General features: G+C 38.9%; 3 protein-coding genes across 6 annotated transcripts; 2 read left to right on the forward strand and 1 right to left on the reverse strand.

Moving 5' to 3' along the window:
• Positions 1-1082: 1082 nt before the first annotated feature.
• TMCO3 (transmembrane and coiled-coil domains 3) lies at positions 1083-24437 on the reverse strand. 3 transcript variants are annotated; one of them, XM_060769654.2, is made up of 13 exons: positions 24026-24437; positions 17102-17985; positions 16247-16426; positions 15433-15624; positions 13725-13853; positions 12578-12670; positions 10688-10874; positions 9609-9726; positions 8716-8911; positions 7271-7421; positions 6455-6534; positions 5254-5403; positions 1083-1860 (listed from the first exon to the last, which is right to left on the reverse strand). In XM_060769654.2, exons 2-13 carry the CDS (start codon positions 17591-17593, stop codon positions 1747-1749), a joined length of 2082 nt encoding a protein of 693 aa, XP_060625637.2. In that variant the 5' UTR covers positions 17594-17985; positions 24026-24437; the 3' UTR covers positions 1083-1746. The 3 variants fall into 3 exon arrangements, with proteins under 3 accessions (XP_060625637.2, XP_060625638.1, XP_060625639.1); XM_060769655.2 differs by lacking the exon at positions 24026-24437 and having other exon boundaries at positions 16247-16398; positions 17102-17184; XM_060769656.2 differs by lacking the exon at positions 24026-24437 and having other exon boundaries at positions 16247-16395; positions 17102-17183.
• A 3696-nt stretch (positions 24438-28133) lies between these two features.
• DCUN1D2 (defective in cullin neddylation 1 domain containing 2) lies at positions 28134-48927 on the forward strand. The gene is made up of 7 exons (XM_060769652.2): positions 28134-28544; positions 31622-31838; positions 36757-36925; positions 39703-39833; positions 46738-46820; positions 46994-47090; positions 48394-48927. Exons 1-7 carry the CDS (start codon positions 28542-28544, stop codon positions 48471-48473), a joined length of 780 nt encoding a protein of 259 aa, XP_060625635.1. The 5' UTR covers positions 28134-28541; the 3' UTR covers positions 48474-48927.
• Positions 48928-49027: 100 nt separating this feature from the next.
• ADPRHL1 (ADP-ribosylhydrolase like 1) lies at positions 49028-92463 on the forward strand. 2 transcript variants are annotated; one of them, XM_060769650.2, is made up of 9 exons: positions 49028-50138; positions 51909-52500; positions 57779-57943; positions 71160-71285; positions 71801-71941; positions 73189-73316; positions 76653-76785; positions 78053-78206; positions 84429-92463. In XM_060769650.2, the coding sequence occupies exons 2-9, from the start codon at positions 52287-52289 to the stop codon at positions 88444-88446; spliced, it is 5079 nt and encodes a 1692-aa protein (XP_060625633.2). In that variant the 5' UTR covers positions 49028-50138; positions 51909-52286; the 3' UTR covers positions 88447-92463. The 2 variants fall into 2 exon arrangements, with proteins under 2 accessions (XP_060625633.2, XP_060625634.2); XM_060769651.2 differs by lacking the exon at positions 84429-92463 and having other exon boundaries at positions 78053-79349.
• The last annotated feature ends 25383 nt before the right edge of the window (positions 92464-117846 follow it).

Genomic DNA, 117846 nt, shown 5'->3' on the forward strand with positions numbered 1-117846 from the left:
AGAATTTGGGGGGGGGGGGCTAAAGCCCCTCAAGCCCCCCCCCCCCCCCGGCTACATGACTGGGGACAGTTTTGGGTAGGAGATAGTCAGAGGTGGTTTTGCCATCTTGTTCCTCTTAAATATATAGCCTTCAGTGTCTGGTATTTGTTGGTGGTCTCCCATCCAAGTACCAACTAGGGCTGGCCCTGCTTAGGATCCATCAGAGAGGACCTGGTGCCTTTTGGGGCCATTTTAAACACTACTTCACAATGAACACAGCATTGTTCAGTAGCTGGCATTAATTTCAAATTGTGCTAGGTACCTACTCAGTTGAAATTTGAAATTAATACCAGTTACAAAATGTTCCATTGTTAATACTATAACGCTCAGTTATGACTCCTTGATAAATTGAGAAAACTGAAATAACCAATGCCCTTATCTCAAAAAAAAATACTGTACAATACTAAACACTGAGCCAGCATGGTATAGTGATTTGAATGCTGGACTAGCAGTCTGGGATATCAAGGCTGGGATATTTGGTTAGTCATGAAAACCCACTTGAACAAGTAACACTTTCTCAATCTCAGAAGAAGGCTACATCAAACCTGATCAAATCTGTCCAAGAAAGCCCATGATAAAAGTTATATTAATTGTATTGTTTTATTTGCTTGTTGCTTTGTTGTTTTTACTGATGTGTTGTTGGTCTTGGCCTCATGTAAGCCGCTCTGAGTCCCTTTGGGGAAATGGTGGCGAGGCATAAATAAATAAATAAATAAATAATAATTATTATTATTATATGCCTTGGGGTGCCACAAGTTGAAAATGCCTTAAAGGCACACACACACACACACAATATTACCCTATAAGATTTTGAAACATGCATATCTTAAGTATTTGAAAGAAATAGGGCAATATAGCAGAAAAGGGCACTGCCATCTCTAGGACTGTCTAGCTTTAAGAACTTACATGGAATCTGTAATATCTATCTAAAATTATTGTAAATTCCAAGTTACAAAGTTTTTTTAAAAAATAAAAAAGTTTCAAGTTGTTCCTTCTTAGATACATGGCAACTGAGTTATCCAGTGAAATGACACAAAGCTAAATCAATCCTCCAAAATATTTTTAATGCTAAGGTATTTTGGTTTTGAACAATTAGCATGATCCAAACAAGTAATTTTTTTATATTTGTACTGAAAAATCATTTTGATCACAATGAACTTATTTGTCAAAACACAAATATGATCAGAGACATTTAAGTTACAAATAATTACAATTATTTGAGATGTATCAAGTAGAGCAAATATCACTTAGAAAAAATCATTTTCAGGACGTAGCCAAAACAGTCTCCAACCTTATATTGGAATGGAAAAACTCAAGTTTACACAGCACTAAAAACGTTTCTATGCTGATGTTAAACTTGGATGTACCAACTTATATAATTCTTTAAACAGTACCATGGGCACCATATATGTTAATAAAATCTTCTGCAACTGCCGAAAATAATAATTAAAAAGGCACATTAGTCCATTACTGAATTTTTAGACATTTTCTAAAAATCAGGTTTTACAAAATGAGTTTAACACAAATTTTATCCTTCCATCCTCTAAAAATTAGAATGTTCATTGCTTGTGAAAAAGAGTTTCATGAACTGAAATAAACGTTAAGACATCTGAGCCGAATAACATAACCATATTTTTCATTTGCTGCCAAAGAAATGAAATGAATATAAAGCTGTTTGTTTCATGGATAGAGTTGTACTAAATATCTTCAAGAAATTAATCTTTTTTCAGATCTTGGTACACATTTCATAAGCGCAGCTCTCCAGAGGGCTGGTGCAAGTAACAGGCTTAGAGTCGTCACGCTCAGGATAAGGAGGTACACCTATGAATTGGGAAGTAAGATATTCATTTCAATTTGTTCCCTGAAAAACAATATGAAAATGATCAAGAGGATTATCTGAGACAACATACACACACAGAGGGGGATAGCCTGTTCATACCACATGAAGGTGAAATAGTTTGTGCTGATAACTGCTTCCACCAGTAGCCCGGAAGTTGCATATAGCATAATATAGGCATAATTGAACCACTCTACAGTAAGCCCTCCACATTTTTTAAGGTTAAGGGCCCAGGATGTGTGCAAAAGTCAAAAAAAGTATGGGTGAAAAAACCAAGAAAGAATTTTTTACTTCTCTAGAATCTCTGGTTTTTCAGTGCAGCTCTATGACCAATTTCTCCCACATGTGGTGGGACTGTAGAATAATTTGGAAGTATTATAGTAAAATAAGAAATGTAATGGAAGAAATAATAGGGAAAGAATTAAGGTGGGATAAAGCCAGATTCATGTCTCTCACTATAGAGGCAAAGGAAGATAACAATAATTGGACAGAAATCCTAAAATATATGACAGCTGCAATACAGGCTATGATAGCCCGAGGATGGAGAGACAATACAAGATGGGATTTAGAAATTTGATGGGCTTATCTATTGGAATATATAATCATTGATTTCATTAGTCAAAGGGAAAAAACAGTATATAAATTGTCATACAAAACAAGACTGGTACCGGAAATGGTCTAAGCTAACCTACAAAATAGAGATGATAGATATAGCATTTTGAACCAGGCTTTCCACATGGGTAAATCGATGCAATGACATCATTTAGAATTGCTGTTCCAGAAGGGAGGGGGGAAATGGGTGGGATGGTATGGGTAGTGGGAGATAAACATCTCAGGAATGCATAAACTGTAATATATGGTAAGTTTACTTTTTAAATAATGTATATCGAGATAAGATTTGTATGGTAAAAGTTTAATTGAGGGGATGTATCAACTAAAATAAAAATTAATTTAAAAAATTCTGCCAGAACGTGACCACAGAATCACTCTAGATGACTTTACAAAGTCTAGAGCAGTGCTATCTATATGAATCTCTCCAGTGCAACTCAATAGCAGAAGTTGAACACAGAGTCACTCTGGAAGACCTAGAGATACCTAGGTTTGTGAATAAAATCCGTAAAACTGAAAACCGCAAATGTGGAGGGTTGACTGTACTGCACTTTCTGGTACTCTTATTTTTAATTTAAAACAGAAACTACAGGGTGAGGCAGCATAACTTCCTTTTTAAAAATTCAGTTGGTTGAAGACGTAGCGGAGCACTAATGGTCTCGTTTGAGAGGCAGGAGTATACAGTTTTGTCTTGACACAGTTCAGTTGTCATCATGCGTTGGAACAGTGAGGAGCATGCTTTTGCCGTTGAGGCCTACTTTTTGAGCGGATTTGGAGTGGCTGGCCCACTCTCCAGATTTGGCCCCTTGTGATATTTTTCTATTAGGTTTTTTGAAATCCCGTGTTTATGTGAACCATTCAAGGACCCTATAAGATTTGAAGACCAACATCCAGGAAGAAATTGCCAACATAACGCCTGCTATGCTGGCAAGAGTCATGGCACAGAAATATCAGTGAAATTAAAGAAAAGTGGGAACGGTAACCATTTGGTCAGCCAATTTTTGGCACTCAGCTGTGGGTCCTGGGAGGCCCTCTTACTCGGCACTTGGATGTAGGCCTTGGCAGGGATATAGCCAAGCGCTGAGTGCCTCTTATTCAGCGTTCAGTATTCAACATGCTTAGATGTAGGCTCTGGCAGGCCCTGCAGCCGAGCACCAAGTGCTGAGAGCCTCTTCTTCAGCGCTCGGCATGCTCGGATGTAGACCCTGACAGGCACTGGTGCTTTGCCACCAAAGGGCTGAAAATATTCATTTTTTTTCAGACCTTGGACAAAGGCGTCCGTTTTCAGGAGAGGTGCTCGAAAATGAAAATGGGGCCTTACGAAGAAAATAAACCGGAAAGGATAGTGATTATGTACAAATGGACAAGACTAATAAATAAAACCAGCCTTTCCCTCCCATCCATTGAAATCTTTTGCCTCCAAATGTTTTAGTGTAAAAAAGAAAGTATCACAAGGTTGTTGTAGTTTTTTTTGGGCTATATGGCCATGTTCTAGAGGCATTCTCTCCTGACGTTTCGCCTGCATCTATGGCAAGCATCCTCAGAGGATGCTTGCCATAGATGCAAGCGAAACGTCAGGAGAGAATGCCTCTAGAACACGGCCATATAGCCCGAAAAAAAAACTACAACAACCCAGTGATTCCGGTCATGAAAGCCTTCGACAATACAAAGTATCACAAGACTGTTCAGCCATCTTTTGGGATAAATTCTTCCAAGCCAGATTGCAAAATGGCAAACCACAAAAGCAAAATCTAAAAATAATATAATACATTATAATACAAAATATAATACAAAATAATATAATACATCCCCGAATTACTAACATTCGCCTTACATATGACTCCCGGTTACAAATGTGGGTGGTGGTGCCGTTAGGTGGGTCCGGGAGCTCTAGGTTTTTTGCAGTATTTGAAAATGTTTAAGCATTTACATGCACAGGTAAAAATAAATATTATGTTGAGACAAACATCTGTCCAAGTTGCTTTTAAAGTAGAACACCATGCAAATTTTATTTTTTAAAGTTTTGGTTAGTATGGTGTGCGAGTTAGAGCCAATGTAAGATTTTTTACTTCTGTCTGTATCCACATCAGGAAGATTTAATTTAACTTCCGGTCCCTGAGACAACTAGAAGTGAGAAAAAAATATATTGCTAGGAAGGGAAATTCACTTCTGTGAGAGTTATCATGGGAAAAAGTGTCTGCACTGAAGATTTATCACCAATCCTTGTTTCCACAAAAACCCAAAATTGTCAAAGTTCAATTGTCACAGGGACAGAAAGTGAGGTGAAAACTTCTGAACAGGGGCACAGACAGCAAAACAAATGTTATAGGACTTTCAATTTTATCTATGCCATCCAAAGCTACGCACACACACGTCTGGACTTATACTTAAAAAATATACCTGTCTGACTTACATACAAATTCAACTTAAGAACAAATCTACAGGGTCTATCTTGTTCATAACCTGAGGACTGCCTATATACCCACTGTCACTCACCAACATTTCTGAATAGCCAAAAACCTGCAATAGTGGGACTTGGAAGATGTTCAGTGAAACTAGAGGAGGATTACTAAGAAGGCTCTACCCCATTTTTGAACTTGCCTACTTGCGCTCACAGGTGGTCACCCGAGTGAGGCATTCAGTGTTGAACCCAGGAGTTGGGGAATACTAGGAATGGGCAAAGGCAGTAGCCCATAATTAACCATTATACAACTGTGTTTTATTACAGGCTTCAGTATATAAAACACCAATATGAGGGTACATCTCACCTCTCGAGAAATTATACCCGCTCTGCGTGCTCTGCTTCCCAGAACAAAAGAAAACTCACTGACTTGAGCCAATCCTGCTGATACAATCCATTTGATATACTGGCTGCTCTTTGGAAGAATCATGGAAAGGACAAGCACTGCCAGGAAAAACTTTGAGAAAGATGGTTTTTTAAAAAGCACATCAGAACAAATTGAACTCTTTTTTAAAATACAGTAGAAAGCAGTGAAATAGGGATGGGAAACGTGGCCACATCTCTCCCCATTAATTGTACTAGATTTTTCAGGAAAGTTCAAAGCAAATGTTACAATTGGGTAGATGGAGCAGTTTCCTGCTCCTGCACAAGGGAGACTCCATTTGCCTAAAATTACAAGCCTGTGTCATCTTAAGAAATACACATTTTTTATTTAAAATGCTTACAAGACTAAAAAATGATGGTCTGATTAAAAGGTGCAGAAATTTAAGCAGCCACTTTACTTTTGAAAAGCAATTTATCAACTTTTAAAAAGAATTTCTAGTGGAACAAGATAACCTTTCTTTGTGTATTAAAGCCAATCTAGAGTTTCATACCACCACTAGAGACGAAAATAATACATTTAATAACAATTCCTAAATTCATATTTGGTGTTACTGTACATTCAGCAAACTGCATTATCAGAGTAGAAATAAAACCACCTTCTCTGAAAATAAAATCTTCCCTTTTGGTCCCCACGGGCATCTTTAAGCCATACAGCACTTAATTTAAAAACTAGGTACATGAACACAATAGTTATAGAACTGTATTGAAAAAGATCCCTACTTATTATGTGTTTCTGAAAGGAACACAAAGAAAAATCAAGAAAGGTTATTCTTTCTTTATAAAACCACAGTACTAGTGATATTTAGACAGTTGTGGTCTATAGAGCTTGGTGTTTCAGGTAGCCTCATTCCAATGGAGCAATCTAGGGATATATGTACATACTATAGAATAGGTGCAGTTTGGCCCCACTTTAACTGCCATGGCTCAACGCTATGGAATCCTGAGACTCATAGCAACTTTCTACCAGAAAAGGTTGAATATCTTATAAAGCTACAATTCCCAGGATTCTGTAGCATTGAGCCACAACAGTTAAAGTGCTGTCAAACTGCATTGATTCGTCAGTATACATGCAGTTTAGGCAATCTAAAATCTAATACAAATATAAAATAATAAAATGAAGGTACCTTCATTATTACCACTGAAAGCGTAAGGAACAGCAAGACTGTGATTTCATATATAACAAATGTAGGAAAAACATGAAGGCCTGCAAGGAAGAAAAAAAAAGACTAAACAATTGTTTTACCTTTATTAGAACCTTTTTCTAAATGTGATAACACATAAGAACAGATTAATGAAGCAATAACAGACATCTTTCATCTCACTGGTTAAATAAAAGCATACAATGTTTTGTCAGATTACTAGAGCTATAGGAGCTTAAAATAGTAACAACACAAACCATTTCCAACATGGGCTGTGTTCTCCATCTCCCTTCCTTTGCATCAGAAGCATTCAAAATATGAGCTAGGCTTGCTACCAACCTCAACACCTTATCTTTCATCACTACTGCACCATTTGCCTTGTTCCTCTTCCTATTAAATGCTAACATGGCAAGAAAACAGGGCTGTGGTGGCTCTCATGAGGTAAACAGCCCCAAGGATTGGTCTCCCCACAACAGCCTCACTCCTCCCCTGGTTTAGGCCCCAATAACAGGAAATCTGAAAAAAGGTATTCAGGAATCTAAACCTTGATCTACAAGGTTTCTTGGAATATGATGACTTTAAAGGTACTAAAAAAGGTACTCTTTTCCATCAAATTCCAAGGAAGCTCCCCAGATCCTGGTTAAGTGCCTGGCTGCTGTGATGGACTGGATAAGGGCTAACAAACTAAAACTTAATCCAAACGAGACAGAGGCCCTCCATTTTTACACAAATTGTGTTCAGTTTCTTCTGTTAAACTGACACAATTAAACTTTGTGTATATGTGCTTTTGTAACAAGTTACCTATAGATGCAAAGAATATGATGGCAAGAAAGTCACGTATTGGTTCAATACAGGACATAATTTCTTCAGTAATCACAGGGCCCTGAGAAGAAATGAGTGCGCCTGCTAAGAAACACCCCAATTCCATTGAAACGTCCAATAATTCAGTGATCTGTGAAGTGGAAAAAAGAAGTATTACTACAGTAGTTTCTTTACGATAATTAGCTTTCTTTACTACCTTACCTCAAATTACATATCAGTATATGTATAATACACTAACATGTATTCTTAGTATAAAATAATAGTATATCATTCATGAAAACTTTTATCATTAAAGTGTCAAAAATAACAATGTATACATATCAAACAAATATTTATGATTTTAAAAATACTTCTTATGAATTGATTTGTAGGGTTTTTATACTTCCTTGGCTTCTACTGCTACTGTGAAACACATATCATTCAACTCCCACAATGCCTGTGGGAGTTGAAGTCCAAAACACTTGGGGGGGGGGGGACCACAAAGTTTTGACCATGCCTCCTCTAACCCCTGCAAAAATTGAAAGATGATAGTATTTACTTTGTCTTTCTAGGCAAGCACATTCAGCTAAGATCAACAAAGGAGAGTGTTATTCTTTCCCTGCTCAAATACTATTTCACTGTTTCCTACAGATATGCTATGTATCCCAGCAGGTGAAAGTCTGTGTTTCTGCAATACTCCTTTTCCACCCTCCGAATCCTGTTTAAAAACCTTTCCATTACAAGGAGGAAATGGAAGAAATAAAGGGGGGGGGGGGTTAGTTAGTTAGAGGCTTTATTAACTGGCTACATTCTTATAATAGGTATATATTCACGACTGCCTACTGACTGAACTATATAATGACATTATCTCTTTAAGTTTTGGAAAATGCTCAGCTAAACAAATATCAGAAATATCTGGACTTCCCCAAAGGAAGTAAAACTGAATGATGATCTGAAAACTTCAGATTCTTTGGGTATATCATAAGATACTAGGTCAGATGTCAAATTTTCTAATACATGCCAGTTCCTCGCCGCAGAAATTTAATGGGAACAGCTGTCAAAGGTGAGGAAATTAAATTTTAACATCTGAAAGCAGTAAGTTCTTCCCACAGCAGGGATTCTATTTTTAAATGGTGAATATTTATTTAAACATATTTATACACACTATTAGTATTAAATTAGATGTGTTAATTTATTTATTTATTTATTTATTTTACTTTACTTTACTTGTATACCGCTCTTCTCAGCCATCAGGCGACTCAGAGCGGTTAACAACCAGTATCAGCAACCAGTATATCTGATAACAAGAGTGTGGTTTACTTTTCACCTATAAATACAACCTCTTTCTATAACTGAAGTCTACCTTCTGTTATTATAAGTCTTCAAAAATAATATATTTCTATATATGATACATGCCAATAAATATAAGTATTTGAAAGAATTACCATTAGCATAAAAAACATAAAAGCAGATATTCCTAGAACTAGAATTTCTTTATTTCCTTTGCTTTCCATATGTAACTTGCGGTAGTACGGTCCTATTAGGTAAGTCTTTAAAACAAGACATATGAGCAGAGCAGCAGCCAAAGAAAACAGAATTTGTCCAATCAGCAACAATATTCTTAGTATTTCCTTGATAATGCTAGAAATGGGTGAAAAAGGAGACAGTTTTAGAAACATAATTCTAAATTATTCATCTATAATTTAAAAATATTTTCTTATATAAAAATTATGCATTTGTATTTTATTTATAATTTTTTACATTTGAATAAAGAAGGATAATGCACAAAACGGAACACATATGGATCACTGTACTTCATACTTTTAAAAAGAACAAGGCACTACTGAAGAAGTTGTAGCAACCTAAATATCTGAAATATTTTCTGATTAGAGCAAAACTTACAATGTAATTTTCATTTTGAGGTACAGTATTTAAATTTTGTCATAAAGATAGCCAGGTATGATCCAGTACAATGTCCTGTGTGTGTACCAGTTTACCAGTCAATCCCTCTTTAGCAAATCCATATCAAAGTCAGAACAGTTTAAAGATCAATTTGGAGATGGAAGAAAAAGAAACTGCCAAAAATGAAATTGGCCAAACAACTCCAGTGCACTCACAGGGCTAATTCAACCATTCTTCTGAAACACTGCCAACATAAACTGTATGGATTTACCATAAAGAGATGTGAGATTAAACACATCAAGTTAAATACAAACACTTTTTTAAACTGCAAAGCAAGAAGCGAAATAAAGCACATAATCTATTTTGCCCTGAGATCCATGGGGGAAGAAAAGGAGACAGATGTATTAAGCAGAAGCACACAGGTGAACTTTGTTACCTGGCATGTGTGCCAACTCCAGCTTGAATAAGAGTTGGCATGACTGCTATAAACAAGCCAAGCTGAACATCCTGCATCACCAACATTGCTAGCAGAACACTGCTGTAATCTATGTCTCCTGTTTGACAAAAAGCACATACAAATATGCACAAAAACTATAATAGTATTACAACTAATTTACAAAGCAGGATTGCCACTTGCCAAATTCAGATAATCGTCTATTTATTATAGATCTATTTTGCCTATACACAAGCAGGTAGAAGTGCAAAACAATAAATATAATTTGCATCCAAGGAAATGTGTCTAAAGTTCTGAATCATACTGATGAACCACTTGATTGTACCAAAACTTCAATTTCAGATTTAATGTCATTTTAAAAGGTGGCCATTTTGGCCTCCACATTCCAGCACAGTCTTTAGAGTCTGGTTTCCATTTTATTTGCTCAAGATTCATATGTGCACACCCAAGTTTTAAGATGCATGAGTCATACTGAATGTAATATTCAAACCCACTTCCTAGGCCTTCACATGGGTTCCTTTCCCAGGATACTAAGATGTTTGTTTTACAAAAGGACATAGCAGACTCTCAGGACAGATTCAGTTTTATAAATTTCTTTCTGTTGTTGTTTTTATCTTCATGTCAACTCTGACTATGCCTGATTCTATCTTAGGACATTGTTGACAAGATTTTTCTCAGAAGAGATTAACCTTTATCTTCTTAAGCTGAGAGAGAGAGTAACTTGCCTAAGATCATCCAATGAGTTCCATACCATACCATTTTTTTTCGTGTCAGGAGTGACTTGAGAAACTGCAAGTCACTTCTGGTGTGAGATAATTGGCCGTCTGCAAGGACGTTGTCCAGGGGACGCCTGGATGTTTGATGTTTTATCATCCTTGTGGAAGGCTTTTCTCATGTCCTTGCATAGAGAGCTGGAACTGACAGAGGGAGCTCATCCTCACTCCTCTCCGATTCGAACCTCTGACCTGTAGGTCTTTGGTCCTGCCAGCACAAGGGTTTAACCCATTGTGCCACTGGAGGCTCCATACCATGCTCTAATCTAGTAGTTAAATGACACCTACCTTCTTTATCTCCCCGAGAGCTCCCTGCAAGGAATCTGGATACCAATGGTGTGCTTGACAATGATAAACAAGTAGCAATGAACACACTCTGTGTGGCTCTAATTTGTAGAAAGTGCCCCCACAATAAGCCAAAGGCAATCATCAGAAGTGTCATGTAACAGGGGCCTTGCAGTGATATCTTCCACACCTGCAAAAATAATATTGACTTACATTGGATTAATAGTTTAAAGATCTTAAAATATTGCTTCCAATTTCACATTAGTGTTTAATGCAATTAAAACTCTCAAAATGTACAAGGCACTAAGAATTCTCTAACATCATTTTGCAATGTCAATACCCAGCCTTTAGAAATATTGGATAGCAGAAATACTTAAATCAGAGCTTTCCGATTGGTTTCCCACCACACAGTAGTGTGTAAACTGCAGTGTGTAGGTGTGTCAAACAAACGTAACAAGACATGACAATAATTGTGGAAATGTCTGTTAATATCTTACAAATCATATATTTTATAAAAAGAAAAGTTTTCATGAGATATGTTGCATTCCCATAGATTCCGTTATATAATTTATGTATGTGCCTGTATCTCTTATAAGGGGTTGGTTTAACCTCCACTGTACTAGTAAAACTGAATTATTGTGATGCAAAATGATGAATGTATACAAAGTGTGTCATTAACATGAAGTGTCAGGAAAGCTCTGGTTATTTTCACAATATGCTACTTGAAAACTCACAAGTGCGGAACATAAACATTCTCAGGATTACTTAAACACTGAATATTGGTCTGGAAATAGATGATGCTGATGACACCAGCTCACTGACCATTTTGAGGTGGCAGCCATTTTAATTGGTGTTTACTTTATATGCTTTTTGAAGCATAATGGCCATTTTTCATAGGGGCATACTGTATAAACCTGTATAGGCTCTCACACACAGTGGCTGCTGAACAACACTTGGGTTGAAACAGATGAAGGAAGGAAGGAAATTAGCCTTTTTCATGAACACTATTTGCTTAGGATGCCCACAGATACTTCAGCAGCAATGGCCAGGGTCACCATAATGACACTTATTCCCCTCCCCCAAATACCCACTCTTGATTGTGTAAGTTTTAAATGTGCCCTAAGTTTTACCCCTGATTGTACCATGGGTCATAGTAAAATCCCTCACTTTGGCCTCGATATCTACCTTTAACTTATAGATGAGGTTGACTTATACACGAGTACATATGGTAAGTTGAACAGCAAATAACCATGCACAGAATAAGCACTTAATTTGTCTTTCCAGTCCGCCTAACCATATAAGCATTCTGTTTTTGCACTAACTTAGAATCAAGTAGTGTAAAGATACTAATTTCTTTGAAGCTGTTTATAGAGGAATAGACACTTTTATCTGATTGAAAAAACATATTTGGATACAAAGCTAGGATTCTTAAACATCAAAATTATAGCAATGCTATACTTGCCTCTTATAAATTCCTCAGAGATATCAATGGCATGCCAAATATTAACACAGTTAATACTTCTCTGAAATTAAAAGCTCTGTCCCCCAACAATTAGTACTATTCTTTCTATAGGTGGAATTCTGCTAATAGGAAGTTCCTCTGAATAAGGAAAGACTTCATAGAATCACAGAAACATATACATCTCCCAGTTCTCCTTCTACCTTGGGAAGGGAGAAGGCAAGGCTGGCAAATATTGCTCTTCTTCCAACAGGAGTCTCCCCTTGATCACAACCCTCCCATGAATAAAAGGCTCCCTGATAATAGAAAGTAACATTGGAACCCAAATAGTCTATTTTCATATTTTCTGTTAAAGGGTTCCATATTATATTCACCCTGACTAGCTGCCTTCAGATGTTGCAATGCATGTTCATATGATGTTTGTGAAACAATACCTTTCTTAGCCGTTCAGGAGAAAATTCCAAACCCACCAAGAACAATGTGAAGAATACGCCAAATTCTCCCAATGTCTCTACCTGGACAATTGACTGAAAAACACAAGTTTATTCAGTGTGATGCAGTCTTGTTGTAACATTTTTTTAAAATTCCCCAGATCATCTTGTGTATATTTGTTTACATATTGTTTTCAAAGGTTCCAAGATTTTAACATAGTAATAATTTCTAAAGACTCATACACGCATATGTGGAGCAAGCCAACATATTACAGAGGGAAGAATGCAAGAGTTACAATAAAAGGAATAACCAAAAATGTCAACAAGAGGGAAAATATTTCCCAAGCAGGATAATCTTGGGCTTGAGACAATAAACAAGAAAAGAAACAGTGCAAAATGATTTTCAGGGAAGAAAGGTATATGGAAAAGTTATAAATAAGAAAATTTACAGGGCCTAAAAACCTATGAACAGGGCCTAAAATCCTATGATATTGTATGTGCTGATCTGAATATCTTGTTAATGCAGAGCGCTGCCTATATACTGGGTTCTAATGACTTTTAGACTGCAGCAAGTATTAATAAATGAATTGTAATTTGCAAACAGTTTTTCTTTTTTTGGTTTAACTTTTCAAAGATACTCCAATCTCTTTATTTCACAGTTAAGTAAAACAAATAACTGGTGAACACACATTTGGTGCCTCAAATATTAGAACTGTTTCTGGGTATATTTGGTCTGCTGATTCCAAAATGGCACCCCTGTTTTTGAAATACAGGTCCTATGCCATATACCAGTTTTCATCTGCTCGTGAACAGAAAATCACGATAACCATATCTAAGAAATTAGAGCTGATGCAGTCTATCGAATGCAATATTCTGAAGCAGCCCGCAAATAACCCCAGGAACAGGCCTAAAAACCAAGATCCCAAGTTTGTTGCTGAAGTGTACTTTAATCCCTGTTACCCAAAATAATTTGACAGTGTGGAAATATGATAAATGTTTTACCTAAAGTAGAAAATGGTGCAAAACTCCAATATTATCTTCTTTACTTGCCAGTAGTTTACATATATCTTAAGTTTCCCAATAGTGAACAAACACCTCAAACAGAAACACAAACACACTGATTGTGTATTATCCTAAAATATATTCCTACCTTGATACTGTTTAATCCTGATGGTCCCAAAAGCACTCCACAAATAATGTATCCAAACATAGTTGGTAATCCTATTGTTGTGCACAGCCAGCCACAAGGCAAGGATAGCATTCCTATGGTCACAATATCCTAATGAATAAAATTAAAAAAAAACAAAAACATTAATGATGATTATGATAATGATGATGCCTTATTTATAGTCTGCCCAATCTCTCCAGAGGGACTCAGGGCAGATTCCAAACAAAAAAAATACAAACTTTCAATGCCTGAACACACCAACCATACACCCTCTTTCCTTTCCCTTTTTCTTCAAGAGAAATAAACTCTAAGTAAAATGGGATTTATAGTCAAATGAGACCAGATCAAGTTCCAACCTCACCATCACACATGAATTTTGCTCTTAACTGAAGACATTCCTGCTTCCTATTTCTATGTCACTGAACAACATTGGGTGATATTGCTGTGTGCTTTCAAGTAATTTCTGGCTCATAATGACCCTATCATGGGTTTTTCTTGTCAAGATTTGTTAGGATAGGGTTTGCTTTTGCCTTCCTGTGAGGTTGAAGGAGTGTAACTTGCCCAAGTTCAACCAGTGGGTTTCCATAGCTGAGCAGGATTAAAATCTTACTTTCCAGAGTCATAATACAACACTCAACCTACTGCACCATACTGGCTCTCAAATAATATTGGAACTAGGGGGAAATCATTGACATACAGTAACCTAACATTACATTATTTTCTCTTTTTAAAGTTATTTACCTTGCCTTTATGCTAAAAAAATACTGCTCAAAGGCTTACAAGCATCATTAAAATACTAAGAAATAAAACTATACAGTTCACCACAATAGCTATTGTACTAGTTGGATAATACTCACTTCAAATGTAAAATCTATGTTTCCATACTCAACGTTAGATCTCTAATGATAAATGTCATCAGTACTTGTAAGTGGAATCATTTTCTAGCTTCTAATATACTACATATTTACAGTAGAGTAATGTCTTGACATTAAGATTTTTTTTAAAAAAAATCAATATAAAGATTTAGGACCTTTTTCAAGATTTTTAAAAATCTTAGCAGAAAATTAATCTTATCACAACATACAAATTAATTTTTAGTATGTTCTGTTCTACCTCAGGACAGCATTTCATAGAATCATAGCATTAGAAAAGACCTCGTGGGCCATCCAGTCCAACCCTATTCAGCCAAGAAGCAGGGAAATCACATTCAAAGCACCCCAAACAGATGTCCATCCAGCCTCTGCTTAAAAGCTTCCAAAGAATGATCCTCCACAACTCTGGGGCAGAGAGTTCCACTGCTGAACAGCTCTCATAGTCAGGAAGTTTTTCATAATGTTCAGATGGAATCTCCTTTCCTGTAGTTTGAAGCCATTGCTCCACGTCCTATTCTCCAGGGCAGCAGAAAACAAGCCTGCTCCCTCCTCCCTATGACTTCCCCTCACATATTTATACATGGCTATTATGTCTCCTCTCAGCTTCTCTTCTGCAGGCTAAACATGCCCAGTTCTGTAAGCAGCTCCTCATAGGGCTTGTTCTCCAGACCCTTAATCATTTTAGTCACCCTTCTCTGGACACATTGTCAACATGTCCCTTAAATTGAGGTGCCCAAAAATGGACACAGGTGTGGTCTGACGAAGGCAGAATAAAGGGGTAGCTTGACCTAAATCGGCTCCATTTTAAAAGAACTTACCTTTATAAAATGGTGGTCAGCACGTGGAATGGTTGAGTCTCTAGGCTTAGTAAGTATGTACTGATTGTTTTGCGAATCAATAAGCATGCTTAAGCCCAAATCATCCTCCACTTTCCTTTTTGAAACATTCCTTTTTGTATCTGCTTCATCCTCTTCCACTCTCAAAACAGCTTCGAAATTGACTCCTCTCACCTGTTAAGGAGGCAAAGCTTTCTCATTATTTTTATTTACCTCCAGCAAAGTACCATATAGACAGCCTTTCACTTGTACCACAGGACTGATCATTCCCATCTCCCTTCTGCAGCCCCATATGCCCCAACTGCTACCAACTTCTCAGTCTCCCCCAAACTGAAGGAACCAATTTTAAGGAGGCAGAGTGGCTAAATTCAGAAAGTACAATAGCCCCTTGACTGGTAAAAGCAATTCTAATGGCGAAAGCATTAACTATATACAATCATCTGTGTTATTGTGTTTTCTTTTTAGATTTTTTAAAAAAGGATTTCTTCTCCCTACTAGGGGATATTTTTTTTCTTTTTTGGATTCCACCATATTCCGCTGTTTAAAGTTATTTTCCACCAAGCGATTGAAGTATTCATATTCCCTTTGTTTTCCTTCAGCAAATACAACCATAATTACTTTACGTTCAATTATTATTATTATTATTATTATTATTATTATTATTATGTTTTTATACACTGCTTTTTCTCTCCACAAGTAGATTCAAAGTGGCTAAGTAATAAAATTAATTGTATAACTCTGAACTACTATTATTTTGTATCAGATCGTTATTGTAGCAATATCGAGATAAACGTACCGATTTGTTGTCATCAAAGGCATGCTCTCCTATTTCTTCTTCTAGTCGATCAGCTGCTTTCCGTACATCTTCAAGAATCTCATCAAGGATAGATAGACTCTTATTTTGATGCTGCATGTTTTTCAGGGCTTCAGCTTGGTGCTTCTCTGCTGCTAGAAGTTCAACATATTCCGTTTCTTCCTATTAGGATTTGTTAAAATTCTAAGATACTTTTCAGAGCAAATAAAGCATAAGACCAGTTGTTTTAATTTGTAAGAATCTTTGTTAAAAACTGAAAAATGAAAAAAAACCTGCAGAGCAAAAACTCTGAGCTTTTTAAAAAAACATCTTCCTGTGGTTTGTATAACTCTTGAACCACCTTTCAGCCACAAGATCCTCAATGAAACTAGAGCAACGGTTTAAAGTTTTTAAAAGACAATCTACACATACTCGATTTGAGAAAATAGATCCAGTCTTACTCCCACAAACTGACACTTTTTATTGATTTTTTTATTTTACTCAAGTTTGTTTACTTGCTTTATCCAGTGGATTCATAACAACAATCTTACTCCTATATCAACATGGTCAAAATCAGTCCACTATGGATGCATCTGCACTGTAGAATCAGTGCAGGTTGATCCCACTTTAACTGCCATGATTCAATGCTATAAAACCATGGAAACTGTAGTTTGGAAGCATTTGGCAGAGAAGGCTAAAGATTATTACAGCTCCTATGATTCCGTAGCACTGAGCCATGGCAACTTAAGCTATGTCGAACTTCATTCATTCTAATTTAGATGTACCTTGTCTTGTGTTATGTTGCAACTGTTCTTTCCATTTGATATGAGCCTGAAATTTCAGATGGAGTAAACTCACCTTTATTGCTGCTTCTCTCAAGGCTTCCAGCCGCTGCCGACTGCTCTCCTTCATGTTCACAACATCTTTGTAATCCCCTTGTAAGGCCCGCTGGAGTCCATGGATAGCTTGAAATACAGAGTTTTCACTTTCATTGAGCTCTTTTTGGAAAATTTCAAACGTGTGGACCTGAAATGTCCTTTCTTCGACTGATAGCCCTGGGTCCTTTTCCACTGCTCTTATTGCACTTTTTAATTTATTGAGGACCACATTCTTTTGACGCAAGAGTCCAGACAGCTTTCTGCAGTTTTCCACTAGCCACTGTTTCCTTTGAGTTATAGCAGCTCCTTTTCCACGATGCAGTTTTATTGCATGTTTTACTATATCCTCGTGTTCTGCTGGGGCAGTCATCTGGCAGCAAAGTAGTGACATGAACATCCAAAAGCCAACAAATCGCGTTGCTGTCATTGTCCAATTTCTAGTAGCGACTGCGTGGAAGCACCCAGAAATCATTTCTCACTTTCTGTCCTATGCGTTTGGCATGCCAGATATAATGGTGGCACTAATTAATGAAAAGCAGCTCTTATCCATAGTATACTACAGGACCGTGCAACCCAATGTGAATTCAAATTCCAGAAGGCATGAGAACAAAATATGTTAAACATTGTAAACACTTCTTTATTCAGCTTTACATTCTTGGTTACTAGAAAGGTTGCTTTCTTTTGGGGCCTGCTTTTCATCCAGTGCATAGCACTGCCCAGCATCTATCAAATTGTGAAGATCAAATCCACTCAAGAATATTCAAAGTCTCTCTCTTCTGGATAATATCAAATTATTTTTCTGTGAGTTTAAATAGCTGAAAGGTTTGTCTGATCTTCTTATGTGGAGTGAATGAACTTGAATCCCTGTATTTCAAAACAAGCAAAATAACTGGTTATTTACTGATATTACAGTACAGATACTTTAACATAAAAAGTCTAAACATATTTTCCAAAACATTTGCATAGTCCGAGGAAGCCATGCCTGAATTAACCACCAGATTCTTCTCATCAGGCCCAATGCTAGGATAGCATCAGCAAAGAGATTTCTCCCCTAGCAGTGATCATACAAATATGAAGGCTTCTGAACTGAACATCCTCCTCATATGGTCCTTTCTCTCTTCTTTGCCAATGATATAGGATATTGTTCCCCAAAACCTGTTTTTCTTCCTATATTTGTCTCTTTATGGCTTCTGCTCTTTTCATATTCCGCTTTGCCTTCTGCTCTTACAGTGTACTTTCAATTATTCTTTCTCCCACTTCATGCCTCTGGTATTCCTGAATTTATACTATGTCCTTCTCATCGTTTGCCATCTAACATTGTATGGCTATGTGTCCATCATGAATTTTATATCTTATTTCCCTGTTTATCTTTTTATGTCAACAAATGTAGCTTTACAGCAGTGGTTCTCCCCAGATGTTTTGGTCTTCAACTCCCAGAATTCCTAACAGCTGGTAAACTGGTTGGGATTTCTAGGAGCTATAGACCAAAACACCTGGGGCCCACAGGTTGAAAACCATGGCTTTACAGTTAATCTCCCAGCACTGAAAGAGGGAAGAAAAGTGGATCTTTTTTTTTTTGGCCATACTTGGTCTCAGACCCCAAGGGTCCCTTGTCATAAAATGTTTGTCCACCCCAAGATTTTGAATATATCCCCCTACTGTGTTGTCCCTTCACTATTGCATGATTTCTCTTTTCAGAATCAAACAAGTATGAGTTCAAAATGAAATACATTTAGTTTTTCCATTAGCTCCATGTCTGTTCTTCTTACTTTCCCATTCCTTGTGCACAAACTGATTTACTGCGTATCTCCTATCATTTTTTGTTTCCACTCCATAAATCCACCTGTTATGAATCACCACGGTCATCTTCCACTCTCATCCCCTTTTTGGCTCAAACTACTCACCCTCCCTTCATTCTCTTTATTTATCAAGCCATTTGAAACACTTTTCTCACACCAATTCATTTTGGAGTGGAACACATATTTAAACCTCTCAGGGATCATCTGACTTGTTCTGGTACTGTCTATGGCTGAACAGGATCATCAGCCCCTAACCTACATTCTTTTCTTCCAAATCTTACTCTAGGAAGATAGAATATGTTCTTTAGCCAAGCAATATTAAATTTCTTTTGTTCTTATAATAATTATCAGGAATACTGTGTTTGTGTCTTCAAGTTGCCTGCCAACCCATAGTGACCCCATGAATTCCATTCAGTTTTTAGTCAAAGAATACGCAGAACTGGTTTTGCCAGGTCCCTCCTCTGAAAAATAGTCTACAGTACCTAGTATTCATTGGCAGTCTTCCACTGAAGGACTAACCAGGGTTGATCTTGCTCAGCTTCCAAAAACAGATAGGATTTGGGTCTTTAGGTTATTTATACACCCATTTCATTTGAGTATATGGCCATTTTCAAACAACAGGGTGAGTTATAAAAATTTCCCAGGTGGGTTTTCATGGCCAAGCAGGGAAGCAAACTCTGGTCTCCAGAGATCTGATTCCCTTATAGCTGAATACATGAAGTTTGTAAGTAAACCAACTTTTTTAACGAAGCTACTCATTTTTGTCTCTTGAGATCATGATTATTTATTTATAGTATTTATTTACAGTATTTACATATATATTTGATTTAAAACCAAATATATTTTATGGGAGAGTAGATGTTTTTGGGAAACTGAAATAAGAATTCTGAAGATCTGCTATATATTTTTGGGCATTGGCATAATCTTTCTTCCTAACAATTCAAAAAGATAAACCAGGTATATCAGTCTGACAACTGAATAACCTAATTTGCCTTGCATGAATACTAGTAGATATATACCACTAAAAAGAAGGTTGACTCAGTAAGTTTTTAGCTCTTTTCGGGAAGATCATACTTTACAAAAAGGCTATGATTTTCCAAATGGTAGTGAATGCCAATTAATTTCCAAAAGGTCATGCTTCCAAAAGGTTTTGGCAATTCTGGTTTTTCAAAAGGTTATGATCTCAAAGGTCATCCTTTCTCAAAAGTCTTGGATAAGAGGCCACCAACAAATACTAGGTGCTCTGGGATGTACTGTATATACTTGAGTATAAGCCAACCCAAATATAAGCTGAGGCACCTAATTTTACTACAAAAAACCTGGGAAAACGTATTGACTTGAGTATAAGCTGAGGGTGGGAAATGCAGCAGCTAACTTTCAAAATAAATTTCAAAATAAAAATAGGTAGCAATAAAATTACATTAACTGAGGCATCAATACATTAAATGTTTTTGAATATTTACATAAAACGGCAATTTATGACTGTCTAACTCTGATTAAATAATTATTCTAAACTTCTTCAATATAAATGTGCTTACGTATCCTTCCAATAATAATAGAGTAAAATAATGAATGTAATAAAAAATAATAGAGTAAAATAATGTAATATAATAATAATAAAATAGAGTAAAATAATTAATGCAATAATAATAGAGAAAAAATAATAAATGTAACAACAACAACAACAACAACAACAACAACAGAGTAAAATAATAAATAACTTTGACTTGAGTATAAGCTGAGGGGGAAATTTTCAGCCTAAATAGGGCTGAAAAACTCAGCTTATACTTGAGTATATACAGTACTTCAGAAGAAGGAATGGGCATTTCCTTGCTTAAATCTATCCTATAAAATTCATGACAGAACCACCATAAGTCAATAGACAGCTTGAAGGCACACACACATAAATGCATGAGAAACCGCCAAGTCATCCTATTATCAACAGCCCTGCTCAGATATTGCCTACTTAGGGCTATGGCCGCCTTGATTTAATGCAGTGTTTCTCAACCTATGGGTCCCCAGATGTTTTGGCCTTCAACTCTCATAAATCCTAACGACTGGAAAACTGGCTGGAATTTCTGGGAGTTGTAGGCCAAAACACCTGGAGACCCACAGGCTAAGAACTACTGATTTAATATTACAGGTAGACTCAAAAGGCCCCCATCAAAGAAGAAAAAGGAAGAACACTTCTTCACCACAGATTTAGCAAATATGGGAGCACACAACATTGCTGGAAAAGGGTGTTAAAAGAATGGGACTTGGATTAGGAAGCTTTCATATATCTAAACGTGTTGCACCTCTATCTATCTATCTATCTATCTATCTATCTATCTATCTAAATGCTCTGTTCACTTTGAGTGACATCATAACTCAAAATCCGCTAGTCAAATTTCTGCCAAATTTGGCCAGTAGACACCTACTAACCCAAGGAGTAATTATCACTAAAAATTGATTTTGTCATTGGGAGTTGTAGTTGTTGGGATTTATAGTTAACCTACAATCAAAGAGCATTTTGAACTCCACCAACAATGGAATTGAACCAAACTTGGCACACAGGATGCCTATGACCAACAGAAAACACTAGAAGGGTTTGGTGGGCATTGACCTTGAGTTTTGGAGTTGTAGTTCACCTACATCCAGAGAGCACTGTGGACTCAAACAATGAAGGATTTAGATCAAACTTGGCACAAATACTCGATATGCCCTAATATGAACACAGATAGAATTTGGGGCAAATAGACCTTGACATTTGGGAGTTGTAGTGACTGGGATTTGCAGTTCACATACAATCAAAGAGAATTCTGAATCCCACCAGTTGGGCCAAACTTCCCACACGGAACCCCCATGACCAACAGAAAACACTGTGTTTTCTGGTATTCTTCTGCAACCCTTTTGACACCCCCCGTGACCCCCCTCCCAGGAGTTTCAAGCCCCAGGTTGAGAAATTCCATCCAGTCCAACTCCCTTCACCAGGGCAAGGAAAACATAATCAGAGCCCTCCTGACAAAGAACCATCCAGTCATAGATATAGGTAGATATATATGATTAACATACAGACACATATATGTATATGACAGATACAGTGTTCTCTCCCTACTTTGCGGTTCGCTTTCTGCTTTTCGTGGGGTTTTGCCTCCCAGTTTATGAATGGTTGCCGTTGCCCAGAATAGCGTTCTAATCCCGCCTCCTGGCAACAATGGAGTGTGGAAGGGCGTTTCACTCTCCCACTCGGGAGAGAGGCAGCCAATCAAGAGAGATTGCAAAGTAAAGCAGAAATAGCTAACAAAAAAAAGGTGTTTAATCTCTCCTTGCTTCTGCCTTACCCTCGGAATGCGATAAACATAGTGTTGCACTCCAGGACAGGAATAGCCCTCTGATTTTAAAACACCACACGTTGAGTAAGGAAAAAACAATCTTTTTATTGAAGATAAGTAAAAGCAGCAAAGTAAAAAAAAAACACTTTAAAGGAATTAGTAAATCCAAGTAGGGAAGACAAGCAGGAACAAATTAGTCCAAGATAAGGTTCAGCAAAGTCCAAAAACAAAGTCCACTCTTCTCTAACAAAATCCAAAGTATACAATCACCAGAGACCAAGAGTCAAACCATGGAACAAGAAACATCCGTGAGGCAAGAAGCAGAACTTAGCAGGATTCCAAAACGATGCTTCATCTGACTATATTTCCCATGTTTGGACCTTATAACCCCTGGTTAAGCCATTCCAAGCATTCCGAAATTGGTTTCGTTTTCCCTGGATGCCTCTCATCCTTATCTGTCAAAGCCTGGCAGATTGCCGAAGGCCTTGGTCGAGCTGTCTGTTTTGGCTAATTTCCACCCGCCTGTCTATATGCTCATTAGTTTCTGCAGGTGCCAAGTAGTTTTCAAACCCCAAATCCTAAAAACTCTGGGAGCAATTCAGGGATTAACCATCATCCCTATGCCCTGTAGGAACATTCTCATGGGAAACTACACTTTGAACCGGTGTCTCTATGTCATTCTCTGCATCAATATCATTGACCAAACCATTGAACCTCATTGACATCATTCCCCACATCTAAAGCACCTTGATCTTGAAACACAATCACAGGCTGAACTCCAACACATATATAGCGTCGCTACTTCAAAGAGTTTTCACTTCTCATGGGTGTTCCTGGAATGTAACACCCGCAATAAGTGAGGGAATACTGTATAGATTTGAAAGGGACCCCTAAAGAAGGACAATGATATGTTGCATGTTCCAGAGTAGGCAAACCAGACAATCTCCACATCAACACTGACAAAGAAACAGCAAGAAATACTGTTTACCCACAAGCATAAAGACATTACATATATCAGAAACCAACACTTTCTCATTACTTTATTTTCCAGATCACCAGACTGGCCACAGCTGTCGCAACTATGGTGTTGCTGCTTTATAGCTGGAGTTGTATTCAAACATTCAAACCACCTTCTTGGAAGCTGCGCCCCGTTGAGAAAATAATGCAATCCACAGAAGACAAACTTTCTTCAAATAAAGTAAATGTTTATGCCACAGTAACAAATAACAGTTTCAGTCCATCCCAATACTCCAGCAAACCTTCCTTGAGCTTTTACAGGAATCTATTGCTCTCATCACCAGCATCAGCATTCTCTGCTCATATTCTTCTCACTCCACTCTTCTCCACACTAGTCTGTTTCTTCTCTCAATTTGTAGTAGCTAAGCTCTCACAGGTGCTGGTCATACAATGACTTGACATGATTCCTGCAACCACTTATCCATTTTTCACTTAAGAAATGATCTACATAACATAAAACTCTGACAACAGCAACGCGTGGCAGGGGATGGCTAGTTCCCTATAAAAAGGGCCCTGGTTGTCTCCTATTATTTGGTGCAAGTGTGATAAGGGGCCAAGGGCACCAGGTCCTGCCTGATCTTGGGGGCTAAGCAGGGTCAGCCCTGGTTGCTGCTGGGATGGGCTTTTGCTGTCCATCTCCTGCTGCAGCATTCCTCTTCTGCTACCAAAGGAAACCGGCCCGGCCCCCCGAACCTTGTATTCCTGACCCAGTCCCTGGAAACAAAGACAGGGGCCGGCCTTGAGAGAGACCCCTCCCGCGCGCATCCCCCTCACCTGGCCAGAAGGTCCCGCGGGAGACGGAGGGAATCGCCGACCTTCCTTCCTTCCTTCCGGAAAACCCCGAGCCACGTCCTCAGCCTCGGCACACCTCCCTTCGGCCAGGTAGCCAATAGGAACCCCGGACGCCTGGCTCCTACCCAATAGCAGCTCCTGCCGGCTGGCTCAGCGCCCAACCAGAAGCCAAGGCCCGCCCCTTTTGAATAAAGCATCACCCGAGGTATGACCTCACCGGCCAGGATCATAAGGTCCCACGGCTTCGGCGGTCCTTGTCACACAGGGAGCGGGAGGCGGGGAATGGTGGAGGGGTGGCCCAATCGCGTGCCACTTCCCTTTCGCTCCTCAATGCCTTGTGGGAAGTGTAGTCTTCTCGCTCGCTGGCTCCCGGGTTTGTTTGGGGAAATGTAGTGGGAGGCCTGCGGTGCAGTGCATTGTGGGATACCTCGAATTCCCTTTTCGTCCTCCAGCAGCGGACGTAGATGTAGGAAAGTGTAGAATGACTGTTGTCTACTTATGGAGGACTCATTTATTTATTTATATTCTGCTTTGTCTCTCCATACGGAGACCCAAAGCGGCTCACAATCAAAAACATTACAACTTGAGATATACAAATATGCACTAATACAACTGGATGCCATTATATATTATTACATATTATCAGTAGTATTATATTACTATATTAGTGTGGCTATATTATAATACTATTATATAATATATTGTATTATTAGTTTTATAATGTATTACATTATAATGTTATTAATATGATTTTATTAGCATAGCACAAAATTAGCATTATATAGCTTTCGTATAATAGCTATATAATGCTAATTTTGTGCTATGCTAATAAAATAATATTAATAACATTATAATGTAATATCATATCATACGAAAGATGACTGGCACAACCTGGGGATCACAACCAGATACAGTGAAGACATCTGCCCTTGCGCTATGCTACTCTGACTCATGACCAGTGTGGAACACATCTCACCACACTAAAACAGTTGATGTGACTCTTAATGAGACATGCCTCATTATCACAGGGTGTCTGCGCCCTACACCACTGGAGAAATTACACTGCTTAGCTGGTATTGCACCACCCGACATCCGCCGGGAAGTTGCAGCCAATAGTGAAAGGACCAAGGCAGAGACATCTCCAGCTCATCCCTTGTTTGGGTATCAGCCAGCACGTCAACGACTTAAATCAAGAAATAGTTTTCTAAGATCTACAGAGACACTCGCTGGAACACCTCAGCAAGCGAGAGCTCAAAAGTGGCAGGCTCAAACCCAGAACCTCAATCTGTGGGTGATACCAGATGAGAGACTCCCCCCTGGGCACACAGAAGACTGGGCGACTTGGAAGGCGCTGAACAGACTGCGCTCTGGCACCACGAGATGCAGAGCCAATCTTAAGAAATGGGGCTACAAAATTGAATCCACGACATGCGAGTGTGGAGAAGAGCAAACTACTGACCACCTGCTGCAATGCAACCTGAGCCCTGCCACATGCACGATGGAGGACCTTCTTGCGGCAACACCAGAGGCACTCCAAGTGGCCAGATACTGGTCAAAGGACATTTAATCAGCTACCAAGTTTGCAAAATTTGTTTTTTTATCTGTTTGTTTGTTTTGTTCTGTTAGAAATGTAATACAATGTTCTGGTTGCAGATGACACGATAAATAAATATAAATAGCATTATATATTACTATATTGTACTATACCACTATACTGCAAGGTTATAAGTAATATTACATGCAATATATAATATGCAATCATTATATTTTTTTATATATTATTATATTGTACTTTATTATTATACCACAATATATTTAATACTCTACCAATATATTATACTACTACTCTGCAGTCCAGATAGTATTCTGCAGTCCAGATCTGGAAGTACTGGAAGAAGGCGCGGAATAAATCAACTAATAAATTAATTTGGCACAAACCAGGGTTTTCCTGGTTTGTGCCGAATTAATGTGGGACTAGCCAGAACATCGTCTGAACAACCCCTTTTCTATTGCAGAAGTTTCCGCAATAAATGAGCTTTAACACTACTTCAATGCTATGAAATCCTGAGGTTTGAAGTTTGAGGCACCAGCCCTCTTTGGCAGAGAAGGCAAAAGGCCTTATAAGACTCCCATGATTTTACAGCATTGAGCAAGTGGTATCAAACTGCATTAATTCTCCAGTGTTGATGTACCCTTTGTCATGTAAAATGTGTCTTGTCCACAATCATACATTTCATGATGTTGGTCTATGTATTTCGGTAGGGATCACACACTCAATTATGTTTTTATTGGAGGTGGTATGAAGTTGGCACTTTGATGATATTTTTAATTATCTTTAACTTTTAACTTAATCAAGTTTTAACTGTGCTTTAATGTACGTTCACTATTACAGGAGTTTTAGGACAGTGATTAGAGTCTATTTGTGTATTTTCTTTCTTTTTTTTGTCTTTTACTGTTGATATGGTCAGTGGACTAATCGATACTCTTTACTTACTTTTATCGAGATTGGTCATTGCTCTCCTAAGAAGTAAGCATCTTCTGATTTCCTGGCTGCAGTCAGCCTGTAATATTAAATATTATTTTGACTGTAATATTAAATATTTTGAGTCTATCTCTAATATTAAATCAGTCTGGTAGTTCTCAGCCTACTGGGAGGAGAGCAATGTCCGATCTCGATAAAATAGTGAAGAGTAGAGACATCACACCGGCAACGAAAATTTATTTATTTATTTATTTCAGTTACTTCTACCCCGCCCTTCTCACCCCCGAGGGGGGACTCAGTGCGGCTTACAAAAGAAGACACAATTCGATGCCTATGTCAAATATACATGCATACATAAAAGCAATTAAACAGTTAACAGGTTAAAATCATCAGTACATAACACAATAGAAAACTAATCTTATGCTCAGTGTTCAGAGTTCCATAAATCCATTCCGCATAAAGCAATGGTATTCCCCATAGTCACCTATGGATGTGAGAGCTGGACCATAGGGAAGGCTGAGCAAAGGAAGATAGATGCTTTTGAACTGTGGTGTTGGAGGAAAGTATTGAGAGTGCCTTGGACCGCAAGAAGATCAAACCAGTCCATACTTCAGGAAATAAAGCCCAACTGCTCATTGGAGAGAAGGACAGCAGAGGCCAAGATGAAGTACTTTGACCACATCGTGAGAAGAAAGGAAAGCTTAGAGAAGACAATGATGCTGGGGAAAATAAAAGGAAAAGGGAAGAGGGGCCGACCAAGGGCAAGATGGCATCCTTGAAGTGACTGGATTGACTTTGAAGGAGCAGGGGGTGGTGATGGTCGACAGGGAGCTCTGGTGTGGGCTGGTCCATGAGGTCACGAAGAGTCGGAAACGACTGAACAAATGAACAACACAACAAAGTCCTTAGCCTGTGGGTCTCCAAGTGTTTTGGCCTACAACTCCCAGAAATCCCAGCTAGCTGTTAGGATTTCTGGGAGTCGAAGGCAAAACATCTGGGAACCCACTGGTTTACAATAAGAACCACTGGTTTACAATAAGGAACACCTTTCAGTATTATTTATTTATTTATCGTGTCAGTGCAACCAGTCGATTATATTACATTTCTAACAGAACAATGCAAAAAGAGCAGACAAAATACAGAATTGTGAGTTTGGTAGTTGATTAAATGTCCTTTGACCAGTATCTGGCCACTTGGAGTGCCTCTGGTGTTGCTGCAAGAAGGTCCTCCATTGTGCATGTGGCAGGGCTCAGGTTGCATTGCAGCAGGTGGTCAGTGGTTTGCTCCTCTCCACACTCGCATGTCGAGGATTCCACTTTGTAGCCCCATTTCTGAAGGTTTGCTCTGCATCTCGTGGTGCCAGAGCGCAGTCTGTTCAGTGCCTTCCAAGTCGCCCAGTCCTCTGTGTGCCCAGGGGGGAGTCTCTCATTTGGTATCAGCCATTGGTTGAGGTTCTGGGTTTGAGCCTGCCACTTTTGGACTCTCGCTTGCTGAGGTGTTCCGGTGTTCCTTTCAGTGATAAATGGCAGGTGATAATGATAAATGACTTTAGAACCCGGAAGTGACATCTCGAGTGTGGCGCCTCCTCAAAGCAGCAGTAGTCTGTGGCTCCAGTCCGTTAGTGACGAAGTGCATTGTGGGTAGCGTAGTTCCCCCTCCTCCCTGCTGCCGCGCTTGTCAATGTCAGGCCTTGCTGCTGCCGCCTTCCTCAGAGCGAGAGCCTCAGCTGCCGGAGTAGGAGCCGCATTGGGGGAGGCGTAGAGACGACCTTCTCCGCTGCTGTTGAAGGAGGAAGAGAAGAACGAGGCAGCGGGGACTTCCGGGTGAAGCCATGGCTGGCGGTTGAGAGGGTCGTGAGGGAAACAGGAGGAGGAGAAGGAGGGGGGGGGGGGGGAGATTGGAGTGGAGTCAGTGAAGTGAAGGCGGCCCGGTCCGCGCCTGCGCAGAAGGACGCCGTAGCGGCGGCGGCGGCGGCGCTGGCGAGTGAAGTTGGGGGAAAGCGCCGCTGGAAATAAAATGGTAGGTTGGGACGCGGGACGGTAAGGTGGGAGCGGGGAAAGAAAGGAAGGAAGGAAGGGGAACGGGGCCAGCTGTTTGTGGGCATCCGCCTCCCCGCTTGAGGAGGAGAAGGAGGAGACTCCGGAGGGTCCCCTTCTTCTCCTCCTGGGGGCAAAGGGCAGAGCAAGAGGCGACCTCCCTCTCTCCCTCCCTCAGGCACAAGGCTTAAAGGGCTCCCCCCTCTTTTTGGTCGGAGGGCAGGAAAGGGAGAGCGCCGGGCGAGGAGTCCTAGCCGCGCGGCCACCACGAACCTTGCCCTTTTTTGGGAAAGAAGGGGAGAAGCCGGGCAGGTGGCTTCAAGCCCGGCCCTCCTTCCCCTTCTCAGAGTGCATGGACAAGTAAATAAATAATAAGTCATCACTACAGGTTGAGCGCCCCCTGCTTCCCTCTCCCTCCCCCCAACCCAGAAGAGTTTTAGGTGTTTTCCCTCCAGATTTGGGATCCTTTGCAGAGATGGGTCTCTTCTATATGGGACCTGAACCACCACACATCTATGCTTTCTAGATGCCTGGCCTCAAGGAGCATTTTATGCACAGTATTTTTTAAAACTTGTTTTACTTTACTTATTCGTAATGGAGGTGTTTCCAGTAGACCTAGCCTGAAAGTGGTTTTGTATTGTAGGGGCAAAGAACCCTACAATACAGCGTTTTTAAATTTTATTTCTTCACTTCTCACTCAGTATACAGCATTTTAAAAAAGTAATTACTTCTTCGCGTTGTTTATACGTAATGGGATCTTTTAAAGGTGGGGGACCCAAGGCAAAACCTCTAAAATCATAGAATCACAGAGTTGGAAGTGACCTTGTGGGCCATCCAGTCCAACCCCCTGCCAAGAAGCAGAAAAATTGCATTCAAAGTACCCCCAGATTCATTTAGATTCATTTATACAGGGGTTTCTTAACAGTTATTTATTAAATCCACAAGCATGTGGACAATTTCAACAGAAAGGAGGAAGCCCTGAAAATGAACAAAATCTGGCTACGAGTATTGAAAAAACTCTAAAATCAGAACAGTAAATAAAGAACAACACTAAAAAAACAGGGGACTTCCAGACAAGAAACAATCAGGGCCAGCTAATCACATCCCAACAAAGGATTCCCCCAGGCAGGAAGCAGCCAAGCCTTGAAGTTGCAAGGCTATTCAGGGCTAATCAAGGTGATCACTTGCAGTATTCACAACTGCCTCAAGCAGACAAAAGTTCTTTCTCCCACCCTGGACATTCCACAGATATATAAACCTCACTTACCTAGTTTCCAACAACCCTCACAACCACTAAGGATGCCTACCATAGATGTAGGCAAAACGTCAGAAAAGAACATGAACATACAGCCTGGAAAAGTCACAGCAACCCAGTGTTCTGGCCACGAAAGCCTTCGACAACATGTTATCTGTTTACTTTATTCATACATAATGAGATCTTTTGGAGGTGGGACCCAAAGCAAAACCATTAGATTCATTTATATAGAGATTTTTAATAGTCATTTATTTCTTTTTTTTTATGCACAATGAAATCTCTTGGAGGTAGGACCCAAGCCTAAACTGCCACATTCATTTGTGTTTCCTATACACCTAGCTTGAAGATGATTTTATACACAGTATTTTAAATATTATTTTATCCCACCTTTCTCTCGATATAGGGGCTCAGTCTTCCGCATAGATAGAGCAGGGTGTCACTCTCTCAGCCATTTGGGCAGTTTTGGAGCATTTTGGATTTATGGATAAGGGTGCAGTACTTTGTGTCACTTGCCCCTTTGCTATTGTTGCCTCCCTGACTTTTTGCACACTAGCCCAAGGCAGTTTGAATATATATTCCTCCTCCCTTCAATACATGGATGTATATACACAAAACTGTTGGTTGCTGAAAAGCCTCAACCTGTTCTGTGGTTGGTTTTATAGGGTGGTTCATAGGCTGCTAGAGCAAAGGTGCCTGGCAGGCAGACGGAAGCAGCATATGGTGTATTTCTGCCATTAAACTGTGTCTCCTTCCCTGCTTTTGTACCGGAGGAGAGTTCCGTTTGGCTATAGACCAAGTCACTGCCATACGCTGCCCTAATCCCTAACCCGGCCATTGGCACCACCTCTTTTCTCTTGCTTTCCTCCCTTGAAATGGCTGGATCCTTTTAGAGGAAACAAAGTTGACACCAAGTGCCCGAATTAGAAGAAGAAACTGTAAATGTTCTTTAAAAAACACTTTCTTCTGTGTTGGCGTCTCAGTGATAAACTGTTTTTTCAAACTATTATTGTTGCCTGTAGGAGCTCTAATAACTTTCAGGCCTTTTCTACACGCTATTCATAAAAAGAGGAATATGAATCAAAACTCATTAGAGGAGAAACAAAGAAAAACAACCTCACTGTGCTTTAAGGGGAAAGTTTTAATACTTCAGTATAGTAATTGGTTGTTAGATACAAAAAAGAGTAATTACATTTCATTTTTTCAGTGTAATTGCTTCCTGATTTGTTACATGAAACATGTTTAAATACAGTAGAGAAGTGTAATATATATTTAGTTTACTAACAGTATGTGTAAGTTATGCAGTTTCTCAGTCAAAAGTGATTTTTATATGGAAGTTTCAGTCTTGAAGGAAGGTGTCATGTGTTTTAAGGCCATATTAACAGTATTGAAATTCAGCTAAAATATTGCAATAGACACATGATGTTGAAGCATCTTAATCTTGTCTATGTTCTGGAAGACATATTTTTAAATATATGGCTTATAACAAACTGTTTCAGAAACTATTTCATTGATATTTTAAGTACTTAAAAGTAAATCTGGGGTTCTCAATGCTAGACTTTCTTACCCGGAAAGCTGATTATTGTATGTGTGTTTAAAATGTACATATAGGTGCTGCCATTTCACTTTTCAGAAGTGGATGCCTTTAACTACAGAAGAAAAAGGATTTCCTTCGGTTATCCTGGAGTGAAATGTGTTACCCAACAGGAGAACCAAACCCCTTTTAAAGATAGGCAGTTATAGTAGAATTCTGAAACAAACGTCTGGATTGGCTTCATTTGCTTTTGTACTTCTTTTGCATCCCAAAGCATAAACTTAAATCGTCTCAGAAGGACAAGGTCCGCCAGTTTATGGCAGTTACCCAGGCTGGTGAAAGGACTGCTATATACTGTTTAATGCAAAATGAATGGAAACTAGAAGTGGCAACAGACAACTACTTTCAGAATCCAGACTTGTACTACAAAGAATCCATGAAAATTTCAATAGATAGGAAGAAATTAGAACAATTATATAGCAGGTACAAAGGTAAGTTTTCTGTTTCATTTTTTTCCATTGAAATTGTGTGCTATTTTAGTTTAAATCCTGGGAGCAATAGGGAGGGGTTGTATTCTAAAACACATAATAAAAAGTAAACCTTATTGAACTCAGTGAAATTTTATTCTTTACCAATTCATAGTAAACAGTAATGTAACACTCTGTTGTAATTTTTTTTCCATATGAATACTGATGAGGTGAGCAAACTTCTTAAATGTGAAAGTTATTTTACAACATTTTGTATGAAACAATGTGAGCCCTGGCAAGTACAGCATTGGTGGTAAGGAAAAACAAATGAGCCACTTCGTATGTTGGAAAGACACTAGCAGTTTATAGGTGGTATAACGGATGTTATGGTATTTGATTAATTACACAAGGAAATTTGTGTTGAGTTGCATAATTAAACTTTCTGACCCTGATCCAATTCCCCACACAGATCACATCCTGGAATTACATGTGTACATTGAATGCTCATTCAAACAGGGCTACTGTTTTTACTTGCTGTGTAGCTTACAGAGGATGTGTTCTCAAGGGCACATCACATGTGTATTCATTTCCACACTGGAATACATATATATGCTCACCAGAAAACAAATTAATTTAAAGCAGTAAAAAAAAGAAAATACAACATTCACATTTGGATGCATCTTTTTAACTATAGTTTCTGGTCTAACAAGAATACACGTGGGCCTATTTCTTGTTACACATCTCCTTAATTTGGTCAGTATTTATATCTTTGTTAAACTCATAAATATTTTCTTTATTTTAAGTTGTAAGAAGTTTAGTTGTGGCATTTTTTCTTAACATCTTAGGTCTGTCTTAAAGTGTTCATATTGCTGTAAACAACCTGTATGATATTTTTGCCATTATAGAGATTTTTGGTAAATTGTTAGTAAGGTAATAAATAAATTTAGTTAATTTTTTGAGAGGAAAATTGCTTTTGAAGATATTGTTTGTTTCCTACCAACATTAGACAAAAATATTGTATACATGAAAATACACATTGCAATAAAACATTTTGCAACAATGAAATATCTAATTAATGTAAAACACAAAACATTGCAATAAAACATATTTTGCAACAATGAAATGTCTAATTAATGAAAAACACAAAACATTAGAAGTCCAGCATTTCCATTTACAGTAGTAATTATTGAAAACCTGCCTAAATAGAAAGGCTTTTGTTTGCTGGCAGGGCTATCTTAATGGAATAGGCATCCCACAATTTTGGAGTAGTTATTGTGAAAGTTTACCTTTTGTTCTTACTAAATGTACCTCTAGAGGTGATGGAGCTGAAAGAAGGGTATCTCCTCCAAATCTTACAATTTGGGCTGACTTTATAGAGCTCAAATGCATCCATATCTTACATTCATATTCCTGGCTCTTTCAGAAGATGTTCACTCAAATGCAGTGACACTTGGTGATCACAGCGTTTTTTATGTTGTTTTTCACAAGAGTCTTTAATATTATCTAATAGCAAAGAATCTTTGTTGTTATCTGAGATGCTTGACTTGGGGCTTTGATTCCCTCTCAGGGTAAACAAACCTGTTGATCCTGAAAAAGTAAAAATTTTCCAGAAATGTATTTTGGCAGTTCCTTGTTCTGAGTCTTGTTGTTCATAAGGTGATTGTTGTTGCTAGCTCAGGGTACTTATTTTGTTACACATGTCTAATAAATTTACTTTTCAGTGGTTTGTTGCTAACACATAGCTTACTGAAATTTTTATATTGTTTGGCATCCACATAGACAGGCTGAATAGGAAACTTACTTCATTTGCATGTAAAGGTATTACACTATTGAACTACTTAAAATCTACTTTAAAAAACTACTTAGTCTGCTTGGATTTTTATTCCCTACCTTGTTCTTTAACACTTCAGCACATCTGTCATATCTGTTATTTGTTTCTACTAATCATTTTCCTCAGGAACCACATATCTAAGATTTTTGCTCATAACTAAATCTTTTCTACTCTAATGCTCTTGTTTCCGAGACCTCCATTGTTAATATGGGCCATAACATAACTGTAAAGTAGATCCTTAGGATCAAGGTTTTTTCTGTCTAGAATGCTATTGTCAAGCCCTGGATGGTTGAATCAGTGATTAGGAAGGGCTAACAGTACACACTTCATATATTTTCTTCTAGTTTGTTGTTTAAATATTGTTGGCATGCATCTTTGTTCTGTTCCCAGATAACAAAAGAAGCATAGCTTTTCCTGTTACTGACAAGCATATAATGTTGTAAAATTCTGAACCCCAACCTTAGTTATATAGTAGTTCCATTAACTAGAACGGAAATGTATTTCTTTCTATTAAAATGAAATATCTTTCTACAGTCAAGAGAAATAAGCATTATAGCCACAAATTTTTATACTTGTGTTAATCAGCTACAGTTTTAGTTTATTAACAAGCAAAGGATTGCAACAAATGTTGTCTGGTAAAAGCAATAGGGCTCAGATTTCTTGTTTTCACAGGAGGAAAATGCATCCTTTTGTGAACTCACTGTCTAGTGAAGGTAGTTTACAGAGAAGTGACAGTCAGACCCTGAATATATACTTGTTGCAACCAGTAGCTGGAATTGAGGCTGGGATAAAATTAAGCCTAATATTCTGCTTCCCTGGGCTATCAGTGAGGTTTTTGAAAACTTGTAACACCGACAGTGGATTATATTCAAAGTTGCTTGTCAAAACATTTTTAATTTTACTCAAACCTATTTCACGGCCAGAAGAACTGTACATTACATATGCAGTGACTATTTGGGAAATTTGCTTTTTTCATTACAGTTATGATGATCTGCAAACCAAATACTCCACAGATTACTCAAAGACGTTAGAAAGTAAACTTTAAACAGTATGATATTTGATAATGCACCTGCAATTCAGCGCTTCAGTAGAAGGATCAGAACAAAGTGACTCTTGACAGGCCCGTAGCCAGGATTTCGATTCGGGGGGGGGGGGCGGCTCAGTTTTTTCAGGGGGGGTTCGGGGGGGCTGAGTTTTGGAGGGGGCTGAGTCTGAGTGAAAGAGGGTCTACCCTAGCAAACCTTTTGTAGCATTACCCCAATACCCCCATGCATATGGGATATATTGAGTATGGTGATCAGATCATGATATGAATAAACATAACAGTTTAAATAATGCACCAGTAAGGCCTTTTCGCGAACCACCATGATAATTTGGGAGGGGGGGCTGAAGCCCCTCAAGCCCCCCCCCCCCCGGCTACATGCCTGACTCTTGTAATTAGAAAATGGTTTGCACATAACTCTCTACAAATACCCTCTTACAGAAATTGTGTGGATTTTTTCTATGTTTGTAAAAAAAAAAGTGTTGCTATGTTACATTTTAATATATATTTTGCCACATGCTCCTAAGCAGGAGGACCAAAATGGATCCAATTGACTCAAATTATTTAAACATCTTAGGACAGAGTGGTTAATAAGAAAAAGTTCTTTCATTTCAAATTTCATATACAGATTTGAAATTAAGTTCAGGGACACAATCCATTCCGTTAACTTTTCTTTCATACCTCTGCAAAACCCGTTCTTTTTAAAACCCTAGTTCTGTAGCTCGTCACAGCCCTTGTGCTATTGGTTTCACAAAAGCTCCGATTCTGTTAGCAGCCTTATTTTTCTCTCTGCATTCCATGGCACTCCCCCTTTCTCTTTACCCCGGCACAGATTTCAGCACCCTTTTTGTTTCCCTGTTCCAGAAATCTCCCTCCTGATAACCACACTTTTCTTTATGTAACCAGAAATGTTCTCTTCTCATAGGGGCCCTGAATCCCTATCTTGTCAAGTTTATCTCCTTGAATCTCTGCCCTTTGCTGCTAATAATAATGAGGTGGGGCAGAAACAAACAAATAAGTTCCTGAGAAGTTTCATGCAGATGAGCCATGTAATAATTGACTGGCTAACACTGGTTCCAGCTCTTTTCTCTCACATACTGAATACAGAGAGAGGACAACTAGTATAAGTGGTCATGTGCACATTTTCTTGATTACAGTTTCAGAACTAGGTAAATAATACTTTCCCACTTTTTGAACTATGAGAAAATTAATCAGTTGGGCAAAACGCGAAGTTCTCAGAAAAGCTGTGGATGTTCTTGTGAACCATTAACACCCCCTTTTTTCCCAGTTAAACAAAATTTGTTCATTATTTCAAGTGCAGAGTTTTTATAAACAGTAGCCAGGCAGATGACCACAGCATTTCTCCTCAGTTTTTAACTGGAATGATACTATGTCAAAGTGTAGTGTTACTCCAGTGGCATTGAGGGATGAACATAATTACAAATAAGGCACTATCATATGACATGACAGTTTGCTTTGCCACAGGTTGCAGTTTCATGCTGCTTAGAATGGTTGGAAAACTTTATTTAAAGCTGCAGAGAATGGAACAAGAACCACAATAGCTTTTGTGTAAGCCTTATACACATATTTTCCCAATACTGGATATTCTCCTACCTTTGAAATGCCCCTTAATTTCCTCTTACATTTCCCATTCCAACACAGAAGAATTCACCAGAAAAATATTTAGCAAAGACTTTGTATGAGTGGAACTTTTGATTGGTTTGGAATACTTAGACTTATGCAAGAAAAGGCAATAAAATGGTACCTGAAATTTCACAGGGAAGTAGAAATGGTGAATGGGAGCACGTTTAGTCTCCATATTTTATGTTGTGCTATTTTATTTAAAACATATAGTGCTGTACTGAAGACAGTTTACAAAGAAATCGTGCTTTGTATACGTTCAGATTCACCATTAGAGATCCATTTAAGACTTTATATGTGCATATTTTTTCAATAAAAGATTATATTTTTGAACTGTTAAGTTTGCAATAGAAAAAGAAACCAGCAAAGTTTTTGATTAAATGTGATTGACAAGTTCTTAATGTAAAGCATGATTTTTTTAAATTCAGATCCACAAGATGAGAACAAAATTGGCATTGACGGAATTCAACAGTTTTGTGATGATTTAAGTCTAGATCCTGCTAGCATCAGTGTTTTGGTCATAGCATGGAAATTTAGGGCAGCCACTCAATGTGAATTCAGTAAAAAAGAATTTATAGACGGCATGACAGAACTGGGGTGAGTATAGCTGCTTTTAACAATACTTCAAATTTCTCTTAATAGACCCAAAGTAAGTTTCTGAAAAAATAACTATACATGTGCATTATCATTAATTGCTTTATTTAATTCATATTGTCCTCCTTATACTCAGATGACCTGAGCTGCAGTCCAAGAAGCCATTTGTTGACAAAGGAACTGTGCATGTATCCGGAGCTTTCTTTGTAGCATTTACATCCACAGCTCCTATAGCAAAGAAAGTAAGCGACTTTTTAAATTGAACAGTGACTTGTCTAATTCTCTGTGGGAACTGTCTCAGTAAGAACTACAAAAAAATGCTCTGAGCCATGCACATGATTCCATTATTGTGTGTTTTGCAAATATGTTAGACATAGGGCTTTCCCTAGACAGAATAAAACAGTTCCCTGATCTCTAGATTTTCCCTGTCCCCTTCGCCTAAGTCCATATTTAGACATTTCTTTTTGAACTCAGAGTATATTTTTAAGCAGTGGGGTCATGACCCAAGTTTTATCAATTGCAACAGGAACTAAGTAAAATTAACTTTCTTTAAATTCTATTCTGGGTCCTCAGGTATACCAAGGATGTTACGTTGAGCAAATTTTAAAAATAAAAATAAAGCTTGCAAGGGAAAATGAGTGTTGTCATACGTGTGCTTTGATTTCTAACTGGGCACAGTATGTTTCATCACAACATGAAAACTCCAGAGAGTAAATAGAACTGTGAAATTACACACTCAATGCCTATTTCCCCCCCCCTCCACAATGCTTTATTGCTCATTATTTACTTCTATATAAATTAAACAATTCAGTCACAGATTGAACAGATCAACGACACCTGCAAGGAATTATTTCTGTGCACAGACCAGATTTTTGGAATTGTGCTCAGTCAAGCTAGATTGCCTCTGAATCCAGAAGCAAGAGCTTTGAGAGCAATTATGAAATTAAATCAACATGAAGAGAGCTGGGATCAGACCCCATGTCTTCCCCCCCTTGCTTAATTGATAGCACTGCTATTGTTGAGTCATGCCACTCTTAGGAATTTTACAGAGTTGCTGTTTTTTGTGGGTTTAAAGAACTGCCTCATCTAGTGGAGCCATTGAGGTCAGTCAAATGAGAGGTTCTGAGGTTAGCTATACTGCCACTTGTAACTGTAAATAAGTAAAACAGCAATTGGGTTGACATGTTCCTTTCCCAACAAGGTGTTCAAGGTAACAGAATGGTTGCCCCTTTGATAGTCATTTGCCACCGTTGACTTACCAGTGTATTGTTAAAATGCATGGAAGGTGGGATACCTATCAAGAAGTGCATTATGTCATAAAGTAACTCATTAGGTGCAGGCACAACTAAAATATTAATTCTGTGAAAGTTATAGACCCACCTCAAAGAATGCCAGCACTTGTGTTTGTAAGGCTGCTTGGCTATGTCCATACATACAGGTAAAATTCAAAGATGCTGTCCTGTTAGTCTGGAATATCAGTTTGCAAAGGGATCTTGTAGTGCCTTTGAGACCAATTGAGAGAAATATGATGTAGCATTAGCTTTTGTAGTCATCTGAGGAAGCAGGCTATGTCTACACAGCTTATACGACAACTTATTTCTCTCAATTGGTCTCAAAGTGGCTACAGGATCCCTTTCCATTCATATAGTATGTAGTGCACATAGCAAAAGAATAATGTGATGACTGTAACCTTTTCATTTCACTTTTACATACCACTGAGTTCTAGTTCTATCACCAGCATTAAATAGTCTATTGGGGGTTAGAGTCTCACGTATATTTCTTACATTTACTGACTCCACTGCAAATCCCCATGTGTCCCCTTGAATGGAAGTAATTTAGTAGCAGCCACAACACTTCCTTTCTGGTTCTCTGCACCATGACGTCTTAAGAGAAAAATGGCTTGAGAAAGTTTTTGTCCCTAATATGCTATGTTGGCTGGTAAAAAACATAGATTTGTTGAGGTAATTTTTGTCCTGACTGTCTTGTTTGTTTGAAAAAAGCTGTATATAAAACTTGAGAGCATTGTTTATAACCCTTTAAGTACTAGTGTCAGAATCCGTATTACTTAGGTTTGAATCTCTCTGGATTCAGCAATAAAAAACAAAGGAACAGAGGGACTAAAAAATTTCATATAATCAAGTCAGCTGGCTTTTGAGTGAATGATCATGCCACCTAATTATTGGAAAGCATAATAATTTATGCTATGTTTGTTAGAAGGCAGTGTTGTAATCAAAGGTTCATTTCCATCTATCCTGGAATGTATAATATCTAGAGGAAAACCTATAGTGTTTATTTACACCCCTTTTAATCCTACTTTCTCTTCATCCTTTTATAAAAATGGATACATGTGTTTTTTATTTGAATTAGTTAAATATGTTTTGATTTTGTCAACAAAAAAGTTTGCAGCTGACAAATGTTTATGGTGACAATAACAGCTAAATGATTTAGTGTTGGCCATGGAGAAAAGGATAGAGTGAAAATAATAAAGCAGTTGCTAGTTAAATTAAACTGCATTTAATTTATCATAGGAATGTTAACTGAATCTTAGCACCTTTCCAAGATAAATTATCGAACTGAACAGGACACTTAAAAGTTTTTTCGCCTTCCATTTTTCTGCCTGAGAAACCGTAATCTCCATATGTATCTAGTAAATAAGTTTCTGGACATGCATTCACCTAGATCTAGTTCTGCTGTGTTTTATCTGGTTTTTAGTTTTACTGAGTGTACTGAATATAATGTAGTTTTTAAATGTCATAATACGAATAATGTCTTTTTACCAGGTGTGATACCACAGACAAACTAAAAGCTCTTTTGCCAAGACTGGAACAAGAATTAAAGGATCCAATGAAGTTTAAAGATTTTTATCAGTTTACCTTTAACTTTGCTAAAAATCCTGGACAAAAAGGTTTAGGTGAGTTCTTTATAAGCTGAACAGAGAAGTCAATCAATATTATTTTACTAATCAGCTTTTTCTTATTGCAGTTATTAAGGATGCTGTTGAAAGTTTGCGGAGTCATTCTTTTTAGTTATTCTGTCCAGTTTAAAAGAAGTGTCTAACCATATAATTAAGTGGAAAAGGAGTGAAGTCAAAGTGTGAATACTTTGTAAATTCTTCTAGAAAGATGGATACATCTACTTCAATAAGTACACTGTGTTATTTATTTAGAAAACGTTAAAATGTAATAATTAAGAGATATGCAGTTTCATCCTTCCTGGCAATACAAATGGTTGTTCAGTACAGTTGAAACCTATCATTAGTTGATAAATCTCTATCATGATTTGGGTAGAAAAGATGTCTAATGAAGACTATTTATAATATGATAAAGTAAAACAATCATAGCACAAATAGAGCTGTCAACAAATGACCTCCTCCAATGCAAATAAAGCATTCAATGCCCATTTGAAGATGGACAATGAAAGTCGCTAGCTGAATTTCTTGGTGAAGACATTTCCATCATAATTTGATTGCCATGATTGGAAAGGCTTTTCCCTGATACTCCATAACCAGATTTCTATCTGAGGAACACAACAAGAAGGGAAGAAATAATTTTGGATTCTTTAGCAATAAGTCAGAGATGTACATGGAATGAAGTGAGAACAGAATACTGACTGCAGGAATTTTGTTTCATGAAAGCTTTGTTAAATATAATCACTCTTTTGTAATAGGAATGGAGAATATGTGGACCGAGTGCAACCTCTGGAGCCTCTTTTTGTGGCCACCAAACCCCAGAAAACTGAAATATTTGCTTGTTTGATATTCTGATGAAAATTTCCTGAATCTTCCACTTAAAACTCCTCAAGTGTGTATTCATGGCGGGAGGGGACTTCCCCATCTTTTGGTCACCATTTCAAAGGGGAACTAGAGGAAAATAATGGTATTTTGACATTTTCCTGGGGATGTGGCCTGTAGAGATGCCAAAGGGGAAGAATTTTACTCCCAATCCCACCACATTTACCACCTTTAACTTTAAAGATAGTATAAACATTTCTTGCCCAAAGTCTAGGGTTCAGTGGGCCTGCTTTTGCATTACTTATACAGCTTTTTACATAGAAATTACACACCCACCAGATGCTCTGTCTCAATGTGTTTCCTTCTGCATATAACTTTCCCTTCTGGGCTATGTGAATATGGTCTTATTTTCATGTCACAGTCAATTAGTAAATTAGCTTTGTATTTCTGATTATGAGCCAGTGGGGCAGATATAGAACATGTCTTAATTCAAAAGGGTTCAAACCAAGTGTATAGCTTTGCATCTATATAAAGTCAAAAAGAAAGATATAAACAGAAAATCAACTTACTATGTCTAGACATTTTTGGAAGTTGTATTTACATTATTATTCAAAACAAAATCCTTAGTGTAATTTTTTGCTTATTAGTAGGCCTTGATCATTTTAAAGCCTAAATCTAGTCTTAGTCCCTACTAAACTAGAGTCATTAAATCAGTGGAACATTCGTAAGTGTTTACGCTGAAGTTCTTGTTATTTTGAATATTGTGTTTATTTGGAAAATCTAGTTTAAGTTCCCACTCGCTCAACAGTGTTATATGAAAATATTTGTTTTGGGACCTTGTTCAATTCAAGAGTTTTAATTTCATGTCTGACTAAGTCATGAAAATACATATCCTAGACAATATGCTTGTCAGATGTGATGAAAATGTAGTAAGGCAGTGTGCTCATAAAACAGGATTTTATATATGCAGGTGGTTGGGTTTCAGAGTGGTTTGGGTTAAGTTGCATGAAAAATATGCATGTCAGACTTAAGATGTAGAAAGAAAACTAGTACACTGATATTTGGTATTTGTTCAGATTAGTTCAGATTAGAAATATCTGCACTAACGCATAGCACATGAACATATTGGATTTTAATTCAATGATATTATGGAGTGAGACTTGCAACATAGACAAGAGTACACTTTTGATGAGATTTAGAATAGCCTTTTTGCACAGTTACTCAAACCATGATTCAGCTGAAAGTCTTTCCTAAAACTTTTCCTAGAAGTACTGTATTAGGAATAACAACCTACTTATTAATAACAGGCGAGCAGTGCTTCTTTTGTTAATCTTTCATTTCAGGTTCTCCAAGGTGTGCATCTCTTGTGTAGGTTACTTGATGGGAAGGGGAACGCATTGATTCATCAGCTTCAAATAGAATAGCAGTAAAATCTTGGGAGAGATTTCCTGGTTTTTTGAACACAGGAAATTCAAAAAACATTTTTAATGTTCAAAAAACATTAGTGTACATCTAAATTAAAAACATGAGTGTGAGTTATATGGCCTAGAGAGCCAGTGCAGAATAAATGTGTTAGAATATGACTCTGGCCAGCTATGGTCTGACACCCTGCCAGGCCATGGAAGCCCCCTGAGAGACCTTGGGCAAGTCACATTTTCTCATTCTAAGAGTCGGGCATTGGAAAGTCTCTGAATAATTCTTGCCAAGAAAGTTGGATGTTCTTTATAAAGCTTTTTAGTTTACATGAAGTATTCTATTAGATTTAAAAATCAATGGCAAGTAGGAAATGCAATAATAATTAATTAGTCACTTGTCTGAAATCTTATATATGCTCACCTGGGAATAAGTCCTATTGAACTAAGTAGAATTTATTTGTAAACGTACATGAACCAAACTACTGCTGTTCATTACAGATAGAATGCACAATTTATATTTTTAATTTCTATCTGTAAAGCCCAGAAATTTGCCAAATGGCATTCCATATTTTAAAGAGGAAAGCCTTTGAATATTTTGCAAATAATCCTAGTGTATGGACAGGTTTTGGGTAGCTACTCTAAACTGAAGATGGAAAAATTGCTAGTAAATTGAGGTGCAGATTTTTATAGTTTTTATACAGTTTTTCCAGGTTCCTGACACTGCTGCCAAACTCTAACATTGTCCCAGCTGGAGTCACATGAGTCAGAAGTTGTTGACTCATAAGTTAGACATGAACATTTTCAGTACTGTACTTGATTATGGCTTCACTTTAGAGTTGTTATGTCTCAGTAGAAAAAGTTTCATTTGCTGAATTAATGCAATTTTTGTTGACAGATTAACATAATTGAATTTTTATTCAGACATTCCAGTATTTTCCAGATCAAAATTCTGAATTTAAATTACTTCAGAACTACAACATTTAATATATATATATTACTCTCCAAATAGAACCCCCTAAAATTATGTATTTAGCTGAGACTTGCAATTTATTCTGATCGCTCATGAATAAACATAGTCTGGTTTTAAATTTGTCTCAAATTGGCATGTCAGTATACACTTGGTTTAAGAAGGAGTGGCAATGGCAAGTTTTCAGCCAATTTTCAAAACCAAGATCTTCTTAAGTTAATCTATCACGCCAAAGGAATGCCAGCCTTATCTTAGAGGCTCAGACAGGATAGCTGTGAATGACATTGGTGAGGGCTTACAAGATAAAGGTACTATCTTGAGAAGGAAATATTTGTGTTCATGCACTAAGAATCATTTAAGAATAGACCCTCAGCTAATATTGGTTTTTTTTTTCCAGTTTAGCATTGTCTCACAAACAGAGCTGGGCATGGAGGAAGGCTAAAATCCAGAGTGTATCCTAGAGAAAGAAATAATAATAATAATAATAATAATAATAATAATAATAATAATAATAGCAGCAGCAGCAGCAGCAACAAGCCAGCATAGTGTTCTTGTCTGCTGTGTACTAATCTTGTTGTGTATCTAATAATGATGATAATAATAATTATTTATTTATTACCCGCGTTTCCTGACAGCTTTAGGAGGGGAACAACAAAGTCAAAAACATATGAATGTTAAATATATACAATAAATTACATAGATAAAAACACAAAATATATTTAAAAAATTGCACCAAACACAGATACAGGATTGACACGTAGTAGCAATAGATTGTAAATTGACTGGTAGGCCTGCTGGAAGAGATGGGTCTTCAATTGCGTTTTTAATTCTGACAGCTCATTTATCATTCGGACCTCTTCCTGCATGTCATTCTACAGTCATGGGGCAGCCAATGAAAAGGTCCTCTGGGTGACGGTCGCAAGTCAGGTCCTGGCTGTTTGTAGTAAGCATCCACCAGAGGACTCAAGTGTCCTAAAAGGTGGGTTGTGCAGGAGAAGGAGATCTTGTAGGTACCAAATAGGATAAGCAAACATACCACAGAATCAAATGTGCATCTTGATGCCATATGATTATATAATAAGTGATGAAAGGTCTCTACCTTCACCAAAAATTGAGTTTGTAAAGCTAAGAATCTTAGTCTCCAATAGCACCTAATTATGACAGGTGGCATCTTCTATAGACATGGGATTGATACCATGATGAGATAAATAACCAAGCTGTTTATTTTTGAAAGAGAATAAATATTTGCTATTTAAAACTATATTACAGCTGCTTAAATGTATGTAGATTTGATATGCTTAGTTACCTTTCCTGTTGCTAGAAAGTCTTCTCCAGCTGGTAATGTCTCAGTAGGTTTTCCCTCAGTCCAGATTTCCTTAAGCTATCCCAGCTAGTCACAAACAGGAACAGATGGTGTTTAGTAGTCTTCTTGTTGCCTCTGGCTTCTAGGTTGTTTCAGTCTTAAGAATCCATGCCAAAGCTCTCTCTACTCAAATCTCTCCTTGAAACCTTCTGGTGTTGGGCTCTGCTGTGTGCATAATGCTTTGCCAATGTTTCACAACACAGATTCCTGTTGTTCTCAGGTGAACTGGATCCTCAGTCTTCTCCCAAAAAGAGTTCTCTCATAATGACCTTTCCTTTATTTCCTTTATTTCTTTTCATTTATTTAACTTCTCCCACTGATTTCATGTATTTATTGAACAGCATTTACTGGGGACAGATCCGAGCTCAGTGTCACAGTGTCAAACAGAAACCATGAATCACTGGAACCACTGTAAAATAGTGTCTCCAGGCTCTACCTGAGAGATAGCCCAGAATGATACTATGATGGATGGTATCTAAAACTGCCAAAAGTGCCATCAGAAGCAACAGGAAAACGCTTCTTGTCCAATTCCTGTTGCAGGTCAAAGTGACCAGTGCTGTGCATATCCTAAACAAGACTTATATCTTGGGTACAAATCATTAATTTCAACCAGGAATCCCTGCAGCTGTGAGGATCTAATTCTGATACTATGTTGCATTTGTGGATATTTCCCTCCAATAAATGGTTTTATAAGCTGGGTGGGATCTACCTGATGATAATGAGGTATCAACTATTCCTTTTAATTGTTCAACCACTCCAGTGCTGGTTATTTCAATGTACTGGTATGCTAATGCTTTTCAGTTCCCCAAGGATCCTCTGTCCAAATTTTCAGGCTGCACATGTTGAAACATATCCAATTACACAGTCCAAGCAGAAGCCAAGATTATGTTCCTGGATCTGCCTCAGTTACAGTGTCAGAGTCAGACTGAATCTGAATGACTGTGCTTGCAAAGTGTTGGGAAAATTCTTCACAGAACTTGTTATCTGGGTTCTAATTTGTTCTCCCTTCCTCACTTCCTTAGCTGTCCTCACACAGCAACCATCTCCAGTATTTAATTTTATTTATATCTGTCCTTACTCCCACATGGGATCAAAGTTAGTACATACTAGTATAGGTTAGAAGGTCTTCTCATATATCCTCAACAAATGTGCCCTTGAAAATGGTATAACAAAGATCAAGTGCCCCTGAGGAGCCGTTGGTGGCACAGGGGGTTAAACCACTGAGCTGCTGAACTTGCTTACCAAAAGGTCGCAGGTTAGAATCTAAGAAGCAATGTGAGCTCCTGCTGTTAGCCCCAGCTTCTGCCAACCTAGCAGTTCGAAAACGTGCAAATGTGAGTAGATCAATAGGTAACGCTCCGGTGGGAAGTTAAGGGCGCTCCATGCAGTCATGGCGGCCACGTGACCTTGGAGGTGTCTACTGACAACACCAGCTCTTTGGCTTTGAAATGGAGATGAGCACCAACCGCCAGAGTTGGACATGACTGGACTTAATGTCAGGGGAAAACCTTTACCTTTACGACTCTTAAAACTTGGGTGCAGTTATATAGGAAGACATAAATGTTCATATGGTCTGGATAAGGTTGTATAAGTCATACCCAGCACTTCATGCCATTCAGATCACACACTGACTTGTGACTAACTGATCTTGTGATACCTCTAGGCCAAAATCTTTTCCAAACATTTTCCTGATTGACTTTTGGACATGTATTTCCCTGCCAGTTTTACACTTTGTCTCATTCAAATATACTGCTGCTGGTTCAATAAGCCATATTGTAATAAACCAGCAATTAAATTTGGGCTCATTCACAAATCTTAAGCCCTTTTCACTGTCTTTGGCACTTTGATACTGGTCTCCTAGATCTACACTTCCCTGTATTGTTTCTTATGACAAGAGTTGATTTAATGTTGGTAAATGACATAATACCATTGCAAGTTAATATTAATTACTCATAATGGCAGGCTGTATTACATTTAGAAGTATTTTTAATAAGTAATATTTAGAAGTATTTTTTCTCTTTAACAAGTCACTGGAATTCAAAAAAATACTGTTTTGGTTTTATTGCAAGAAGTAGTGTTTACTTTTAAAATTTAAAGGGGACTTATTTGGAAACAAAAAGCTAAAGTGTGCATATTATGAAAAGTACATTGACTATTTTTTTCCCCAAAAGCATTTTAACAAAGCACAATTTCTAAGCAACTATGATGGAGGTACATTACATTGAAGGCACATTTTATGTGGCTATATGTTTGTCCTTCTTGTATTCTCTGGCTCACTATTTTTATAGTAAGAGGTCTAAAATATGATTCATATGATTATGTTATGCTTATATCTTTCAGATCTGGAAATGGCAATTGCATATTGGAATTTAGTCTTATCAGGAAGATTTAAATTTTTAGACCTTTGGAATAAATTTTTATTGGTAAGTGCATTTTGCCTTTTTATTGTATTTCTGCCACTATGAGAATGATTTCACAGAAGTAGTTGCCACCTTGACCTTTTCATTTTAAATCAAATGTAATAAATTTATGCAGAGTTTTATTATACAAAATTTCAAAATGGTTTATGTCAGATTGTTCCTTTTTTCTTTCATAGGAGCATCATAAAAGATCTATTCCTAAAGATACTTGGAATCTTCTTTTAGATTTTGGAAATATGATTGCAGATGACATGTCAAACTATGATGAAGAAGGTAACTCATGAGGATCTTCAAAATGAAATATAATCCTCTACAAGTAATATTGAACACATAGCTGTGGTTTGGATGCAGACTTTCTCATACTTAGAGTAAACTCAACTAAGTCTGTATAGTTTCAGTTAAAACAGTTTATTTTAACAGCTTACTAAAAGCGTAAGTCTGTATCCAATCCAGTTAATTTTACATGAATTGAATGTGAATCCATGTACAGGCAGTGTCCAGGTTACAGACAAGATAGGTTCTGTCATTTTGTTCGTATTTATTTATTTATATACTTTATTTCTATCTCACTCTTCCCACTCTGAAGGAGATTCAGAGCAGCTTACGCTTTGGCACAATTCGATGCCGCAAATGCATGCATATGAAAACAATGTATTCTATAAACAATAAAACAGATAAAAACATATAAATACTAAAAACCTTTAAAAACATGATACCTAGTCCTGCAGTCATTATTTGTGTAGCTACATTATGCCAAATCCATATTACACTAACCAAACGCCTGATTGCATAGCCAGGTTTTCACCTTTTTTTCTAAAAACCAGGAGGGAGGGGGCCAATCTGATCTCACTAGAGAAGGAGTTCCATAACCGAGGAGCCACCACTGTAAAGGTCCTGTCTCTCATCACCATCAGTCATACCTGGGGGTGGAACCAAAGACATGGCCTCCCCAGAAGATCTTAACACTTTAGCAGGTTTATAGGGAGAGATAAGTTTTGACAGATAAGTTGGGTCAGAACCAAGTTGAATTTGTATGTAAGTTGGGACAGGTACTTTTTAAAAATGTAGCCATTAAAAAAATTGGATAGCATAAAAAGGGATTAACACCCCCATAACAATTGGTTTGCCCCTGTTCAGAAAATTTTACCTCACTTTCTGTTCCTATGATAATTGGATTTTGAAAAATGTGGCTTGTTGTAGAAACAATTATTGGTGAGAAAGCTTCAGTAGAGACATCTTTTCTTCATGATAACTCTTCCAGGAGTGATTTTCCCCTCCAAGGGGTAGATTTCCTCTAACATCCTCTTGTCTCACCCCATTTGGATGTCTGTAATTCAGGGACTGCCTGTATACATATGGATTATGTTGGCTACAAAATGTAGATGAGGAGCATTGTACTTCACTGTTAAACACTTGGCTGTAAAATTTACTTTTCTTGGAGGATTTCATCTGTTTTCACATGACTGGAATATGTTGGGTTTTGAGCAAATAGCAGTATTTAAAGATAAAATGGTTTCGATGTAATGGATCTTTTTAAACATACAAAGTTTTGATTTGAAACTTGGCTTTTCTTTAGGAGCGTGGCCTGTTCTAATAGATGATTTTGTGGAATATGCACGGCCGGTAGTCACAGGAGGAAAACGTAAAGCATCCTAACCATAGACTCTTCTTAGTGGACTTAAATCTGCAGTCTGAACTGCATCAGGTAATGAAGACATTTTGGCCAATAACTGTGCACACTGACACTGGTTTCGAATGCCATGGCGGGATGCCACTGACAAAATGGAAATCACTACTTCTGCTTCAAGAAAATGATGGCTTACTCATGGACACTGCAAGATGAAATTCAGAAGATAACCCCCCGGCTGTTTGTAGGATATTGGCTTCAATTATTGTACTGGTTGTATCATATAGGATGTAGATCTTGCATGATTTTATACTTTGGAGACGTTTTAACTAGAGGCCATTTTAGTAAAGTTTTGACAGCACAGCATGCCATTCAGTTCATGACCCAGGGTGAACACCAGCAGTTACATAATTACAACTGTATTATATTGTACTTATATTAAAAGCAGTATTTGTGGTATATAAATTAAATCCCTAAATAAAATGTGTGGTATGTGGTATTTTTATACAAATATAAAACATTGTTGAAATAATGCTGTAAAAGATTTATGGACTGATCTCTTCAGCTTGGTGCCAAGATTCTAGATTTATAGGGAGGTTGATGAGATTCACTATTTAAAAGCTTGATTTTCTCATTTTAAAAGTGACCTGAATAAGTTACATCTGTACTTGATCGGTATGTAGCAGCACAATGAGTCTGTTGTGTAAATGTTGATACCTTACATTCAGAAATAACAAGAAAAGGCTTTGATATTTCAATATCATAATATAATAATTGAATCAAATACCGTAGGCATATTATGATCTAGCCCATGTTAAGACCATTTGAACCTCCACGGATGTCAGTGAAATTGCAGTGTGTGTATGTTTAATTCTCCCATATGAAATGTTCTCAAAAGTGCTTAATAATGTAATCTTATTTAGGTCTCCTCTGGGGCAAAAGCCATTGTATTCACTGGGCCTTACACTTAAGTCAATGTGTATTGAACCATAGCTGAATCGTACTTTGTAAAGTGGATAGTTGAAAGCTAATGGTGCAGTGTTAGATTAGGATTCACACAGGGAGTTGCAGGTTGATCTAAAATGGGATGCAGCAATTGTATCACAAAAAAGAGAACAAGTTGATTCAAAGCCGAATTGTTCATCCTGAGCAGGATGAGTGACCATAGCCAAAGGTACCTTTTTCACACTTGCATGCCTTCTAAAACTTCCTCTTCTGCATAGTTGTCAACATTACAGGAGTCCTACTATCCCTGATCGTCCTAAAGGAAATCAAATAGAGAATGTGAGCAAAAGAATAAACTTGTATTGGTCTCCATTGTGTGTATTGGTTTAATATAACACTTGTGGTAAAATATGCAAAACTCCTCCGTGAGTTCCAAAGTAGGGCAACAGCATGTAATTCCAGGCAAGCTGACATCAAAGTGCCCAATTTCATGGTGAAATTAAACCTTCAGAATATCAACTGCATGGGTAAACCTCTTGTTTAGTGGGAAACGTGCAAACTGCATGTAGCCAATCTATAGTTCCACCACTAGATGCCAGTATGTCATGTAATAGATCTCTTTAATCTGACGGCCGGGCAGTTAGCCGATAATCTATGAAGTGTCTAAGTACAACATGGTCAGCTCCCTTGGAGCATTTTGCCAGAAATACGATAGTATGTGCCACCACTTTTAGGTCCCACTAAAGCAGGTAAGTCCGAAAAGAGCGACAAGGGAGTTCCTTTCAAATTCAATAATGTAACTGATTTGTTTTTAAATGTTCAACTTCTAATGATTTCTATTAACCAGCCACCTTTTTTGGTCATTTTGTTTTAGTCCAAGTGTTACATTATGTTATAATACAATGTAGAGAATAACATTGAAACAAAACATCTGTATGATTGGAGTTGACCAGCTCAGTGTACCTTCTTCCTGGGATGTTTTTGCTTTTATAAGGTAGTATTCAAAACACGGATGCATAGCTGAAACTCCGCAAACATTTTTACATTGTTTTGATATATCACCGGAGGGATCCCAAAGTTGACAAAAATAGGAAAAAATGGCAACTGGATACCTAAGTACATTTTACATATGTGAATTAAGCTGTTTGTTCTGAGATATGTCTACTTAGATACTACAGTGTGCTGTGTGTGAGATAGGCTAAAAGTGTTCAATTAAATTCATATAGTTTGTTAATCTCCACAATTCAGTCCAATGTATTGTTGTAAAATACAACAACAAAATTCCCTGAGAGTCAGAGAATTTTTTTACAGTATAATATGTTAATTTATTAATTTGTTATATATGGTTTAGGTAGTATGTAATCTGTTTATTTAGTTATATTATTTTTTTCGTGAACTTTTGTTATGCAATTTTTGCTGCTTTTTACTTTTGTATGCCACTTTGAATCCCACCCATTGGAGAAAAGTGAGATAAAAATAAATTAATTAATAAAACAAAGGGTTAAAAGAGAGAAAATAATGCATAAAGATTATAAACAGAGAAAAATGTAGCAGCAGTCACAATTGCAGTCGTTGTCCCATTCTTGCGGTGGACATCATAAAACAATTGAGACTTGTACTAGACCAGCCATGAATCTATGGGAATGCAACACGGATCTTCAGGACAGATCCATACTTCTCAGCAATAGGTTTTGCCTTTCTAACTGCTACAGGAAATGAAAGTGGGATGTGCTCTGAAATGTTAACAAGCTTATATTTTTAAGGTGATTATTCTAAAATATTGATGGTTCATGCACTTCTCTGGTTTGTAAAACCATGTTTGTGTTGTTATAGTAAGAAATAACTCCCATCAATGCCAAGTGCTATGAAGAAAATATTAAAGTGTTTATTTTCTTTTAGCAGCTCTTGTTAATATGTGAGTTAATTTTACAAAAGTGCCTCTTTGTAGTTTTATGAAGCTGTATCACATATTTGCTTATATCAACTAATTTAAATCTCAGATCTGCTATTTCTGCATCTAGGGGAAATAAAGAAGTAGTTATCCTAATTATTTTACTCACTCAAATGAGGACATGGGCAGAAAGGACTTATACTCATGAAAGAAACCAGAAACCTCAGCTAAGCATCCTTTGGGAATCCCTGGTTGCCTCAAAATACCCCTCCTCTGTGCAGAGAAAATCTGATTCTAATGCAAGAGCCCAAAGAAATGCTGTTCACACGTTTCTTATAGCTTCACTATTACATTTTGAGTTTTCCAGGGCCTCCAATACCAAGGCTAGGTCAATTGATTTAAGAACCGGAGAAGCAGTGGCTTTCTATTACGTTTTTTTTCCATATTGTTGACCACATTGTTTTATTTTTCCGACTTATGTCCATAAATGAAATTACTGCTTAATATGTGTGTTTCTCAGTGTTTGTTGAAGTGTAACTGGATTTGCAGTGATCCAAAATCAAAGAAAATTCATCCATTTGCATAGCCATAAAAATAAGTCTCCCAATAACACCATGTGTTTTTCTAGGTGTAGAATTACTCAAACTGCATAAGCGAAATACTTCTTGGCTGCTTTTCTACTGGATCGTTGAGTCTTTCTGATTTTTGCTATTTGGATCTACTAGTGTGCTAGACACTGGGTGTGCTTGCAACTTAAAAGCAAGTTGGAAAATTCCTGGATGGACTAACAACTTTTATTCCTTCAATGGATGTCGGACAAGTGGTGGCATCTGCAAAGCCTGAAAAGGAAAGCCTGGCCTTATAGGGAGAGCCCTGTGCAATGACACAATGGCTCTAATATAACGTGTCGCTTGACCTGAGCTTGAAGGCAAAGGAACAAAGGAACTCCCAAGTGACTCTTTTTGAAGACCAAATAGAACTAAGAAGCCATCAAAGCCATCTCACCATGGACAAATTCAAGGCTGCTATGCTGCTTGCAGGGGTCGGGGATGCTCTGGGCTATAGAAATTTCACACAGGAAAACAATGCTTTAGGTGCAAAGATCCAAGGAGAACTGAAGGAAATTGGAGGGCTCGAAAACCTGGTCATGTCCCCTGACAAATGGCCAGTAAGTGACAATACTCTTATGCATATGGCTACAGCAGAAGCTCTCATCACAGGTAGGAAAGCCTCAACCGAAGTTGGGAGGGAGAAGGGATTCTGGAGAATTGCTGCAATTTGTTATACCTGAGCAATGAGCTTGTGAAAGGTTCTGCACTTTCTACATTGAGCAATGAATTGATGTTCATATAAACGTGGGGCAGCTGAGAATGAACTTGCGAGTCTTTGCCACCTCGACCACAAACCCACTAGAGTGACTAAAGACTCAAAGTATGCTGTTTTTAATTTAAATGTGCAATTTACAATAGAGTTAAATTTGGCTTCAAACTTACTAGTTCTCTACATGGCTTGTACAAAATGTTTACACTTATTACAGGGATCAGTTGTGCTTATTCTTAAGACTGGATGCCTCAATAGGCACGTGTTTTTTAATAAGATGGGGATGTGCCAAACCAAATCCATTTTCATCTATCACAACATGAAGTTTATATATCATAATTTGAGGTTTAGTACACAAGTAGCTGCCCATCCTAATAGGAATACCTCTGTTCTGCACCAAAAATGTACTTGAAATTGGCATTTTCCTCTTAATGCAGCTGTACTTTGCTACACAATTTATATATTAGAATTTATGATGCATGTAAGATAAAACTACTGCACAAAGCATTTGTTTCTGTGGTTACAGTTGCTGCACCTGCTCCTTGTTTTCTGTTTGTCGGTCAGAATGAGAAATGTCAAAGTCAATGAAATTTCACTTACATTCCCCTCTTATCTGGCTTGGCTGAGATGCTCTAAATTTAGCTGCCAGAGGTCTGTTGAAGAGAATCTCTGATATTTCATGTGTAGCTACCAGCTAGCCAATGATCTGAGCAGGAACTAATACCCTAAAGATAATGGCAAGAAGTCAACCCATCCAGGGAAAGGATGACTAACATACTTCTGAATATAGTCTATGATTAAGTACACATCACATGTTTCTTGCCTCTGACTTTCTGCAGAAGTTTTAAATGTTATCTGAGACTCATCAAGCTTCTGTGCAACAATATTTTATTTTATTTTATGAACTGCGTTATCTGTAGAATACCTAGTTATTTAGCCATCTATATTGTATAGAACTGAGCACAGCTGTTGTCAAAATTGCAAACATTTGCTATTTATTATCTATGTGATTTTTCTATTCTAGATGAATCAACATGGTAAAAAGAGGGTGAGTTTGAGCGTTGGGTTATAACCCTGGAGCCGAAGGTTCAAATTCCCTATTCAGCCATGGAAACCCACTGGGTGACCTTGGCAAGTCACACTCTCTCAGCCTTAGAGGGAGGCAAGGAGAGTTTCCCTCTGAACAAATCTTGCCAAGAAAACCAGTGATACGGTTGCCTTAGGTTGCTTAAGTCAGAAGCAACCTAATAAATAAGTCTTTTTTTGTCTTTGAAACCATACATAACTTTAAAAAGTTGGAGGGGCAGATGCACTTTAATCAGTAATAAAAGAAAAAGTAGATATGATTTGTAGCTATTTCCTACTGGCACTGTGTGCTATGAATAATTCCCAATCAAACCATAGGATCTGGACCCTTCTAGAGAGGTAGAAGACACCTCCCTAAACTTTTTGCTACTTGAGACTTTGGCTACATTTACCATGCAATTAGGACGCTATAGTCAGATTAAGCTGGATTGATAAGAACCCTAGGTGGTGCAATGGTTTAAACCCTTGTGCCGGCAGGACTGCTGACCAAAAGGTCGGTGGTTCAAATCCGGGGAGCGGAGTAAGCTCCCATCTGTCAGCTCCAGCTTCCCATGCAGGAACATTACAGAAGCCTCCCACAGGATTGTGAAACACACAGGCATCCCCTGGACAATGTCCTTGCAGATGGCCAATTCTCCCACACCAGAAGCAACGCAGTTTCTCAAGACACTAGTCACTCCTGACACCAAAAAAAAAAAAAAAAAAAAAAGAAGTCTAGATTGATAACACTACGGAGTGGCTGTCTATTTAGTTTTCAAGTCAAATTGCTTATTTCTAAACCCTTTTCTGTACCTGTTTGAGTGTGAGCATTCTGTTTCTTTTATAACACATATGCAAATTGCAGAGAAAATAAAAGGATAGGGAAAGTTTTCTTGGTTCAGTTTTTCTGTTAGGTTCTTAAAGTGGAAGGGGTAGGTACCCAAAAAACAGTGCTAATTATCTCAACCGCAGACCGTGCAGCCTCTAAAAACATGAGGCGACGGCAGATGAGCTGTGTGTTTGTCAAGAATCACTGTGACAATTTGATAACATCGTTTGGAATCTGTTGGTGCCTTATATGAGTGGCAGCAGGAGAAAAAGCTGAAGCTGCAACAGTCACAAAAAAGCAAGGCTTTGGAAAAAAAATAAGCTGCTTGAAGTGGGCAGGTTTTGTGTGCTTTCCTTTTTCACAAATGTATGGTCTTGGAAATAGTGAATAATATTGCAAATGCTGGAGAAGTGTACCAACAGATTTCCAGTCATAATGCTGTTTTTTAAAAAAATCAGCATTAAATGCTAACAGAATATATTACATTTTAAATATTTAATATATTTGGCATTTTTTGTGAATGCTTTTTTTTTGGGGGGGGATACTATTACGAGTTCCTTTGCAAGACACAACTTTGTAGCGAAGATTTAAGCCGACATCACACCTTGTAAGCACATCTCTCAGAATTTGTGGGCAATTTTTTATATTGGACAGATGACTGAGAACTCTCAGTGCAATTAATGTTTTTTGGCTGTGTTTTAATATTTAGGTAGACATGTATAGCAAATATGAAAGCTGGAAATGGCATGAGCTCTGGATCCTTTTCACCATATACTTCTAGAGCTATGATTCTACTTTAACTGCCATTGCTACTTCCTATGAAATCCTGGGTTTGGAATCAAGTGATGCACTAGAGCTCTAATAGAATTCTAAATTCCCCTCCCCAAACTGCAAATTCCGGATTCTGTGGGTTGGATCATTGGATGTTAAAGTGGAATCATTGAATTATAACTGTGCCGTGTGAAACACCCACTGATGTCTATGGACCTGTTTTTCTTTTTTGTGATATCCTTTCCATTTCAATTGTGCTTCATAATCTGAATACTTTATCCAAGTATCATCAAGAACTAATACAACTCATGAGTAAATCAATGTGATTAAATAAGGATGAGTGAAGCCATTAGACAACATTAAGGTTTATTTGCGAAAACTTTAATTGAAACCTCTGGATATAAAGGTGCAATTGTATTTTGCACAATAATAATAATATTTATTTATTTATTTATTTATATTCCGCTCTTTGAAGGGACTCAGAGTGGATTACTGCATTTACATCCATAGGCAAAAGTTCAATGCCTTTAATACAGTGGAATAACAATGACATACAAATACACAGAACAAAGGTAAAGGCTTCCCCTTTCACCTCTGGCTTTCTGGAGGTGGCGCTCAACTCTGTCCATGGGGAGGTGGTCTTGCTCCATTTCCAAGCCATTTCCAAGCCAAGGAGCCTCTTGTCCATAGACACCTCATGGTTGTGTTGCTGGCATGACTGCATGGGTGCCTTTATTACCTTCCCACCAAAGCAGTACCTAATGATCTACTCACATTTGCATGCCTTCAAACTGCTAGGTTGGCAAGAGCTAGTACTAACAGCGGGAGCTCACTCCGACCTGCGGCTTCAAACTGCCAATCTTTAGGTCAGCAGATTCAATAGTTCAACGGTTTAACCCGTTGCGCCACCGTGCCCCAAGAAATCGTATCACAACAGAACCAGAAAAGGAAGTTATTACTGGATATTTGTTTGTGTGTTAATAAAAAGAAATGCTTTCCAAATGGTCTCCTATAGGAAAACAACAGGAGGAATATGACATCATCTGATAAGACCCAACCAAAGGTGCAATTATCCTGATGTAATTATGATCTACTTGCATCGTATGATAAAGCCCTTTATGTATCCCATGATTTGGCAAAGAAGTTGCTAGTCTCTGGGGATTATAATGCAACCTTTCTTAACCATGGGTATGCTGCTATGGTTGGACTGACTCCCATCATTTCCAGCCTGCATAACTAATGGGCAGTGATTATGGGCACTGTAGTCCAACATCTGGGAAAGGGGAGCTAGCATCGGGAAATGTTGCAAATGTATGAATTATCTGATGAGTGGAGAACCATGGCCTCCAGATTTTTGGGAGGGAATTTCATAGCCAGACACTACTTCAGGGAAAACTTTCTCAAGCTACCAACTTCACGTCACAAGATGCTAGGACACCTCCAGGGACTCCACTGATGACAGCGCAGACTCATATGGGAACAGGCAATCTGTCAGAGATACTGACTCTTTTTAAGAGTTGCAATCAAAAAACATACAGAGGATCACAGTCAATTTCAAATCCAACATTTAAAGTTTAAATGTCCTCAAATCCCTGTTTGTTATTCCGGTCAATTATGAGATCCCAGGATTAGCTATACTATAGAATTGATATAGCTTGACACCACTTTAATTTGAGGTGGCTCAACAGCAGATAACTTTATAACATATTTAGTCTTCTATGCCAAATAGTGCTGGCATGTCACCAAACTACATCTCCCTTGATTCCATAGCATTGAGCCATGTTAGTTAAGGTTGTCTCAAACTCCATCAGTTCTTCAGTGTTGATTCACCTGTAGTTTCATGCATTCTTAATGATTCTATAAATTAGAACTTTAAGCAAAATGAATAAAACATAAACACAAATTTTGTGATAAGGATTTAATTGAACTTGTAAAATTTGACAGCATCTGGAATTGACTTGGCATTGTGGGAATTGTGAGGAAGGTCTGCTCAGAATTAGGCATCTAGATCTGGCCTAGCTGACTTTGTGGAAAACAGTTTAAGTCACTATTTGTAGTCACGTGGCATATAAGGCCCCTTCTAGAGTGCAATATAAAATCCAGATTATCTGCTTTGAACTGGATTATATGGCAGTGTAGACTCATATAATCCAGTTCAAAGCAAAGAATGTGGGTGTTCTGCTTTGATAATCTGGATTATATGGCAGTGTAGAAGGGGCTTAAGGCATTGAATTGCATTGTATGAGTCTACACTGATCATATAATGCAGATTCAAACTGCATTATATGGCAACATAGATGGAGCCATAGTATCTATACTATATAAGGGGCATTAACATAGCAGTATTTATTTCTGAGTACTCTCCATCTGAAATGGGTTCGGGCCTGTTAAGAGGTTCTGAGATTCACTCTAAGCAATCAATGCTTAGGGAATAATAAGCTTCATTTTCTTCATTTTATTATTTGCCTTTGCTTCTTTGCCTGACCATATGGCATTTTGCTTCACCTGAACAGATTACTGGTGCTTAGAAGACCTGTATCGGGAACTTGTAAAACGCTATGTTGATATAATTGAGAAACTTCCTGGGAGACGATCTGACCCCTCTACAATTGAAGGCTGCTCACAACTGAAGCCAGATAACTATCTCCTAGCTTGGCACACACCCTTCAATGAGAAAGGTAGGTTGTCATTATAATGCTGCTCTTTCTCAATGGAAATCACTATTCTCCTTTTAAAGAGGGGATGCAAGTTCAGCAGCTCAGGAGCTCTTCCAATACTACCTGGTTCCTCCAACACCTACATTGATTTTTTAAATTGAAAATTAAGCTGGAAAACACAACACTGTGCTTCCAGTTTCTAGGAGGCAAGGTTTGGGGTTCAATTGCTATTTCAGAGGGTCCTACCTTGAAACAACAATACGTCATTACAATAACGACTAACATAACCAGAGTTAAAATCTTTGTTTGTTCCACAGTCATGCACTCATCCCTGGTGAAGTACTAAAAGTTCTTGATACAACTCATCGTCTATGTTTTTCTCAACTGATTGCAATGCCTAATTCTAGCACATACTTACTATGCACATATGTTATTATTCAATTTTTTTATGTACCCGCAAAGCTGAGTCTATAAAGATGATGGGTTTGATATCGAGCTCTTTTGGGGGGTTCTCCCAGCGAGGGGAGTCCCTAAGGACCGCGAATGGGGTCCTGACCTTGGTGAGCGGCCAGCGGATGCCAATTCAAAAAGACGCAAAAACGTTGAAAATCAATCTCACCAGAGGCTGAAGAGGAAGTCTGCGACCGAGGCGTTTATTTTAGCGATTCAGCTGAAAAGGATGCGTTACAGGGATGAATCCTCAAGTAAGCATGCGGTACAGTGAATTTCAGGCATATTTATACAGGCAAAACAAAGAAATCCTGGTTTGAATCTCCCGCCCGCCTCCTGTCAGTTCCCTCTGTCCTGATTGGCCGGCTCCGGAACAGCTGGGAGGAGGCTTGGCCGCTGGTCCCACCCTCCCTCCAATCGCCGGCCGCTGTCGCCTCCAGAGGGCCAATCAGAGCCCTCGGAGCGCCTCCGGAGATTGTCCAATCAGCGACCAGGAGGCGGGCTCTAGTCTGACAGCGCAGAGGGGCGGAATGCCTGGGAGGCGTCCGCCAGCTGATTGAACACCCTTTGTCTCTTCACGGCAGGGAGGCGGATGGGGAGAACAAGGGATTTCCTGGGTCCTGATAAAAGATGTGTATAGGCAAAAAGGGTGGCTATGGGTGGTGTCTGGATCTCAACCCTGTAGGCAAAGGAGATCCTTTGACACAAGGGAGCATACACAAACACCATGATTGATTTAATCAGTCTGTTTTTCCGGGCTTTTCGGCTGACAAATCTCTGGCTTTTGTTCGTCTGACTCTGAAAACAAAGCCATAGATTTGCCAGTATTTGTCCATGCAATGTCAATATGGATGGAGTTTCTTCCAAGGAAATTGGATTTCCTTAACTGTAATCCCCAGGTCACATACTCTTTTATAGGGTAAAGTTCAAGAGGGGAAAGGCAAGGAAAGGGGGTGAGGGTACATCTCATTTCATTTCATTACATATCATATATATTTCATTTATATATCTTATAACTCATAGATTTCATATGAAAGATCCCCGTCCCATCCCAATAAAGTTTATTAGAAAACCACAGCAATTGATAGAGGCTATCAGCAGAGTTCTTGAGATATGATCCTTTCCAGTAAGGGCATGCACACACAGGCGGGGGCCACTCTCCCCCAAGCGGCTTGGCTTTTGAGTTCGTGGAGGAAGTCCGTGATGCTGGGGCACCAAGTCAATCAGAGAGGGCAGAAAGGTCCGTAAAAGAATCTGCAAGTGGTGGAAGGTGGGCCAATGTCCTTTGGAGAACTGCATCTCTCAGCCAAGACCTGGGACCCATCTGGCCCCCTCCCCGGGGCCGCCACAGTCGGCTGCTGCAGGTCCCAGGCGGCTTGGATCCACGTGGAGCGAGGGCTGCCGCGGAGAAGCGGGGAGTCCCAGTTTGACAATCAGCTGTTTCTCCGCAAAACAGAAGTTCTAAAAACAAAACTAATTTTTTCCCGGGAGGAGCAGCCCAAAACAGAGAAACTGAGATGGCAGATAGACTTAGAATTAATCATAGAACAAGGCAAAATTGGAACGGCGGCGATCCGCCATGTTAAATGTTTAGTGGATAGCGGGGTCCGGAATGGCGGTTTCTTTATCCGCGTTTTGGTCGAACGCAGATTCGGGGTCCGGGGGGCACCTGGAGGCGCCCCCCGCGGGCTCACGGCTCTCCGGAGCCCAGAAAGGAGTTTATGGAAACGTTCATGGAGTGCTGAGCCAGGAAGGGATACAAAAGTAGCATGCGGAAAGACAAAAAGTTTCAAGTCTCAAGTGTTTTATTAGGGGAATGATACAAAGTAAGGGAGAGGGAAAGTTAGCTGAGGTTAGCAGGCATTCCTGGTCTTGGAGCTGGCGGCTGAGGCACATTCCATCTGCTGGCCTCAAAGTTCGGCCCAGGAACTGCGGAACTCCCTGCTGCAGTTCATACCAATGTGAAGGCTGGGCTACCGGCAGCGCCCGCTGTCAGGTTTACCACTGTTTCGTTGGAAACAGCAACCTTCTCAAGCCTCCACTAGTTGTTTGCTATGTGTATAATTGCTTACTGTATTGTATCTGTGCGTTGGTTTGCAATTTTACCTAAGCTCGTTGTTGTGAGAGGGAGGGGCTGCAAACCATGTAATCAGGTCTGGACATGTTCAGGACTAAGACTCCATTTTAGATTTGTGTTTGCTTTAGGCTTCAGTGGAGATAGAAGTCATTAGTCTTTTAGAGAGAACAGAAGCCCTCTGTTTGCATCAGAAGCAGTGAATACAGTTATACAGTTTAGACTTCAGTAAGAAGCTCCTAGTGGCACAATAGGTTAAACCCTTATGCCGGCAGGGCTGAAGACTGACAAGTCGTAGGTTTGAATCTGGGGAGAGTGTGGATGAGCTCCCTCTATCAGCTCCAGCTCCCCATGCAGGGACATGAGAGAAGCCTCCCACAAGGATGGTAAAACATCAAACATCCGGGTGTTCCCTGGGCAACGTCCTTGCAGATGGCCAATTCTCTCACACCAGAAGCAACTTGCAATTTCACAAGTCGCTCCTGACACACACACACAAAAGTAAGATGTATGTTTAAAGACTCCATTGGACTATGGACTATTGTTTCTAAGGTAGATACCCTATGTTACCTATACAAAGAAACTACTTGAAATCCTATTGTAACTGGATTCAGAAGCAAAGTGTCTGTATGCGGTATACACAAAGATTTGTGAGTAAACCAACTCTGTTACTTTTAAGGAAGACTGTTTATTTTGTCTCCTGGCAGCATGATTTAAAGGAAAATATATTTTAAGGGAGAGTAGATGTTTTTTGGGCAACTAAAGGAACACTGAAACTCTGCTGAATATATGTGGTTTTGTGCATTAACATGTCTTTGTCCCTGGCAGTTATTATTATTATTATTATTATTATTATTAAACTTTATTTGTACCCCGCTAGCATCTCCCGAAGGACTCGATGCGGCTTACAAAGGCCAATGCCTCAACATAACAACAACAAACAATAACAATATGATGCAAGCAAATTAAAAAACATAAGCAATAACACAACAAAACATTACACTATTATGCAATAAAATCAGGGCCGGGCCAATGATGGGTACAGGTTAAAAAGTGCTGGGTGTGTGAGGTGGTATGTTGGAATTTTGGGCAAGTGCAATGTGCAGAGAGTGTTACTCTAATAAAGTGCTTCTGGGACATAGTGCTGGAGGTTATCCTATTCTGGAAAGGCACATCGGAATAACCAAATCTTCAAGTTCTTCCTAAAGACTGCCAACGTGGGTGCTAGTCTAATGTCTTTGGGGAGGGTGTTCCAAAGTCGGGGGGCAACCACAGAGAAGGCCCTGTCCCTCGTCCCCACCAAACGCACCTGCAATGCAGGTGGGATCGCGAGCAGGGCCTCTCTGGATGAACGAAGTGAGCGCGTGGGTTCGTAAATGGAGATGCGGTCACGCAGGTAGGCAGGTCCCAAACCGTTTAGGGCTTTGTAGGTAAGCACCTGCACCTTGAATTGGGCTCGGTTGGTAAACGGCAGCCAATGGAGCTCCTTAAACAGGAGGGTTGACCTCTCTCTGTAAGGAGCGCCAGTTAACATCCTGGCCGCCGCCCGTTGAACCAGTTGGAATTTCTGAGCCATTTTCAAGGGCAGCCCCACGTAGAGCGCATTACAGTAATCCAATCTAGAGGTGACCAAGGCATGGACCACCCCGGTTCAAAGGCATACCTAGGTTAAAAGCTGAGAGACCTAGTTGCCTTGCATGAATGCTGGTGAACATCACTTTTCAAAAGATTGCGACTTCTAACAAGGCCATGCCTTTCCTTGACTAGTGGTTTTCCAAAAAGGTTATGAATCCCATTTCCCAAATGATTATGGAGAGTCATATTTTCCAAAAGGTTATGGCATCATTTTACTAAAAGTTTTTACCCTTCCACAAAGAAAAAAGGTGTTTCTTGTCATTGTGGCCATTATGAATATATAGAAAAGGCTGTGCCCACTGTATAGTTTTGCAGCAATTCCATATTTGCCTGGAGATCTGAAGTGAGCTGCCTGGGATTCTTTTTCTAGGGCATTGCGTCCTTTTCAAAGTCATCTCTGCCAGGTTATCTATTTAAAGAGCCTTTGTTCTTGGCATGTTGCCTCCTGATCCAGATTTTTTGTCCTGGAATCCTGTATTTACTTTCAGGAGTATAATCTGTCATGTTTCATTTAGGGAGACAGACCTGGATGGACATTTTGTCAGAGTGGTTTGATCTATGGAAACCAGGTTGCTGAGATGGCAAAAGTAGAGTTATGTGAAGCTTCTCAGTGCAACAGCCAAGCAGAACATCCCTGTAGGGACTTCATGTATCATACTGCCTTATATTATTTCAGCTCCTTGGTACGCTGCTGAAAGCTCCTAAATGCAATATAAGCAATCTGCAAAGATAATTTACTGCAATCTGCCAAGATAATGTAATGGTCTTTATAACTGACAATACAGAAGAGCCCACGTCTTCATTAATATGGCATGACCTCACGTGGGCGGTGCAGACTCCAGGTCCAGTACTCTGTTGATATGACACTGTGTCACTGGGATATAGAACCACTCAACACTTGCATCATATATTGATCCAGGGCCATGTTATAAACACTGCAACATAATACGGTGATTATTTTTGTCCTAGTGTAAATCAACTGTGTTAGACTGCAGGCACTACAAAAAGTGAGATGTGAAAGCTCCTTTTAAAAAACTAATTCATAATACAACCTGTTGCAATTAATGCTTTTAAAAACATGTTACCTTTAGCATTGCGACTTGCACAAGTTGTTAATTCATTGTATTTCTCTTCTATTTTAATTATTTTAACACTTAATAGCATGAGTAAAAAGGGTGTCGAAAATGTTTAGCTCAATATATCTCCAAGCATGTTCCTAGATGCCCTTAAAGCATTTCTTTAAAAATAACTCCACTTCAAAAGTAATTGTATAAAACTGCAAATTACCCTACAATGAAATAATCAAGAGTGATTCATTGACAAAACTCCAATAGTTTTGTCTCCGTCTCAAGTTGAAAAGAGTGTGTTTCGGAAAAGTTTAGGCATTTTGACATTTTGGAAGTTTTGAAACTGTGTGTTGACAGATTTGCAGGGAAAGCAGGGTCTGGCCGAGCAGGTGTTTCTCCAAGGAGGGAGAAAGGGTATGGTAATATTTGGATGCATGAGTATGAGTGAATGTGTATGGGTAATGTGAATGCTGAGTAAAAATATAATTCCCCTTTTGATTATTTGTTAGCCAATGTAACTATAGGTTGTTTGTGGATTTAGTTTAGTTACATAGAGTCTGTATGTTTAAATGTAGGTCTGTAAAAGTTCTGATATCCTTTCTCTTACTGGAAAATTGCAACAAAAAGAACATATGCTTTAAAGTTTTTGAAAAGACTATTTGTCCTTTTTTGTAAAAAAAAAAGTAGTATTTTTTACCCATGGAACAATGCAGAGACTCCCAACTCCCTGTTTAAAATTGGTGCTCTGGGGCCTTTTTGAGAGACGTCTAAAAAAAACCAGGAATGTCTCAATCTGTTGGGGATAAAATGATAATTTAAAGAGCAGCTAGGCCTCATTGGAGAGGTTATTCCATAGTCTGAACTCCAAAACCTCTGTTACAGGAGTGCCTCTGCTTTTATTTCTCAGCCCTTGGTCAAGGTCATGACAGGAAAGGCCTTTTGTCAAGTGTCAAGGCTCTGAGCAGTTTAAGCCTTCATAGTTTAAAGCCAACACTTTGAAGTGACCCAGAAACACATTGGCAGCCAGGATCCTGGACCAGAAAAAGTTCTCTATGGACAGACCTTCTGATCTCATCATCAATCTGAGTGCTGCATACTATACTGAGCAGCAGTCCCACATACAGACTGTTGCAATAATCTAAACTCCAAACCTACCCAAACTAGGTGATCCCTTGCCTCGATGGGCCACAGCTGAGCCTACCAGCTAAGGTAATAGAGGGCTATGGAGTTTAATTATAGTTCAAGTGACAAAAATGAATCTGCACCTTCCAAAGATTCTACAACTACCAAAACTTTAGCCCTATATAGAGGGTTCAGGAATAGAAAGTTCAAAAATGTAGCTAAACTCGAAAGCCTGTTGTTGTTGTATGCCTGCAAGTCATTTCTAACACATAGTGACCCTAACTAAAGTAATTCAGAAGTAACCTTTTATCTGAGGCTGAGTGTGTTTCCCAAGGTCACCCAATGGATTTCCATGGCCAAGTTGGGATTTGAGCCCTGGTCTCCAGAGGCATAGTCCAGCGCTCAAACCAAACTGGCTCTCCATTTAGCTAGTGTACCTTTTCCAAAAATACTCTATTCGTTTCCTTCTCTCCTCTTGCATTGGGATGGAGGTCAAGGGTGGAAAGGAGTTACCCAATTCTCAAGATAAAACATTTGAATTAATGCTGTGAATCAGGAATATGGAAAGTCTTTTGATGAGGTATACTTACAAACAAAATCCCCTTTGAACATGCTCTGTTTGGCAGGGTTGCTGTGATTAAGTGCTGCTAAATCAACTTTAACTTACAGTGGCGGCATGAAAGAAATACCTCAAAGACACCCTTGCTATGGTCTTTCAAACACGGGTTTGTAGCTTTGGGCTAATCTACACTGACGACTTCGGCCGATTTGGAACCAGTTTGGGAAAAACAGTTTATGTATGTGGAAGATTAGATTGACATGTCTGGAACAGGTGGCCCCAAACCTGTTCCAGAATCCACAATATCCACAGCTTCCATTTCCATGTGAGCTATGCTTGAGCGGCATAAGGAATTTTAAAAATGGAAAGTGGCATTTAACAGTGGAAGTAACCAAAGCACTCCAGCACATGCAGGTGTCTATAAAGTGCTTTGCATTCTGTGGAGCCAATTTCACCATGTGATGTGGTTTAGATTGTAATTGTAATATGTTTTTAATTGTGTACTGATGATGCATTGTGTGGTTTGTATTTTTGTATATGAACACATGTTGTGAACCGGATCTTGTAGGTGAGAAGATCGGTATAGAAAACTTTTAAATAAATAAATAAATAAATAAAAATATTTGTGGCTCTCTGAAGTGCATTAAGGGACTTAACTTGGATTTTTCCCTGATGTTGCTTAAAGTGCTTTATGGTCCTTAATTTGTGCTACAGCACACCTGGGCAGATGTTTTAAAATGGATTATAAATTCAGTGTAGATGTACCCTCCTTGGTTGAATCTATCCCTGTGGAAAGTGTTTTTCTTCTTTTTCTACTGAAGTTCACCTTACCAAATATTATACTCTTTTCTGGGGAATCATGTCTTCTTATAATATGGCAAAGTACAACAGTCTTGTGTGTAGACATCTTGGCTTCTAGGGAGAGTTGATTCTCAAACTGCTCTAGGATCTATTTATTTGTCTTTTTAGCAGTCCAGAGCACTTACAAAACTCTTAATCAGCTTCCCTGTAACTCGCACCCTATTTCTAGGAAGAGGCCCTGTTATCTATGTTTGGAGTAAGATACATGAAATATGTGCTTTGAAATGTGCATGCTCAAAATGAGATAAAGCCAAGTGGTTTAAAAAAAGCAAAAGCTTGTTGGGCCTAATATTGACTGGTATTTTGAGCCAAAGGTGATAAACACCATGCAGCATATTAAGTTCTTCTTAGAGACCCACAGAAAGGGATATAGGCAGGGATTATCTAGACAGAGGATGTAGTTCACAGTGCAATTGGATTACTACCTAGAATGGCACAAGAGCTACTTCACCAGAAAGCAAATCTCTTTCCAAAATCATTGCTGTTGTTTTTACATATATAATGCTGCATTTCCTTGATTCTAAGATATACTTTTTCTCCATATAAATGTCTCAAAAAATGAGATGTTTTTAGCAATGTGGGTGCTCTCTCTCTCTCTCTCTCTCTCTCTCTGTGTGTGTGTGTATAGATAGATAGCTAGCTAGATAGATAGATAGATGGATAGATAGATAGATAGAAGAGTCATGTAAAAAAGGAAAAAGAGGGAGGGTGGAGGTAGCAGAGTAATTGTTAATAGACTATTAGATTAAATACCTAGTATGTCACCGAGGAAGAAGAGGATTGAGGGGACGGAGGGAGAAACATTATACAAAATTACAGTGATTACATCTGAGTCTTCATCACTACTCTCCTTGCACACATTACTTAAAAATATTACAAATTCCATACACCTCTATAACACAAAGAGAAGCAATATTGCCATTTAATTTTATACCCAACAGTCATATCTTCTTATATTTTTGGTATTATTCCATGTTCCTCTTGTCTTCTGCTCCAGCTCTCAATTCATTAAAAGCTCATCTTAATTATTTTTATTTGGATTATTTCTTTTAACTCCTTACAAATTTTAATTATTGTCTGAAATTACTGTCTAAATAATCTAAAAGTTAGCTTTAATCTATTAGTAAATGAGTATTGTCCAGACAAAAATCCACTAGGTAAGCCAATAAAACAGTACATTGTTAAAAGCCCTTCTAGCACTTCTTGAAAGCCTGCCGGAAAGCAGAACAGTTTTTGCTTGCTGATGGAAAAATGGCAAGGAGGGAGCCATTTTACCCTTCCTGGGGAGGGTGCTCCAAAGCTTGAGAACAGCCACTGAGAAGAAGGCCCAGTTGGTGGAAACTGGTGTGTTGACCTTCTGATGTATAGATAGCCTGGACCTCAGCCATACAGGCCATAACCCAAACAATGCAAGGATGCTCTGGGGTTCCAGTTGAGGAAGAGAGTAGGAAAACCTCAGAACCAGGAAATGTGGCTTGATTGCTATCATACAAGAGGAATTGTACTATGAAGAAAGGTAGAGATTTTGAAAGATAAAAGAAGCAAGCCCTAGGGCAGTGATGGGCAACCTTTTGAGCTTGGTGTGTCAAAATTTGCCAAAAACCTGAGCATAACTTGGGTGGGGTGTCAACTTCGAGACCCCCCCCCCCATAATTTTGCAATATTTATAGTTTAAGTAAGAAAAATGTATATTCCATGCTGAGTTATAGAGTGAACAATGCTCACATGTGCAGATGTTAAATTTGTAGAGCCTTTTACAAATTTAAGGATGGAATTAGATTGGCTCTTATAAGGTGTACTTCTCTGTATGCATGTGGCCGCGTGTCATCAAAAATAGCCATGCGTGTCAGTGCTGACACACATGTCATAGGTTCACCATCATGGCCCTAGGGGAATTTTAGAGCAGTGGGTCTATCTAGTCTGGACAAAAAGGAACACCGGAGCTCATACCCAAAGGGTAGCAATGTTAGCTGAACAGAGGATAGGTGTTGCACTGGAGCCCTGAAACATCTTTTCACTAAAAACCACACTTTGTCCAAGTAATCCAGTAAGTAAAATTTTATTCAGAAAAGAGTATATAAAATAAGCAAATCTAAAAAGGAGACTCAAAGTTCAAAAAGTTATTTCCAAGATAGCCAAGGTTCCAAAATACTTTAAAATGGGATATGGTGAGGTTTGAGGAGAAGCAGCAAGATTTAAAAAGAGAGAAGCTATGAGGGCTGCTCGGCTAGTGCTGCATCCTAATGTACAATGAAGAATGTTCCCAATGTTGCATCAGGTTGCAAAATGTCTGGCCAGTTAACAGTGATGCCTCTCACAGACAAATAGGCTAAAGTGTATGCAAGAAAAGATACCACTGGTTGTTCTGTTAGTGCTTTAACTTAAGGTCTATCTTGAGGCAAGGATGTTTCAAGCCTGAAATGTCCTCACTATTAATTTCAAGGCTATAAAATAGCCAATGGGATTATGAATTAGGTCTAGGATGATTCATTTAGATGTGACTGGATTTTCTAAGCCTAATATTCTGCGACAGGGAAATTCTTCTTTAATTCCATTAAGTTAGAAAAATAGCCAGGTGATGAATTTTCATTACAGCAAAGCCACTGAGCTTGACATAACGCACATCCTGTTATTCTTAGCTGCTGTGAGTCCCTTGCTTATGCGAACCATTCTCAGAACACAAATATATATTAGGCAAAGTGAAGATGATGCCGACCAAATATAAGAAAGATTACATGTGGATTAAGTGATCACAATTGAACATCTGAGTCACAATATAAAGTGGGTGCCTTCTATCATAACTTTCTTTAAATATGGTGCTTAATTGCCCACAAGCCATATGTCATGCCTCTTGACCATTATATCAAAACTAGTCCAAAAGGAAACTGGATGGAGCCTTTGAAAGAAGAAGAAGAACAATATTATTAACATATATGGACACACAACTGAGAATCACTAGGGCCTATGGTTATACTATGCTCGATCTTGGAAGCTAAGTAAAATCAGTCCTGGTTAGTATTTGGCATCACTGGGAGGTGCAGCAGCATGCAGGCGGCACCAGGTGAAGCCCAAATGACTGTCTACAATTCTTTGTGCAGTTTTAAGCAATTTTTTTAAAAAATTGGATATTAACTTAGATACCAGGCGATACCCAGTTAGATCTTTTGTAATGCTATTTATAAGAAATATTGGGTTGTTGTAGGTTTTTTCGGGCTATATGGCCATGGGCTAGAAGCATTCTCTCCTGACGTTTCGCATGCATCTGTGGCAAGCATCCTCAGAGGTAGTGACCTCACTCCTTCTGAGGATGCTTGCCATAGATGCAGGCAAAATGTCAGGAGAGAATGTCTCTAGACCATGGCCATATAGCCCGAAAAAACCTACAACAACCCAGTGATTCCGGCCATGAAAGCCTTCGACAATATAAGAAATATTGTTTGCTTTTTTATGCTTCCATTAGAAAATGCATAAGGATGTGGGTGAACTACAATTTCCAACATCTTGGGTCAATTTGCCCCAAATCCTGCCAGTATTCAAAGTTAGTGATGATGAGTATGTGTACCAAGTATGGGCGAGATCCATCATCACTGGAGTTCACAGTGCTCTTTCATTATGCTTGAATAACAACTCCCAATATTGTGAGTTGATTTGCCCCAAACCCTGTCAGTATTCAAAGCTGATCATCTTGGGTATATGTGCCAAGTGTGGCCCAGATCCATCATTGCTTGGGTTCACAGTGCTCTTTGATTGTGGGTGAACTACAATTCCCAACATTGTGGTTCAATTCGCCCCAAGCCGTGCCAGGTTTCATGTCTGAGAATATAATACTCAATTGTTATGAATAATGTAAGTCACCATCAGCCACCTTGTTCATTGAACTGAAAACTGGGGCGTTATAATTCAAATATGAGCAACATTGCTGTCTGTCACAGAACCCAAGCTGCCGTGTCCTCTTTTTCCTGCTTCCCAACTAATCAGTCTCCAGTCAGGAGCACACGGGATATGTTGCTGTGAGCACTAAAAAAGAAACAGCTACCTAGCTCCGGATTTTACAGTTTTCAGTCTCTTCTCTTTCTCACTGCTCTGGATTAGCTACACATGGGGAAGGAACATGCTAACCCCATCCTTTCCTTTACTACTGGTAGAAGGGAATGACCAATCTTTAAATACTCCTGCCTAAAATTTCATCTCTAGATCTCAGTGGACAGAGATACAATTATCTCATCTCTATGCACTAAGATTAAAGTTGGTGCATTGTTGGATGCAATTCATGTACATGTTGGTGTCCACTTGAATCCAGCTTCCTGTCCCAATTTCTGGGGCCCCCAAACTTTCTCCATTCACAATATAAATCAATAATCCAAGCTAAAATGAGCTGTCAGAATTAAAATTTAAAATCCATCAAAAGACGTATCTCTTCTGCCACGCCTACCCAGCCAGTTTTAATAATGAATTTTAAACTCGTGTCCTGTGTTTTAATCTTCATTCTGCATTTTATAGAAATACATTTAATATGTCTATTTACAGAATTTTTACAATGATTATGTGTTTAACTATGTTGTAACCCACCTCGAGCCACAAAGAGAGGCAGATAAGAAATACAATCATCATAATCAGGATGGAGTTCCAGTCCTAGAACTGACACACATTCCCACATCACAATAGTGGACTGCAGTAACCTGGTCTCCTTAACGATGGCTTGTATTGAGGGAAAGGGATGGAAGAAAGACTGGGACTGTGGCGCAGCTGGCTGGGAGTATGCTGCATTAAGATCACTACTGACCGAAAGGTCATGAGTTTGAAGCCAGTCTAGGTCGGAGTGAGTGTCCAACCAATTTGTGTAGCTTGCTGTCGACCTTTGCAGCCCGAAAGACAGTTGCATCTGTCAAGTAGGAAATTTAGGTACCGCCTATGCGGAGAGACTAATTTAACTAATTTACGATGCCATAAAAATCTCCAGCAAGCCTGCAGAGAATGAGGAAGTACTTCATCAGTGTGACAAATGGACGGTGAAGCAACAGCTCCCCTGGTGGCAGAATACCCTCATGAAAAATTGGAATGTTAAATTGCCTCTGTGTCTGTCTATATATGTTGTGTATCTATGGCACTGAATGTTTGCCATGTATATATACATTGTAATCCGCCCTGAGTCCCCTGTGGGGTGAGAAGGGCGGAATATAAATACTGTAAATAAATATAATAAATTTTGCATGAAACTTTTTATCAAGTTCTCAAGGTAACTGGGGAACAGTTGTCTTTGACTTATAAACCATATCTCTTGATCTCAGACATGGGAATAATCCATGTTACTCATGTTACATAAATATGAGGGACCAGAACCATTGTGTCAGTAAATCCTCTCTTCTCTATTATCTTTGAAAATTTACTATGATAGTTTACCTGTTAGATCATACACAGTCCATTTTATTGCTGCACGCTTTTTCTTTACTTTTTCTCATCATATTGTAGGTTCAGGATTTGGAGCTGCCACAAAAGCCATGTGCTTGGGGATGAAATACTGGAAGCCTGATAGACTGGAATCTCTCATTGAAGTGAGCATTGAAGTTGGACGCATGACTCACAATCATCCTACAGGTAACACCTAGGGAAATTAAGCCAATTTGTTTATGATGTTAAAGAGCTTTGCATTAGCAAATGAACAGCTTGGACACATCCTGTGTTGTGATTGTGATTCTGGGAATGCTGAAGATAATTTCTTTGGAACCAATGCACCCTTTTCTCACATTACAATCATTGAGCTCAGAAGTACATGTACACATGCACCTATTTGTAACATGCAACACTAGGGATATTTTGATTTTTCCAAATAGTGAACTAGTTTCTAGTAAATTTGTCTTCACTTAGGTTGTTTCCTTAATTTTTTGACTTGAAGTTTTATCAGCAGTCCCACTAATTATGAAAACAGAATTTCTGGGATTAGTTTTAACACATGTGTTGTTGATATATCAGAGCTTCAAAACTGTGCATGCTGGATTTCTTTAAGCTCCATGTGTCTGTCTATAAACTGATTTATACCCTTTGATGACATTTCTTGGCTTTTCTGTCTCTTTTTTACCATAATTACCAGCATGTTTTAATGCTCATTTCAGGGTTTTTGGGATCACTGTGCACAGCTCTCTTTGTTGCATATGCAATACAAGGAAAGCCACTGGTCCAATGGGGAAGAGAAATGATGAAGGTTGTCCCAATGGCTGAAGACTATTGCAAAAAGACAATTCGGCACATGGCAGGTAAAAGTACAATAAACAATAAACAAGGCTGAACATTTTTTACACTCAGTAATTTGGTGTAGGAACTGCAGATCAATAGGTTGTTAATAGGAACTGACTCCCATAAATACACACAAAAACATTTTGAAAGACTCCTTGGGCTTAGCTAAATGAAGCTGGACATAAAAGACAAACACACACAGATGGGTGGGTGGATGGACACAAACACACATATACACACATGAAGCTGTCAATCAGTTAAAGTCTGAATTGGCATGTTTTTTCCAGGTGTCTTTATGTTCATGAAGAAATTATTTTTCTTGACCAAATATTTAAATATCTTTGCATCTTTTCTGTATTGTGTCACGAAGGCACCACATTGAGTTTATCTTGCTATCTGTGGCTTTTAATTGCATATAATGGTGTTTATTTATATGATAATCGGTCCCCAATTTTTAACAACTAGACTACTGTTTCATGGATTTTCACCATTGGCTAACTATTGCTCTTTAATTTATAACTTCAGTTATGGTATTTAAAAACTACTGTATTGCTTTATTTGCAATATGTCATCGATTGTAAAACACACCCTAATTTCAGTACCATCATCATGAACAAAATTACATAGCATACACCTGTGAGGCTAAGATGTATCCCATTTTTAAAGGTGTTTATATAGGAGGAAAAGTGTATCTTAGAATGGAAGAGATACAATATTGTCATATTCGGATTATTAATACACCATTTGATTTTTGTTTGCCACTTTTGAGACTTATGCAGAAGTAGAGATATTGCTCAAAAAGTAGTATTTATTTTCTGACTAAAGTTATACCCCTATATCCACTTACGTGGGAGCAGACTCCACTGAACCCAAGGGATTTACACATCTGAGTAGACATCTATAAGGTTGGGCTTTCACCATGTAACTTGTTGATAAACACTGCATATAATCCTGATGTTAAACACACCTGTGTGTGCCTATGTACTTGTATAGGATCAGTGGATCTTAAAATCTATAATAGATTCAATATTCTGCTTTTTCAGAAAGTTGAAGGCCCCTATCTTTTTAGTTAAAGGCTTAAGATCATAATCTTTTCTTTTGCATAAAGTTAAGATGAGATTGCTATTGTGATAATTGGTTGGATGTGCATTGTCTCTATGGGATCCCTGTAAATTGAATGTTGTCATTTGCCACTCACAGTTGCTTGTGATATTGAAATACTCTTTCCAAGAAGAAAAGTATCATAGTTAGCTTGTTTTGCATCTAGAATATCAGGAGCATTGGTTTTACTTTGAAGCAAAGTGGCAGTTTTACTTGGAAGAGAGAGAAATTAATGAAGATAACCAGAATAAACCTTGCTTTCCTGACAACTATGATGCAGAGGAAAGAGAAAAGGTAAAGCCTTCTATATATTTTTATATGTACTGATATAGTTATGTGTCTGGTAAGTATAGCTGTGCAGCTTTATAGCTTGGTTCTGTGTCTCTGTCGGGTATTTTTCCAAATACATATATCAATTGTAAATCCCTAGTTTTATGTCCCCAAGTATAAGTTAACCTCATGTTTAAATACAGGACAAGTTATAGACTTTGATATGATCCATGGATAAGTTGGCAGTTATTCTATAGAGAGGAGAAAGTGCCAGCGTCAACTCAGTGGGTCAGCCATCCCTGGCTGCCAATGACATTTTCCACCCAGGCATTATATAAAACCAGAAGTGGAAAAAGTAGAAAGGCTGGTGCTTCTTTCAGATTCTCCTCAAAAAGACTAGGGCACCTTCCACACAGCTGAATAAAATCCCACAATATCTGCTTTGAACTGGAATATATGGCAGCATGGACTCAGATAAACCAGTTCAAAGCAAATATTGTGGGATTTTCTGCCTTGATATTCTGGGCCCTAATTCTGTTTGTCCTTGTCTTTGTCACCCTGTACTGTCTGCCAGATGGTAACAAAAAAAAATATGCTGGGTGAAATTGATCTTTAAGAACGTTTTGAGCATTTTTAAGGCTGCAGGACTTATACAGTTCTTCCAAAGAGGGGAAAGTGAAACCAATGAGTCTCTGTACAGTATTGGTGACCTATTGGAGTGCCTTTGGAGTTACCAAACCATGCACAGATGCAGTAGGTTAGGGCATGGTATGAAGTCCCAGTAAGGAAAGCAATTGCTGGCAATTGTTTTGAAAAAAAGATCAAAATAGATGTGACTGATGATAACATGAATGTACTTCAAGAAAAAGATGTGCTTAGTATTCAGAGTGGCTTGCTTATTTATTTTGGGAACATTTATTGCACTGAGTGCCTATCCTTTCGGCTATGTCATGCTTTGAAAGTTACACCTTTTATAGATGTGTTGTACATCTCCTGCATAAACAGTGAAACATAAGCTATATGTAGAGTTTGTGGTCAAGATCCTGATGTAATAACTGTATATGAAAAGAAATGTTAAGTCTACACAGCATGTAAGAGATGTCCAGTGGGTGCAGGAGACAGGAGCATCCAGATTAAAAATCATTGATCTGTTGGACCTCTCTTCTTCTCCAATTCTTTAAAGAATGTATTTTTCAGTCAATTGATGAAAATGTTTGCCAAAAGCAATACTAACATGCAGCTCTCTTCCAAGGAAGCAATTTATGTGAATCTAATTAATTTAATTTAATCCAATTACTTAATGTAAAGCCTGAGTTTGTCTTGAGAATATTTTGGTATGATGCAGAAGGGCAAATTTATGAATATTACTTTTGCAAAAAAAAAAAATCTCTCTAACTCTGATAATTTCAGCATGCATTCCATCAGTTAGCAGACATGGCAAAATTCATTTTGTAAAGTCTGCATGGTTTTTCAATTTTTTTAAACATGCCGTCTCTAGCATATGCACATTTAATATTTTCCCGCAACAATGCATTTTTTCTTTCCCTTGTACATTTATATTTGTACATTTGGGGGTATATTTTTCACTCATGTACAAGTTTTTAAATGTTGCAAACTGGTTTGTAAAATTCTGAAAAATGTGGGTTTTGATAAGAAAGTCCAGCCATGTTCTAAATTTTCCAGGTACAAATATGGTAGGTCTGTGCAAAAATGCAGACCTGATGGATTTATCCTATACCTTTAACCATAATTGCCATATCAGTAATGTAAAAGGAGCAAATGAAATCACTACAATCTTGTGATAAGATGACACGAGTCCTCATTTGATAACAGCCCTATCATTAGACAGAGTGACACACTCACCTCAAATAGCATTATGTGTAAGTGCAGCAGGATGTTTATTACTAGCTTTTATGATTATTGAATGAATATTGCCAGGTATCAGGAAAACGATGGAATTTTCTGTCTCAGGTATCAGAATAACGTGATTAATCGGCATGTGCAACCCCCCCCCCCAAAAAAAATGGAAAGCATTGTAAATCATATCAGTTTTGTATGATTTGTACTTATGATGCAATATCCAACATGTGCTATGCACCAAAAATTAAGACATACTAAATTTTTAATTTTGGAAATCTCGGGAGGCTCCCAAAGTCAGTTTCATATTCAGTACAAGGAAGCAAAGCTCAAAAGGCAAAGCCAAAAAGGCAGCCTTGGTGCCTGCCTTGACTTTCTAAATTAATGGCCTCTCACCAATAGGAGAAGGAAACAGAGGGTGCAGTGCATTTTGGGAAGGGGAGGAGCCCTATGCCAAAGAATTCAAAAGGCTCTGTCCTAAACTACGTTTTCCAGTATGCATTAGTATCAGAAAACCCCAGTCAGGAGAGGAGATCAATTTGTAGCCAGCCAGAGTTCCAATACATTTGTTAATATTCTACACTATGAGTTCTGTTCCTGGGTTATAAATGTCATCTCCTAATTGAAACTGTCATAAATACATGCCAAAATTTTATTACACTGCAAAAACTTTGCACAAGGGACATCGTCCTATATATAGCACATTTTACTTTGTTGAGTCTCCACCAATTTAATGAAGTTTCTGCCAGAAAAACAAAGTTTCTGGAGTAGAACAACTACTTTCAAAGTAAAGACTATACAATTAAATAGGAAATAACACTTTGAAACTAGGAACAGATTTCTTTATTATTAAAAACATTGTTTATAAAAAAAATAGCTAAAAATCCATGGATAAGTGAAATGTTCTACCATTGTAGCAAGTTTCACGCCAATAGCTTTAAAAATGAGGGAGATAGGAGCCCCCAAAGTTTCCCCAAATATAGTAATTATGCACATGAATAATTCCTATAATGAAATAGTAACAAAATTTCATAACTTTCATTATAGTAACAACATTTTCACTAAGTATACTTTAGAAACACTTTAGAAATGAAGTGCCAGTGTCACACACACACACACCCACACCTCCAGTTTTGTAATGACTTTTGAACCATTTTTAATGGCTCACACATCCCCGTTGATTAACCTTGGATAGTTTTTGCCTTGGGTTTAGCAAGTACCACCATTTGCTGCTGTGCTTCAGGTAGGAAAGGTTTGGGTCTAGTCATGTTTCTCAGATTTGTATTCAAGAGTCATGTTGTGTCAAAGTTGTCAAAACTTATACTAGCTTTAATAGTGATTGCTTATGCAAAAAAAAGTTTTCTAATACAACGCAAAACATTTTAAACAATGGAATACATACATATGTAAGTGCACTTTATATTGCATTTTCGTACTATGTGGAGTGTTATGTATGCATTGCCAGTGAAGTCACCCAAGGAAGCTTGTTAATTATCCATTTAGACTTACAGGAGATGGAGTTCAGAAGGTCGTGGAGGAAGGAGAGGTCATGATGCTCCAATGATTGCGTATGATGCTCTCTTGGGATGTGGTACTGATTGGACAGAGCTTTGCAACCGAGCCATTTTCCACGGGGGTGAGTAATGTGCCTTTTTTAAATACAGCCCTCTACCAGGATTAGGGCTGCAAGGAAATTTCAAATTAAAATGGCTACTTTTTAACCTGAAAAAACACTTCTCTAGGAATCCCTAGGGTCCTTTCTATACTGATACTATAATGCAGCTTTGAGACAATTCAAATTTGCAGTGTGCATTTAAGGATGCACAGCAAATAAAAAAAGTAGCAGGAAAGACTGACTTAAGCCAAATAATGCACTCTAGGAGATGCTAGTATCCCAGATCTAGGGTGAAATCAGCTCAGCAAAATGTGGATTGTAGAGCCCACTCCAGAACTGGTTCAAGAAATGGAGGGGGGGGGGGAAACCTTGTACAGCAGTTTAAGAGCAGTTTCTGTGGTTTCAAACCAGTTTCAAACCTGCTAGTCAAATCACCTGTACAGTGAAACCGGTTTCTCCCAAACCAGTTCAATGCTGTATTATATCGTCAGTGTAGATGTGCTCCAGATCCTCTAATGCTTGGGTCTTCAAACTTTTAAACTAGTGTTAGGTTCATGGCCCCCAGACCACTGAATGAATTCCTATGCACATTGCACACATCTTATTTATAATGTAAAAAGAAATGAAATACATAAAATGAACCATTTTAATCAACATAAACGTACCAGTATTTCAGTGGGAAGTGTGGGCCTGCTTTTGGCTAATGAAGTCAAGTTTATTAGGATGGTTGTTGTTTTTGTTGTGTGGAATTTAACAAAACCTTCGAACCCTGTGCAATTTATGGAATGCTAGCGAAGGTGAAAATGTTGACCTCTTGCTCGTGGATTATACTTTCTCTGCGGTGGCTGCTGGGTGGGCCAAGTGATAAAGATTCCATATAAGTACCTTCTCGGTGCAGAACCTCTGCTCTACCGATGAGTTATGGCTCCTCTTCTCATTAGTAGCTGGTGAAAACTTTACAACCTTAGTTCCAAATCTCCCCCTGAGGCATGTCACATGAGAACAAGTGGAAATATCACCAACCGTCATGCCTTGTCTTCTGCTACTGAGAAATGTACTAGTTAACTCAGGGCTTCTTAATCTTTTTCCTCTCACAGTCTCTTTCTGTCTGAGGAAATTTTTAAATGAAAATAGGTATAAAAATCAAACATTTCCCGATTACAAACCAGTATTTGCAAGGCTTGCTTAACAGGCTATTTACCTTTTTACAAAGCACAGCTGAAGTATCTTCTGCAGAGTCCACTATAAACACTGCACAAAAGGCACCCATTTGTGCTTGATTTTACAGGTGAAAGTGCTGCAACCGGAGCTATTGCTGGCTGTTTGTACGGGTTGCTTTATGGCCTCAATAAAGTTCCTAAAGGCTTGTACCAGGATCTGGAACAACGAGAGAGGCTAGAACACCTGGGGGAGACTATTTTTCGACTGTCTTCAGAGGAAAAGTAAAGATGTTTTGCCATTTTATTTTCTTTTTAAGAATTATACTCTGCTGCCAATTTCCCAACATGGTGGCCTTAACCAGATTAGTCAAAATCAGCAAAATAATTATGTAAATCCCCACAAATTCCATTGGAATCCCATTGTGTTTAATATCACGGGAGTGCTCCTATATAATTTCCCTAATACTAGTTTATTTAGTTCAGTGATTACATTTTTAATATACACTCAGAGTTTGGAAAATTAAAAAAAAATTGGATGACAGCTCCTAGATCTTTCCAGTTTTCAAAGTCAATTAATTTTCTAAAATCTGAAGTTTTCTAAAAGTGTATATTTAAAAATATAATGTGTGAATGGCATACATGTCATGAACGTACAATCTTAGAGACCCAAATAACTTCAGCTTGCAAAGCTACATTTGCTTTCATTGCCATAACCATAATATCAACATGGTTACTGCAGGCACTACCATTATAGGTAAGTGTAAAAAAACGTATTCAAATCTTCAGGCAAGAAACTGAATAATAAAGAAATAATCTAATAGCGACAGGTTTAGTATTTAAGCAATGTAAGCATTCAGTATTTTGGAATTCCTTTTAATGTAGATGATGCTACAGAATGTCAACATACATTTTCATTTGATTTTCTTTTTTAAAAGGGTATAAAATATCTTTCACTTCTTATTCTATTTTCCTATAATTGCCATTCTCATATTCACATGCAAATAGTTCACATGCAAAACTAATGCTGCCTACACACACTAACGTATTCACATTTATCAAAAGTGTTCTTTGAGATTTTACTTTTTCCTTGATTTTCTGCACTCTTTCTTTTCTCCTTCCTTCATCTTGTTTTTCTTTCTTCCATCACATAATGCACAGCCCATTTAATGTATATCTTTCACATCATAAAATTATTCTAAAGAATGGGTACCAAGTCTGGGAAATAAACCAAAAAGCAGTAGAAGACAAACAGATGCAAAGAAAAAAAGCAGACAGATGTAGCAAATCTATAAATATTCCTGATGTAGCCTTCGTATATATATTTTTTGTGGTATTTTGTTTTGTTTTGAAATCCTAGGAAAACATTTGAATGATTTGAATGGCTTAAAATACTTGTAAATAAATTAATCTTATGCCTCTTCATAAGCATAATTCTTTATTCTCATGTTGTGCTTCTTGCATGTTATTGTGTCACTGTTGGAATTCTCGCTTGCAGCTTTCAGTGGGTCAGTGTTGGTCAAGATCATGGCTGTTTATCTGTAGCCAAGAATTTCTGTTACCAAAGCTTTGAAATGTTGTTTTGTGGCATCAAGAAAATAGAACCAATACAGTAGCAATTAAAAAGAAAACTGAGATATTGCCTTCTTTCCTAACATTGGCACACCTACATTTTCCTCCTCTGGGTTTTTTTTAAAAATGGCTTTTAAAAACATTTTCAGCATAGTTGCTATTGGGTTGCTGTGAGTTTTCTGGGCTGTATGGCCATGTTCCAGAAGCATTTTCTCATGACATTTTATACACATCTGTGTCAGGCATAGATGTGGGTGAAATGTCAGGAAAGAATGCTTCGGGAACATGGCCATACATCCCAGAAAACTCACAGCGAGCCAATGATTCCAGCCATGAAAGCCTTTGACAACATAGTTGCTACTTGCTACAATTACACTAAACATCTAGTAAAACATGAACAAAAGGCAATTGTTTCTCATAAACCTTGAAGTCTTCCTATCATTTAGCAAAGATCTGAAGCATCCCCTCCACCCTTCCTATTGAACCTATTACATGCCTCCAAGGCCGACCTGCAGGTGTAAGACAAAGATAAATATAGCTTATGTCCATAGAGCAGCTATCCATAGCTTCAAAGGCTACAAATGATTCAGGCTTAATATAAACACAAATGTTTGTGGGAGAGGCCATAGAGATTGTTTCCTTCATCGGGAATTTTTGGAACCTGTTGGGAACTTGTAAATTTTGACACATATTTCCTCTTTCCCCTGCTGTGGGGAAAAATACACGTAGAAACATCAAGATTGTGCCAACATTAATTTGCTTAAAGGCATTGCTATTCTGAAGTGATGGAGAAAATAATTTTATTTGTATGGATTTCTATAAATCAGTATTTCTGACTTATAGCCACTCTTGTAGGGCACAGTGGCTATTTCGTAGTGGTATGTCATTACTTTCATGAAAATTTAATTACATTTCATTTCATTAAAACAACAACAGTGGAAATGATAGGTAAACCATAGTGTAAACTTCAAATTAAAATGACATTATAACCATAGAAGAAGAGCAATTAATATCTTATCATCAGCATTTAAAAAGCTGAGTACATTTTCATCCTGAACGCCTTACGTTTCTATGTGTCACCATGGAATAATAATAATAATAATAATAATAATAATAATAATACACTTTATGTATATTCCACTCTACCTTCCTGAGGGACTCAGTGCAGATTACAGCATACACAGATACGCAAACATTCAAAGCCTTTAATACAGTAGAATAACAATGACATACAAATACACAGAACAAAGGTAAAGGCTTCCCCTTTCATCTCTGGCTTTCTGGAGGTGATGCTCAACTCTGGTCATGGGGAGGTGGTCTTGCTCCATTTCCAAGCTGAGGAGCCTATTTTCCATAGATACCTCCTGGTTGTGTTGCTGACATGGCTGCATGGGCGCCTCTATTACCTTCCCGCCAAAGTGGTTCCTATTGATCTACTCACATTTGCATGCTTTCGAACTCCTAGATTGGCAGGAGCTAGGGCTGACAGCAGGAGCTCACCCTGACCCGTGGCTTCAAACTGCCAACCTTTAGCACACACACACACACACACACACACACACACCTAAGACAATACAGAAACAGTCCAAATAAATATACCTTATAGTTTGAGTCAATGCCAATACAAGATAATTTGCACCTTGCTTCAACAGAAATGATACCCAAAGGTGCAGGCCCGTAGCCAGGATTTCGTTTGGGGGGGGGGGGGGTAAATTTTTTTCAGGGGGGGTTCGGGGGGGCTGAGTTTTGGGAGGGGCTGAGTCTGAGTGAAAGAGGGTCTAGCCTAGCAAACCTTTTGTATCATTACCCCAATACCCCCATGCATATGGGATATATTGAGTATGGTGATCAGATCATGATATGAATAAACATAACAGTTTAAATAATGCACCAGTAAGGCCTTTTCGTGAACCACCATGAGAATTTGGGGGGGGGGGGGCTGAAGCCCCTCAAGCCCCCCCCCCCCCCCCCCCGGCTACATGCCTGCAAAGGTGTATATTATGTAAAGACAAGTTATTTGGAGTAATGAGGCACAAAATCCCAAAAGTGCTGCTTCTCATCCATGGCAGTAAAATACATTTAAAACAACCAAACAACTTCTTGCTGCCCTTTCATAATCTCTCATAATTTTAGATCTGTGTCCTAAAGCAGCCAGCCTAGTATTAGGACCAACTCTGCTTTGGTTTATTTAAATAAGAAAGAAATCCTGTGTTTGGGAACAGTGGCAGAAAATCAAATTAAGCCCTAGACTCACAGTACTAGCTATCAGACTTCATGAATGTGACCTTTGTGTTTGGGAAGTCATGTTTCAATCAGCAAGTGGACGAGACAAGTGTGTGTAGACTGAGAAATGCATTGCAGTGTTCACTTGAAATGAAATGTTGACGTACATCCACCCCTTTGGAAGGCTGTTTAAATCCTGAAAGGCAAATTTCAAAATCCTCTGTAATATTTAATCTTCATCCTTGAAATTCACACTTGTGTAATGGGAACACAACCCGTGATGGCATGGTCCAGAGATTAACACCAGTTCCAATAAATGTAATCTTTGAAGCAGTGACTTCACCGGGTCTGTCATGTCTGCATTATGCTTCAGCAGAACATTGCTTTTTATAAAAGTATCTATCACGCATGTTGTCATGAGGAAGGCAGGTGGAAAAAATTTCCCTGGGACAAGATCTAGTCACTCAACATCATTCATGGGGTGAATATTGTGTCTATGTGTTTGATGCTGGTCAAATGTCAATTTTATCCTGTCTTTTTTTGGACATTATATATTGGTAAAGGTCACTCTAAATGGAGCCTGTGACACTGAGACCAAATGCTTTGTTCTAATGTTCTTGTGTGTAATGTTTTACTTGTGAGTAAAGTTCTGAAGACTGGATTCTGCAATCTTTACTTCTAGGTAGAGGGTTGATGTTTAATGTGAGGTGAGGCAACCACCTATTTTTCTGGTGTCAATAGGGTAAAAAGAAGACACCACAACAAATGTTGCAAAAATGCATTGTTTTAACCAAAATTACACTGGAACAAGCACACACACATATCAAATATCTGCCCTTTGCCATTAATTTGTTTTATTTTCCCACCCTGACACCAAAATCCCTTTTTGTGCTTTTTTCCTCTTTTTTCCCAAATTGAACTGGCCTCCAGTTTGTAGGGTGTGGTCACCACATCCTATAAACCAGTGGTTGTGAACCACCAGTAGGCCACGAGGACAAAAATCTGTTCTGCAAGCCTCCTTCTTCTTTATTTATTTTATTTTATTTCCACTCCTTTTGTACCGCCTGCCACTCCTTCCCTGTCACCTACCATGGTATATGTTCTGTATCAGAAACTAGAGCTGATGTGGTCTATCCAATGCAATTTTCTGAATCAGCACCCCCAATCCGATCCGTAATCCTTTTGGTACTAATGTTGGAGAGTGATTCCTGGTCAAGGTGGTCCCTGGTCAAGTAGTCCCTGATCAAGTGGTCCCTGGTCAAAAAAAAGGTTGGGAACCACTGCTATAAACTTAAAAGCACCTCAAATGATACACTGAGCAAGGAAGTAGTTGACTGGAATGACTGACAAGGATGGCAGAATCTATCTAAACAAAGCTATTGAATGTTGTTTCTCAAAATTAGGGGAACACTCTGTTTATATGGTATAAGGTGCCTTGTTGTTTTGTGGTGAGGATGAAATCCTGAGCTACTGAAGACAGAAGTTATACTTGCCTTTGTGTTAATCAGAGCCAGGTTTTCATCCCAAGATAATTTGCCGTCTTGCTTCTTGCTTGTATATGAAGAGGTATAAAAATGTAATATTTTTCTGGTATGCAAACTAAATCCTATTCACGTACTACTTATTGCCACAACAATTAACTTCTCAGAGACTTTTTTGTTGTGGTGGTGCAAGCAATTTGAACCTTTTAGTGTGTCCCTCCACCTTACCCACCACTGTTTTCTATTGATGTTGACTTCACTGTGTGGCTTTCACACTGAGTTCACAATTTTATTTAGTAACTGATCCTACCCAGTTAAAGCATTTCCTAAATCCCCAGCTGCCCGTAGGCCTAATTCTTCAAGCAGTAGACTTGCAGCCATGCCAAACTTTCAGTCCTGCGTTAACAACTGAAAGGATAGAGGCCAATTGATATTGTTCAATGGATATCATTACATACAATGCCTTTATTTCCCTGGTTCTTGCAGTCTCGATGGTATTTAGTGTGGTCCTGTCAGAAAAGGGGATTTAAAAAGAATGTTTCCCCACATAACTGGGGAAAAAAGCAATTATGTGTTTTTCACTTAACCGTAGAAAAAATATGTACATCTAATTTCAAAACTTGCTGATTATCTCTTACACACGATTAAGACAAGATTTAAAGAGTTTCACACAAATGATTTTGAGTACTGGTGTTTAACAGACAATTGTTTCCATTGTCACATGACAAACCTGTAATTTAAAGGGCAGTTTGTTATAAAGCATCCACTCTGTTGAAAGGGAAAAGTTGTACCTGGGCAAAACATCTCTGCCATGTTTCACCAAAGACCTGTTTCCAATGTTTCTACCCAACCCTAACAATTGGATAGGAAAAAGATATGCAAAATTTGGAACTACACAGTAATTTTTGATTAGGTTATTTCTTTCCTGGCACCATTTTTCACTTCTATTTTTGCATTCAACCACTGATAATGATCTGGGTTGTGCCTGGATAAGCGTTCAGATTTTTTAAGAAACGTACTGGAGAACTGCCATTCCTGGACAGCTTCCAGTAGTCATCTCCAAATGATGGTCACGATGACTGGGGTGACATAGTGTATCTCATTTTCCACCTGAGGCAATTGTTCATACTAATTCACTTGGCACTGTAGAAGTCACAACTTTTAAAAGTAAGAAAGTAAAAGCAATGTTTATCGTTTCCCACCCCCAAAAGCATTCTTTTCTTTTATGCAGCAAAAGAAAGGATGCAAAACTGGGCAGTGACCAGGTGCAGATTGATCCCATGGCACTGAAGAAGAAGCTTGACAAGATGTCAACAGAATTTGGAGCATTTGCCGTCCTCAGCAGCCTTCTGGAATACCTCACAGACCTCCTCTCCAGCCATCCACAAAATGAAAGCAAGAAAGCCAAGTGGAAGGAAAACATAGCAAACATGATGAACGCAAAGAGGGAATGTCAGAGTCCACGCAGTAGCACCCGCCCCACAAAATTCCAGCTTCTGCAGTCAAGGTTCCTGAACAGCAATCGTGAGCCTTATCGGAAGAGGTCGAGAGATGTTGGCAAGCTAAACATTAAAGAAAAGCAGACTGCAGGTAGAAATGGGCTAAACTCTATTGCGAGCAAGCTAGACAAAAACTCTTTAACAGAAGAGGAAAGTCCGAGAATAATACTCCAAGACAAAGCCAAATGGATCAGCTGTTGCGGAAAAAATACTGTGAAGAACGTTCTGAAGAAATTCTTAGCTATTGAGGAAAAAGCAGCCAAGGAAAAAGCAGCTAAGGAGAAGCAGCCAACACCAAAAAAGAAAACACCAAACAATAACCTCCCCAAAATAATCAATAAAAACTCTGTCTTGTCCATATTGAAAGAGAAATTTGAACAAACTAGTAATGTTTGTTCTGCTATTGATGTGAAAGCTTTTCTTCCAGGCAAATGTGAAAAAAAGAATAAAAACAGGCCAGAGAAAAAAAAGATTTGCAAAGCTGAAGTCAGAGTGCTGGAGATGGACCTGAGGACAGTCACAAATATACATGGTCTTCAGCCTCAGCATTTGGTGTGTACAACTGTTCCAATGCCTAAATTCTGTGTTGCTACTGAAATTAGCCACCCTTGGAGCTGGGCAACAAATGGCAAGTCTACTGTTCAGCTTTCTGATCATAAACCTGAAGGGAAGGAAACAAAAAAGACCCAGAATAAACATGATGTTCAGCTTGATGAGAACAAGACACCAAAGAACTTGGTACAGGAAGGACATCAAAAAAGACAGCTGCAAAACAAGAGTCGTGAAATCCCTATGGCTGTGACTGACAAAAAGGGCATAGTTGAGGTTGATGTGATCTCTCAGAGTCCAGATTCTAATCTAGATAGTGTTCCGGTTTCACAAGAAAGTGTGTCCAGTGTAGGCAACATTCCTGCATTACCTAAAACCAGTCTAGACCATAAAGAGGATTTCCTACCAACTGCAGACAATACATTCTCTAACTTTAGGGATGAAAATAAATCACACACTGTTAGCAATGATAGTGTCCCTACTACCTGCTCCTCATCTTGTCCAACCGAAGGGGTAAGTGCACACAGACACCAGGAAATTAAAGGGAATGAGATCCTTGGCATATCTGAGGGCATGTGTAGGCCAAAGCAGACCAAAATAGAATTAACAGAGCCCAGTAAAGATCTTCCCTTTGCTGGCCAAAAATGCTTCCCTGAAGAGAAAGTGATGGAAAATATTCCACCATTTCAGTCTCCTGGTGCACAGGCATCTTGTAACATAGAGTCTCCAGCCATTGACCTACAACCAAGCATTGAACCTGCAGCTGTTGACAAAATGTCTCGACTAAAGCCAAGTCAGGAGACTGTAAAGGCTCCAACGAGCAAGTGTTCTGGTACGGTTCAGAACAAAGAAAAACAGTCTGAAATGGGAGAAATATCTTCAAATTCTCCCAAAGGTGAACAAGCAAATCAAGCAAAGCAAGAGAAGCTAAAGGCAGTGAAAAGTCAAAGAAAGTTGCCTGACCAAAGTGAGCCTTTTCCCCAGAAGCCAAAGAGCCAACAAAGTAACCGTGATAACTACAGTCAAAACATATCAAAACAGACTCTGAACCAGGAAGGCCAAACTCGCATGTCTGATGATAGCCGGAAAGAGAATAATGATGGAAAGAACAAGCTTGAAAAGCATTCTTCCTCTGCTGTTTTAGAAAAATCCAGTGGTATTACAACAGTGGAGAATATTGATGCAGATAAGTTATGTTCAGGCAATGCAATAACAAATCCAGAGCCCAATAATGAGAAAGAAAAGATTTCTGTGAATCACTTAGAGACTTCCCGAAGCCTCTTAAAAGAAGTTATTAGCCATGAAGTCCATGAGCTGGTAGAAATTCCTGGATCTTTTTCACAAAAATGTCATTCATCCTCAATGGACCATTTAGTCAAACCAGAGAATAATATTGCAGAAGTCAATAGACCTTACTGTGGTGTTGGAAACATCCAAACACCTTTACCCAAGGAACTGTCAAAAAATGAAAGCTGTATTCAGGAAGACAAGGCAGTAGGACATAGTTCTGAGGAACATCACCCATCTTCTCTGAGTGAAAGGGAAAAAGACAAGGGCACCCCTGGACAAGATCAAAAAGCAGCATGCAATCTGCACAATGATTTAATCAAGAGCAAAAAGAAAACTGTAGAAAACAAGAACATTTTGCCAAAGGTACATGAAAATAAGTATCAACCAACCCCAACAAAGGAGCTAAAGAGAAATGAAATCAGTCCTGTAGGAGAAGCAGACTCCATGCCCAATGTGGACAAGCAAGAAATGACCATGCCAAATAAAACTGAGGAGCAAGAAAACACCCAAGTGATGGTAAAAAAAGAGAAATCTGGAAAAAGCAGTTTCCCTTCCCAAAATAAAACAGTCCTGCTGGGAAGTAGTGCTGGAGGAAAACAAAATGCATCAGAGGGAATCCAATGCCTAAAGCCACCAGCTGTGAACAGAAAGGGACAAGAGGACAAGGGGACAGAAGACAAAACTTCTCTGTTGGAAATTAAGAAAGCAGTGCAAAACTCCAAGGAGCCCAAGGATTCAATAAAGGGTGACCCTTCGAAGGATGGTGGAGGAAAATCAGAAAAAAATATTACTGAAACACAAGACTTAGTTCCACCAAAGCCAGGACTGTTGCATTCCTCAGATGACTCAACACATCAAACTTCATCAAGAAATTTAGTTAAACGTAGTGTTGATGATGGTAGTGGTGTTTCAGCAAAAAACAAGACCACTATGAACGACCAACACTCTTCGTGCATAGAACCAATGAAAAATGATACTAACGCTGAAAGAAAAAATACCCAGGATGTGCTTCAACATGACAACATACCATCTTCTTTACCATCTGATGATAAAGTGAAGCTTGGAATTAAAATAGGGACGGCAACGGAGAAGAGACATGCTTCAGGACAAAACATATTAGCTTTAAAAAATGAAACTCTGAAGAGTAAAAAGAATACTGAAAGAGAGAGGAGCACTTTGGGCCATTTGAAGAAAGATAAAATACCACCATCAAAAGAACAGATTACTGAGCCAATGAATCTTCCAGGCGGAAAGACACAAAACCCATCCTCAAATGATTCCAGGAACCTTAAAGTTATTACTCAGGATGAAAGGCAAGCACCGTGGAACATCAAGAAGGGCCGGTTACCATTATCGGATGTAAAACCAAAGAGTCATCAAAGTAATTTCACAGCAGGGAAACAGCAACAGCAACCCCATGCATCAGTAAATTGTGTCAAGCCTAAACCAAGTAGAGATGAAAAACATGAGTGTCATAATTCTGAGAAATATCTCCCATTTTCCTCAGATGACCTAGGAAAACATGAAAGGAATGGTAGCAAGAAGACTGGCTCCTCAAAGAATGTTGACATACAGAGAGAGTCTCAGCTGAGTCAGGACAGAACGCAGCAGGGGGGAAAAACAGCCTGTGAGACAGATGCAGCAGGTGCCCACTTATCCTCTTCCTACGAGACACATCCTATAGAACAGAGGCATAGTGCCGGCAAGTACAAAATACTACCAGCACATGATTTATCAGAGCTAGAACATGAACAGAATAAAAAATATGAAACTGGTGTAGTAAAGGAGGACAAAGCTAGATTAGTAAGCCTAGAAAAATACAAAGCAGAGAGTTATAGTGAAGGACCAATAAGTTCATCTTTTAAACCGATGGTTATTCGAGCCATTGACACAATTAAGCTTGATAACTAATTTTTTTTGACTAAAACAGAGACTTGGATTTATCGTCTTTCAGCTAAGTCTTCACTTCAGACATTAAAATCACACTGAAATGTTTAGCTGCCATTAAATTTAGTGTCATCTGAAAGCTCTAGGCCACAACGTAGTAACCAAGAGTACTTATGAGGCTATGCTTCACGTGTGAGATATCTTAAATGTTGTAACTATGAGATGAAGGTATGCAAAGACTGGGTCTACACATGCACCAGAATGAAGGAGTGGAATGGATTTAACCTTTCAGATTACTATAAAATTGATAGAAATAACATTTCTTAATATTTCCCTTTATTAAAAAGAATATCAGACCAGGTTGGAACTTTTCTTCCAGGAATGCTAGCATTCTTCATGTCATATATCTTCAAACTGCTGCCATTTTATGGGTAGGGCATTTGGACAGCCGCCTCAGAAAAGGATGAGCTTTCTGGGGCATGTGCAGACTTCAGTGTGAATCCAATCAGATTTTTAAAACCCAATTGGGTTCACATTAAAGTGTTGTCTGGAACCACCCTCAGGCTTCATCTATATCCAGAGCCAGTCCAGAGGCAGATACACATACTATCCTTAACCTGTGGCAACAGCAGGTTGGAATCCAGCCAGACCAGCTGGGCCACGACCATCACTATTGCTCTCCGCATCACCATCACTGCTGTCAGAAAACCACAGTGAGAGCTCTTGCCCATTGTGGACGTCCTGTGCTGACATCAGAAAAAAAGATGGTGGATTGGCTTGCTCTATCTCCTTGTTTGTGTGGGTGCCTCTGCCAATGTCAGCCCATGTGGACAGCAAACTGGACTCAGTCCTGTTGTTGACACTATGTCAAAGCCATGGAGTTGTTGCAGAGTTTCAGCCAAAGTCTGGAGCATCTCCCAAGTTTTAACAAGGGGCTAAACTGGGTTAACGCAGTTTATCCCATGACAACAACCTTAAATTGCAGAATGTAATGGGAGTAGCTAAGAGTGACATCACAGTGAGTAATGGTTATTACACACTTGTAGATGAGCCCAAAGTCAATTTCATTAAAATGAAAGTAGCCAAGAGTCCTCTGGTACCTTGAAGGCTATACATATATCCTTGCCTTTGTACCAACTACAGTAACCTAAGTGGATCAATAGAATTGACTCACCATTCTACAATTGATTCAGTGGGCCTACTCTAATTAGAACTATAAATAGCCATTATTCTCAGATAAATTTACCTAAGTTGCACTATGCTGTTGCTGTCTTTTGGTAGTAAATTTTGCTGAACGCAGTGGAAATAACCCCGTATTACACATGTCAAGCAAAGACAATGTACCTTTGAGAGCCAAATGCTGAAGAAAGAGAAAGGTGAACTATAGTTTCTCGCAGCCAGCTTTTGGCTATAAAATTTTGAGTTATCCTTCAATGTGAATCTGCAGGAAAGTTTTTAATATCTTGCAAATTAAAAACAATCACATCCTTTAAAAACCTCATTATCACTTAAGTTCTTTTGCCAAAGGTCGAAGTTAGTATAAAAACAAGATGAGCCTTCCAGGTCTAATTTTAATCTATATTTACTCCTTGGAGTTGGGGGGCAGAAGGCGATTGTTTGTCTACTGTTAATTCCTGTGAACACTGTTACTTTTACATAAACTATATAGACATTTTAATCTTGCCATGTATGTATTGTTTTTGTCTATCAAATGTTTTTATTAAAACTAAGCTGCGAAAATAGTGGTGTTGATCATGTGGAGAAGGTAACGTAAACCTATGAAAGTAGTGAGGGGAACAATCTTAGAAAATATTTTCATACTACAAAATATCATAAACCCAAATGATGTGTTTGTATTATCATCAACGGCTTTCAGAGCATGACGAATCATGTTGCATAGGAGGTGTTTTACATCAGGAGTAATTTCAACAGTGGAAATAAAGAATGCCTTATTGTATAGGATGGTATGGCAATAGCCTGAATGATCATTTGTTATACAAGCATTTTATCATAGATGTGATTTAAGATCAAATATCTTTCACTTGTTTTTTCCCTCAAGTGTTTTTCCTGGCTGTATGACTTTATAGTTTAATTTAGAGCGTATTTTCCCACACCCGTGATTTTATATACTAATTCCAAACATAAGGAACATTATACAGTAATAGTAAAAGTAAAGGTTTTCCCCTGACATTATGTCCAATCGTGTCCAACTCTGGGGGTTGGTGCTCATCTCCATTTCTAAGCCAAAGAACCGGTGTTGTCTGTAGACACTTCCAAGGTCATGTGGCCGGTGTGACTGCATGGAGTGCTGTTACCTTCTACTCATATTTTCATGTTTTCAAATTGCTATGTTGGCAGAAGCTGGGGCCACTCCTCAGATTCGAATCTGCAACCTTTCGGTCAACAAGCTTAGCAGCTCAGCAATTCAGCGGTTTAATCCACTGCGCCACCGGGAGCCCCTTATACAGTAATACCAAATGCAATAATATTTTCAGAAATTTTAAGGAAATGCAGACAGTTGTGGTCCTTTTACCGGTATGAGAAAGAAAACATCCAATTTATGACTAGAATTTAATAGGTAATCAAGAATGCATGTTTTCAGTCTTTCTTCCAGCTTATTTTGGTTACAAAAGAGAGAAAGTCTATCCTAGGAGCAGATATAAGCCCAGTTTTGCACAAGCACTCCTGTAATGCAAGCACATCTGAAGAATTCAAGGTCAAGATTACAGCAACAGAATTTTGTTCTACAAAATGAAAGGTGATACTACTCAATAAACAACCAGAGCTTTGTGACTCCCCTAAGGGAAGGTGACTTTGAGAATCAAACAAAACATTAGCCACCACTGGCTGAAGTTTGGGAAAATACATTTTGCTGGCCTTGGGAAGGATTTTGTTTGCATCCTTCTTTTTCTGCTTTTTATAGTTACAGAACTGATGTTTACAAGTCTAGCTTTTCTTTTAAAAAAAACCCAAACAGATATTTTGTTTGTCTGCTATCATGTTTAATATTTATTATTTGCTTTATTTCTATGGCCTAAGATTTCATACTGAAAACCCAAAATCTAGGGACAGCCGCTGGAGATGACAGAAGGTGCGTGGCTTGGTGGTTGTAAGCATACTCATTTAACATCAGCCACACTGAAAGCTTTTCATTCAACTTAAAAATAGACAAACCACGAAGTCTAACTAATAAGACAAAGACGGGAGAGGAGAAGATTTTTGAAGGGTCTACAGCAGCTTTTTAAAAGCAGACTGCAGCAATGGGAGCCAGGAGAAAGGGAGAAAATAATCATAATTTATTTCCAAGGCAGTTCTCTCACCTTGAGATTCCTTCTCTCATCCCATGACAGAGAGAAAATGAAAAAGGAATCCCATCCTAAGATCTGGGAAATCCTAATCATCCCTATCACCTAATCCAATATATCCCAGGAGCTATAGGGCCCTTCCACACAGCCCTATATCTCATAATATCAAGGCAGAAAATCCCACATTTTCTGAGTGTGGACTCAGATAAACCAGTTCAAAGCAGATATCGTGGGATTTTCTGCCTTGATATTCTGAGATATAAGCCTGTGAGGAAGGGCCCATAGAATCATGCAGTTTGACACCACTTTAACTGCCATGGCTCAACACTATGAAATCATTGCAGCTGTAGTTTAACAAAGCTTTTGACCTTCTCTTCCAAAGACTGCGGATGCTTCCCCCAACTACAAATCCTAGGATTTCATAGCATTGAGCCATGGCAGTTAAAGTGGTGTCAAACTGCATTAATTCTCCAGTGTAGATGTTCCTTTGGTAGGTTGAGTTTGCGAATCCCAGATCTTCTACCCCAAGATATTTATATATCCATTTACACATCGTTCATCTTATATGTTGTGTATGCATTCTTGACTACTTGCGATTTAAGGTATTATCTGGGTACAGCTAAGCACGCCTACTGATTTGACTGTTATTCATATGCATCATTTTCTTATTGAAATCATTGAGGTAAGCATTGTTTAGTTCTCTGTCTTCTATAATAAAACTGGAGTAAAATCTTAATATGTTTAATGTGTTGTTGAAGGCTTTCATGGCTGGAAAATTGGGTTGTTGTGGGTTTTCTGGACTGAATGGCCATGTTCCAGAAGCATTCTCTCCTGACCTTTCACCCACATCTATGGCAGGCATCCTCAGAGGTTGAGAGGATGCCTGCCATAGATGCAGGTGAGATCACGTCAGGAGATAATGGTTCTGGAACATGGCCATAAGTCTGGAAAACGTACAACAACCCATTTAACATGTTTATTCAATATGTTGTTAATGAACATATTGTTATATCTACCTGTATAACTTATTGTAACACAAGTTTTCTTAGTTCACCTATGACCCATCATACCTTAATTAATATAAAGTTTGTGTGTATATTGTAGTATAGTATAAACCTAACCACTTCTAACTCAGAAATATATTGCACTGTTTACAATAAAATTTACTTCTGGATGAGTAAATCTTTGGACCTAGGCCACCTTAATCGATATTAAGTAAAATTCATTAAACTCAGTGGAACTTATAAAAAGTATGTTTAGCTCTGTTTATTGCTATTAGCATTAACTACTACTACTACTACTATAATGTAATGTTCATATTTAACTAGGGCAATCATATCCATTTGATATTTCCCAGATAAAGTTTTCTGAAAGTTCTCATAGATTTGCAATAATGGTGTGTTAATTGATAACCTAATAATGAATATTTCAAAGTCTCTACAAAGGTTTCTAGGCATTAACACAAAGTTTTCAACAAGTCCAGTCATCACTCCACATTCGCTGGTTCTAGAGGATCCCCTACAACAGTAAAAAACAACAACAAAAACCTCACGTATAATAAAATTAATATGTTTTTTTACCTAAGAGAACACTTCTCTAGAAATATTTAGTTTCTCCAGCATGACTTTATGGTTACCTTTTATCATCTCATACTGGAAAACCTTATAGGTTTTACTTCTAGAAATGTCTAGGCCTTCCAATGCACTCTATGGCAGAAGTTGACCACAAAATCACACTGGAAGATCTAAAGACTTCTAGAGATAACATTTAAATCAAATCTGTGAATAATAAATTCCACCAAAGTCTAATGTGCAAATGTTAGTGGCTGACTGTACTGTAGTCTGCAATGTTTTGGGTGGGGGTGGACGAAGTTTGAATAAATATTGAATATTGACTCACCACTGTAGGACGCTTTGAGAAACCAAGTGGAGGCTGTCACACTTTATAATTTATTGAGTCTTAATATGCAAATGGCATATCATCTTTGATACTTTTTGTTTAAAGGATTGTTTTCATGTTTAACTCCGATTAAAGAGCACAGAGAAATGGACTGGCACTCAGGTGTCAACTAATTTCAGTGTGGGAAAAGGCAATCGGAGGTACTGCCTATGAAGATCAACTGCAGTAGAGTAATCTCAAAGCAGAATCTGACATGGACTTTTTAGCAATGAATACATTTTGTATATGGCTTCATGTATTCAAGTTCACTGTTGTACATTTTCTCACAGAAATTGTTGAATACTTTTGAATGAGATGAGACATATGTGTAACTTGTCATGTAACACCACCATTTCTCACTGTACTGATTTTAAATATTTTGCATTTTATATACCATCCTAAAATACCATGAATGTTGTTTTGGGTTTATTTATTATTTGTATTACGTAAGTTATTTGATTCCCACTTCTTTCTGGGTGTGCCAGCAAAATAATAAACAGGAAATTATTTCCAGCACTTTCATGGCATCCAAAAGCTGCTATTTGGGGAATACCTTCACTTCATCACTGGAAGAGAATCAGAGTGATTCAACTCATCTCCAATGGAGTCAGCAGGACTGCTGACTGAAAGGTTGGTGGTTCAAATCCGGGGAGTGGGTGAGCTCCCATCTGTCAGCTCCAGCTTCTCATGTGGGGACACGAGAGAAGCCTCCTACAGGATGGTAAAACATCAAGGTAAATACGTCATACTTGTGGTTTTCGAAGGCTTTCATGGCTGGACTGTTGTGAGTTTTCTGGGCTGTATGGTCATGTTCCAGAAGCATTCTCTCTTAATGTTTCGCCCACATCTATGGCAGGCATCCTCAAAGGTTGTGAGGTCATGCCATCCATGTGGGTGAAACATCAGGAGAGAATGCTTCTGGAACATGGCCACACAGCCCAGAAAACTCACAGCAACCCAGTTATTCTGGCCATGAAAGCCTTCAACAACACATCCTCAAATTGTTTGATAATATTTTCCCTAACATATTTATTTATTTATTTATTTATTTATTTATTTCAGGTATTTCTATTCTGTTTCTTCTCAACCTCCAAAGGGGGACTCAGGATGGCTTACATTTGGCAGCAATTTGATGCCACTACATATAACACAGCAATATAATAACAATTAAAACAATAAGTAAAACATTCATTAAAACAGTAAAAAACAATATTAATAGCCGTAACATCATTCCAGTCAATTCCATATCCAGTTCCATGTCCAAAGTGCTATCTATGTCTGTTGTCCAAAAGCCTGGTCCCAGAACCATGACTTCAATTGCCTCCTAAATGACAGGAGGGACAGAGCCGATCTTACCTCAGTGGGAAGCGAGTTCCACAGGTGGGGGACCACAGCCGAGAAGGTCCTGTCTCTCATCATCGCCAGGACGTATTTGTGACACTGGCGGGAGCAAGAGCAGGACCTCCCTGGATGATCTTAAACTGCATGGCGGGACATAGAGGGAGATGCGTTTGGACAAGTAAGCTGGTCCAGAACTGTATAGGGATTTATAGGTCAAAGCCAGCACTTTGAATTGAGCTCGGAAGTGGACTGGCAGCCACTTCCGAGCTCAATTCAACTAATATTTATTATCATTACAAATAAATCCCACATTATTGTATAGAGTGATTTTGCGGTTTATATAATACTGGCTGACATTTCAGAAGTGAAGGCCAGAATGCAAGAGGTGAAGCAACATCAGCGCTTGAAGTGTGGTCAAGATGGCAAGAGTTCTTAATGGGGAATAACACACTGCAGTTTCCTTTTGTTTATTTTTTTATTTAAAGTTCTTATATTCCACCCTTTTCACCCCAAAGGGGACTCAGGGCAGATCACAGAACACATATACGGCAAGCATTCAATGCCAATTATACAATAACAAGACAGACAACAGATCAGGGTATATAGGCTTTTTCTCATCATTTGGCATTTTTTGGAGGCTTTGCTCAGTTCTGAGTACAGGGGAGTGCTGTCTCTCCATCTCCTTGCTGAAGAGTTTTCTTTGTTCGTAAACTTTCCTCCAAAATGCTGTGCCTAAAATACCTTCCTGCTTAATGCATTTCCTATTCATCTGGTCACATTGCTGTTTTTGATCTGCTAGGTGGGCAGGGGAGCAGGGCTGAAGGTCAGGAGCTCACCTTGACCCGACTTCGAACTGTCAACCTTTTGGTTGGCAAGATTTACTGCAGCTGCAGGTAGTGATTAACCTGCTGTGCTAAAGCTGGACTTAAATCTATGAGGAAGAGCAAGACTTCATCCTTCCTTTCCTTTTAAAACTGGGACATTTTAAAAGTGGAGTGGTAGAGAATTAATTATGATTGCTCCTGCCAAATTGGGACAGTTGGAAGGTATGTTAACTGGAAAAAAATAGGATTTATTTGTCATATTCTTCCTTCAGTGAATTGGTATGCAAAACCTTAATATGCAGATTAAATACATGTTATTAACAATCATCCTGTTTAAAGAGCTCCACTGGCTGCCGTTCATTTTCCGGTCCCAATTCAAGGTGCAGGTTTTGACCTACAAAGCCCTGAATGGTTTGGGACTCACCTATCTGCATGGCCCCATTTCTGTGTACGAAACCACGTGATCTCTTCGATCATCTGGAGAGGCCCTGCTCATGCTCCCACCTCCTTCGCAGGCGCGATTGGTGGGGACGAGGGAGAGAGCCTTCTCGGTGGTGGCCCCTCGACTCTGGAACTCACTTCCCAGGGACATTAGACATGCCCCAACTTTGGCAGTCTTTAGGAGGAGCCTGAAAACGTGGTTGTTCCAGTGTTCCTTCCCAGAATAAGGAAACTCTCAGCAATATGCCCTCAAAATGCACTTTACCATTGATTTAGGACTGACTGCATTCCCTCAATTCTCTCTGAAAATGTTCACGTCACGTCAACAGTATTTTAATTTTAATCTATTACATTTGGCCCGGCCATTGGTTTTTAACATGTTTGTATGTCACTGTTGATTGTTTATTGCTTATTTTTGTTATGTTTTATATGAATTGTATTGTATTGACCGTTTTATTTGATGTTTTTGTTTATTGATGCATTGTGAGCTTGGCCTCATGTAAGCCACACCGAGTCCCTTGGGGAGATGGTAGCGGGGTACAAGTAAAGTATTATTATTATTATTACTATTATTATTATTGTGGCAGACAGGTTAGGCTGATGCATAATGACTTAAACAAGGTCCTGCATAGCTGAATTTGGGACCAGATTCTCTTGTCCATTGGTAAGAAGCCATCTTACTATACCCTACATGCTGATTCCTGCACTGAAGATACCTTGCTGTTTACAGTTTCAACCTTTTGCCTTTCAGTTCTACAGAAACTGTAACAGATACGAAAGGATATTATTAGTATTCCAGTCATCTCCCTGTCCTCCCCTTTGGCTTTACGCTAATTGCCAGGGATATCAGCTACAGTGGGAAAGCTCCATCTTGTGGTTTCATTTATCAAGGATCACACATTTCATTTCAAATTAACCCACTAGCCTAAAATGAAATGTACTTCTCCATGGTTGTTTTAACTAACCAAGGTTGCCAGACTGCCACCAAAAAATGTAGGGATTTTTCCAGGACCCGGATTCAACAGAGATCAAGTGAGGGAAAGAAGAATACTAACAATAACAGAAAATGACCCTAATACTTAACTGGTGTGATGCAATATGACCCCTGCATCTGCAGTACAAGCACCCATGGTTGCACTTACCTGTGTCCCAAAAAGCATGTTCTCTCTAGGAATTTCCTGGTCCTCCAGTGTGATTCTATGGTACCCCTACACTGGAAGTTCAACATGATTCATTATTATCTGTGGTTTTATATTTCCATGGTAAGTCCAGGAATATATTCATCATAGATATGATGGTCATAAAATATACTGTACATACTCAAGTATAAGCCTAGTTTTTCAGACTCTTTTTTTAGGCTGAAAAAGCTCCCCTCGGCTTATACTTGAGCCAAGGTTATTTATTATTTTGCTCTGTTATTAGTATTATTTTTATTATATTTATGTTATTACTCTATTATTATTTTATTACATTTATCATTTACTCTATTATTATTGATGTTATCGCATTTACATTATTTTACTCTATTATTTTTATTACATTTATTATTTTACTCTATTTATTACATTTATTATTTTGCTCTCTTTATTATTATTGGAAGGATACGTAAGCACATTTACACTGAAGGAGTCTAGAATAATGGTTTCATCAGAGCTGGACAGTCTTACATTACAGTTTTATGTAAATATTCAAAAACATTTAACCTACTGGTACCTCAATTAATGTAATTTTATTGGTATCTAGTTTTATTTTGAAATTGACCAGTAGCTGCTGCATTTCCCACCCTCGGCTTATATTTGAGGCAATACATTTTCCTAGTTTTTGTGGTAAAATTAGGTCCTTTGGCTTATATTCGGGTAGGCTTATATTTGAGTATATACGGTAGCTAAAGCAATTTAACACTTTGACTATAACTCGTGAATAATTAAAAGGGCTCCGTAGAAAATGTCCACAGTCAATTTCTGGTCCCATTTGCACTGTCATATAATGCAGATTTATTATTATTATTATTATTATTATTATTATTATTATTATTATGGGCATTTCTATCCCATCCTTCTTACCTCCAAAGAGGGACTCAAATGATTATATGACAGTGTAGATGGGACCTCTGAAAGGCCTGAGTCTAGATAAGATACATGATCAGTGGCAATTGGAAAGGAGGGCAAGGGAAATCAATAAAGTGTTTGGATGCAAAACCTTAATATGCAAATTATTTTTTTTAATTCCCCAGGACATTCCACCTCACCCCTTTTCTGGATAAGCCCTGGGTTTGAAAAGCCACCCAGAGAGCCGATATAAAGAGTTTCAGATCATACCAGCAGCAGACAAAAATGATTTGGGATAAATAAAATTGAATTGATCTCCAAAATAAAATCAAGGGGAAATGCTCAAGAATACCATAGACTTGTGCCGGAGGATCTAGAAAATACCTATAGAGGACATCTTTCATTAGACATGGATAAATTAAACAAGAGATACTGGTTCTACAGATACATGAATCATACTGTACATCTACTCATTTTAGCGTATTGATTGCTGGCAGGACTGAAGACCGACAGGTCTGAGGTTCGAATCCACGGAGATCACGGATGAGCTCCCTCTGTCGGCTCCAGCTCCCTATGCGGGGACATGAGAGAAGCCTCCCACAAGGATGATAAAATATCTGGGCGTCCCCTGGGCAATGTCCTTGCAGACGGCCAATTCTCTGACGCCAGAAGCGACTTGCAGTTTTGCAAGTTGCTCCTGACAGGACCAAAAAAAAAGAGAGCATTGACAGCATTCTTTGCAATACCCACTTATTGCCTCTAGATGGTGCCTTTTCCATTTTATAAGACCGTTTGTAGTACCATAAATATATTCACAAAATAATGTATAGCCAGAACTATAGATAGCAGAAAACAGTATGTAACAGTAGGAAAGGCTAAATCCTGCTATAATCACTTGTAATGACTTCTGTTCTTGATGGAGTGAGGATTCCTTGTGTGTTGACAGGGATATATGAAAGTCTACATAATTTTCCAAACACACAGTTTCTGGGTTTGGGATGCTAATATGCCCTGACCATAGGGTCAATTTGTTTAGTATGCAATATAGAAATATATAGAATAAATCTTTTTTGGAGCATAAGGCAGAACGTTCCTCACCACTGGTTCTGCTGGCTAAGGCTGTTGGAAATTGCAGTTCAACAACATCTGGAGGACTGCAGAATTCCCACCATTGCCTCAGATGGATGGGTGGATAGATAGGGAAACAAAAAGATAGAGAGGTAGATGGTTGGGTATGTATTTAAGCTAGTGTGAGTAAGTACAAGTGAAGGAAGCACTAATATTTCTTCTTATTTCCAAAACTTGGTGGAATTCAGTTTATCTACAATTACAGGCATGGAGGGAAGGTAAATGTAGCAGCAAGAAAACAGCTTTATAAAACTAAGCTCCTAATCCAATTTGCAAAGCAACTGACAAGATCCTTCCTGGGATGCAGTGAATGCACTTCAAATGGAAATAAAGGACAGACAGCTCTTAAGGTCATGAGGTAGATACTCATGATGGCACACCATAGTGAGAGCGAGTGTGATCGAGTGGGCAAAGGGCAGCCCTCCATGTGCTCTTAGTCTGCCAATCCTCTCTTCCTTAGCCTTCAGTAAAGCAAATTGCAAAAGATCATGTGAGCAACAAAAACTGGACGCCACTGTTGCACACCCTTGGACTCACACATACTATGTTCAAATGCAACCAAAGATGAATTTACATTACATTAACTGCCATGGCTAACCCATGGTTAGCACAGCAGGTTAAACCACCAGCTGCAGAAGGTTGGCAGTTCAAACCATGGGTGGAATGAGCTCCCGCCATCAGCCCTAGCTTCTGCTTACTTGGCAGTTCAAAAACAGTAATGTGAGTAGATCAATAGGTACCCCTTTGGCAGGGAGGTAAAAGGCGCCCATGAAGACATGCTAGTAATTCAATCAGGAAAGTGTCTACAGACAACAGGCCCCCTCGGCATGGAAAAATGGAACAACAGCACCTCCCCATGGCTGGAGTCAAGCACAGCCTCCAGATGCCAGAAATGAAAAAGAGGGAAGCCTTGTCTCTGTCTATGTACTGCCTGTATTTGTTGTTAATTGTATAATGACACTGAATGTTTGTCATATATGAATTCTGTAATCCGCTTTGAGTCCCCTCAGGGAGATAGAGTAGCCGTCCTGAGTCCCCCTTCAGCGGTAGAGAAGAGACGGGGTAGAAATACTGGAAATAAATAAATAAATAGTTTTACAGTGTTTTAAGCCCTCTCTGCAAAAAAGAGTGCTGGTGTCTCACCAAACTACAAATTGCAGGATTTCATGGTATTGAATCATAGCAGTTAAAGTGGTGTCAAACTGCATGAAATCTAGTGTGTAGGTGTATGCTCAGCCATCAAATTCATTAGATGGCTTTGAACCTACAGCTTTGCCCTATCTAAACCATCTAATAAAGTTGTTAACTGGTAATCAAATGAAGAGATCCTGAGGAAACTCATCTGAATTCCCTGGAGGAAAGGTGAAATGGAAGTGCAAGGTTGGCTATCCCTTATCCAAAATGCTTGGAACCAGAAGTGTTTTCAATTTCTTAGGTTTTTGAATACTTGTATTTGTATATGTATATTTATTTATTTATTTAATGTAAAGCATTTATATTCCACCCTTCTCACCTCAAAGGAGACTTAAGGCAGAGCACAACATATAAACGGTAAACATTCAATGCCGAAACATACTAGACTGTACACATATAAAAGCATTAAAATCACTAAACTTGATGTTAAAATCCTCTGTTTAAACCTGTTTCAACCATCTATATTGAATCTGATTGGCATAATAAGCGTTCTTATCGCTGCCTCATTGAACAGTCCCAAAGGTTCAGTCCCACAGCCAAGTTTTTCTCATCCTTCTAAAGGACAGGAGGAGGGGGCTGATGTAATCTCATTAGGAAGTAAGTTCCATAGCTGAGGGGCAATCACTGAGAAGCCCCCCTCTCTCTCATACCTGCCAATCGTACCTGAGAATGAGATATCTTAGAGATAGGACTTAAGTCTGAACCTGAAATTAATTTAGGTTTCATATACATCTTCTACACATAACCTGAATGTAATTGTGTACACAATATTGTAAACAATGTTGTGCATGAAGCAAAATTTGTGTACTATTGAACCATTTTGGAATTCCTGTAGAAATAAATCCACTTCCTGAGTCATGTTTCAGTTGTACATGCACACGTGGCTTTTGAGCAGCCTCCCTTTCCAGGAAGTCTCTGGATCATTAAGCAACTCACCAATTTAACTTGGGTAAAATGTTGGGAATCTCCCTACAGAAGAACAGCAGACTATGAAAAAAGTAAAATAAAGAAACATCACTGCTTTGTATGAAACTTTCTTAAAAGAAACCCGGGAAGGAGGATTGGCAAGTCTGTGTTCAAATCTACCTAACAGAGAAGGACTGCACACCATACTATAGTCACATTTCAGTTGTTTGTTCCAGCTGGTTAAAGGCTATTGCAGGGTGGGATGGGATCTCTAAAAATAACCTTGGTGTACATGTTGCATCTAGAATATTGATTTGATTGTTTTGCCTCAGTGCACTCTGAAATATCCCTTTTAAGATCTCTGAACCGTAATGCAGTGGCCATATTGATGATTGCTATCTGTGTGTAAGTGTGTGAATACACATGTGCATCCAGGAAGACACGTCCATATATTTTAGTATTGAAAAATTACCCTTTTTTAACTAATGGAAAGCTGTGATACGATGATAACATAAGGGCTTGCTATATTTGGCTGGTACAAATATAACTAGCAGCATGTCAGGGTCAGGCTAGTATTCAGATCTAGAGTTGACGAGTCTGCAGATTGTCAGGACTTCTGAGGTCAGTGTCTTGCCAAGAGCCGAGCCCTGGGTGCAGTACAACAAAAACATTGCTGCGTTGATGAGGCAAAGGCAGAAGGCCACACGACTAATGAAGATGTCAGGCAAGGAAAATCACAATTGTTTATGTCATCAGATGAAGGGTTTGGACAGACATTTATGGGCATAAACCTGCAGTTCTTTTCAACAGAAAGAGCAAGGGAGCCCAAATGCAGTTAGAATAGTCTACCTCATTTGGAGCAAAGCAATGCATAAAGCCAGCTCTCCACATCTGCGGATTCTGCATCCACAGATCCAGTCACCCACGGCTTGAAAGAATTTTTGAAAAAAATCCAAAAAGCAAGCCTTGGTCTTCCAGTTTTATATAAAGGGCCCCATTTTATGGGACTTCAGCATCTAGAGATTTTGGTTTTTATGCAGTGTCCTGAAGCCAAACCCTGGCAGATACAGAGCCCAAAGGTGAGGGAGGGCACACCCACCCACTTCTCTAACCCCCCATTTTCCCCTGAAACTTATTTTAAAAGATTCCTGCCCATCGCAATACCTCTTCTCGTGTCCTCCTGGCGCAGGAAAATTACACTGGAGGAATTTTCCTCCTCACCCTTCCCATTTCCTCAGGCATCATTTTCTCATGCCAGGAGGACCTGAGAAGAGGCTCTATGGTGGCCAGGAACATTTTTAGTAAATTTAAAGGGGGAAATGAGGGGCTTCGGGGTGGCTACATGCTATCTTGATTTCAATCGGAGTGGCCTGTAGTCACTCCTCTGGGAAAGCCCAAGGTTTGAGTGGGTGGGTAGAGACAAGAGCCCACACTGTATAGAAGCACCACGGAGACTTAGTAGGCCACAAACTGAACATAAGTCAATACTGTAATATAACAGCTTTAAAAAACCAATGCTGTTCTAGGCTACATCAGTAGGAACACTGTCTATTAATCAAGGGATAGAATAGTTCTACTCTTTTCTGCTTTGGTCAGGCCTCTCCTGGAATACAGTTTCCAGTGCTGAGCACCACAACTCAAGAAAGATATTGACAGCTGGCAGATGTCCCAAGAAGGGAAACCACTGTAAAAGGTTTTGAACCCAAGCCCAATGAAGAGTGGCTTAGGGAGTAATGTTTTGTTTAGCTTAGAGATGTAAGAAGTGACATGATAGGTTTAAATATTTGTAAGGATGCCATATGGAAGATGGGGCAAGGACATTAAGCAATTAATTCTAATCTAGGAATAGGGATACCATCTAAACGTTAACAACTCCCTGGGTATAATAGCTGGATAACAGTGCAGTATGCTGCCTCAGAGGAAGGCAATGGCAAATCCTCACTCAAGCAAATCTTGTGATAGGTTCATCTTAGGGTTGCCATAAAGCAACTTGAAGGTACACACACCACTGTCAACAAATATAATACAATCACCATTCTCATATAATTATTATTTACATATTAGATAGCCCCCCCCCCCTTCTCTTTCCAGTGTGCCTTTGAATGACAGTTAGTCCTTGTTCATGAATGCCTGGTCCTAATTTACTCATAAGGTTGTATTCAGCACTTTACCCCCAGCCTCAACCCTATATTTTGCTTTTTGCACAAGCCCACGCCCTGCCTTCTCTAATCTGATCATGCCCACCATATTCCTGGTTACTGGTGGTTGAGGTTGATTTGATAAATTTTATGATGCTTTTATACTCTGCTGTTTTTAATTGTTTTAATTAGATTGTTTATGTTATATTATATGTTATTATGTTATTAACTGTGTTTTAGTTGGTAAATTTTTGTTGTATGCTCTGGGCTTGGTTCCCATGTAAGCCGCCCCGAGTCCCTTCGGGGAGATGGTGGTGGGGTGTAAAAATGAAGTTGTTGTTGTTGTTGTTGTTGTTGTTGTTGTTGTTGTTAGATCCTTATAATCAGCATTAAACTTGGTTATAATGATCTGGAGATCAGGTTCTCTTTACTACTAGCCTGGAACAACCAGAAATTCTTGCTCTTCCGAGATCTTAAAGACAGTCAGATGGAATGTGATGGCAGTGATTGTCATTCTAATGTAACATCACACATCTCCAAGATAAGAACAGTAGGAACAAGTTGCGCTTCTTGAAGCACACACACAATAGATTATGCATATTATTCTATAAATGCACTTAATGAATTGCTTGGCCATGTCTTTCACAATACAGAATCACAAAGGTTTCATTTATTTGCCTTATTTGACAGCTCTTAAATTCACCGGGCCAATACTATATTTCTCTTGTACTTTGTCATATTTTGTCTATTGCCTGTTAGGGAAGGAAACAAAGAGAAAACAAATTAATTTGCAAAATATTTTTATTCAAGAAAACACAACAGAGAGAGACATTTTAGATATATAAAACAACACAAATACATACGATGCAAATATAAACAATTACAGACTTTCCACTCTCAATCTAATGGATATTATGCTTCACCTCTTCAAACACTAGTGTAACCACACTTCTACTTAGGGCAACACTTTACTAATTCATGACTACTAAAGTTAATAAATGCCCCATCATTGTTGTGGAGAGGTGATAAACAGGTCCTCGTCTTTTTTAAAGTTTGTCAATATTAGAAAAAACTTTATGTTCAGGAAGACTTGTTAGCTGATTGGCTGCCTACCGAGGAAGGGGTTTTCAATGGGAAGCAAATGCTGACCTTTATTGGTGTGTTTTCAAACTTCATTCAAAACAATGTCTTAACATAATAATTTATTTGCATTTGTATATTATAGCTTTGAGTTTTATTTTTCCCCATAGTGGGAGTCTTGGTTTTGTGAGAAACGTAATATATACATTAAATAAGTAAATGTATAGTAGGAGTATGGCAGCTAAATAATAATAATAATACCATAAGGAAATTGTGCCATTGAGTATGAAGAGTTATTTCTTAAATTTAGAACAAAAAAAGGCCAAGTTCTGCAATTCTTAAGAAACACTTGTCTCACCTATCTGTGTGAGGTTTCCCCAATTTGGTTCATTTTAGATGTGTTGGATTACATAATCCTCAACTAGCATGACCAACAGGAAGTGCTACTCTGTAGATGTCATTAAACTGTGACCAAAACAGTTCTGCCCTCTCTTAGATAACCAGCATGTATGACACAAATGGCATCAAAGGAAACACTTCACGAAGATGCAGGGTGTGTTCTTCAATCATATGGGAACATCAGTTGCTACAGGATATGCCTGAGGGAATGAAAGCATATCCAGAACAATTTCCTTATGTGCTACATGATGGTGTTGCTTTGCCTTTCCAGGGTGCTTAAAAAAATAGCAGAACATGAGCATTTATCCTTACTGGATGCACACAGCCTCACTGTTCCTTTTCTGTACAAAACAATCCCCCTGTGACTGGTCATCCCCCACCCCCACATTACCATATTAAAATAGTTACTTGAAGGACCCAGATTCCGTTTATGTGCTATTGCTGTTTGGATAGGAGATGGTGGAGTGCTTCTTTTGTTATGTGGTCATCTACTTGTAGTATTTGGTAGTACATATGGCTATTAGGTATTAGATGGGCTTTCAAGTGTGAATGGCGGAGTCCTGTTTTATTATAAAGAAATTGTACATGATCTCTTTGAAGGAGGCCCTCCTCTCGCTCCCACCTCTGTCGCAAGTGCAATATGTGGGGATGCGTGGGAGGGCCTTCTCTGTGGTGGCCCCTCAGCTCTGGAACTTGCTACCCGGAGAGATTAGGCAAGCACCCACTTTGGCAGCCTTCAGGAAAAACCTCAAAACCTGGTGGTTCCGATGTGCTTTCGACGAATTAACAATAAATCCCCATATCACGACCATTTCAGCACAAAATGTCCTTTTCATGCACTTTATCTCATCCCTTAGTGAAAATTAAACCCCATTGTCTGTCCCATCTGAATCACCCACTAGTTACACTACTCCATCCATCTATCTCACCCAGGGTTTTTACAATTTTACCCCTCGAATTTGGCCCAGCCCACTGAACTCAATTTCTATTATTTTATTTTATTTATCTTATCCTGTGTTTACCTTATTGTATTACTGTGTTATTAGTTGTATTTTATTTGACGTTATTATTTGCTGTATGTATTTTATTTTTCTTTATTGTATTGCTGGGCTTGGCCTCATGTTAGATGCCCCGAGCCCTCTTGGAGAGATGGTGGAAGGGTATAAATAAAGTTTTTATCATCATCATCGTCATCGTCATCCTCATACTCATCCTCATCATCAATGTCCTTTAATTTTTCTGCACATTACTAGAACTCTAAAAATGTGGCCAGTCTAGGGACTCTATCACATGACACCTCCACCCCCCCCCCCCCAACGTGCCATTTTGCCAGCATTTGTGGTGAAATGGCAGGTGCGCAGCAAGGGAATATTGTTGCCCATCCAATGGAGCCAGCGCAATATGGGAGCCTTCCTGTATTGACGAGGAAACATTCTAGGATGCCGTTTGGGGTTGGGGTCTCTGCTAGAAATTTAGGCACGTTGTGTGATGGGTTTCTTCCCCATCTGTCCTTCAACTGGCTAGTAAGCATTCTAGGCCACTTAAATTGGTAAGTGTGATGAGGTCCTAAAAGTGCATCATATGTATTCAGAGGTTTTGTTTGAACATCTGCTTAACTTACAAAAGCAGTTACATTTGTAGATTAATCCAGAGTGCTCAGCGTATTTTATAATTACAATATGCAGCGTGGATTTTCTTGTTCCTCCTGCTGAGAGGGCAAGAGAGAAAGCAAGAGAGAAAATGTAAAAGATAAGCTATCCTTTCCATTGTTTGGCAACTTTAAATCTTGTCCTTTACGCAGAAACACCCAGCAGTGAAATCAAAAAGATACATTTCTATGCAGTATTTTTAGAACCTGGACATCAACAATATTGATCTATTGTATAGGTGCGATCCTCCACAACTTCTGTCTGGATTGTGGTCAGACATTGGTTTCCTGTGTGGTTACACACCCGACGGGGCACATGTTCCCGTATCTAACTCTGACTAGGTCTGAAATTGCATCCACAGACATTTGAGCATGAGCCCCACTAAACAAGTTGAGACTTACTTCCAAATGAAGATGTAATACTGCACTGAAAGGCACTCTGCCTGCCTGGATTGCATGTATCATACACAGTGAGAAAGATAATTTCTAGTCTCTCCCTAGCAATAATAAACCATGCAGAAAGAAAGAAAGAAAGAAAGAAAGAAAGAAAGAAAGAAAGAAAGAAAGAAAGAGGAAGAATCTCATGTCATATATAGCATTCATGATTTTCTTTGTTGGGGAGACCTTTGTACAGGGACTCAGAAGACCCATGTCGAAATCCCCACATAAAGCTCAATAGGTAAGGTGAGGCAAGACACAGTGCATATCTACACTGACCACTTAGGCTGAATGGAGCTAATTTGGGGTAGCATAGGGCAAGACAACCTTAATACAGCCTTGCCTCATGTTAACCAGAGTTGGGGAATACCCTAAATTCTGAGCAAGAATTCAAAGTATCCCCAGCCTTTGAGCCTGTCTGAACAGTAGGGCCAGTTCCAAAATGGAACCAGCTGCACCTGCTCCCACTTGGACCGGGGCACCCAGGGACACAGGATGGCACTTACCATCCCTTCCTATCCACCTTGTCTTCAGCTGCAACAAGAGCCCTATCTGCAGTAACCGTGGTCAGTCACCAGGCTGATAAAGTGAGTGGGGGAGAGAAGGGAAGATTCCTCCTATCCTACCCCTTTCTTGTGGCCCCATCTCCCAAGGTGATCTCGCTGCAGGTGAAGACTGACAGGTAGAACATGAAGGATGGGAGGAAACAGAAAGGGTGACTGTCCGACAGAAAGATGAGAGTTCAGTGCTGATAGGCAGTCAGGATTCCCTCCTGCCTCTGTGGAATTGGCTCCAGGATAGTGGGTCAGAGTAGATCTGCCCACAGGTTCATAATGAGGGTTGTATCACCTAGATATGATGGAAAGGGGGACGGTTAACATTGTGAGCAGGGTGATAGCTACAATGCAATTAATTTTTCTTTTATTTCTTATATTTCAAACATTGTACAGGTAATCCAAAAATTCAGTCAAACATTTAGAAATACCATTTAGGCATTCAAAGAAAAGGGGCAATAAATAATAATAATAATAATAATAATAATAATAATAATAATAAAAACTTTATTTGTATGTCGCCTTATCTCCCCAAGGAGACTTGGCGGTTTCCAACATACAAGGCAAAACATTCAATTGCCAGAAAGGAAAACCATACAGACAAATTAAAATGAACATCATAAAACATAAAAACCTTCTAAAACATACGCCAAAAAATTAAATCAATTTTTATAGCTCCATCAGATGAGTTCAAAATACCAATGGCCAGGATTAGAAAATGAATGTGGCCAACTATAAAAAGGGCTGGTCAAGGGGTACTGCAACAGAGTACCATAGGGCCGGGGAAGTGGATAAACTGCAGAACAGAGTACTATCTAATGGTCTTGGGAAAGGGCCTGGGGACTAATCATTCTCTGAAAACCTGGAACATCCAGGTTTTCAGATCCTTTTGGAAGGAGGACAGTGTGGGGGCCTGCCTAATCTCTCTGGGGAGGGAGTTCCAGAGTTGGGGAGGCACCACCGAGAAGGCCCCAGTCCTCACCAACTGTGCTTGTGATGGTGGGAGCGAGAGCAGGGCCTCCCTGGCAGATCTTAGATCCCGTGTCGGTTCATAGGGGGGGGAGGGAATGTGATCACGAAGATAGGGGGAGCCCAAAGTATTTGGGGCTTTGCAGTTCATAAACTACACCTTGAATTGGGACCGGCAACTTATCACCAGCCATTGGAGCTGTTTTAATAGGGGCGTTGTGCGCTCCCTATAATTAGCAAGGCAACATTCCCAAGAGAAGAGAAATTCTGTCCCATGGGAGACAGTAGGGATGTTATAAGAGGAGCAAAGAAAGAGAGGAGGGGGTGAAGGCATGTAATGAACATGCTGATGTGGTGTTCCAGCTCTTCATGCACACTGGCTTTACATATGAAGAGCTGCACTGCAATTCTATGCATGCTTATTGACAAGGAAGTCTAAGTTAGGTTTAGGGTGTATCTACAAACTATAGAATTAATGCAGTTTGACACCACTTTAACTGCCAAGGCTTAATACTATGGAATAATGAGATTTGCAATTTGCACCAGTACTATTTGGTAGAAAACACTCAATTAAGACTATATTTCTTCTAAGTATGTTAGCACTGCAATCTGAGTTTTTACACCAATATCATTTTAACATTTTCCTCCTGCAGCTGTTCACATCAGATCTTAAATGGAATTTATGGCAACAAAAATTGCTGTTTTCCCACCTTTCTTGCGAAAATGTGTATGGACTGAGGGAGTTGGAGAGTTTCAGTGACAACCTTCCCGTCTTCCACATTGTTTTCTATTGCCCCAACTAATGGAAACATGCCATGATCTTTTTAACATAGCATTCTTAGGGTAATGTTGATGCTGCAGGCTGTTCCATGTTTGTATAACAATCTTATAAATGTCTGTAGTACAGCAGGAAATTTTATTTCCTGAAGCTATAAGTCACATGGAGATCAGACTACAAAATGAAAGCCAAAATTGTTATTACTGACAGTTTTCAACTTGCCTTAGTAACACTTTATGTTGAAATTTTATATAGAAAAATGGCTTTAATCTTGTGAAATATGCATGGTAGGTCTCTCTCTTTCCTTCTCTGAACTCAGTGGAAAACTTGGCTTCACACTTAATTAAAGAAATGTCAGCTAGTTACGGTAATTATGAGTTTCAACCAAGGAATTACAGCTGCAATTCACTTGCTGACAGAGGAAGCCACATTCAAAAGCTAGGTAGAACATGCATTACACATAGTAGCACTAGCCATTAAAATCATGCCACACCCAAAACAAAAGGCAGCAACAGCACATATGTACACAGACATGCAAAGTGAGCAAATAAGAAAGTGAGACCCTTTCTACATTGCCATATAATCCAGAATATCAAAACAGAGAATCCACATTATCTGCTCTGAACTGGATTATCTTAGTCTACACTGCCATATAATCCAGTTCAAAGCAGATAATCTGGATTTTATACAACTGTGTAGAAGGTGCCTTGGTGATTTTAGGGAGTATGCCAAGCACTGGGTGAAATACCTCTTGTGCTTCTCACACGCTGGGCCTGTGGCAATTGCCTATTAACAGAATGTGCTCTCTATATGCCCAGTGGGACGCCAGGGTGCCTCAGCTGAGAGGCCCTATGAATTTCCCTATACAAAGTCTTTAGAAGCTTAGAAAGTTTAACAAAGTTCTTTATTGGTGCTTAAGTCTTCAACAAATCAATTGAATACTTCTTAGATCTTCAACACACAGACTAAACACTTCAAAACTCAAGAAAATTGGTGGCTTTCTTAACTTGCACACAAAGGACAGGCAACTTGCTTTATGAACTGTTTCTTTCTTCTATAAGGGAAATCCTTTGACCACTCCCTGGGCAATCTGCTTTTTAGGCTTTGCTGGCATGGAGCCCCTACTCCGGTTCCAATTTGCTTTATGGTTAGCCCAAGTGGTCCTTACCAGGGAAAGTCTCTGTGTAGATTTTCCAAGACGAAGGAAGTTCTTTTCCTTCCAGCAAGGCTGGCTGTTTTTCCCCTCTTTTCCAGTGAAGGCTGCCTGTAGAGCTGTGGAACTATATTCCCCCAGCAAGAGCTGCAAGACTGTATTCCCCAGCAAAAGCTGTAGGACTGTTTTCCCCAGAAGCTGTGGGAAATGAAGCTTTCTACAGGTGGGAGAAATTCACACGTCCTGTAAGAAAGGCTTCACTGTACAAACTGAGTGCAAATGCAAGAAAGTTGGGTTTAATTTTTCCTATTAGCCCTGAAATTCTTTGGAGCCATATTCACAGTGTGCTGTGAGGCTGTAAGGAAAAGAACTTAATGTAAACAATCTTCACATCTTGGACACATCCAAAACAATGTATAAGATCAATTCTGGGTCATGTCATTATGGGTCCATGGGGATGATTGTTTGAACCACTTTTTTAATTAAACTATTACCACGTTAAAGACATTAGCTGGCATTCTGCATTGTCTAGAGTTATGGATCTGTAACTGCTCCATGTTTTATGTATTCATGATCAGGACATTATTTTCATGATCACAAATGTCCCCCCAAATCTCATCCTAAACACCAGGGAGCCATTCCATATAGAAGGTGGTGATTCAGAGTGATATAGACAGCCCTCCCTGAATCTGTTGTAAATGCCATGATAGGATCTCAGCCACTGTGCATTGTCAAAGTGTGCAATTGCTTATAAGTTTATTGCCTAATTAATTGTTTTGATGGGCAAATTTCTGCTCAGAAAAGAACAGTCTTGTCATCAAACAACATGAAAAAGGACATTTTGGTTCATGCAATCCCAGGACCTTTTATTTACATAAAAGTTGATGGATCAAGGGAGGTCTAATAAGTATATTCAATGTTAGTTCAGAGAACAGAATGCCCTTTAATTATCTACCCTGTCTAGAAACATTTGCAAGCAAACAATGGTCCCCTTCATGGACTCAATGATCATGTGAAAAAATATTCAATGGCCCCTTCTCATTGGGACTTTCTCTCCATGCTGACATTCTCACTCAGCAGTGTCATTGGATGGGATCAAAGGTAAAGAACTACCACTATTGACTCTTCTTTATGAATAAACTTAGCAATTACACAGGACAGCCTTCTCCTCTGTTTGATATTTTGATGTAGGCAAACTTCTTCCACTTCAAACAAACCTTTTATGGCCTTAGGATTGTTCTAGGTTGCAAATTATTGGAAGGCACAGTGAGCCAATGTAATGTCGTAGTCTGAGTGCTGGACTACAGTTCTTGAAACAAGGGTTTGAATTCCTGTTTGTTCATCTACTGGGTGATCTTGGGCAAGTCACACACTCTCAGCCTCAAAGGAAAAACCCACTTTGACCAACTTTGCCTAAGAATTGTCATAAGTCGGAAATGACTGGAAGGCATATCAGCAACAACGATCATTACTTGTCTGCTAGCATTCTATATTCAAATGTGTTATATGGGCCAGAACCCAGTTGAATACTTCCGCCCTGGTTCCACTGGTTCAACCAGAATTGGAGCCTGCCTTGCAACCTGCAGCTCACTTTCTTTCAGATTTAAACTAGCCTGTTTTCAAACACTAATAATGTTATCCTGCTAGCAAGTGAAATGTCAGGGTAGGAGCCAACAAAATACAAGGGCAACAAACAAACATGATAATATCAACTTGCGGTGGAAGGGATTCTTTTGTATCAAGTACTGTACAAAAGAATCCCTTCCACCGCAAGTTGATATTATCATGTTTGTTTGTTGCCCTTGTATTTTGTGTCAGGAACGACTTGAGAAACTGCAAGTCACTTCTGGTGTAAGAGAATTGGTCGCCTGCAAGGTCGCCTGCCCAGGGGACGCCCGGATGTTTTACCATCCTGTGGGACGCTTCTCTCATGTTCCCACATGAGAAGCTGGAGCTGACAGATGGGAGCTCACCCCACTCTCCAGATTTGAACCGCCAATCTTTCAGTCAGCAGTCCTGCTGGCACAAGGGTTTAACCCATTGCACCACCAGGGGCTCCAATCATTTCTCTGATGCACTATAATTGAAAAAACTATACTTGCTTCCTATCTTAACTTTAAAAAAATACCTTTATTGAATTCAAAGAGATATCAGTAACAAATAAAACAACCAGAAAAATACAAAAGCAAAGCCACACACAATAATAAAATGCATACGAAACAAACAAAACACTAAACACCTTAAAATAATTAAACAAAGAAAGAAACAATTTGGTGGGTGGGGGTGGGGGTGCTGCTTGATTGGGATTATAATGGAAGTCAAATGTTACCAGCAACAGGAAATCCAAGCCCAAATCTGGGATCAGCAATTGGGTAGAGAAGACAGGTATAGGCAAGGAAGTATGTTGATCTCTCAGAGATATTTAGGCAAATACATGCAAATAAGCTCCACTGAACACCTAAAGGCTGAGTGCTTGCACCTCTGTTGTGAAGTGAGTAAGTCTATGGAAATTATGCTTTATTGGAGGGGTAAGGGATTCCTTTTCAAGCACAACATTGGAAAAGTGGACTGGGGTCTAGCAAAAGATGGAAGGACACAAGGCTAGGTGATAACAAAAGGGGTGTTGTTATAGGGGTGCAAAATGAGGCATTGCCCCTCCAAATGATAATTTTGTTCAGATTTCTAGCATTACAGAGAAGGAGATGTTGAAAATGGTTCACACTTAGAATTCTAACATTTGCTGTATTCTTATTTCCTTGGTAATGTTGTCTGCACTTATTTCTGAATGCTCAACTGAAAGCTTAAGACCAATGCTAGAAATTCTGGGAGTAAAGAAAATTGTCATAGGAGATAGAATTCTTATTTGGAGGGCAGTGCTCTAATTTTGATGTCCCTTCTAACTGATATAAATCTTACTATACACACAAGCACCCAGCTTTCATGTACAACACAAAATTTCCCAGTCCAAAAACTGGCATTCCTACTCTGTTAAAAGGTCTCCTAACCAAATATCACATCAATGCAAAACCTGTCAAGGCTTTAAATAGTCTGTTTTAATGTGATTTTGACAGCCTTGTTTAAATAGCACAGGCCACCAAAATAATTTCTTGATGTCTTGGTTTTTATGCTTATTCCTGGAGTAATTTGGGGCACTGATTCCCAAAATTGCATTGGATAGACTGCATCAGTTCTAGTTTCTTAGATATTGTTATCTTGATTCTTAATGGGCAAGCAGATGGTGACTTGTTTATGCCATACGTTCTATATCTCAAAAACTACAGCTGATAGAAGGAAACGGGTGCCATTTTTTGGAACTAGCGGGTAAAATATATACAGATACAGATTTAACATTTGAGACACCAAAATGTGTTGGGCAGTGTAATTGTTATGTTTAATTCTATTTTAATATTTATTTTTGTATTTATTAAATTGTATTCTTTTAGAGGTTTTGAGCCCTTTGTGAACCTCCTCAATCAAGAGAGAAAAGTAGGACATAAACAGCCGCAACAACAATTTTCTCTTATCAGAAAGAATGAGTCACATAAAAAACATCCATTGGATGGATTTGGCCTATGGAGTTGAAAGTCTTCCCTTTCCTACTTTTTTAAACATCATGTGGTTCCATCCAGAACAAACAAGGTATGACACAGTCCCATGTATTCTCGTTACACTCAAGTTTTACATGGGAGAAGCAATGAATCTCAAAAGTAATATCATTTAGCTATGTTTATATCAAGAGTTACAGTATATAGGGCTGGATTCAAAACAACGGGGATTTAAAAATCCATAACCACAGCCATCTAAAACGCAGACATGTGCTTTTCACCTTAAGAACAGGCAAGTATCTCGAGCTCTGAGGATTACTTGGGAAGGAATCCCACTGGAGCATTGCAGCACACCCAAATACCTGGGAGTTACCCTGGACTGTTCTCTGACCTACAAGAAGCACTGCTTGAATATCAAGCAAAAAGTGGGTGCTAGAAACAATATCATATGAAAGCTGACTGGTACAACCTGGGGATCACAACCAGATACAATGAAGACATCTGCCCTTGTGCTTTGATACTCTGTTGCTGAATATGCATCTCATCACATTAAAACAGTAGATATGACTCTTAATGAGACATGCCACATTATCACAGGATGTTACGCCAAACACTGTTGGAGAAATTATACTGTTTAACCGGTGTTGCACCACCTGACATCTGTCGAGAAGTGGTAGCCAATAATGAAAGGACCAAGGCATTGCCATCTCCGGCCCATCCCCGGTTCGGATATCAGCCAGCATGCCAATGACTTAAATCAAGAAACAGCTTCCTAAGTTCTACAGAGATGCTCACAAGAACACCTCAGCAAGCGAGAATCCAAAAGTGGCAGGCTAAAACCTGGAACCTCAAGCCACGGCTGAAACCAAATGAGAGACTACCCCCTGGACACACAGAAGACTGGGCAACTTGGAAGGCATTGAATAGACTCCACTCTGGCACCATGAGATGCAGAGCCAACAGGAGAAATTAGGCTACAAAGTGGAGTCCACAACATGCAAGCGAGGAGAAGAGCAAATCACAGACCACCTACTACAATGCAGTCTGAGCCCTGTCACATGCACAATGGAGGACCTTCTTATAGCAACACCAGAAGCACTTGAAGTGGGCAGCTTCTGATCAAAGGAAATTTAGCAGAATGCCAAGTTTTTAACTTTGTGTTTTTAATATATATTATAACTGTATTCTCATTTGCTTCTGATACAATAAATTAAAAAATACCACAATATATTTTCAATATTTATTATTTGACAAATTAAAATAATCCAAATACGTATAAGAGCAATTCTGCTTTTATTAAAAGTGTGACCTGTTTGTGCCGTGGACCCTTACGCAGTTCACCTTGCGTGTGAGAGCATCACAAATGTACAGAGCTTACTGTCCTTATCTTGTGCCAGAAGCTTACAAACTCTGCTTTTACCATGAGTGAAATGTTGCTATCCAGAGGTCATCTATTTCAGAAACAGGAAAATTCTTAAGCTACTTAAAAACCGATCTTGGTTCTTACTGATCTTGGGCAGTCCCTGATGAGCCTAATCCTCTGGGATTTGGGGCAGGACACCAGGGCTGTCTTGGCCAGATAGTAAGCTAATATTATCAAAACCTGGAGGCAAAGTCCTTTAGCAGGAAGATATCTGTATATTTGTGCTCTTCGGAACCTACTATTGCTATGGTGCCAACAACTCACAAATGAACCATGAAAGGCGAAAGCAATTTGTAGCATTGTTTCTAGGTTTTCTGCTATTTTAAAAAGGTTATACAATCAGATTTTTTCAGAGTTTGTTGTGTGCCTTCAAGTCCTGATCCTAAGGCAATTTCATCACAGGGTTTTTGCAAAGGCTTGATGTTGTGTTCCTCTGAGGCTGAGAGTGTGTGACTTGCATCAGGTCACTCAGTGCATTTCCATGACTTACTGATGTAAAACCTCTGGGTGAACTCTGCATTTATGTTAATGGGTTTATGTTAATCAGCTCAAAATCTAATTCAATTGCATTTATGTTGCACAGGAAGGAAAGTGACTATTAAGTTGAATGGCTGTTAAATGTTTGAGCTAAATGCATGCTTTAAAAAGCCTTAATGGAATGAAGCAGAAACCCACGTGGACACCGTATATTATTTGAGAACACAGAAATGCTGGACCACTCTAACAACCACTATGTCAGACTACACAGACAAGCCACTGAAATCCACAAGTATGCGGACAATTTCAACAGAAAGGAGAAACCCGTGAAAATGAACAAATTCTGGCTACCAGTATTTAAATAAACTCTAAAATCAAGACAGTAAATAAAGAGAAACATTCAAACAATAAGGGAATTCCTGACATGAAACAATCAGGGCCAGCTAACACCTCCCAAAAAAGGACTCTCCCAGGCAGGAAGCAGCCAGTCTTTGAAGCTGCAAGGCCATTCAACGCTAATCAAGGTGGCCAATTGCAACATTCACACCTGCCTCAAATAGACAAGAGTTCTTTCTCTCACCCTGGACATTTCACAGATATATATACCTCACTTGCCCTTTCCCACACCTGGATTTGATAATCCCATCATCTTGGACAATTATCTGTATGGAACACAATGGGTCACTCATCCAGCCTGCCCCCCCCCCTTGAATGTGATTTTCCTGCTTCCTGGCAGGGGATTGGACCAGATGGCCTATGAGATCTCTTCCAACTCTATGATTCTACATTAAACATTAGGAAGAACTTCCTAACCGTGAGAGCTGTTCAGCAGTGGAACTCTCTGCCCTGGAGTGTGGCGGAGGCTCCTTCTCCGGAGGCTTTTAAACTGAGGCTGGATGATCATCTGTCAGGTGTGGTTTAATTGTGCCTTTCCTGCTTGGGAGGTGGTTTGGCTGGATGACTGGGATGGTCTCCTCCAATTCTACAATTCTACATGAACATTAGGAAAAACTTTTTGGCGGAGGGTGCTTTGAATGCGATTTTCCTGCTCCCTGGCAGAGGATTGGACTGGATGACCCACGAGATCTCTTCCAACTCTATGATTCTACATGAACATTGGGAAGAACTGGGCTGGATGGCCATCTGTCAGGGGTGCTTTGATTGTGCCTTTCCTGCATGGGAGGTGGCTGGGCCGAAATGCCCATGAGGTCTCTTCCAACTCTTATGATTCTATGTGAACATTAGGAAGAACTTCCTGAAGGTGAGAGCTGTCCAACAATGGACCTCTCTGCCTCAGAGTGTGGTGGAAGCCCATTCCTCAGAGGCTTTTAAGCAGAGGCTGGATGGCAATCTGTCAGGGTTGCTTTAATTGTGCCTTTCCTGCATGGGAGGTGTTTGGACTGGATGGCCCACGAGGTCTCTTCCAACTCTTATGATTCTACGTAAACATTAGGAATAACTGGGTTGTTGTAGGTTTTCAGGCTATCTGCCCATGTCCTAGAAGCTGCATCTATGGCAGGCATCCTCAGAGGTTGTGAGGTCTGTTGGAAACTAGGAAAATTGGGTTTATATATCTGTGAAAAGTCCAGGGTGGGAGAAAGAACTCTTATCTGTTGGAGCTAGGTGTGAATGTTTCAATTGGCAGCCTTGATCAGCATTTGATGGCCTGACAGTTTTTAGGTGTACTTTGTTACTGC

This window comes from Anolis sagrei, chromosome 3 (assembly GCF_037176765.1).
Source record: "Anolis sagrei isolate rAnoSag1 chromosome 3, rAnoSag1.mat, whole genome shotgun sequence".
NCBI classification, from domain to species: Eukaryota; Metazoa; Chordata; class Lepidosauria; order Squamata; family Dactyloidae; genus Anolis; species Anolis sagrei.

Excerpts from the sequence above, each read along its gene's own strand:
- ADPRHL1 (XM_060769650.2), top strand. The coding sequence starts at position 52,287 with ATGGACAAATTCAAGGCTGCTATGCTGCTTGCAGGGGTCGGGGATGCT. Across the intron at positions 52,501-57,778 it reads AGCAGAAGCTCTCATCACAG|ATTACTGGTGCTTAGAAGAC; the intron begins GTAGGAAAGCCT and ends TCACCTGAACAG. Across the intron at positions 73,317-76,652 it reads ATGCAGAGGAAAGAGAAAAG|ACTTACAGGAGATGGAGTTC; the intron begins GTAAAGCCTTCT and ends TTATCCATTTAG.
- TMCO3 (XM_060769654.2), bottom strand. The coding sequence starts at position 17,593 with ATGATTTCTGGGTGCTTCCACGCAGTCGCTACTAGAAATTGGACAATG. Across the intron at positions 15,625-16,246 it reads CCTTTGATGACAACAAATCG|GTGAGAGGAGTCAATTTCGA; the intron begins GTACGTTTATCT and ends CCTCCTTAACAG. Across the intron at positions 10,875-12,577 it reads CTCCTGAACGGCTAAGAAAG|GTGTGGAAGATATCACTGCA; the intron begins GTATTGTTTCAC and ends TTATTTTTGCAG.
- DCUN1D2 (XM_060769652.2), top strand. Across the intron at positions 31,839-36,756 it reads ATTATATAGCAGGTACAAAG|ATCCACAAGATGAGAACAAA; the intron begins GTAAGTTTTCTG and ends TTTTAAATTCAG. Across the intron at positions 39,834-46,737 it reads TCCTGGACAAAAAGGTTTAG|ATCTGGAAATGGCAATTGCA; the intron begins GTGAGTTCTTTA and ends TATATCTTTCAG.